Source organism: Brassica napus, chromosome A5 (assembly GCF_020379485.1).
Source record: "Brassica napus cultivar Da-Ae chromosome A5, Da-Ae, whole genome shotgun sequence".
Classification (NCBI taxonomy): domain Eukaryota; kingdom Viridiplantae; phylum Streptophyta; class Magnoliopsida; order Brassicales; family Brassicaceae; genus Brassica; species Brassica napus.
In genome coordinates, this window is record NC_063438.1 from 13,184,212 (window position 1) to 13,309,920 (window position 125,709).

At 36.0% G+C, this 125,709-nt stretch overlaps 7 protein-coding genes, 2 long non-coding RNA genes, 1 other non-coding gene and 2 pseudogenes across 16 annotated transcripts; 6 read left to right on the forward strand and 6 right to left on the reverse strand.

Annotated features, from left to right (window-relative positions):
• The first annotated feature begins 13,903 nt into the window (after positions 1–13,903).
• Positions 13,904–29,260, forward strand: LOC125608596. The gene is made up of 9 exons (XM_048779015.1): positions 13,904–14,030; positions 26,893–27,092; positions 27,135–27,330; positions 27,421–27,476; positions 27,552–27,746; positions 27,969–28,031; positions 28,094–28,516; positions 28,797–28,866; positions 28,959–29,260. Exons 1-9 carry the CDS (start codon positions 13,904–13,906, stop codon positions 29,258–29,260), a joined length of 1,632 nt encoding a protein of 543 aa, XP_048634972.1.
• Positions 29,261–29,845: 585 nt separating this feature from the next.
• LOC125609559 lies at positions 29,846–32,301 on the reverse strand. Its single transcript, XR_007339776.1, has 6 exons — positions 31,610–32,301; positions 31,458–31,519; positions 31,321–31,376; positions 31,111–31,172; positions 30,538–30,981; positions 29,846–30,272 (listed from the first exon to the last, which is right to left on the reverse strand). It is a non-coding gene; the product is annotated as an uncharacterized LOC125609559 (long non-coding RNA).
• A 227-nt stretch (positions 32,302–32,528) lies between these two features.
• Positions 32,529–37,172, forward strand: LOC106451690 (pre-rRNA-processing protein TSR1 homolog). Its single transcript, XM_013893651.3, has 21 exons — positions 32,529–32,771; positions 32,843–32,919; positions 33,017–33,094; positions 33,169–33,300; positions 33,373–33,423; positions 33,521–33,649; positions 33,738–33,860; positions 33,974–34,051; positions 34,141–34,233; positions 34,315–34,440; positions 34,683–34,766; positions 34,852–34,950; positions 35,013–35,198; positions 35,320–35,395; positions 35,528–35,631; positions 35,712–35,980; positions 36,063–36,149; positions 36,237–36,464; positions 36,576–36,654; positions 36,748–36,811; positions 36,908–37,172. The coding sequence occupies exons 1-21, from the start codon at positions 32,681–32,683 to the stop codon at positions 37,021–37,023; spliced, it is 2,370 nt and encodes a 789-aa protein (XP_013749105.2). The 5' UTR covers positions 32,529–32,680; the 3' UTR covers positions 37,024–37,172.
• A 6,267-nt stretch (positions 37,173–43,439) lies between these two features.
• On the reverse strand, positions 43,440–44,641 carry LOC106451689 (probable E3 ubiquitin-protein ligase RHY1A). Its single transcript, XM_013893650.3, has 3 exons — positions 44,322–44,641; positions 44,073–44,248; positions 43,440–43,987 (listed from the first exon to the last, which is right to left on the reverse strand). Exons 1-3 carry the CDS (start codon positions 44,532–44,534, stop codon positions 43,657–43,659), a joined length of 720 nt encoding a protein of 239 aa, XP_013749104.1. The 5' UTR covers positions 44,535–44,641; the 3' UTR covers positions 43,440–43,656.
• A 4,654-nt stretch (positions 44,642–49,295) lies between these two features.
• On the reverse strand, positions 49,296–51,574 carry LOC106451688 (telomere repeat-binding factor 1-like). 2 transcript variants are annotated; one of them, XM_013893648.3, is made up of 7 exons: positions 51,393–51,574; positions 51,066–51,227; positions 50,802–50,983; positions 50,397–50,481; positions 50,201–50,284; positions 49,706–50,068; positions 49,296–49,601 (listed from the first exon to the last, which is right to left on the reverse strand). In XM_013893648.3, the coding sequence occupies exons 2-7, from the start codon at positions 51,213–51,215 to the stop codon at positions 49,587–49,589; spliced, it is 879 nt and encodes a 292-aa protein (XP_013749102.1). In that variant the 5' UTR covers positions 51,216–51,227; positions 51,393–51,574; the 3' UTR covers positions 49,296–49,586. The 2 variants fall into 2 exon arrangements, with proteins under 2 accessions (XP_013749102.1, XP_013749101.1); XM_013893647.3 differs by having other exon boundaries at positions 51,066–51,232; positions 51,393–51,569.
• A 6,416-nt stretch (positions 51,575–57,990) lies between these two features.
• On the forward strand, positions 57,991–63,362 carry LOC106360333 (annotated as a pseudogene).
• Positions 63,363–63,369: 7 nt separating this feature from the next.
• LOC106451686 (F-box protein At1g49990-like) lies at positions 63,370–66,465 on the forward strand. The gene is made up of 2 exons (XM_013893646.3): positions 63,370–63,964; positions 65,365–66,465. Exons 1-2 carry the CDS (start codon positions 63,457–63,459, stop codon positions 66,147–66,149), a joined length of 1,293 nt encoding a protein of 430 aa, XP_013749100.1. The 5' UTR covers positions 63,370–63,456; the 3' UTR covers positions 66,150–66,465.
• A 383-nt stretch (positions 66,466–66,848) lies between these two features.
• LOC106453788 lies at positions 66,849–68,479 on the reverse strand (annotated as a pseudogene).
• A 168-nt stretch (positions 68,480–68,647) lies between these two features.
• On the forward strand, positions 68,648–70,891 carry LOC125609648 (tubulin alpha-2 chain-like). Its single transcript, XM_048781188.1, has 4 exons — positions 68,648–68,903; positions 69,288–69,522; positions 69,612–69,982; positions 70,061–70,891. Exons 1-4 carry the CDS (start codon positions 68,811–68,813, stop codon positions 70,712–70,714), a joined length of 1,353 nt encoding a protein of 450 aa, XP_048637145.1. The 5' UTR covers positions 68,648–68,810; the 3' UTR covers positions 70,715–70,891.
• Positions 70,892–74,031: 3,140 nt separating this feature from the next.
• LOC125608523 (serine/threonine-protein kinase TOR) lies at positions 74,032–92,378 on the reverse strand. Of its 2 annotated transcripts, none has more exons than XM_048778938.1 (56): positions 91,998–92,378; positions 91,534–91,869; positions 91,387–91,461; positions 91,136–91,308; positions 90,651–90,749; positions 90,279–90,438; positions 90,062–90,205; positions 89,791–89,960; positions 89,509–89,713; positions 89,248–89,436; positions 88,878–89,030; positions 88,122–88,243; positions 87,933–88,032; positions 87,757–87,852; positions 87,373–87,503; positions 86,616–86,718; positions 86,353–86,535; positions 86,183–86,275; positions 86,048–86,083; positions 85,852–85,950; positions 85,671–85,769; positions 85,413–85,575; positions 85,036–85,160; positions 84,878–84,930; positions 84,326–84,449; positions 84,010–84,180; positions 83,313–83,465; positions 83,091–83,243; positions 82,647–82,718; positions 82,412–82,546; positions 82,274–82,335; positions 82,066–82,163; positions 81,440–81,549; positions 81,196–81,369; positions 81,022–81,087; positions 80,594–80,662; positions 80,339–80,449; positions 79,885–80,025; positions 79,669–79,797; positions 79,386–79,551; positions 78,384–78,592; positions 77,676–77,882; positions 77,384–77,497; positions 77,063–77,266; positions 76,647–76,727; positions 76,467–76,541; positions 76,319–76,385; positions 76,066–76,226; positions 75,815–75,979; positions 75,589–75,717; positions 75,416–75,499; positions 75,253–75,314; positions 75,096–75,168; positions 74,682–75,005; positions 74,338–74,591; positions 74,032–74,240 (listed from the first exon to the last, which is right to left on the reverse strand). In XM_048778938.1, exons 1-56 carry the CDS (start codon positions 92,160–92,162, stop codon positions 74,222–74,224), a joined length of 7,434 nt encoding a protein of 2,477 aa, XP_048634895.1. In that variant the 5' UTR covers positions 92,163–92,378; the 3' UTR covers positions 74,032–74,221. The 2 variants fall into 2 exon arrangements, with proteins under 2 accessions (XP_048634895.1, XP_048634894.1); XM_048778937.1 differs by having other exon boundaries at positions 75,806–75,979.
• An 8,480-nt stretch (positions 92,379–100,858) lies between these two features.
• Positions 100,859–100,965, reverse strand: LOC125609659. The gene has a single exon (XR_007339811.1). It is a non-coding gene; the product is annotated as a small nucleolar RNA R71 (small nucleolar RNA).
• Positions 100,966–115,410: 14,445 nt separating this feature from the next.
• On the forward strand, positions 115,411–117,987 carry LOC106455021. 5 transcript variants are annotated; one of them, XR_007339794.1, is made up of 11 exons: positions 115,411–115,658; positions 115,742–115,855; positions 116,215–116,246; positions 116,337–116,421; positions 116,505–116,618; positions 116,693–116,769; positions 116,857–117,017; positions 117,116–117,184; positions 117,406–117,453; positions 117,526–117,611; positions 117,699–117,987. It is a non-coding gene; the product is annotated as an uncharacterized LOC106455021 (long non-coding RNA). The 5 variants fall into 5 exon arrangements; XR_007339793.1 differs by having other exon boundaries at positions 115,412–115,658; positions 116,857–117,021; XR_007339795.1 differs by lacking the exon at positions 117,116–117,184 and having other exon boundaries at positions 115,412–115,658.
• The last annotated feature ends 7,722 nt before the right edge of the window (positions 117,988–125,709 follow it).

A 125,709-nucleotide genomic window follows, 5' to 3' on the forward strand; every position in this document is an offset into this window, starting at 1 on the left:
GTTATAAAAAACTGCTTTAGGAGTTATAACTGCCCTATAATGTAATAAAAACTCAGAAACTGCCCTATAGTGTAAATCACTCTAAATCTTTTCATAAAAATCAGAAATAATCTGGACCATTGAAAAGAGAGTGAGATGTGCGGTTGTGATGTTTTCCCTCTAATATTACATTTAGTTAGTAACTAGGATAGTCAGATGTTAGCGAGTTAGTTTAAGAAAGGAAAAAACTGTTAGAATAAAGTGTGCTAGTAGAAGAAACTGTCTTATAGTGTAATAAATAACTTAAAACTGTTCTAGAGTGTAATTGTTTCTTATAACTACTAAGGTAGTTTCTTGTTGGTTGTTTACACAATTACCTCTTTTTTCTTCAACAAACCTAATTGTTTTTTTTTGGTGTTCAGTTGCCTGTTTCTTTTCAAACGTATTTGAATTTTAAAATCTAAGAAAACACCAATCCACATTTGTATTCTAATTTGACCCACAAATTTGATTTTTGACGATTTTTTCTTATATTTTTGACGAAACCCAAAAGAGATTGTTGGGATTAGATGTTGGCTAACAACGAAGCTTAAGAATCCGAGATGTGATGGTGCGTCCGAATTTGCGGTGGTTAAATGCTTGTTGGTTGATGAATGTCTAGATTTGGTGTTAATTGGTAAATTAGGAGAAGTGTAAAATCATAGTTTTTTCTTATTCTGAAGGTTAAAATCGTTAGTATATGATAGTTCTACAAGTTTGAAGTGTTAATCTCTGTCTAAACGCAAAAAAAAAAAAGATTAAGTGAAAATAATCCATGGCGGCTGCATTGTAAAGTTCCAGAACCCTAGTGACTTTTTGAGGAAGACGATGCTTTTAATTACGAAAATGCCATTCATTAAGTTTTTGGAAAATAACTGCGTCGATGCGTACACAATATTATTGTACACATGTACATATGAAGGATAGTAAATGCCTTTGTAAAAGGACGAAGAGGGATGGTTTATGTGAATGAAAGAGTTCACATGTGTTCATTAATGGGGATTATTTAAGAACTTGATACTATAAGTGTTTGATTTTCCGTTGCTTACATTGTCACTGTTAGATGTTTGTACATGTGTACAAACATTGTTATGTATAATTATTTGTTTGTGTACACATGTACAAAATCATATATTTTTGATGTAGATCTTGCTTTGTGCTTATGAATCATAGCTGGTTGATATTTTTGATGCTTTCTGGAATCGTGGTGCTTTGGCTAGTGAGACAGCTAGTTCTATGGGGGCAAAAACAGAAAACAAGAACACAATAGATTTTAATTTAGTCATAACCGGTTTCGTTGGAATCAAAAGGAAGCAGCCAGAGACAAATATCAAATTCATCGGAGTTATCCATCCATCATGGGAACAATGGTTAAATTTACAGTGGAAGATGAGCTGAAGATTCCAAACGTTGATGTCAATGCTTCCAAACAAATTTATTATCTCAGAATCATACCTCACATTCACCTTCTACATCCTTGCCGTCGTCGTCCATGTCCTATGTGTGTACATAAAATGTTCGTGTATACAAATACATTGAAATAACTACGTCGATGCGTACACAATATTATTGTACACGTTTACATCTGAAGGATAGAAAATGCATTTGTAAAAGGACGATGATGGATGGTTTATGTGAATGAAAGAGTTCGCATGTGTTCATTAATGGGGATTATTTAAGAACTTGATACTGTAAGTGTTTGATTTTCCGTTGCTTACATTGCCACTGTTAGATGTTTGTACATGTGTACAATCAGTGTTATGTATAATTATTTGTTTGTGTACACATGTACAAAATCATATATTTTTGATGTACATCTTACTTGTTGTGCTTATGAATCATAGCCGGTTGATATTTTTGATGCTTTCTGGAATCATGGTGCTTTGGCTAGTGAGACAGCAAGTTCCATGGGGGCAAAATCAGAAAACAAGAACTCAGTAGATTTCAATTAAGTCATAACCGGTTTCGTTGGAATCAAAAGGAAGCAGCAAGAGACACAAATCAAATTCATCGGAGTTATCCATCTAGCATGGGAACAATGGTTAAATTTACGGTGGAAGATGAGCCGAAGATTCCAAATGTTGATGTCGATGCTTCGAAACAAATTTATTATCTCAGAATCATACTTCATATTCACCTTCTACATCCTTGCCGTCGTCGTCCTTATCCTCACTGCTGTCACCGTCTTCATCATCAACGCCATCATTCTGTCCTTATCATTTTTTTATTTGTTCTACATGAGGCCGACTGGCCGACTAAGGACTATAAAACTCTAACTCCATCGTCATGTTTCATCTTCTTCTCAAACAAAAAAAAATACGAAGAAGATGAAAAAAAAATTAAGAGATAAGAAAAGAGAAAAAAATATTGATTTGTGGCCACATAAATTAATTCTTATTTTTAATTAGGTTTCAGTTATAAATAATGGAAAAAGGATAGCAATGAGTTTTCACACGTTGAGAATAGGAGAGAAGGTGTTGAAATGAGAGAAAAAGTGTGTTGGTAGTGGAAACTGTCTTATAGTGAAATAATAAACTTAAAACTGCCTCTGAATGTAATTTTCTCCTAATTATTAATGCATTCCATTGTGTCTGTATTAGATCTATGTCTTAGCTATTGTTACAGTGGTTTATTTTTGTGTTGCATTATGTATTGAAAATTGATGTTTAATATAAATTATCATTTTGCTATCAGCCTTTTTTTGGTCATCAACTATCAGCTATGCAATATATTTTTATTGAGTTTATGAAAGAATTATCAAATAAACAAGAACAATTCTTTTTTTTGATAAAATATACAAGAACAATTCTTTTTAAGAAAATATAACGTTGATATACATATCAAAATATATACATATATTCAACTTTAATCAAAACTTGATTTTGACCCGCGCTTGGAAAGCGCCGGGTTGTTGGATTATATTATAATACAAAGTTTTATTATATCGAAAAACATAATTTTTAACAGCTATATAATCTACAAATTATTTATTTGAGATTTTATATGTACACTTTTACGTAAGTTTCTTTTCGACATGAGAATTATATCCGGATCAAAAAAATAAACCGAACCAACCCAAAATTATAGGTTTAGTTTAGGTCCAGAGAAGATAACCTGGTTTTTTTTTACCCGCAGGTCTTTGTTTGAGTCCGGGTCCTACCCTAGACTCGATCATAAATATGTGTTTATTAGGTATATTTGGATATTCCGAATATGTTTCCGGTATTATGGATATTGTTTTTAAGTTTTTTGTTTACGATTAGAGTTTTGATTTCAGGTAAATTTTTCAAATTAAAAAAAAATTGGGTATTTGGATAAATATTTGGGTATTTGTTCATCGTGTCAAATTTTGAATAAGATTTTAAATTTTTAGGTATTTGAATTTTTTTGGTATTTGTTTGGAGTTTCAAATACTTTTCGTGTTTCAGATATTTTTCAGATTTTTCATATATTTCAAATTCTTTTAAGATCTTAAATACCCGAACAGATGTGGACCTATTATGTCCATATTTGGTCCAACAACCTTTTGATATAGATGTTTAACGTTATTGTACAAAAACATGGTTGATGAAATTTTTTTCTGAGTAAAGGTATCATAAGAAATAATATTAAGATCTGTTAAAAATATTTAAAATATTGTATGTTTAGAATGATTAATGTATTATCAGAAAAATAATAAACAGTTATACATAACTCCAACAACTTTTTTATATTAGATTTTTTTAAAACTCTTTCCTTTTTAATAGTATTGATTCGTTTTAAGTGAAAAGTATATAAAAGTATAATATCTAAACAAATCATTTTCAAAATCTTGAATAATCAATACTGATATCGTGAAGTCGGGTTAGCTTTAATAGAACCAATGAAATTCTTCATTTTTGTGAAGGTAACATGAATATTCAGAAAAATCATTTTTAAATATGAAAATATTATCAAACTATAGACGGTTGAAAGTTTGGTATATGATATGAGATTTTAGTGGGAAAGTTTATATATGATATGATTACTTTATTATAAACGAAAGAGGAAGTTAGAATGTACACATATATGTCTTGTAATTTATCTTGCTTTAAATCATATATTATATGATAAAAGTGATAATATAAAACATTAGTTTCAATGCTTTTACGATTAAAAATCAAAATGATAAATATAATAATAGTAATGATTAGGATTTAGGAGTGAGATTTAAATAAATAAAAGAATTGACTAAATTATTGTTAGAGAAATATATGGCAACATATTGTTAGTATAAATTTAAGGTAAAACCAAAAAATAATGAATTAAATGAAAGGGTCAAAACAACTTTTATAGGTAGATTTTTTTAGACTCCTTCCCTTTTAATAGTATTGATGAGATAAAACCGAGAGAGGAGAATCACTTGGGTGAATATATTGGTATATATATTTGAGAAAATTCGAGATATCGCTGAAGAAGATTGGTAAACTATGTATAATTGTTAGGGTGATTTTATTCTATATTCATAAGAGGATAAAAATGAAGAATATAACCATACTACAGTAACAAGTATTTGATGGAACATTTTAACCACATACTTGACTATATTCTCCTTACAGATCCTGAAAATTATAATATCCAAATGATGAAATAGACTATACTATATATGTTAAATAAATAGTATATAACACTCAACTCATGACGATAACCTATTAAAACAAAATATAATTGTTTTACTAACTGCCAATGGCAGAAAAAACGGAAGAGGAGAAAGAGGGAGGAGGAAGGAGAGAGGAAGGAGAGAGGAAGAGGAGGAAGAAGGGGAGGAAGAAGAGGGAGAGGAGAAAGGAAGGAGAGGTGAGAGGATGGAAGAGGAGACAATACAGAGGGATGAGCGAGGAGAAAGAAGAATGTTATAATACACTATATTATGTTTATAAATAGAATCAATAGTATATTAGAATGCTTAAAATTTATAATTTATTATCAATGATTATAATGGTCGATGGAAAAGAAAAATCAGAGTAACTATACATCCATTTAAATTGTATGAAACTGTTGTAAAAATCAAGTGTTAATTATAAATTTTCACAAACCAATTTTTTTAAAAATAAAAATACAGATTTATCATAAATATATAAATTTTGTTATAAATATGGACTATTCTATATAAAGAGTATAGAATATAACATCCTTCTTATTAAAAATTATCTCCGTCTGAAAAGATTTAAAATATGGCATATGTACAAAAATATATATGTTTTTTTCTATTATTAATATTGAACTAAATATAATTAAATGAAACCCCACACATCAAATAAAATCAAGAGAAATTAAGGTGTATATACACCATTTCGACCATAATTTGCAAACTACCCGATGACACTATTGACAAATCTATAATCTAATATTACCCCTGCCCAAACTCTCCTTTCCTTATTTCTCTTTCCCTTTCTTGTGTCTCCACATTTCTCCTGACCAAACAATCTTCTTCTTTTTTTCTTTCTCTCGTTCTTCTTCCATTCCATATCTCTAACTCTACTCAAAAATAAAGTTTACTCTAAAGGAATATCACTTTGTACTTAACCTTCCAGATCATGCTGACGTCAACGCTGTCACTCATGCTACTCCTACGGCGGCGATTACGCGACTTTGACCATCTCCGGTGATAAGAAATTGTTGGGGTTAAAAACGGTTACGACGGAATTACCACCCGAAAATCCTCAGAGATCGTATTTCCGAAAGAGATAGTAAAAAGAAGGATACAACTTTCGTAAAATATAACCAATACAAAGTTTTTACGAAGAAGTATCCTTGAAGATTCAAACCAAACAAACCAAGCTCGGTCGTTGCGTAATTACCGCGCATACACGCCGTCCGGTCGCTACGTAGCAACCAAGTCCGGGCCGATATCGGCCGCTACATAGCGACCAAACGTCCAACCCACTCGGTCGCTACATAGCGACCGAGCTCGAGCCAAAGCTCGGTCGCTATGTAGCGACCGAGCTCAAGCCGAAGCTCGGTCGCTACATAGCGACCGAGCGCTTGTCCGCTCGGTCGCTACGTAGCAACCAAGTCCGGGCCGATATCGGCCGCTACATAGCGACCGAACGTCCGACCCACTCGGTCGCTACATAGCGACCGAGCTCGAGCCAAAGCTCGGTCGCTACGTAGCGACCGAGCTCAAGCCGAAGCTCGGTCGCTACGTAGCAACCGGGCTCGAGCCAAAAGTTCGGTCGCTGTGTAGCGATTGAACCCTTCCGAGCATCGACAGACATCAATCCATGCATTCTCGTCAAACCATCAAATGCTATCTCCCGAAGACCGTAGCAAGCTCAGTCTATGTTTCCACTATTCTAAATCATCGATCAAACTTTGCGAATTAAAAACCGCGGAAAGTTCGTTCTTTATCGAAAGAATTCGTAGTAAACGTGTCGAGTCGGAAGACGGCCCAAAGGGACCTAAAACACGACTCGAGGCACATCCTACGATTTCTTAACCAAAAGCCCGTAAACCACAGCACGGTTTACACTTGGTCCACAAGGAAGGATAAATGTCAAGTTTCCGCGGATAAATACGGAAGTTCTGAAGATAATTGTGAAGATCGGGAAAAATGGAATATCTCCATTTTTATGCTATGACGGTTTAAGGGCAGAAGAGTAAACGCGTAAACCGACCTTGGAGCTAGTATATAAGGAGTCCTAGGCGAGGAGCATAAAGGGAGAACATTTTTCAGAGCAAACTTAGCACTTAGAGCAATTTAGGCAACTTTCCGTTTTTATTATTTCGAGCTGCGACTCAATTAGGTTTAGCCGTCTTAGGGTTGCTAGAACTAGGAATCTCGCCGACAGCTCTCGAGCCCAGGCTTATACCTTGTTGTAAATGCTCATACGCAAATTCGGAATAAGATCTTCTTTGCTCTCTTTTTTGATTTCTTATACTTTATCGTTGTTATTCTCGTGTTCTGATTGCTTGACGTGTGGTAATTAGCAAATATCCGGGTCCTCTGAGAAATTAGGGTTTTCCTAGTTTCCTTATTTAAACGGAAATCGACAGTGCAAATTTCGGTTCCCACAGTTTGGCGCTAGAAGGAGGGGGGTACGGATCAATCTAACCCACAAAAGCCATATCACTCTCAATCAGACATGTCAACTAACGACGCGGATAACGTGCAAACTCCTCTTAACGGAGGCAGCGGCACCGATCTCCACACTCCAGTAGCGGACGTATCCGCGGCCAACGCACAAGCCAACGCCGCGACGCTCGAGGAGTTTAAAAAGATGTTCGCCACCTATGAGAAAAGGTCGGAAGAACAGGATAAGCTCGTGAATACCTTGACCAAACAGGTTGAAACCTTAACGGCAAGGACCCAAGCAATCCGTCCCCGCGGAACCACCAAAATCCGCGGAAAGAGACTCGACTTCGCTACCCCACTCGACAGATCAGGAGTCGCGCGGGAACGACCTCCCGGTCAAAACCCTAGCGAGAAATCTCCCATCGAAAAGGGGAACCCTGAAAGTCTTCCGCCCCCTGCAAAGGACTCGGAGGATAACGAAGCCGAACACATTGACCTGGATCCTAGTGATGTCTCCAACGACACCGACGAGGACGTCGACAGACATCCAAGAAGGACCAGAAGCCGATCCGCTCGGGAAGGCTCCCCGTTCGAAAAACCAATGACGGAAGAAGAGGAAGTCGCCTATTGGAACGAACAAGAGGAGCTGGCTGAAAAGCAAACCGAGCTCACTTGCAGTAAACACCGACAAGCTCGGAAATCCACTGACGAGACATCGGATATCCGCGATCTTCGCGACTACATCACCAAGACTGCGGCAGAAGTGAGAGCCGTAAGATCTCAAATCCATCATGCTACTAGTGCTGCCCCCGAGATCGATCGACTGCTGGAAGGAGCTCGAAAGACCCCCTTTACCAGTCGAATTTCGTACATGAGGGTGTCCGATCCGGGAAAAATCAAAGTACCAAAGTACGATGGTACGGCCGATCCAACAGCGCACCTTCAGGCTTTCCACATCGCGATGGGAAGAGCAAGACTGAAGGACGGCGAAAAGGATGCCGGCTATTGCTGCCTGTTCGTCGAAAATCTTGAAGGAGCAGCGCTCGAATGGTTCGCGCGCCTTCCTCGCAACACCATCGGGAGTTTCCGACAGCTCGCATCGGAATTTCTCAAACAATACTCTGTATTCATAGACAGAGAAACTTCCGATGTTGATCTCTGGAGTCTCTCCCAGAGGGAAGACGAACCCCTCCGCGAGTTTATCAGTCGGTTCAAGCTAATAATGTCCAGAGTCAGCGGGATAAGCGACAAAGTGGCCATCGACGCGCTGAGAAAGACGCTCTGGTACAAGTCGAAATTCAGAAAGTGGATAACACTCGACAAACCGCGAACGATCCGGGACGCCCTCCACCAATCCCGAGGACACTCCACGACCAACTGCAAAGTCTTGGGAGCAAGACTGGCCGCGAAGCTACTCGCTGGAGAGCTCTCGGAAGTAACTAGCGTCAAGGATCTCATCCTCGATTCTGATCGGCATCCAAAGACGGACAGAAATCCGCCCGCTGAAAAATCCCCTCAACGAAACCAGCCTGGGGATAAACGCGGTAGGAGGCCAGACGACAAGGGAAACGATAACAATCGTCGCAGAGTCAATATGATCATCGGAGGATCACAATACTGCAGCGATACTGTGTCGGCCATCAAGGCTTACCAACGGAAGGCAGAGTCGAATGCAAATTGGCCTACATGGTCTCCTCCTCGAGATGGCCAAAATTGCTCGATCACCTTCACAAAGGAAGAAGCTGGCGGTATCGACCAACCTCACTGCGACCCGCTCGTCATAGATCTCGTCATACGAGATTTAGAAGTCGGAAGGGTACTCGTCGACACGGGAAGCACGGTCAATGTAATCTTCCACGACACTCTCAAGCGGATGAGCATCAAACTCGGAGAAGTAATTCCGACGCTGAAACCACTCACGGGTTTTTCAGGCGAAGTATCGATGACTCTTGGATCGATCCAATTGCCAGTCATGGCCAAGGAGATCACGAAAATCGTCGAGTTCGGGGTAGTCGATCATCCTGCCATCTACAACGTGATCATGGGAACCCCATGGCTCAACGCCATGCAGGCAGTTCCGTCAACTTACCACCTGGGTCTCAAATTCCCAACCCCAAGCGGAGTCGCGGCCATCTGGGGATGCCAAAAACAGTCGCGGCTATGCTTCCTCGCAGAGCACAAGATAAGGCAAATCGCGACTTCTGCAGCTGTAAACGGCAAGCGCACGAAGATAGACCGATCTTCGGCCATAAGCGCCCCGGGAAAAGACGAGTTAAAATCGTCTACCGACGCAAACGCATCGGACGTCGAAGCTTGACACAAGTCCGAAGCCCACGCTACAACTCAACCGGAACATCCGGAAAATAGCGTTGACCCAGCCACGATCGATATGGCCACGGCGGACATCGCGACGTCTACAAGATGAGTTCAGCTATCCCCTTCTCTAAAAAGGGGGGGGGGGAGTGGGTGCGTATACTCGTATACTCCCACTTAGAAAAATCTTCATTATTGTAATCGAGTTTTTAGAAACTTCAAAAACTTTTACTACAATATACGTTGTCCCTTTTATCGAAAACGCTTACGCTTCAGTAAAACATAAAAGAAACTTTCAGGACACGCCTGGAAAACATTAAGACTCTTGTCTGCGGCTTCATCAGGCCCAAAAATCGTAAAAATTATCATCTTTCAAACACACAAAGATACACGTATAATCCCCGAAATAACTGCGAGACGTCGCAAAAGTTAAAATTCGAGGATAATACCAACAAATTGTCCGAACGCGACCACCAAAAACCTTACAGCCCGTTCGTCGATTGGCCCCGACGAACACGCCAGCCGTCTTAAACAAACGCAATTCGATCACTCTTTTGATCTTCAAAACGTCCAGCACAAGGACAAAAGTGCGCTATAATAAAAATCCAAAATTTTGGTTCAGCACTTCCAGTTGACTCTGAGAAGATGCTCGATTCGTACCATATAAGTCATATAAGCCGAGAACCTATCGCGGACTTTAAACCGGTGCGAGTCAGGAAGAAATCTCAACAGGAAAAACGATAGCCGGCTAGTCACCGCACAAACCTTAACCGAAAGTAAACCTAGGTCTTGCCCTAAACCCAACGCTCTGGTCTCAAACATCTCAAGGCATGATATCTAAAAGATACGAGATCCTAAACCATGTCTCTCCGTTCGTATCTCAACGTTCTCGAAAATCGTAAAGATAAGTAATTCTAACGAAAATCACGAACGAACCAACAGATTGGACGTCTTATCGGATTTAAATATGAGACGACAACTCATATTTACTTCGGACCTACTCAGGAAAATTCGAAAAAACAAAACATTCATCATATAAATAACCGCGTAAAGCGGTAAGGGGATTCGAAGCCACCAACGGCCAGTCCCGATAAGCAATAAAAACGGCCAAAACAGGCCATACAAATCTCCCGGCCACACTCGGCCATAAACATAAAACAGAAAGACGAACATCTTTCTTTCGATAACTACTCCACCGCTCATAATCCAAAGTCAAAGTCCCCGGACAACGAAGCACCGAACGCATCCGCGGGACGATCCACTTCCTTGCCGCCGTTGGGAAACCCGGTCGAAACCTCCTCGGTATCAGGGGAAACCGGGATGGAATCCCAGAACCCTTGAATCCGCTCGTCGATCGAAGGGATGAGCGCCTCAGCGTGGGCACGTTCATTCATCCCACTCTTCATCAAGCTCATTTCCTCCTCGAACACGTAGTCGTCGGCTCTCGTCCTCCAAAGACTTCCGACTGAACCGCAGCATTCACGGAAATCACCCACCGAGGTAAAGGCGTTCTTGAGGTTCCCATACTCAACCTGGAATTGAGAGGCACGAGTCTTCATCACCTCGACGATTTCTCTTTTGCCTTTCCTTTCTGCCTTACAGACAGCCCGCACATGATCACGAGTAAGTTGCGCTTCTTGCTCCAAAATCTCGCCTTGCACGCGAGCGAGATCTCGTTCCGCTTTCTCCGCTTTGAAGCGATAGACCATAGCCACCCTATGACTCGCTTCAATGGCCGAGCCAAGCAAGTTAAGGCCCTGCGAAATCAATTAACGCATTGTAAGCAGAAAAGGAAAAACCTAGGCAATCACGAATATTTTTGAAAAAATCATACCCCGTTGATGATTCGAGACCCTTCCGCGACGACCTTCGGCCTCGCCGACTCTTTCGCAGGCGGAGGAGCATCAAAACCCGGTGGCAGACCGACAAAGAAATCATCAAAGTCCGGGATAGGGGCCTCGCTCGAGCCACTCCCATCGCCATAAGCTAGGTTCGGATCCCATCCTGGAAGCATAGAGTCATCCATCGAAAATTCTATGTCGCCAAGGTCGATTTCTTTTCCCTTCCAAGAGCTCGACTCCGGCACGGCTGTTGGGGCTACAGCGGGACTCTGGTCATCAGGTTCAGAGTCGCTTCCCGTGTCAGCAACCGAGGCAGGACCAGGGTGCACGAACCTCAGAGCCCTCCGAACCCTCTTCGGCGTAAAGGAAGTCCAAAAGAAGGGACCATTCCTAAGAAGATCCCTTACCTCAATAATGTCCTCAGGGAACGGAGCAAGAGGATTGATGAAAGGACGATCGTTCGGCAACTTCCAGAACAGTGGAATGCAACTCTCTTCGACAGACGCAGCGTCTAAACGAACAAAGAAGAAAAACTTCTTCCACGAGTTGAAGTTCGAAATGAACTTCTTAACCACTGACATAAACTTCCGAGGGACCACCCTATGTTTGTCCGTATCTCAAAAGCGCTTCAAAATGATCGACGGAAAGGGAAAGGCCATGCTCATAGCTCAGGATCAGGATCCCAATAAAATGCTGAATGGCGAGGGGAGTCAACTGGCTTATCGCAACCTCGAAATGGTCCAATACTCGGACGAGAATTTTGGGGATTGGGAACCATAAGCGACAACACACTACGAATGCCTCGTAGCAAGTGAAGTAACCCCCTGGGGGGCTGTTAGCACACTCTCCGGGATAGGGAACTCGGAACTCCACGGCATCCGGGATATGGTAGAACGATCGCATGATCGCGAGAAACTCGTCGGTACTCCTGCTCGGATCCTCTTTCTCGACCCCACGATGGATCAGAACCGGGAACGACTTCTCTTTGGGAGGAGTCGTCGAACCATAATGAGCAACCCACCATGCCTCGTTCTCTGCGGGATGTACCGAGTAAGGCACGAACTCCATCTTCGGAACAATGAGCTCTTCATAAGCACTCGCGGACGAAGACCCTTTTTTCGCAACCTTTTTCTTGCTCGACATCTTTACACTTCTCTTGAGAAAATAGAGGAAAAGGGTGGAGAGAAAGAAAGAAAGTTTTTCTTAAGAAAGATCTTAGAGAAAGACAAGAAAGTGAAAAAATTGTGAAACAAGTTACCTCCCTTCTTATAGGCTTGAGGATTTACTATTCAAGTTCGGACTTTCGGATATTAATTCCATCCAACACGCCTAACTTGCCAAACATGCCTAACCGCACGCTAGGATCCCACGACGCATGATCCTAACGGGCTGGGGGGCTAACTGTTGTGGTTAAAAACGGTTACGACGGAATTACCACCCGAAAATCCTCAGAGATCGTATTTCCGAAAGAGATAGTAAAAAGAAGGATACAACTTTCGTAAAATATAACCAATATGAAATTTTTACGAAGAAGTATCCTTAAAGATTCAAACCAAACAAACTAAGCTCGGTCGTTGCGTAATTACCGCGCATACACGCCGTCCGGTCGCTACGTAGCAACCAAGTCCGGGCCGACATCGGCCGCTACATAGCGACCGAACGTCCGACCCTCTCGGTCGCTACATAGCGACCGAGCTCGAGCCAAAGCTCGGTCGCTACATAGTGGCCGAGCTCAAGCCGAAGCTCGGTCGCTACGTACCAACCGGGCTCGAGCCAAAAGTTCGGTCGCTGTGTAGCGATTGAACCCTTCCGAACATCGACAGACATCAATCCATGCATTCTCGTCAAACCATCAAATGCTATCTCCCGAAGACCGTAGCAAGCTCAGTCTATGTTTCCGCTATTCTAAATCATCGATCAAACTTTGCGAATTAAAAACCGCGGAAAGTTCGTTCTTTATCGAAAGAATTCGTAGTAAACGTGTCGAGTCGGAAGACGGCCCAAAGGGACCTAAAACACGACTCGAGGCCCATCCTACGATTTCTTAACCAAAAGCCCGTAAACCACAGCACGGTTTACACTTGGTCCACAAGTAAGGATAAATGTCAAGTTTCCGCGGATAAATACGAAAGTTTTGAAGATAATTGTGAAGATATGGAAAAATGGAATATCTCCATTTTTATGCTATGACGGCTTAAGGGCAGCAGAGTAAACGTGTAAACAGACCTTGGAGCTAATATATAAGGAGTCCTAGGCGAGAAGCATAAAGGGAGAACTTTTTTCAGAGCAAACTTAGCATTTAGAGCAATTTAGGTAACTTTCCGTTTTTGTTATTTCGAGCTGCGACACAATTAGGTTTAGCCGTCTTAGGGTTGCTAGAACTAGGAATCTCGCCGACAGCTCTCGAGCCCAGGCTTATACCTTGTTGTAAACGCTCATACGCAAATTCGGAATAAGATCTTCTTTGCTCTCTTTTTCGATTTCTTATACTTTATCGTTGTTATTCTCGTGTTCTGATTGCTTGACGTGTGGTAATTAGCAGATATCCGAGTCCTCTGGGAAATTAGGTTTTCCTAGTTTCTTTATTTAAACGGAAATCGACAGTGCGAATTTCGGTTCCCACAGAAATCCATCGTCGTTTCTCCGCCTCCCGAATCCGATTCAAAAGTTAGAGAGTCTGAAACCCAGAATCCGAACCATGGTGAAAGATCCAATAGTTACGACAGGATCCGGTGGCAAGAAAGTCAAGATTGACAACCACCACACAGCGATTGGTGAGGAGACAAAGATGGATTTTGTAAGAACTCGGGAATCGGATCTCGGATGTTAGTGGTTTGGTGAAGACCACGATGAAGATGATGGAGGTGCTAGTCCAGTATAGTGAGCAGGTAAATATTTGCTTAGCTGTTACAATTTATTTTAAAGATATTTAAAATGATTTATAAGATGTTAATAAATAGCGACATTGGTTGATACATAGTTTGTTACATGATACGAAATTGGTTACCGGTCTAACAAGTCAAATAACATTGCACGTCAAAATTTAGCAGTTACATTTTATATAATATATGTTTCCATTAACCGATACATGTTTAGTTAGTTGTTATAAAACATGTTATCGTTTCTTAAGTTGGTTGTCAAGATCTTAAGAATACATATCAACACCTGATATATATTTTGTTAAATGGTACGAAATTGGTTACCGGTCTAATAAATCATATAACATTGCACATCAAAACTTAGCAATTACATTTTATATAATATGTTTCCATTAACCGATACATGTTTGGTTAGCTGTTATAAAACATGTTATCGTTTTTTTAAATTGGTTGCCAAAATCTTAAAAATACATATCGACACTTGATATATATATTTTAAATGGTAAAAAATAGATTATGGTGCTAACTTAGTAGTTTGTCTATTCAACTGATATATTCTTGTCAGTTAACAATTATTGTATTATATATAAATCAAACAATTGTATAATATTGTTAGCATATTAATAATTGAAGATTGTGGAGTCGGTAAATTCCTTTGGAAGGTTTGGAGTTTTTTTTTTGGGTCAAATGGAAGGTTTGGAGTTTAAGAAGAGGAAAAGGTGACCATATGATTGATTAGCGACATAAAAAAAATAAGTGTTGATTTGGAGATTTAAGAAGAAGATCTATTGATTTGAAATGAAAATGGTGAGAACATTGGGAAAGAAACATAAGATGATAGAGATGTGAGTTCTGAGAAAGAAAGAGAAAGAAGATGAAAATTTCGGGCAGGGGTAAAACGGGAAAGTGGAAGACAATTGTCTACAGTGAATGTGAGTTTTTAATGGTTTTGGGTAGTTAGCTAATTTTGTTCTCATTTATGTATATCTAGCAAATTATCTCTAAAATCAAAGGGAAAAAAAGAAAAGAGAAAAAAGAAAAAATAAAAAACAAAATAAATAAAGCTTTGTGATTGGTCAGGGACAAACAATGTAATATTACACAAAATATACAGAATAATGTAGCCATGTTGTTGCTATATGCATTCACTTAGTTTTCATCCTAATAATGGACATGATCCCAAATTTCTCTAATTGCTAAGAAAGATTAATTGTTAGGTCTATAGAATCCGAAAACTAAAAATTGATTTTTATTTTTCTGAGATATAGAATTAATACATAAGAATTCAACCGTTCCGTTGTGAAGTGTCACAAAAATCAAAATGAATAACAAAATAACTCCTGAGTACATCTACATCTTTTAAAGCAAAATGTCCATTGTCTTCTTATGAAAACAATATACATTGGTGTTGGATGATTAAAAAATTTATGTTAATTAGTTTTTGGAGATGAGAAAACTTATTCTCTGTAATGAAACAAGGGTAGCATAAAGTGTAAGGAACAGTTGGTGTGATGTTTTTTTGCTCATTTAGCTTGATACCTTTTTGGTTTTAGGAACGACTTTGTATTTTTTTCGTATAATCTCTTACAAGGTGTACAATCTCTATACATAACGGTTGGTATAATCATTATCATTATTTGAAGGAACATTATGCTATTGTCTTTTGTTTTACACTATTTTATAAACTGCTATTTTTGAATCTTAACCCAAACAAATAAAAGTAACATATACAGTGACAACCATATAATATCATTGTCTAATGCATTATTTCTTTCTTTTTAGTTTGCTTTTACTATGAATCCTAGACTTTTCAAATTTATCAATTCTTTGAATCTTCTATCACTAGATAGTAACGCGATTTATTATGAGGCACTATGGTTTTGAGCAGATTCATATGGTGATCTTTTCCTTTGTTCATATGTCTATTCACTTGAAAACCTAAATATTGTTATTAAAGGCATTAGAAACAACTCTTTGTGAATAACTAAATATGAATTTGTAGATTCTGATGTACCTTTCAATTAATTTAACAACCCTGATTTATGTTTCTTATTTTTATGTAGAAATGTTGCTAAAGGAATATCATATTTGTAATCCATATGTGCTGGTGTCCAAGGGACAAATATAATTGATGAGAGATACACTATCCACAAAGATTGAATACATGACATTTTCTTGGGGTGGCGGGCACCTAAGCAGATATTCAAATACTTGAAAATTAAAAAAGCAATTGATGTATACCAATCAGGACTAATCATCTAAGATACTCAGTAATGAAACAAGAATAACATAAATTTAAGAAGGTTTTGCGCATATTTAGCTTACTACCTTTTTGGTTATAGGATCCACTTTGTGTTTTTCTTACAATTGCTTACAAGATGTACAATCTTTGTACCATAGGTTGGTATCTAATTTATTTTATTTGAAAGAAAGGAATTCTATCCTCTTTTTCACACTTCTTTATGATTGTTATTTTTGAATCTCAATCCAAAAAAATTAAACTAATATATACAGTGACCACCTTATAACAATGTTGTATAACATGCATTATTTTCTTCTTCTTTTTTTCCTTTTTAATTTAACAATGGATTATACACTTGGCTTTCAAAAGTTATCAAATCTTTGGAAACTTAACTAATTCAAGACTCTGTTTATCGTTTTCAAGATTGGCCAATTAGGTTAATGATATCTAGCTCACATTTCATTGCAAGCTTGCAGTTCTTGATCAATCGCCACCGCCAGCACTCACCGTTAGATTGGGAAAAATGACTCATAGTGAGGTTGAACTCCTACCTAGCATATCAATTTATCTTCGTGACTTGTAATTTTCTCAGTATGATAAACTTTTTGTTTTGTCTTTTGAAATGTAAATGTACCTTCAAAAGAGCGCCCCAAGAACATTGCTATAAATCAGAAGAAAATGCTCATTACAAGAAAACATAAATTTAACGACGGCGGTATTCCTCGTGAGTTCGTCGTAAAAGAGGCTTTACAAAAAATTAGCAAGGAAACACGTTTCGTCATTACTCGTTCGTCGTAACGCATATTTCCTCGCCAATTCATCGTAACTTAGCGAGGAAAATATTTCGTCGTAAAGACGAAGTATCATTCTTCGTCGTAAAGACCACATAACTATTCCCCGTAAGAACGTCGCTATATTTCTTCGTAAAAACCTCGAAAGGAGTTCCTCGTAAACTACACATATTTATCTCAAAAATACTTCCTCGTAAAGTACACGTAAATACCCCAAAAGTATTTCCTCGTAAATTTCCACGTAACTAGATCGTAAATTAGCTACGAATTTACTTCGTTTTATTATTTTACAGAATTTAAAAATATAATTAAAATTATTTAATTTATTAATAAAATTAAAATTTAAAAAAAAAGATCAATATGAAAATATTTTATATATAAATAAGTTTTGAATTCATAATACAACAACCCAAAAAAAAAGAACTAAGAATCGTTAATCGCCCGGTAGAATTCATCACTCCTCCTCTCTACATCCGGCTCGGCATGTGTGTCGGAAGATGACTCGCCTGGAATGGGATTTTGTCGTCGCATGTTCCTCAACAAGGTTTTCCATTCCGGATTTGTGGCCGCTATAACGTCCAAGAAGCCCTCGACTCCACCCACACGAGCTGTGAACACAGATCGCGTCGAGTCCAACTCGTTACGCCGCTGAGTGGACTCTCTACGCGGCCGAGTGACTTCATCTTCCCGTGTCTGACCATAAGACGATGTCGCTCTCGAAACATCATTGACGGAACCAATCCCCAACGTACGTCCCTTTTTCTTAGGGACTACCTTAAAAACAAAAAATAAATATTGTTTGTAAAAATTTAAAGTTAAATTAAATGAATAATAAAAAAATTAAAAATTTAAAAAAATTACCTCTTCGTAAATCTTATCTACTTCAAGTGTGGATAAGATGACGGGTAATCCGTCGATAGACTGCTGGGTCAGCTGGGTCTGGCACTCGTCAACCTGAGCAACCAAGTCGTTGAAGATTTGCTCGGAATTCCCATCTAGAAATTGGCCCACCTTGTTCTTGTGGGTCCTCTCGTAAAGTTGCAAAAGAGACGGGAGTTGTCCCGTCTCTTTGGCCTAAAAAACATTTAAGAAAGTTAAAATATCTATATATATATATTAAAAAATTAATTAAATAAAATATTTAATTACCAATTCCAAACGGACACCGGCGTGGGGGTTTTGGCCCGTAGAGTGAAGCATCGGCCCGTAGCTATGCTCATCTACCGTGTTACAGGAAGTAGAGCAAGACTGGGCGATTCTAATGGACTCAGGATCCCGCCAATAACGGATGAGGCCATCCCACACATCCGTGGTGAGCTCAGCGGGTTTGCCACGCTCATACCCTTTCACGATCCAGTCACCCTTCCAGTTGGAAACCGTGTCCAACAAGCGAACTTTCGCCTTCCCGTAAAACGCTTTCCTCACCCTCTCATTGACCCCCATGGACCAATGATATTTTTGCTGTAAAAAAATTAAATTAATAATTAGATTTTAAAAATATATATATATATAAATCATGAAAAAATTAAAGTATATATAATTAATTAATAGTAACTTACAGCGTAAATTTTGAACCACGTCTTTTTGACGTAGATCGGCGTCTTTTTCCAGTTTGGATGTGGCATGGAGAAGTAATCTTTGATTGTGTCGGTTACGTCCGATGCAAGACATCCGTCAACCCCAAACCTAAAAAAAACAAATTTAAAGTATAAATTATTTATTAATGTTATAAAATAATTGAAATAAAATTAATGTAACATACCACAAAGTTCCATCCGGTCGGTCGGGGTCTATGACTGGTAAACTTCTCTGCCTGGCTGACCGAGAAGGTCCTCGACAGTATACTGAGAGTAAGGAGCACCCGGAAGCACCATCAAATCGGGATGAATCTCGGCAGGCATCGGAGGAGCCATCGGAGGAGGCACAGGAGGAGGCATAAGAGGAGGAGCCATCGGAGGAGGCACACGAGGAACCGATGGTGCACTAGAAGAAGGCGACCGAGAGAATCTCTGAGAAGACTGAGTCTCGGGGACTTTCTCCGGACCCGAAGAACCGGGAGCTGAAGAAGAACCAGGAGCTGAAGAAGACGGGTCTAAACGACTACCAGGCTCACCGAACATCTCTCTGTAATCGGGAGTAAGTCTGTTCTTTCGAACCGTCTGAAAAAAAAAGTTAATTTTTAAAATTAACATCAACAGTAATTAACAAATTCTATAAATAACAAATTCTATAAATCTAGCTAAATTCCCTACATTAACCACCTAATCAACACTAATTAACATAAATTCCATAAACTTATCTAAATTCCCTACACTAGCCACCTAATCTATCCTAAGCTAATTAAATTAGAGAGGAATTAGAGAGACTTACCATTGCTACGAAATAGAGTGGAATTGGAGAGGAATTTGAGACGAAATAAAGTGTGAGCGCTCGAGAGTATATATAAGATATTACATATCCTCATAATTTCCTCGTAAAATTACGAGGAATTACAAAGGCCCGCATTTTATTTTACGATGAAATAGCGAGGCCCGTGTTTACGGTTACGAGGTCTTTACGATGATTTCTGCTTACGTGGAATTATCGAGTCATGCGTTCCTTATTTACGAGGAATTAGCGAGGCCTGCGTTCCTAGAAATACTCACCAGTTTGCTTCTCAAATCAATGATAAACTCACCAATTTGCTTCTCAAATCAGAAAGATTTGAAAAAAAAAGAAGGAGCAGAAATGACTGGAACACATGTGGGCGGAGACAAGGCTAGACTTACGTAGGTCTCGCCTTGTTTCTTCCCACATGTGATTCGAGTATCTTTCTTCTCTTTCTTTTTTTAAACTAATCAAATTAGAGATGAAATTGCAAGGCCCGTGCTTTTATTCTATGAGTAAATAGCAAGGCCCGTGTTTTTATTGTACGAGTTGTTTACTACAATTTCTCCTTACGTAGAATTAACGAGTCCCGCATTATTATTTTTTAATTTCGGTGTTATTTCCTCGTTATGTTACAAGTGTTTTACGACTTCTGCTTAAGTGTAATTAACGAGTCCCGCGTTCTTTTTTTAATTTCATCGTTAGTTCCTCGTTACCTTACGAGGAAATTACGAGGATTATGTTTAAATCCCTAAAATCCGAAACCCCAAACCCCATCTTCCTTATCTTCTACTTCATATATTCCAAACCCCAAACTCATCTTCCCTTTAACCTCAATCTATTCTTTCCATTCTAAACCCCAAATTATAAAACCACAATTCCTTAACTTAATTATAATCTCAATCTCTTATTTCTAATACAAACTCCCATTACCTTACACAAAAACAAATACATCGACATTCTCGTCATCACTAAAAACATCATCATTTTCATTAAACTCGTCTTCAACAGCTTCGTCTGTGGCATCGTCGGTAAGATCTTCGTACTCATGATTATGCGGATCAATGAGAAGGATGTCATCAATTTCTTGTTCAGGTTCCTCGACTTCATTAATCTGTTCTTCTTGCAATGGTGGTTCTTCTCTACTGATGATTCTTCCTCGAGGTGTAACTTTGATCACGGCTAACCAATTTATTCCCGACTCTCTCATCCGAGGGTATGAAAGGAAGCTAACTTGGTCTGCTTGTGAAGCTAAGATGAAAGGCTCGAAGTTGTTGTACCTGCAAAAATAAAGAAAACGTAGAAATTAATTTATTTTGCACATGTATGGCAAAAAAAAGAATTTGTTGTACTGTCATCCACCATTGACATCAACTACACCGAATTTGTTAAACCGAACACCTCTATTGACCACGGGGTCGAACCATTCACATTTGAAGAGGACGCATTTTAGCTTCAATATCCCTGGGAATTCGACTTCAATCATCTTCGTCAAGATCCCGTAGAAATATGTTTCCCCTTTCACACATATTCCATAGTTATTGGTCGCCCGCTGTCTACCAAACTCATATGTGTGAAAAGTATAGCCTCGTGTGAAATACATCTGTGATGTGGTGATCTTTACAAGTGGAGATTGAATTACTTCGTGTAACCACTTAGGATAATCTGCATCGTCGTCATAATCAACCTGCAAAAATAAAGAGAACATTGAAATGCATATCATGTTTGAAAAAAGAGTTTGATGGACCTGAAAAAATTAAGATTTTCAGTTAATACTGGATTGTTCAACCACTTAATAGAATGTTGATCTTTTCTTTTGTCTACGTCACTTGTGGATATACCTGGGAATGTTTCTTCGACTTGAGAAACAAATAGGCTGTAAAATCATATTTTATATTAATTAATCTTTTGCAATTGTATAATTTATACTTATATATGTGTTTAGAAGTGTCAATATATGTTACCTTTTAAAATAACGCATCAATTGATCCTCGCAATTGAGTTGAATATAGGTGTGTGCAGTTTGAGCATCTCCTTCACTTGACCACCAAACCTCTTTTGATTTCCCACCGAGTCGCTCAATCTGGCTAAAGATGTCTGGAACACCAGCAACTGCATATCTTGACGCGACACCACCATCACCATATCTTCTTGGAGCTCTTTTCCGGGTACGTACTTTTGACGCAAAGTAGTACGATGTGAAGTGAGAAGTTTCTTCCGTCAAACTTCCAGTAATTATAGAACCTTCAAGTTTTGCGAGGTTCTTTGCTTTTCCCTTCAAATATTTCATGGCTCGCTCATACTGATGCATACATCCATAATGTACATGACCACGAAGCAATGCCTCATATGGGAGGTGGACAGCTAGATGCTCTATGACGTCAAAAATTCCGGAGGAAATATCTTCTCCAAGTTACACAATAAGATGGGAATGTTCTCCTGAAGTTGTTCCACGACTTCTTCTTTAAGAGTGTGTGCGCTCAGATCCCTGAAAAATGCTCCAATGCCTTGTATATTCCAAAAATAATTAAACACATTATTAGTCATATATTATTGCAAACTAAACCATTATACAATTACTGTGTTATAATATACCACCTACATGTGCTTCATGTACGTTTGTTGGAAGTAGCTCCGCAAATGCAAAGGGAAGTAGTCGTTGCAAAAAGACATGACAATCATGACTCTTCATCCCGGAGAACTTTTAACCCTTTTCAACACATCTAGAGAGATTTGAAACATACTCATCGAGGAACTTCACTTATGATGCCACCCAATTGAACAACACCAATTTTTTTTCTGAAGACAATCTGAATATCGGAACGGGAACTTGTCAATTGCTTTTTATATGTAACTCACTTCTTGAGCAAATATCTGGTAAGTCCAACCTTGATTTTATGTTGTCTTTTGTCTTCCCTGAGACATTCAATATTGTATTCATAATGTTCTCAAAGAAATTCTTCTCTTTATGCATCACATCGAGGTTGTGGCGCAGCAGAAGATCCTTCCAATATGGAAACTCCCAAAATATACTCTTCTTGTGCCAGTTGTGATGAACACTGTAAGAATCATGCATATTACGAGGGACATGCCAATTACCACCACAACAAACTATTTCGTTAGCTCCATAGTAGCCGATTTGCACTTCAATTTGTTCTCCAGTTAGATATGGAGGAGGAGTGTCTCTCACAACCCTTTTGTGCCTAAACATGCGCATCTCGGGTGGCAGGTTGTATGGCGTAAGAAAGACTGACCACAATGAATATTATCTCCCTGACATTCTGAATGGACTAAATCCATCTGTGCATAATCCGAAATACACATTCTGGCTATTGCTAGCAAAATCCGGATGTACTTTGTTAAAATGTTTCCAGGCTCTTGCATCTGATGGATGAGTCATCTCACCATCCGTCTGACTATGCTCGGCATGCCATCTCATCTTTCCAGAAGTCTGCTCTGATTGGTACAATCTTTTTAATCTCTCTATAATTGGTAGGTACCACATCCTTTGATACGGTACCCTATTACGTCCCCGTCCTTGCGGCTTGAATCGTGGCTTCTTGCAGAATCGACATTCTTCTAACTTCTCATCATCTCCCCAGTAGATCATGCACTTGTCGATGCAAACATCTATCATCTCCTAAGGCAACCTAAGACAATAAACCAGTTTCTGAATCTCATAATAAGAATCAGCGGACACATTGTCTTCCGGCAAATACTCTTTAAACAAGTCTGCCCATTCATTCATGCAACTTTCAGGTAGATTGTGATCAGTTTTAATATTCATCATTCTAGCAGCCAACGACAATTTAGAGAGACCTTCTCTACAACCATTGTAAAGTGGCTGATTCACCGCATTTAACATTTCATAAAACTTTTTTGCATCTATATTAGGTTCTTCATCTTCATCATGAGCTACGAATTCATCAGTTACCATATCATGAACCATGTCATAATCTCCCATCTGCTCCTTCTGATGGTAACTATGTTCATTATGCAAATGATGATCAACCGGTTCTTCCTGAAAATTGCTATCACTACTACTAGCTTCATTCTAATCATAATTATAACCTTCTCCATGTTGAAACCATATATAGTAATTTGGCGTGAAACCTCTATTTATTAAATGTTTCCAAACTTTTTCACGATTTGCCAATTTCGAATTGTTGCATTTCCGACAAGGACAGAACATAATACCACTTTCTTGGGCGAGCAGTGTGGAATCTGCTTGATGCATAAATATCTCTAGCCCCGCAAGGTATTCTTTCGTCACTCTCCCGTTACCATCTCTATGCATATACATCCACCTCCGCAACTCGAAAATATTTCCGGAGCCCGACATTTTTTTTTCTTTCACGTTTTTTTTTCTTGTTGGTGTGTTTAAAATGATGTTCAAACGTCCATATTTATAGGAAATTTTCGAATCTGGTAGTTGTAATTTTCCAACGAATTGACGACGAAATTTAGTTAGGTGGCCGAAAAAAACGTGTTACAACTACAAAGTTGGTGGATTCAAAATTTCCTCGCTAAATAGACGTAAAATATTTCCTCGTAAAGTACACGCTACATTTACGTCGAGTTTACGAGGAAAGCGTATTTCCTCGTAAAAGCCATGTGACGCTACATCGACTTTATGACGAAATCATTTCGTCGTTATTTTACGACAAAATAACGCTGATATTTTATTTTCTCGTAAGTTCCTTGTAAAATCGACGTAAATTTACGAGAATTACTTTTCCTCATTAATTTTCCTCGCTAAACTTGTGTTTTCTTGTAGTGGCTGGTTTGGAAAAAAATCCAATCTTTGAGCTACATTTTGTTTGAACTTTAATCTACGTGCTGCTTATGAAATAGATTCTTAAGAGATGGTATTTGTGTATCATTACATGTGTAAGATTGTAAAAAATTTCCCATATGCCGGCTCTATGTTTTACTTCCTCTGTTCTTAAAGATTGATAGTATTTTCATACATAAAAAATGTTGCATTCATATTTTTATGGAATTACCAATTGAATGTATCTTGCTGCGTGGAATATTTCTGTCAAAGTGTTTTTACTTCGGAAGGCACATAATAAAGGTTTGGCTATATGATAGTTACGTAGAGAGTAGAAACAATACAGCGTAAAAGGAGATAAGCATGAACATTACAGGCTATTAAAACATGTTAAGATTATTACATATGCATGTATATAATTTTAGATTTATATGTTTTGTTTCTTTTGTGTTGAACACCAGGATTAAGACTAGTATCCTTTGGCTCAATGATGCCCAACCCCTGGGCTTGGACCGGTCTGTTTCACCGTGTCTAGCCACGAAAAATATTGTACAGAGGACTCGACTGGTTTAACGGAAGACATTGCGCTTCCATTATACACATGTGGGTCTCTTAACTGGGTCAAAGCTCTCGAACCATACTTGACCGGTCGTCCTTCACTGGCTAGTAACACCGATCCCACCATAATTATCAGCACAACCACCAACACTACGTAATCTGCTCGGTTCGTAGCCATCACCATGATATGATTTGTGTAGGAATAACAACAAATATACCAATTTCTATGTAGTTAATATGATGATAATGGTGAAGTTTAGCAAAGGGTTAAAGGGCATTTATAGTGTATAAGAAAGATGAGCTGCTATTGTGAGGGAAAAATATCAGTGGATGTATAATTTTTCTCTTTAGTTTTTGGACCTGTTGATTTGCCGCCACCTCCATAAGTTTCAACAATGAGAAATCATAATCACGTAAACTGAAGTACGTAACTAAAAGTAAAGATTGAGTTTGGCTACAAGAGAGATTTGACATTATGTAATGACGTTGATAGTTATATAATCTGACTATATACATATTGGTTTAACATCGCCATAATGCACCTATCCCCAAAAGCTTTAACTATTGCTCATGCCCGGTCTGGAGCATAGGCAAAAAAACAAGGGGAATTTGCAAAAACTAACCCACAATTTGATTTTAACTCCAAACTTATACCCAAACTTGAATCAAATGCAAAACTAACCTAAAAGCCTAGTAAAATTACAGCTCAGCTCCTTGTGACCAAACAAAAAAACAGAAGCAATTTTTACGAATATAGCCCCAGTAAATCGTCTGAGTCGTCTGAGATGTTGGAAGTAGTCTGGACGACTTACGTGTAAGCCGTCTGGTACCAGTTTATTTTGAAAATAATTTATAAATCTTGTAAAAAAAATTTTGATGCGTGAAAAATAAAAATCAAGTAATTATAAACAGTTTTAAGTGATATAAATTAAGATATGATAAAATTGATTTGTTTTGAAGATAGAAGAGTGTAAGTAGTGAATCATGATATTCTTTGGTTTAGAAGTTTGACAAACATATGTTGTAGTATTGTATGTATTGTTAGGGTAAGATTTTGGAAAACTGAAATGTTTTTTTCAAAAATTAGTTTTTACCTATATGTGTTTATTTCTGTGTATAGTAAACACTTTTCAAGTTTGATTTTATTTTATGAAGTTTTTAATTAGATAATTAAGTTTAGGGGTTATGTTTAGGGTGTGGACGACTTATATTTCAGTCGTCTGTTGAATAATTTACCCGGACGACGTATATTTCAGTCGTCCACATCGCACCGAACCTTTAATTTTACCAATGTACGTTTTAACCTAACCAGATCATTTACCGGACATATAAGAACTATTTTTTCACTATTTCACAACTTTACGAAACCGTAGCATCGTTTCTCTCCAAGGGAGATTTTGAAGGCGATAAGACGAAAACCCTACCGTGGTCGTGTTCCGCCGTTATCTTCGCCGGTAATCTCTCCGATTACGACGAATCTCGTTTCTCCTTCATGCCGTAGAGTATTTTCATAGTTTAAACTGACCATCCGCTTCCTTTTTTTCAGATCTGAAATCTCGTTTGCCAAACTCCGTCGCCGGTATGTTATTTCTCATGTATTAAGGCGTTTAGCCGCCTGAAAACCCTAAATATTTTAGTCTTGATTCTTCTTTTCCCTTCGATTTGCAGATCTGTAACGGCTTGGGACCACATCTTCTCCGACCATATCTTCTCCGACAGTATCTTCTCCAACTCGAAGTCATTCGTCTTTTGTTTAAAAGATTGTTTTTCTATTTATTCAGATATGCATGCTCAACAAGATTTTGAGATTGTTGTAGTCTTTTGCTGAAAGACTACTTGGACGACTTCCAGGAAGTCTTCTACGATGTCTTACTCTCTGGACGAATTACATGTAAGTCGTCCAGAGAGTAAGACATCGTAGAAGACTTCCTGGAAGTCGTCCAAGTAGTTTTCTCACTTCCTGAAAGTCGTCTGAGTAGTCTTCTCACTTCCTGGAAGCCGTCTGCAAGTCTTCTATAGTATTTAAAATAGTGTGCTACCTATGTGTTTGAGATGGTTGTTTGTGATTGTTTGCAGGCCTTAAAATGGATTTACCAGAACTCCCGCCGAGGATGTTTACATTAGGAGAAGAGCCCGATGCAATCAGGAGCATTTCGTATCATTCTGATGACACGAAGTTGTTTAAAGCTCTATATGATTGTCTCACAGCTGACGAATATGAGGAGCTGAAGGCGTCGAAGTTGGGAGTGTTCATCAAATTCAAGGAGCTTGAATTTGTTTGGACTTCAAGGCTGATACATTTTTTGCTCTGTTTCCAGTTGGACATCAAGAAAAAGTTTGAGCTCTGGAGTCTTGTCGCTTCACAACATGCGAGGTTTTCACTGATAGAGTTTGAATACCTCACTGGGCTGAACTGCGATTACATCAAGGACCTGGAAAATTCAAGGTGTGAGGTTACGAAGGAGATGGCTGCTTTCTGGGAGAAGATGCGTGTTGATCTCGATACTGGGCCAAGTATTGAACAGATAACATAAGCATTTTACCACTGCGACGAGTGGTCTCGGGATGATCGCATGCGGCTGGGATACCTTGCCATCTACGCAGGATACATTGAAGGGAAAAAGTTCTCATCCGCTACACCAGCTAGTCTTGCAAGGCTAGTGATGGATTTAGAAAAATTTGAAAATTATCCATAGGGGAGAGTGGCGTTTAAGGTGCTGATGGATTCTCTGAAGGCAAAAGACTTGACGCAAACTGGTTACACTGTTGATGGGTTCATACAGGTGCTCCAAGTGTGGGCGTACTATGCTATGCCAGAATTGGGTGCTAATTTTGGGTCTCCCATACCAAACAGACCGTCTCCACTGTTGCTGGCTTACAAGGCTGGCAAAAGACAACGCAAATGTTTTAAGGCTGCTATGAAAAAACAGGTACTTAACTTCACTCCTAAGACTTCTCAGACGACTTAAAGTTAAGTCGTCTGGAAAGTCTTCCAACAAAAATTCTTCTCAGACGACTTAAAAGTAAGTCGTCTGAGTGGTCTTTTGTTGGAAGACTTTCCAGACGACTTAACTTTAAGTCGTCTGAGAAGTCTTACAACAAAAATACTTCTCAGACGACTTAACTAAGTTTATATCTTTTATTTATTGCAGACTATCGTGAAGAACTTCGTTCAGAAGGATTTTGATGAAATGTTTCCAAAATGGGACGGAGACGTTTAGATGACCCTGCCGCGGATAACATAATTAAAGTCATGTTTAATGATCTTGGATGGAAGTGGACCATGAACTGCTGGCAAGTCACCGGTACTCGCAAGGTTGTGAAGATGGAAGTGAGTTCAGGGAAGAATGAAGTGAGTCCCGTGAAGACGGAAAAAACTACAATGAAGTCAGAGAGTGTTGTGAAGGAAGAAAGTAGCAGACCTCGGAAGAAAGCTCGTAAAGGGTCTTCTGTTTCTGCTGAGACACTTTCGGCGGGTAGTGAAGGCATTGGGATGACGAAACAGATTGAAAGGGTCTTGAAGGACATATCTGATGCCATTAGTGATGGCTTTGGCACGTGCCTTAGGGAGATCAAGTTACTGGGGGATAGGATGGTAGCTGTGGAGAAGAAGGTGGGAATCACCAAAAAAGGGGGTTCATATGATGATCGTCAACTTACAACCACTTCAAATCCACCAAAACCTGTGCACGAACCCGGGGTTAGTACCAAAACCTCTCCCAAAATTGCAGAGAAGAGAGTCACTAGGCAAAGTGTTAGGAAGAGTCAGGACTGATGTGCTTTGTTTCTTGTGTGCTTTGATTCTGAACATGTGTGCTTTGTTTCTAGTGTGCTTTGATGAACCATTATATGCCTTGATTCTGAACATGTGTGCTTTGTTTCTAGTGTGAATTTGATCTTTGCTGTAAGGGCTTTGTTTCATGTGTGAATTTGATCTTTGGTTAATAGTTTTTAAACACATTGTGAACTCGAAATTGCAGAGTGAAAGTGTGAATGGGGCGAAAGCAGGACAGAAGGAAGCCAAAGAACCGAGTCTTACTACAGATTCGAGTTCCTCGAGAGAGCTCTGTCTTGTGAGACCTGCAGACGACTTACCGAGTGATGATCCTAGCGTCGAGAGCTCTGTCTTGTGAGACCTGCAGACGACTTACCGAGTGATGATCCTAGCGTTCTTATATTGGACAAACAAGTTTCCACTACTTCAGATTTACTCGTTGAAGAAGCTAGAAGGCAGACAAAGAAGGAGACTGCTATGGTGAATCTCTGTGAAAAAAGTGTGCGAGAAAGGAAACTTGCTCCCACACAGCAAACTCCTTTTAAGGGAAACAGCACTGCCAAACAGATCATTCCAAACAAAAAGGTTGGCCGAGGCTATGATCCTTTTGCACCCTATGACAAGAGGAAGTCGAAGGAGCTCACTGCATGGGTGCAACAAGATCCGTAAGTTGCTGTAAAAAAATGATTATTTACATTTGATAAAAAAAAGCATCCATTTGATTATTTACATTTTTTGTTTGCAGTTCTTATAAACTGCCTCTGATAAAAAAACCACGTAGATGTCCAAGTCGATTTTATCAGGTCCTCCGAACCCCCTTAGAATGGCTGACCGACCATGTAAGTCTTCTGCTATTTTCTTACTCTTATACGTAAGTCATCTGTAAGTCGTCTGATACTTTTTCTGATTTGTATAAGTCGTCTGGTAGTTATCTAACTTGTATAAGTCGTCTGTAAGTCGTCTGGTAGTTATCTAACTTGTATAAGTCGTTTGTAAGTCGTCTGTAAGTCATCTGGTAGTTTTCTAACTTGTATAAGTCGTCTGTGAGTCGTCTGGTAGTTCTCTGATTTGTATAAGTCGTCTGTGAGTCGTCTGGTAGTTCTCTGATTTGTATAAGTCGTCTGTAAGTCGTCTGGTAGTTATCTTACTTGTATAAGTCGTCTGGTAGTTGTTTGACTTGTATAAGTCGTCTGGTAGTTCTCTGATTTGTATAAGTTGTCTGTAAGTCGTCTGGTAGTTATCTTACTTGTATAAGTCGTCTGTAAGTTGTCTGTAAGTCGTCTGTAAGTTTTCTGACTTGTATTGTTTTATATGCAGAAAATGGATGCTTTTATTAATTTACTGAGGCAACGGTACCAAGACCATCCACAACATTTCAGGAGCGACAGAATGTGCTTTCTTGATCATATATTTTCTCGGCAGTGGAGGGCCTCCTACCCTGATTTTAAGAGTGACACTGGAGATGCCAACGGTTTAGGATGAAGACTCCCTGGCTGTGCCAGCTCATAAAGATTGACACAGATGGAAGTAAACCCATAAATCACAGATTCTTGTTGCTAAAACCTCTAGTTTGAAAACAAAATCTCTGAGAAGCCAGTCAAGTGTTTAGCAGGGGGAAGTTCTAAGAGAATGTTTCGTAGAATAGAAGATAGACATCGTCAAGGTCTCAAATGCTCAAACTCTGTTGACAAATCAAAGAATTGCGTCAAAAAGGGAAAATTGAGTATCGAAGATGAAATATCAACACAGAGAGTACCATTTTTGGGTTTGAAAGAATTTCAAAATTCTTGTGGAGGCAAAAGAATTGAAATTCAGAAAGATTTAAAAGGGTATATGTGAACAATTGGTTACTATCTGTGGAATTGGTTCTTTCATAAGTCTAATACCATAAATTCATAGTCACTGCAACAGGAAGGCTAAGTGATATCACAACTGAGAGAGACTACCTGCGAAGTTAGCTTTGTATGCAACTGATTTCTCAAAATAGGTGCCATTGAGGGTTGAACCACTGAAATCAGATTCTCTCATGTGTGAAGAAGTGAAGTTGGCTCTTCTGCAACAATCTATAAACTAGCACACAATATTTAAGAAATAAAACAAAATCTTGCTTCTTCAGTTTGATGGTTTCTTGATTAAAAATTCATCAGCTTGAACTGTGAAAACGTAATTCTCTACTACGAAAAAGTAAAAACTTTGAACATTGTTTATGCTAATTCCAATTTGCATAACTAACAAAACTCAAATGTTTTACCTGAAATTCTCATTGGTGTGAACTGTTTTGAAGTAAAACAAATAGTATCCGTCAACTTCCAACCATTGAAAAAATGAAACTGCTCGTAAAAATTAACGGAAATCTTTGAAACTCCAGTATTAATCCGCTCCTCACAAACCTGTGAAAACAAACAGAGTATTGCAATGTCTCTCAAATGTGTGGAGTACCAGAGAAACTGGGTAGAAACTTGATGATATGTAAAGAATGGTGAACTATATATGACATGAAAAGGTGACTGGATTCTTACCTTCTCAACTATCTGTTCCATTTGAGCAGCCCTCAGAATAACATCCTCTAGGCATATAACTCCTTAAAGGTTTCAACAGGGAAACATGAGCAACTAAAGTAAAAAATACATTACCACAATCTGGAAGATTAGCATCATCTCGTTAACACTCACTAAAGAACAAAGGAAAAAAAAACAGATGGACTTCAAAGCATTTTAGATGGGACTTACTTCTCTCGAGAGAGTGGAAAAACAATATTTGACTAAGAACCATTTGTCTAGCTTCCCTAAACAAATGTTCCAATCAGAAAATAGATTAGTTCGAAACTTGTAAAAAAATTAAACTAATAGACAGCCACAATGCAAACCTTTCAGCATCATCTGGTGATCTCTGTTGATTTGGGTTCTGTTGATTGACTTTCTTCCCTTGCTAGTCATGTTTGTTCACGATGAGATAAATATGTAACTTTTCCCAATTGTAAAAAAAAAACTGGCATAAGTAAAGGTAATAAATAGTTACAGCGTCATGTGGAGATGCCAGCTCATGCAATTGTATGTCTAATATTTCAGAACCAGCCTACACAGAAGAAGTAGAAGAAGCAGATCAATAAAAGATTAATTTTGCAAAGATCGTAACTTTCAAATAAGAATTATTTTTTGGCTTAACTTTGTACAATGATTTGAGAGCTGAAAACTTATCTGTCGAATGAAACAAAAAAATCAAGCACGTTGATCCAATTTTGAACCTGATTGAGCTGTCTTTGTGGCTCAGCCGTCGTTACCAGTATCGGGATCAGCGGAGCGGAGGGGTACGCTTTTGGTTGCGTCGCTAATCCATTGATTTTAAAAAAAAATGAATTGGGTAAGGAATAAATTAAAGATATGATTCAAGAATTTTATTTGATGGGTAGGAGTGGATGGTGAATCTGCTGATTAATACAGAGAACTGAAATTTGCAGCTAGTCGAATCGATTCAGATGAAGTGGAAGAGTCGGGACGACGGTGACAGGATTTGAGTTCTTTTGTGCTCATTAACGATGGACCATTTAACATAGAATTGTAGCCCACATAAGTTGACCCATTGTTATATACTCTCGATTAATAGAGGAAGTGACGTGGCGTTAGAAAACCTCATGATTGGCTGACTAAATTGAAGGACGTGGATGGCCTAACTGATGCTCATATCTCCTTTTTACTTATTGTATGATAAACGCAAAATATATCCCCATTTTCTATATGAGGATTTAAAAAAAATATTTATTCATTTGTAAAACACCACAAAATCTTACAATAATTCAGAAGGACATAAAATGTAAGATTTTGAAGAAATCTTGTCATTTGCTTGGGCAGAGATGTTGACTCATTTAGTTCCTCCATATCATAGGTTAAGCTCTTTTGAAAGACAAATGTCCAATGGGTTAGTGTAATCCTCAATTGGTTTCATATAATCCCTTTTTGGGCCAAAAAGAGGACCAGATACAAAAACCCCTGAGGAACAAGAAACGGAAGATTTTATTATTTATTATTAGGGTTTAAACTTTAAACAGAGGTTACAGAACACTCTCCCCCTCCTCCTCTCGTTGCAGTCACCATGGGGGGCTCTGGAGTTCAAGTCAATAAGGCTCACAAGGCTCGTGTCTCCTCTAAATCTTCTCGCAATATCCACAAAACCTCCCTCCAAGGTAATCCCCTCAACGATTTCATCTCTTTCGATCTTCACATAACTAAAAAAAAAATATTGCAATTGAATCAGATAAAGGCCGGATTAGTAAACCGGAGGGTAACCACGTTAAAGGCGCTAAAGCTGCCCGTCTTCAGCGTGCCAAGATGGTAATGATTCTCTCCTTCCTACATTTTTTTTTAATTAATCTGCGACTCTTGCAACACAATGAATCTTGTTTATCTCTCTCTGTCTCTGTCTCTTTAGGTTAGAGAGCAGAAAAGAGCAGCGGTTTTGAAGGAGAAGAGGGAATCAGGAGGCTTATCCAGTGCTCCTCGAGTTATCGTGAGTTTATTGGAACTTTTGTAGTCAGAAAGTTACAGCCCTTGCAGTTTTAAGAACTCTGATTTTGGCGATAGGTCTTGTTTCCTCTCTCTGCTTCCGTGGATTTGAACTCGCTTGGTGAAGATGTTTTAAAGCTGTTATCTACTGATGGTGATGTCACTTCTTCTTCAACAGTTGCATCATCTGAGTATAAGCTACGAGCAACGGTATGTCCATTCCCTTAAGAGCAACATATTGGTTCTTTTATACATATTTTAAGTAGAATACATGTATCTCAGGTTTTGAAGGCGCCTCATGGGGATCTTCTGACATGCATGGAAATGGCCAAGGCATGTTGATTTTCAATTTTAGTGAGCAGAGTTTGGCATAGTTAGTTGCTAAACTGAATTATTATTTCTTACTGGTGGTATATATATATATATGTAGGTTGCTGATCTGATCGCTTTTGTTGCATCTGCAAACGAGGATATCTCTAGCTTGATAGATTCATTCGGAAGTCAGTGTCTTTCTGTGCTTAGATCAATTGGTCTGCCAAGTACCGCTGTGTTGATACGTGTATGTTCTCTTTGCTTCTGTTGGTCTCCCATCTCTCAAACTTTGCTTGAAGTGAGTTTCTCGAGCTCGTCGTGTTGGTTGATTGCAGGACTTACCCAGTGAGCTGAAAAAGAAGAATAAGCTGAAAAAGATGTGTGCCTCTCGGCTTGCTTCTGAATTTCCTAAGGATTGTAATTTTGATCCAGCAGACACCAGAGATGAGTTGCATCAGGTGAATTACTCAGAGCCTCTTATATTATTTTACTGAATGGTCTTCAATAGATTTATGTCTCTAATTAGCCAAGTTTAAATGATGCAAATCCATACTTTTTGGTGTGCTCGCAGTTCATGGGATTATTGAAGGCACAAAGGCTTTCTATACCACACTGGCGGAAGCAACGACCTTATGTTGTGGCTCAGAAGGTGCTTGTTTTATGCTGTTATTCATAACATCTAATTTAGCTGTGAGTAAAAAAGTAAAATATCTGCATACTTTTGAATGGTGCATCTAGGTTGGGATGCTGGTGGATGATACAACCCCAGGAAAGTGCACTCTACTTCTCTCCGGTTACTTGCGTGCTCGTAAACTATCAGTAAATCAGCTGGTAATCAAGCAATTCTACTCTCTCTGACTGTAATGCCTTATGCTATATAACCATATCTGAAAACTGTTTTCTTTACAATAGGTCCATGTTACTGGCGTTGGTGATTTTCAGCTCTCAAAAGTTGAAGTCCTGAAGGACCCATTTCCATTATTAAATGAAAGGAGAAAACAGACTTCCATGGAATTGGATGATTCACATGATGAAGAGGTATCTGATATTTTCATCAACCATCGATAATCTTTTAGTCTTTTACCTTAAAGAGCACATATTGCTGAATGCTAGAACAGCCTATATATAACAGGAATTGTCTGTCATGATAAATGTATAATGATTGAACGTATAATACCCCTCCTGAAGCTCTTAAAGTTATTTTCTTAATAAGAAGTGAAGTGTTTATTGTGCCTTCATCTCTTTGTCAGTTCACTTCATTCCGTTTTGGGATTGATCAGGTATTGAGGTCTTTGGTTCCTGATCCCATGAAACAAGAGCCTTTAGTAACTGAAAACACTCCAGATCCATTAGAAGGGGAACAGGTAAGTCTGATTAGTTCTTTAACAGATGAAGGGGCCATTTGCTTGTCTTGTTATCTGTTGTGGAAATTCACTTGTTATTGTGTAGACATGGCCAACTGAGGCAGAGATGGCTGAGGCTGACAGTAATCAGAAACAGGGAAAGCCAAAGAAGAGGAGTTTGCCACTAGGGACTTCAGAATATCAGGTTTCTTGATGATTTTTTTTCGCTATTCCTGTCTCTCTGGTGTTCTTATTTTTGGTTCACAGGCTGCTTGGATTATTGATGAGATAGATGAAGAGGATTCTGATAATGGTGATTCCGATGACGATCGTATGGTGTTGGATAGAGGAGAGGATCAGTATTCCAATCAAGACCAAGATTTTGAGGATGATAAAGAAACACTGTACGTGCAGGATATGGATAATGAAACTCATAATGACTCGGAGATGATGGTAAAAGCTTTTTCTCCATTTACGTAGCGACTTACAAACACTATTTGTAGCTTCACTACATTTTTTTTTGTTATGATTGAGTATCTTGATTAAGTTATAACCCAATCTGCTGATTGTTCAGGACGATGAAAACTTGACAAGAGAACAATATGAGGATCAAATCAAGAAAATCAAAGAGGCACATGCTGAGGATGAGGGTTGGTGCTTTCTTCTTACTTTTGTAGAGTTATTTTCTACATTAGAGTGTCTGAATCTCTCAAGTGCTCTTGATTTTGTCTTATTAAGATTACATCAAAATGAATAAAGACTTTCAATTGTTGTGTCATCAGAATTTCCAGATGAGGTGGAGACTCCCATTGATCAGCCTGCAAGAAAACGTTTTGCAAAGTACAGGGGTCTCAAATCCTTCAGAACCTCCCCGTGGGATCCAAATGTAGTAAACACTGAAGCTCATTATATTCCTTGTACTGTAAACTGATACTGATTTTGTACTATTTGTTGGCAAAAATGCAGGAGTCTCTACCTCAGGACTATGCCAGAATCTTTGCTTTTGATAACGTCGCTAGGACTCAAAAGCTTGTGCTCAAGCAAGCCCTGAAGATGGAAGAAGAAGAAGAAGAAAGCAGAGATGATTGTGTACCAACTGGGTCATATGTACGGCTGCATATTAAGGAAGTGCCTCTTGTTGCTGCCTCTAAACTATCATCCATTGTTAGCACGAAACCCATTATAGCATTTGGGCTTTTGCAACATGAATCCAAGATGTCGGTTCTGCGCTTTAGGTAACTCACGATCTTACTGTTTATATTTTTCTGTTGATGAGACCTTGTTTGCCCAGCTAACTTCTCTAACTATGCTCCCCAGCTTAAAGAAGTATGATGGTTACGAAGATCCTATTAAAACAAAAGAGGAGCTAATGTTCCATGTTGGTTTCCGTCAGTTCGTTGCAAGGTTGGTAAAATTTGTTCATGTTTCATTTACTGCAATAGCTTTTTTGTTTGCAATCTCTTATAACAATGGTCGGTGAAAATTTTCCAGGCCAGTATTTTCAACCGACAATATCAGTTTAGACAAACAAGTGATGGAGAGGTTTCTGCATCCAGGCCGTTTCTCATTGGCTTCAGTATACGGCCCAATATCCTTCCCATCCCTTCCTTTGGTTGTTCTGAAGATTTCTGACGCTGATGCTCCTGCTTTTGCTGCCTTTGGTTCCTTGAAAAGCATTGAACCCAGCAAAATAGTTTTAAAGAAGATAATATTAACTGGGTAATCTTACTTATTACCTTTCTCTTTCCAACTACAGTCGCATATTTCTAGTCTGCATACATGCTTAATCTCTGTAATTCTAACCAAGCTTTGAATGTGGCGTGGGTTCAGGTATCCTCAGAGAGTATCAAAAATGAAAGCATCAGTAAGATATATGTTCCATCAACCTGAAGACGTTAGATGGTTTAAGGTAAGAAGGCAAAAGTAATTAAATCGATGTGTTACTTATTATAAGAGTGAGGGCTCAAAGCTGGGGATGAAACAACGTATTTCTTGTGTGCAGCCTGTAGAAGTGTGGACAAAATGTGGGCGTCGTGGTCGCGTGAAGGAGCCATTGGGCACACATGGTAAAGACCTTGCATTATTATTGTTAATTATTTAAAAGATGGGTCGAGTTTGTCTTTTTCTAGAATCTTTGCTTATTAATGTGGACTTTGCCACAGGGGCAATGAAATGCATATTCAATGGAGTGGTGCAGCAACATGACGTTGTGTGCATGAACTTATACAAGCGTGCTTATCCCAAATGGCCCGAGCGTATGTACCCGCAGCTTCTGTGATTCTAATTAATAGAAATGAAGTTGTTGATGTTGTTCAAGTTTCTTTGAATTCAAATTCTTACTTTTGATAACTTTATGGACCTGGTTTTGTGAAGTCCTCTGGTTTTGTCATGTATGTGTTAAATATAAGGAGGCAGTAGAAAAGCTAAGTGAGCCAGTTAAAACATACTTCACAAACATAACACAGCTTGAAGCTCTTTCTGAAGCTGAATCACTTGCTCACAGTCATTGAGCAATAACTCAACAATGCATGAATACAAGCAATCAGTTTAACAAAAAGGTTGTGCTCCCTGGAATCAAAACAAAGACGGATCAGGCGAAGCATACTCTTGCAGATATCTATAAGAATCCGAGGTTGTAGTTGCAGATTGTTCAAGAAAACTGCATGAGGAATTTGTTGCATGACTCACTTGGATTCAAAGGTGCAAAATGATCAGCTGAGAGAATGATATAACAAACTGGCATTCATTTGCAATCCCAATCATGTTAACATGATAATGACTTCGAATCATCGATCTAAATAAGATAAGAAACTATCTCTTTCCAAGATCTTCTTGGAAGGGAGAAAGTTCAACTGTATCAGTGAAGATGTTTCAGCAATTCAACAGCAAAACTAAGACGTTTTTCTTTTCTTCTGCAATTTAACCACAAGTTTGATATCAATTTTTAAATTTACTTTGAAGATTAACTATTTTTATAAATACCTAAAATTTGTGATTAGAAATATTAAATTAATTCTCCGAAATCATTTATAAATATTTAAGAATAATTTATAAAAGTTTATAAATCCAACCCCGCCCTCTGAAATATGATAGTCAACAAGTAATTGAAAAGTTTATAAAGTTTATTAATCATTAAACTTTAAACTCAAATGTTAAAGTGTTTTTGATTAAGTGTATTCTTGAAATATAATATTCAACTTAGATATCTTAGAGTATTTTAAGAAATATCTCTTAAATTTATTATATCTTAAACTAAATAATAGTGAAATAAAGGGAGAATTTCAATTTACCACAAGTCTGATATCACTTTCCAAATTTACACTTTTAAAGAATAACTTTTTTTTTATAAATACCTTAAATTTGTGATAAAAATAAATTTATTCACCTAAATCATTTATAAATGTTTAAGAATAATTTATATAAAATTTATAGAAGTTTATATGTCCAATTCCATCCCATAAATACTAAACTCTAAACAATAATCACTAAACCCTAAACCTAAATGTTAAGGTATTTTTGATTGTGTGTATTTTTGAAAAGGGATAACCAACTTAGGGTATTTTAAACAATTTTTCATGTACTATTTTATTAAGATTTTCATTCTGTAATAACTTTTGTCCTTATATATTTTCATATTATCTCAAATTTGAAAATTAAATATGTATGTAATATTTAAATTTTAAACTAGGTGGCATGTGAGCATAATTATTTTGCAATTACCTTTAATATATGTATTACTAATTTAAAAATTATCATGATAAATTATTTTTTATGTTCCTAAAATGCTTAGAACGGACATTAAATTATTTATATATGACAAAAAAAATTCATCAAAATATGATCAGTATTCTGTTAGAATTTTGTTTAGACACTCTCAATAGTATAATATTTTGAAAATATTTTTAACACACTACATTTATTAATAATAATAAATAAATAAATCACTTAATATTCTCTTCTCAGTTATATAAAATTCAGTTAACTTAATTAATACTTAATTATGCATCTTTATGTTTCTTAATTTCTGATTTTTTATGATTGAAATCTATTCTTTTCGGATAACGACGCAATATATATAGAAAATATCTTTAAATTTTTAAAATCTTTTTTTTAATGTTTTTGACCAATTTTATTATATTAATTTTTAATCAATATATACTCTAATCTAATAAATACATCTAATACTTCATTAAGGATAATAACAAAAAGTGTAAACCGAATATCAAGTTATTTGTATATAACAAAATACTTCATAAGAACATATATATATACTCATTAGTCATTTATTGCGTTAAAGTTTTTGGAGATTATCACGTATTATAAATATCTCCAAAACATTCACTAATAATAAATAAATCTTTGAAATCACTCGATTTTCTATTTTCAATTTTACTTTATTAATATCCTGTTAGGGAAATTACTTAGAATAATACATATTTTATGAGTAATGACTAGAATAACATACCAAAAACAAAGAAAGAAGAAAAAAGTGAGTTAAAGTCTAAAATACCCAATCAATAAATAGATTTAAATATAATATAACTTTTTAATACAGAAAATGAAAGACTCTAGATAAAGTAAAAGCTTTGGTTGAACAAAAAAGGTAAAAAAAAAAACATTTTCTCCCCCACGACACTTTCTCTTTCCCGTGACCCTCCCCAAGAACCCTAAATCCCCAAATTGTGTAATCCTCAAACTTTTGATTCTCTTTCTTATTAAGATGATTCCTCATCGATTGGGTCATGTCGACACTATACTCTACCACTAAAAGCCTTCGATTCCTCATCCACTCGGCCGACGAACCCTAAATCCCCTTTTTAAAATTTAAAGTTTCGTCGAAGGTCGTGGATATTTACGTTTTCTCAGTTATTTCTTCAGATACAACCTCATCTCCTCTTGAAGCTATTCAATTGACCAAGAAATCGTGGCATCAAGGTTTAGTCTCTTTCTTATTTTTTTGGTATTTTTGAATTGGATTTCTGGAAATATAAAATTCGTGTGTTCCTTACTTCATTGTTCTTTATTTACAGAGATATGACTACATCAAGCACCCACAAAAAATATCCAGCAAGACTTTATGAAGAGGGAAAATGTCCACTGCAATATAGATCAATGAATCATAACTGTAAGGCAAATTGCTGTGGTTTCGAAGGACTTTCTGACCAGTGCATTCCGGCAATGCGTATTAAGTTAGCTGCTGAGATCTATGATGAAGTCTTGGGTCTGTAGTATTTTCATGTTTTAGAAACAAACTTATTGACTGCTATGTAGTATTTCATGTTTTGGAATCATTATCTACTTGCTGCCTTGAAGTTGTGTACTATCATTATGAATTTTTAGTAGAAATCGTTGGAATCAAGCGGACTTATATCTACAGACATCATTGCCCATCTTGCCTTTGTTTATTATGAGTACAACAGGACAGAGGACACACTGTATAACCAGTAAATAAATTGTGTAACCAGAAACAAGAAACAAGCATGTCAAATTGTCACCAGAAACAAGAAAAAAGTCCAAATCGAAACAAAAAACAAAATATTCAAACTGTCTAACCAGAAACAAGAAACAAGTACAAATCGAAACAAGAAACAAAAAAAAACACAAGAGTCAAACTGTCTAAAGAACAGGACATGTTTTGCAATTGTGACCAACCTGATTACAAATAAACATTTATGCTCTTTCTTTGGGCGTTTCTTATTTTCACCTTTCTCAAGGCAAGATTTCATTCTTGATTTTTTGGGTCTCCCTGGTGGTTGGCGAACGACCATAGGTAAACAAATGATTCCTGCGATATTTTCAGGAACTGATGTATATCAACATCTCTCGGCAGTACTGCAGGGGAGTAAGCATTGTGCATAGTTTGCATGGTAGTATGGATGACATAGAGAAATCGTTGATAACTTTGTCGCCTCTGCTGCTGCTATTGCATACGTGCATGGTAAATTTTCTATGTCAAATCTGCGGCATGAACATCTCCGCTCAGACAAATTCACTATGTGTGTAGTTGAGACACCAATAACTGTTCCGGTTAGTGGTCGAATTTTTTGGTTTAATTAGTTACCCAGAATTGATCTAAATCTAATTAGTAAACCGATTTTCGCGAATAAGTCTGCTAATTATGATCCAATTCTGACTGGTAATAGATACCAGGACTTTGTAACATATAACTCCTTCAAAGTCTGCCATAACGTATGTTAAAGTCTGCTATCACATAAAAGTTAGTTTTGTTAGTTTATTAGTCTGCAGCTTAGCATACATAAAATATAAGTCTGTGATCTCATGAACACAAAAATCTGCCAAATTATAAAAAGTATGTGAGAAAAATATGTGTGTGATTATGAAAGTCTTCGAAATATTATAAAGCTGCCATCAAAAGACAAAAATCTGCTATAAAAACCTGCCAATTAAAAACAAATTTGCTATTGAGATTAAATCTACCATAATGTGTGGTAGACTTTTTCAAAAAGTCTTTAATGATATAAAATCTACCACAATAAGTTTGTGGAAAAATATTAATATGTCAAGTACTAATAAAACTGCCATTAAATGTCGCAGATTTTTAACAGTAGACTTATTTATATATTCTGAAAATATTTATTTTCTGTAAATTTTTTTTGTAATTTAAACAAAGAAAATAAAGACATTATGGGCATAAAAAATAGTCTAGTAATTAAAAAAAAAGTATGTTATTCTAGTCATTACTCATAAAATGTGTGTTATTTTAGTAATCTTCCCTTTTTTGTTATGCATATTTCTGTTTCATTTTGATCCGAGAACTACTGCCACTAGGTTTACTATAAATCAACGTGCATGACAGAGAAGAAAGTGAATTGTGAGGATTGTTTCGTTCTGAAGCTATGTACTGACCCTGGAACATTAAAGGCGAGGAGTAAAGGACCAGCAGAGATCGTATGAAACACTATTTTTGGTTAGTTCAGCCAAAGAACAGGGCTTTTAGCTCAAATAGAGGATTCTCAGTTGACTCGGATCCAATTTAAGAGTGATGATGTTGATTGCTGGGTGACCAAGACCAATGATTACAAACAAGTCGAAGGAATTATAATGTATTTAGACTGCTTTGTCCCACCGGCTTAGGTGTAGTTCTTTAACCGAGCATTGTCAAGAAAAGGAGAATTGCTGCTTGCGATGGAAAGTTCATTGTTAGTTTATGAAACAGTGTTCTAAACCGAATTAAACCGGCCCACTTGTTTTGAATTTGAATCATATTTGGTTTAAGTGTTGTTGACACATGAAATCGATATTATAGAAAATAGTCCTATATTCTTACCGTGTGTGTTTTGTTAATCTTAGAGTGTAATTGGTAACAAAATAGAGTAAATGTGAATAATACAAATAAAGTACACTGGAGTAAATATTTTTGGGAAAACTGTTTTTTTTAGAGCAAAAAAATGATAACTATGTCCCTTTAGACTAATTTATATTTTGTGTCATATTTTCCTATAACGCCCTTTAATATTTTTAAAAATAAATTTAATAAATAGTTTTACAAACAAAAAAAATTTAGAAAAATAGTAACTTTTGATAAAATACCTATATGAACTTAATGATATTTTTTCCAGTTATAAAAAAGTTAAAATTATAAATTTCATATTATGTTCTAAATAAAGTAGAAATGACATTCTACGAAGTAGAAAACGAAATCCACTTTTTTCATTGAATCTACAATGTTTAGAATACGTGATCTACGTAAATAGGAGTATTTTAAAAATATTTAGAATACACATTCCGCGCTTAACCTATCGTTCTAAAATCTTTAGAAATCAAAATCTACACATTAATATAAATCTAAAACACGTAGAAACCGACTTCTACAGATTTACTATAAATCTAAAACATGTAGAAATCAAAATCTAAACATTACTATAATTCTAAAAAACTGTAGAAACCGATTTCTACATATTAGTTGTATTCTACGGATAAGAAATCAGTTCCTAAAAATATGGAAACAAAATATTTGGGAATATTCACTTTTATATTTTGAAAAAAAATTGATTTTTTTTTTAAATAAAAAAAACGAAAAAGGAACAAAAAAAATTAAAAAAAATGAAAAAGGAATACAAAATTACAATTTTAAGGGCATTACTGCCATTTTGAAAAAATTAGTCTAATGGGACATAAAGTAGTATAGATTAGTATAAAGGGACATAGTTACTATTTTTTTGCTCTAAAAAAAACAATTTTCCCAATATTTTTTTAATCAAGTGATTTGTTTTTTTTTTCTCTGCGGAAAACTTACTTCCATATAAAAATGTTGAAAAATGTTAAGGTGAGAAATGTTAAGGTGAAAAAAGGTGAATCCAACTAATTTTTTTTTTTTACTTTTTGCTTCCACCTATTTAAGCTAACTTTTTACCAATCAGAGAATTAGTGGAGAGTGAGTCGTGTCAGATACCACTAGAGAAAGGGATAGTTAGGAAAAAAGATGAGGAAAAGGGGTCTATCTTTCTACTCTCGTAGCAGAAAGTACAAAAGAGTGTGCATTTTGCGCAATTGTCTTCTATAACTTTCCTTTAAAGTTGCATATATTGATTGCTTCTTTGTATATTCACATCTTCATGTATGACATAACGACATCTTTATGGAGGCAACGGAGCTTAAACGTTTCGTGATTGAGATTTGAGACAGTAAAGATATCTAAAGTTGTTGAGCTTTAACCAAAATGTGGGAACAAGATTTGGAAAAAGTCTTTGATAACCAACAAGACATTAAAAAGAGAGATCACAGTGAAGGAAACTAAAAAGACTCATAATGGCACACAAAAACCGTTACAAGAACAAACATGTGACATAAAAAAAAACACAACAAAACTGAAAGACCTGTATAGAGAAAGAACAGAAGAACAGAAAATGCGTGTGGGTATGGTTAGGGGGAAAGGTTCCTATTTACATGTTTATATATCCTTAGCTATGGCTCTACGGCAATAAGGGCAATCTCCACAAGCTTTAAGCCAAGGGTTTAAGCACGAGGAATGGAAACTATGAGTACATGGCAAGGATATAAGCATGTCGCCGTTAGTGAAACTCTCTAAACATATGCTACAATCTCTCCTCTCGGTTTTAACCTCCGCTGAGCTAAAAGTTAGCCTGTGTAAACCATTAATGGCACCTTGTGTGAGACCTAATGGTTTCTTGTTGCATTCATAGGACACTTGAATCCCTTCTGGTTCTCCATAGAACGAGGACTCTCTCTGATTCTCACTCAGTGAAACTCTATTACTTCGACTGATTCAAAAGAAAAAAAAAATATCTGATTAGAGAAAAGCAATTATCTTAAATCACACTACACTTGATTAAGGTACAGACAAACCTGTTACTAGAGAAAGAAACGCCTCTCAATCTTTCGAAAAGTCTTTCCCTCGCGAGAAGAACAGCTCCGGGAAGCCTCTCTAGGTTTCCAAAGCTGTTACCTTCAGTTTCCAAATCAGCACCGTTGGTATTCAAATACTGTGAAGTGCCTTGAACATCATGAACAGGTCTACGTTCCTGTGAAGACAAGAACCAGAAGGGTTTGAATTCAAGTTTCAAACTAACAAATTAAGCAAGACTTTTTACTAACCGAGAGAGCAAGATGGTGACAGAAGCGTCGGAGACGCGGCGGAGCTCGTCGGGGAGGATCACAGCCGTTGGAATCACGACGGTGATTAAGATGATGGATCCCGTGACGTCGATGTGAGTGTTGTCGATAAAGAGAAGAGTCGGATTCTGAATCCGGGTCGGATCTACCCGGACGCGATCTTCGAGTAGAGAAGAGTTCCGATGCGCTCGTCATGCACCGATCACCTAATTCTTGTTAACTCTCAAAGAAATGAAGATAAGGATTAAGGAGAGAGAGAGAGTGCGAGAAAAAAAAAAGTAAAAGGAAACTGCAGTGAAAAACTTGATCTGCGCGGTGACATCATCCCACTCGCTGTTGTCGGGGTGTCTGATGTGGATGGAAGACATCTACAAAACCTTGTCGTGTAATAACTACTGAGATAATAAGCCCAATTCAGTTTGGGCATGTACAAACGAAACCCAATAGTAATTCATGACTTACTGAGAACGACAGAGCGAGTGTTCTCTATACTAATACAGAAATGACACGACACTTTGTATGTAATATGCACATATGAAGGTCGGTGTAGCGCATGTGTTACGCAGACCAAGCTAGCACAATCCAAGGATGGACTTGGGTTACACTGTTTAGATGAACTAATTAAGATTGGATGATGCTGAGAAGAGATGGCCAAAGTTGAATGGATCGACCGTAACTGGAAGATGAGTCAGATTTCTCATAATGGGTGAGCTAATGATTTTGAATAAAACCAGGATCAAATTTTTCTTACTCATTCAGTCGGTCTTACGTTCATATCATGTCGGACTAATCCAATTTGTAATTTCAAAAACGTTCAGATGGTTAGTTAGACAATGCAGAATTTTCAGACAATAATCTTTCGATTCAGACAAGAATGGTCGGATTCAGACAAGTGTTATTGTCTTGACAAGAGATCTGTGGAAACATGCACAAGAGGTGTCAGAGAAATCAAATCAAATCAAATCCGAAAGAAAAAGGTGAGTGCGCGGCTATACGTCTTGAACCGTACTAATCCACTTAGTCTTTGGATGGTAAGATATTGTTTTGACCCCTGTTCTAAAACGCGGATGCCTAGCCACCTAGGCATCCGACTACTCGCAACTCGGCTACTTCCCGAGGCGATTATACCCTAATCGGCTAACAAAATCGCCAACTAATTAATCGGTCTAAGAAGCCGATTAATCGGACCATTTACTGATTAGTCGGTCCATTAACCGATTAATCGGCCCAATTAACTAGGTTAAATATTAAACTGTGAAAGTATTTTACTGGGTCTCATGTGAAATCTAAAGCCCGTGTACCTTAGCGTTTCTATAGTATGTATACTTTATATATAGAAGTGGATTTTGCCCCCCCTTTTCTTTAGCAAGCGATGTGGGACTTTGTCCATGAACACTAATAAAGTAATAATACGAAAATAAATAAGTAGAACATACATGTATCGAACCCAGGTTGTTCGCAGCAGTACCTAATGTCTCACGAAGTCTTTGCTTAAGTACTCATATGTTTATATATATACATATCATTACCGATCAATTTCTGTTTCCAATTATATAATATTCATGTTTGCTAACAATTAACTTTTTTAAAACCAAAAAATATAAATTTAAATAATAACATACAAAAAATTATTACTTTCTAATATATTTATATTATATATTTAATTTAAATAATAAAATAATAATTAAACTAATCCCTGCGTATACTCCGATTAATCCCCGATTTTTTAGTAACTCGCTAGGCCCGAGATCGCCGCCCGACTAGCGCCTAGCGTAGTTTCGAACAGGGGTTTTGACTAATTACTTATCTCGATTCACTATATTGCTAGCTTAGACCGAGTAGTCATTTCCTTCTTGTGATTCATCTGTATCAGTGTATGCACTTAGGGCATGATGGCTCAGGACTTGTAACGTTATTTTCGCCTTGACTATTGATAAGCATATAACTATATAAGTCTGATTGAAATTTCTGTCTTGATGTTATTGATATACAGTAGCTAAGTGGGGCAGGATGACCGCTCTCACTAAGAATCTTTTTTGCTTATGCATGCTTTGTGGATGCATGAAAGGATCAAACATGTCATGGTAAAGACATTGCTTGATCACAGGACAAAGGCAGGAAGGAAAGATAGTGGATTTGGGTAGATATACGTCAAGTAAAACATGCAATAGCTTATGTAGAAAAACTGATATGTTAACTTGATCTTCAGTTACTGTGGATCCTAAAATCCACACTAAGTATTTGATAGTGATTATTTGTAAAGATTAGGGAAGAAAACAACATGGACAGCGATGAAATCAGATTCCGGTTGACAAAATGGACTTTATTAATGAATATTGATTGGAATACACTGGAGGTTACAATGAATGACAATGGCTAGTATCTAAGGAAAAAAAATAGAGAGTATGAGATCAAGGTTGAGGTCGAGTGTAGTGTATATAGGGTTAAGAATGTGTGTCCCTTCTCTCTTGACATCCTCCTCTTTTATAGTCTTCTTCCTTGGTCGTCTAACAGTCACCGGGGAATATAGGGGTTCTCTTGACCGAGTCGAGCTCGCCTATCTTCTTGATATTGGACTTCCTTCGGTAAATTTTGGTGGCCCGGTCTTTGTTCTCAAGGTCGCTCTTTTGCTCTTCTTTCTAGCTTGTTTTGGGTGGATATTCATCTTTCGTTACTCGTTCCGATGGATGGGTTAAATCAGGCCGAACAATTGTCCCCAGCCATTTTTAGTGAAGTACTAGAACAAAAAAGGTGTGAGTACCTCAGTCATGATTCCTGCTCGACACGTTTGTTTTAATTGAGATAGAATCCGCCAGTTGTGGTTTTTTTGACAGGTGTTGGAACCCGCCGCCTACGACTTAAATCACGATAATGGTTACTCCTTCATCGTGCGGCTGAGATGGCTTCTAAGGCATAACAATAATCATTAATTTTCTCATGGATTGAGGATGCGCCGCCTTGGTTTCCCTCCATAAATACTCGGGGATACCTTTCTTTCTCTTTCTTCTTTTTGTTTCCTTCTTGTTTCTTTTTATTTTCTCGAATCTCCTACTTCTTCTCTATTTTCTTTTTGAAAGACTTTCTTCTAGGAAAAAGTTCAGTCCCTTCCATGTCCCCGTCACTAAGAGTTCTGACCTAGACAACCTCTATGGAAACTTCAAGAGCTCGATCAACTTCAAGATCGATCACGCTGTTGAGATCGATCTTGTGTCGGGGAACAAGACTCCTGAGGACGCTAGGGAAGAATACTGTGGGGCTTACACCACGTATTTCGAGGATTGCGATCTCTCCTTCCTGATTCCAGGACTAGTACTTGAGATACTTACAGAGCTGGGTTTGGTGTTTGCTCAAATGTGCCTGAATTTTCTCAGCATTTCTTGACACTGTCGGTAGGGCTCGCAAGGAAGGACTAATTTTACTCTAGAGAAGCTCTGTCAAATGTGCTTGCTAAACAAAATGGAAGGGAGGGAAACAACTAGATATTTCCAGTTAGAGAGAGAGGAGAGGGTATAGGGGTATACATTTTGGTTGGATTCAGGTTCATATTCGGGTTCTGAATTTTCTTGGGTTAAAGATTTAAATCCAATCCGGTAGTTATAAATTTTGTTTGGATTTGGTTCAGAAATTTTATGGGTTTAGTTCAGACACAGATATAGGTTTAAATTATTTAAAAAAAATCTAAGATCTAATTAAACCATAAATATTAAAAATCTAAAGATAAATAATTTATAACATATAAATTTTAAAAATATACGACCAAATATCTAAAACTAACATGAAAATTACTTTAGTTTGGATATTTGGATGGAAAACCGGTAGGTATTTTGGATTTTCCATTGATTTAAGTATTTTGGCTATTTTAGATATTACTTTTGGGTATTTGAATAAATTTGATTTTTCAGGCATTTTAGATAATTTTGAATATATTTTGGATATTAAATCTAAAATAAATAATATATTTAAAATATAATTGTGATTCATATATTTTATGGTATCCAAAATATTCTGATTTTAGGTTGAAAATGCTCTCTCTTTCTCCCAGTGATTAGCTTTAAACCAATTTTTGAATGTTAAAACAACATGTCTTGAGACTATTGAACCTTTTTGGGTCTGAAAATGTAATTTGTCTTGGGCTATTCTAGTAACCCTTGTGTTATATGGATTAAGCTCATTTATGTCGGTGAAGGATGCTATTATCATGGCTAGGTTGATGAAATGAATTATGTAGTGGTCTGAATGTAACTGCAAAGGAAAATGTTTTTCTTGAAAGATGTCAAGGTTTCTTATCAAGAGTAGCAGCTATGCAGGTAAGGAAACTTTTTCACTATCTGCTTTTTTTTAATTCGGGTTTGGAGATTCGATATGTGTTATCTACACTATTCTTATATTAATTTGGGGTAAACGCAAACAAACAGGTTACAAATTGTAGCATGAAGACGCACATAATACAATTAAGTCGGATACCAATCACAAGCAGCTTGACTTCATAACAACTATTGTTCACCAAGAACAGTTTTGCTAACACAGTGTCTTTTCCTTATCGTTTTCAAACCAAAGATCAAGGTGGGATCCGCAGGTTATATTATCTTCATCCCGCTAAGCTTAGTTTTGTATACAAAAGTTTTTTTCTAATAGTTCTTTGGCTTGTGTACATATATACAGATGTAGTAATTGTATAAATCAATCACCGATTTTTTTATTTTTATTTTTTGAATTGTAGACTTGTAGCCGTTCTTTCTATATACTGAGATGTCTTGTCGTTTCTTGTTTCCGTGCATCAACGCGTTGTTATCTTTTTTCCCTTGTAGAGATTCATCAACATACAAACACTACTACTCTACGCTTATCTCTCTCTCTCGCTCCACCTGCAAGACATGTAGCTTGTTCTTCTTCTTCTGTCTCCACCAGAAGCACAGATCTTCTGTTGAATCAAAATTTTCAATACAACCATCAAAATGTATTAAAATATGTAATTCTATAAATCCCTAGATATAATAAATAATACACTTGCCTTTAGTTCAGTAGGCAAATATGTACATGGAAAGTCCTCACACTTGATTGAAAATCTCAAAAGTTTACAAATCCAAAGAAAAGGGATTATACAAAACTGCAAGGAACAAGTAAACAAGTAATAGACACACATACAATTACTGCTTACAACTAAAAAAAGTTCCCAAGTAGAGAAACATCATCAAACACACAAACACTACTTCTCTCTCAACACATTTAGCTTCTCTCTCCATCATCTTAGGCACGGATCATCTGTTGAATCAAGATTTTCAATACAACCATTAATAAGCATTTTCTTTGTCAATGATTTCATGTACTTGTGTTATAAAAGGAGTGTGTGTGTGTGTGTGTTTTACCACTTTGCAGTTGTTGTATCTTCCTTTCAGTGTCTTTAAAGCTTCTTCTGCAAAAGCTTGAGCTACTTCTGCTTCCGCTTCTGCTAACTCTGCATCCCTTGCAGCTTCTTCAGCTGCTGCCATGGCAGCTTCTGCCTCTGCAACTGCCTGTGCTGCAACCGCTGCAGCTTCATGTACGTTCATAGTCTTCATTCTGGCTAACTCCGGATCAATCTGTGCGTTTGTTTCAACACTGACTTCATCTCCGTCTGTTTTAGGGGAAGGCGAAGAGAGACTTCTCTGTTTTCCAGAAGATGTCCCTAATTGTCTTTTCCTGTGGGAAGACAAAGGAGTGGAGTTTGGAATCCTATACTTGCGTTTAACCTGTAAAAGACAAAATCAAGTCATGGTGAGTGAAGCATGTCTCTATTCTACTAGCAACCATGAATCAAGTTGATTCACAAAGACTATATATACACATGATACCTACGGTCAAATGATTGTATTGACTCTCACCTTGATAAGTTTCCGACAAGCTGTCAAGTACTTTAGCTTGGCCGAAAGCAACCGTTTGAAGTCTGGTGGAGCGTGATATTGTTCCTATACAACCAAAATAAAAGGAACAAAGGTACAGTCAATGACAACATATCAATTCAGAGAGGATCATCAGTGTCTATTGAAAAAAAAGGAAGTGAGAACTAAAACTGAATACCTCAATGTAGGTACCAATTGATGTTTTGTTAGAGCCACCAGGCTCTTTTATGGTAGATATTGCTTCCATTATAAGGCTATCCAGCCTGCAACATTTATAAAAAAAGTTACAAACCATATATAACAATAGATCCAAACGATATAAACATCTATGTAAATGTATTATGTATGACTTTACCACTTAAAAGCTGAAAAGTGGAGGATCGATGATACTAAATGCAGTTAAGACATTACAGCAACGTTTACATACAGAGTTGATCCATGTCACATTTAATGTAATCTCTAACAAATTATAAATTCACAGCCAAAAAGTGATGGCAAACCGTTTCGTTTTGATATGTATACAACAAAGCATCTCTTTTCTATCTAAGACAAGAGAAACAGACATAGATGATCATTTTCTGACCTTACATTAGGTGCAGAAGTGCCAGTGGCATCTGCCATTTCTTCATCACTCTGCAATGGGCTAGTGTTGGCAAGTGAGGTAGCTTCCTGTTTAGGAAGAGAGTGCGTCCTCTTAACAGCTAACCTAGACTTCTCGCGCGAGCCCCACCCATTCGCAATGACACTCATGTTCCTCCATTTGTCCTGTCTCAACACAATGAAACAAACCCAATCCAAATCAGATTCAAAGAGGGCTTCAACAGAGGATGAGAAGGAAGGATCAGACCTTAAGATCAACATTGGAACGCAGGAACAAGACTTCACTAAAGTCAGGGTCTTTGAGAATGGTGCGCCATTTACCAGGTCCATGCTTGATAACGCCAGACCTTAGAGCTGACTCTTCTTCCTGAGTCCATTTCTGCTTTGGAGCACCCATCAAACGCTAAGCCTGTTCTGCAACCACACAACCAAATCACACGTCACAAGGCAAAATCAAAACAATCAAAACTCTAGATCTTGTTCCTGCGGAAACCCTAACATGTAAAATAGCAAAACCCTAGAAAAGAATCCTCGTTTTGATTGAACAATCGACAGAGGGAACAGATGAATTCACCGAATTTGATCTTCGCGAGACCAGCTCCAACTTCTCTTGTTGGGTTTTTTCTCAGATTTCGAGAGGCTTTTGCAAATAAAATTAGGTTAAAGACAGTAGATTCAACCTAACGGACCTCCGTCCATTTTATTACAGCCAAACCAAACCAAATGCACAGAAAGGAAACTACAAATTAATAGTATATTCTAAAAATGAAACAATTGCTTTTTAACCTTCACATTAATACTTACATACGCTTCAAATTTTGAACTTTTATTATATTTTTACTTTAATTAACATATCAAATCTTGACCTATATTTCCTATTAGAAAATTGTTGATGTGACAATTAATGTTACAAACATTATTCATATAGAAATAAAACCATAGTGTAGAATTTATTTAAAATAATAATTATATTCTGTAATTGTATATAATATATTTGAAATTAAATTAATAATAATAAATTTAAGAAACTTCATAAAAATTAAAAAAATTATTTTTTATAATTTATTGAGTTTGTAAAAACTACAAAGTTAACAAACATTTTTTCAAGAAAATTATTTTTTATGAAACAACGTAAAATGTCATGTTATGATATATTGTATTTTCTGTCTATAAAAATCTAATCATATATTTAGATAATTATGATTCTAGAAATGCTTTTAAAAATTTCATTTATTTTATTATCTTTTAAAGCTATTTGAATATATCAGAAATAAAAATGTATAATTTAAATTATATTTAAAAATATTTTTTTTTAGATTTTCTTGTATGCTTACAATATTAAATTTTAATTTAATTATATGTTAAAGTTACAAGAAATTTGTATTGAAATTTATATTTAATAATACATATGTATATATTTAAAATTATAATCTCGGAAATATTTTTTATCTATTTCTTTTGGTTAAAATGTATTAAATAAAATTTATAAATTTAAGTGAAAATTTGGTTAGGTATATAATTATCAAATGTAAACTAAATAATAATTCTAAAATTTGTAGATATTAAAAAGAAACTAATGGGATTAGAAAATTGCAATTTTTTTAAAAAAAAAATCGCATCAACTTTTGAAGATTTTTTTTTATAAAATTATAAAATTATAAGTATATGATTAAATGATATTTTGAAATTTTTAAATATTATTATAGTTCTGTTTCTACTATTATATTATTTATTGTTATATTAATGATGATTTATGAGTTATTACCATATTTTAAAAAACTTACCAACAATAAAGACTAACATTAAATGTAAATGTTCATGTCACAATTAGTTTCAAGTCATGTCATCGTTTATGTCTTGTTATCAGTTTTCTTTCAAAATCAATTTGGTGATGACAAATGTCAAATTGTTCCGTAAGAATTTTTTTTTGTTATTTAATTTCTAATAGAAATTTTATAAAATATAGTTTTTATAAACTAAAATTTTCTTAACTTTAATATTTAATATTTTAATTACAAAATATATTATTAATAGTAATTTCATTATTATTTAAAAAACTATATATGTTATCATGATTTATCTTGTTATCTTTATGCATCAACAATTTTGCCACACCATAAATTTTTGAAGTCATTCGATATGTTATAGTTCTTAGTTTGAAAATCAGAAATGCTAGTGAAAAAGAAAATAAATTTTACAAGTGTATATAAGTGCCAATTCTAAGGTTTAAACTAGGGATGGGCACCCGATATCTGAAGCCGCATCTGAACCCGATCCGAAAAACCCAAACCGAATCTGAACCGAAGTAGCAAAACGGATATTGAATTAGAAGAGATTGGATATCCGAAGCCGAACGAGTAATATCTGAACCCGGATGGATATCTGAAGATAACCGAACATATGCATAATTAACCATATATTTCTAGTTTACATCTCTCGTTTTATATAAAATATTTATATTGATACTACACATATTTTAAGTTCATATGATACATATAGAATTACGGAAAAATGATTTGATACTCACTTAAAATATATGGCAAACTTTTCATTTCAAGAATTTACAAAAAGCTACATCCAAAATTTAAAAACAATGACCAAATTAATGTTTCTTTTAGTTTCAATATGTTATATCAAAATCTATTAACCATTCAATCTATTAAAAATAAAAAATTAATTAAGTAAAAGTTATATTTTTAAATACAAGAAATTTGAGAAATAAATTTATTTTTTTTTCAAAATCTAAATATCTGAACCCGATCCGAAATAACCAAACCCGAACTAAAAATACCCGAACCCGACCCAAAGTATAGAAATATCCGAACGGGTTCTATACCTCTATATCAAAATATCCAAAAATCTGAAGTACCCGAACGCCTACCCCTAGTTTAAACTGTGATTTTCTTTTCAAAATCCACCTCTGAGTGAAGAGGTGAGAGACTCTCTCTAACGTTTCTTGTCCCATCAGTCCATCAAACCCCTAGAGTGTTATACCAACCTTGTCCTGAATAAGATTTCTTTTCTTTTTGAAAACCATCTGTAAAGCACCATCGTCTTGAAATTGATGGTAAAATCTGAACCTCTACCTGTTATGCTGCCCGCTGTATATTCAGCACCTGTGCATCTGCCCAAAGTATATTCTGTTTTCGTTAGATTGAGCGTTTACGTGGATCAATGTCCAAATTACTAAAAATCTTTATTGTTCCAACACTAGCTTAAATAAACGAAAGACCAAGGCGACCAGCCGACCACATAACCAAATAACTACTAGCACCATGCATGCATTCAAAACATTGAAAACACGAGACTAGGATTATAAAACTCCATAAGGAAAACGGCTAAAAGGACCAATAAATTTTACATGTGTGTACACAAACTCAGTCAGCTGACGTCAAAAAAAAAAACTCAGTCACCTATAAGTAAAATATAAGGGCTTTTTTGCTCAATAACCAAAAAAAAAGAGAAATTAGATTTTGGGAGAAAGAGTAGAGAGAGATAGAAAAAAAAAGTAGAAAATATGGGGGGAATTTGGTTAGATTTTTAATTTTGTTTTTTTTTTTAGCTATTTGGCCTAATTTCCCAAAATATAATCACCTCCTCACCAGAGAAGAGGCTAAAAACCTGTGCTCAAGTTCTCTCTCTTTTCTCCTAGAGAGAGAATTTTCTCTCGTTTCTTCCTTCCTCTTACCACACACCCATCTTTCAGAGGGAAAGAAACGGAGACTTTTTGGTGTAAAATATGGTTTTTAATGTTCTGAGGATGCGATCAGATCCTCTGTTTCGGCTTTGTCCAATTAAAATTTTCCGTTGCGGATTTTGATTCGGTTTTGTCCAATTTTGTTGTGTGTAAAGCTCTTCTCCTTCTGTTTTCACCTTCAATCCATCTGTCCAAAGGATTGATGTTCCCTTTATTAGAAAAGCTCAACTCTTGATTTGGAATTGGAATCAATCTTCGCATATGAGAAAGTGAAGTATCCATGAAAGTCAAGATTAGAGGGTTAGAAGATACTAGAGAGATTTCGAAGCAGGAATAGAAAAGTCGGAGCTGCCGTTCAGGCTAGTGTTCCAACAATGTTCTGTCTCGGGTCTTTTGAAGTTCTTCGCTGGATTTAATTCTAATGGATGGAAAAGAAGTCCTTGTTGAACGGGAGGCGATCGAAGGAGATTGGAGCGAGCAAGCAGTTTCAAGAGAGTCGGAGATGGTGAGCGTGATCGGCCGGCCAGAGTTAAGGCGACGTTTCTCTTTCTTCGATTCAGGAAGCGGTGGAGTCTCAAAAGAGGACACGTGTTGTATACGTGGTACTCATGTGCATCATGTTTATCTGTAGGTTTGGGCTCAAGTTGGGCTGAATGTATTCTATGAAAGTCTTGAACTGCTTGTAAATGTGCCCTTTGGGGCTTCGTTTTATAAAACGAAATGTTGACAAAAAAAAAAAGAGGCTAAAATCGAAATCACTACATACTGATACTTAATTTCACAACATAATCACATCCAACTAGGATAAAATCTGTGCCCTGCGCAGATGAGATAAATATAAAAATGATATATTAAAATTATAAAATTGTATTTTGCATGGTTTGTATAATATAAAGTGAATTATATAAAATTTAAAAGTATATATTTTATAAAAAGGAAATATAATGTCAGCACTAAATATAGTGGACTTTATGTAATACACCTTAATTCTTAAAATTGTTAGTTTATATTTGGTGGACTTTGGTGAATAGAATAATTTTATTTTGTTGGGTCTTATTTTAAAAATGTCGAAAATCAAAACAAAATTGATTTTCTTAAAAAAAAAAATTCAAGTTGCGTGATTAAGGTTAGGGCCACAAAAATAACACGCTACCTAAATTGATTTTTTTTTTCCATCAAATTTTATTTTAATAAAAGAAAACGGGCCGAAGCCCAAGTACAAAGGCTCACACTACTAATGGGCAACCAAAAAACAAACAAAAGCCAAAGCCCAAATTAGCTACAACGGTCCAAAGCCTAAACCCTCAAACCCAGCACCGACAAGTTCTGGTACGCATGCGTCGAGGAGGCTGAAGCGAAACACGTGTGAAGATCCTGACCGTCAGTGCGCCACGCGTCACTCCGCCTCGACCCAACCGCTGAAACCTTCGTTTCGCCAGAGCTCTTAATCCCTTCAAACCTCCACTGATATCATTGTCGGAAGTGACTATCCTCATTCCCAAAACAGAAGCTATAGGCTTCTATATATATATATATATATATATCACACGCTTTTCAACGGCATCCGCACTGTTGCGGCCAGCAATTCAGCAGCTGAACCAGAAGTCGACCCAACACCCTACTCAACCAGCCAAGGCGCCAACCAGGACATACGTGCACTAAAAATGCCATATCTTACAAACCAGGAGGGTTTAAATCACGAGGCTAATGTTTATGCATTCTACACTCAAGAAGGAGTCCAGGCCAATTGGAATTGGGCCAAAATAATCACGGAGAAAAAAGTTATGAATTTTACAATTCAGAGGTTTTGCAACCCGTCCATCTGCGAGTACCCGACTTTAGAAGACGATTCAAGCTCAATGAAGGAGCGGCCTGAAGCAAAACCCATCACAGAAGTCAAGAGGAGTTTATCATCTTTCCGTGATGCCCAAGATCAGGAAAAATGGCCACGGAAATTAGGAGTTATGATCAATTCCCCAGAACCGGCCAAACCGACGTCATCTATGGAAAGTCTTCAACCAATTCAACTTGGTTCGACCCAGAGCTATTTATGGGAACCAGGAGATCATCTTAACCAATCAGGAGGTATTCCAGAAGTCCTTAGCTGCACCAGAACCCAGGAGATGAGTTGGTTCAATGGAGAATCACTTAAACCCAACCGGAGCTATTTATGGAAAGATTGGACAATCTTTCAGTTTGATCCATTCCAAGCAATTCCAATCCAACCAGGAGAACCAGACGACGTCCAGACAAAACCAAGACATCCAGGAGACATTATACACGAGCCAGAAGAGTTCTACAACTTCATCCCATGCACCAGCCCACATAGGAATAAGAAGATCCCCATTATCACCAAACTGCCTTATTTGGAGTCTCTCGCATTCAAACTCCAACAGCTCTTTTTCTACCAAGGCAAGGACGAGATCAGCATCTACCAAGCATTCAAGAAGGTCCCAAAGAAGCTCTCTTATCCCCTTAAACCGTCCAGATTCAAGCATATCAAGTTTCTTCGCTTGGAGCCAGAATCCCACAAAAGGCTCTAACGGCTAGTTTCCGATTTCTTGCTTAGTTTAGATTTGTTTCCTTTCTTTTCTTTTGTGAACGTTTAGAGTCTTGTATCTGAGCATTATATAAGCTCATTGTCGTCCATTGTAGAGAGCACCCTTAATCACCAAGTTAATAAAAAGTTTATTCAGTTTTTATCAAAGATTGTTCTTTGTATAAAATATCAGTCTTTAGGATTCAAAGAGAGATTCTTTGTTGTTCTATTGATTTCGTGAGTCTAGTTTGTTTGTGAAAATCAAACAAGCTCAGTACACAGATTGAGAGAGTCAATCAATTCGATCCATCCTTCATCAGATTGAGAGATTCAATCAAAAACCTCATCCGCAAATCCACTTCAATCCATCCCTTGATCCGGCTTGAGAGAGACATCAGTCCAGCAAGCAAGATCCCACCTTCACGCCATCTCCATCCCCTGTTCTTGTTGAGAGAGACATCAGTCCAGCAACTTGAATCCATCAGCCATCTCTATCCTTCTCTTATTTTGTTTCATTTTGCATCATGTAGTTCTAGATTTTCCATTCAATATTAAAAAAACCCATAAAAAGTCTTATTTGTTTCTATTCTTCATTTATCATTTAGTTTTCTTTCTGTTCATCATTTTGATTCATAAAAACTCATAAAAATAACTCTCTTTTGTTTCAGGAACCAGATCGGCCATCTCCCTCTCCATCGCGTCCGTCTAGCCGCTCCATAGCCGTCCGTCTGTCCTGTCCAGTCCGAGTTCCTGAACCTCAGTCCGTCCATTTGAGTAGTCTGAATTCCAGCCTGCAACATGCACCTCCCTACATATATATATATATATATATATATTTATGTAGCTTTTTCAAATGCATTGATTTGGATCAATGTATTCGTTACTAGCATTGATAACATGGTTTATAGTTACAAATTTTTTCGTGAGCGATCCGGTTTTAGAAAAATGGGTTGAAACCAGGGGCGGAGGCAGCTAAGGGGTAGGGGGTCAGCTGACCCCACTACTTTAAAAAATATATATTTTTTAAAAAATAAATTTTGTATTGATCCCACTTAAAAAATAAATTTGACCCCACAAAAATAATTACAAGACATTAAAGGCAAAATTTAATTACACAAATAATATATTTTCATTTTTTATTTCTAAAACTTTGGATTTATATTAGTTTTAATCTTATTTTATTTCTATAGTTGCAAAAAAAAAATTAAAATCATTAAACATGTTTTGGGTATTTAAACTTTAGTGTTATTTTAGTTTAAGCCCAACTTATATTAAGCCCAAATAAATTATAATATAGAAACATTGAAAATAGGAAAAAAAACATTTCTCTTCCCTTGCAAACACAAGACGACGGCGACCTGTTGCAACTCGTGCTCTCCACATTCAGGTTCGTTTTTTATATACTTTTTTTTGTTATATTCTACTTTTTTGTTTATTTTGTTACTTTATGTCATGATCTGAATATTTTTAATGATTAGTTTTATATCTCAAAAAGACTAATCTATCTTATTTAACAGAAAGCTAATGGATAAATTTCTAAATCTGAAAAGAAAATCTCCATAAACCGATGATATTCATCTAGACGACATGCCGCATGATCCCGGAGAAAGAAAAGGGATTCATGAATATGATCATAATCAAATAGACGAGGTGAGACGCAAGTACTTGACTAGAGGACCTTGTCAACCTCGTGGGCATAGTTTTAAGCAAAGAGTTATCTCAGGTGCATTAAGGCGGTTTAATCCTTCTTGGTTTGATCAGTATGGTGATTGGTTGGAATACAGTGTCAAGAAAGAGAAGGCATATTGTTTTTTTGTTATTTATTCAGCAACGAGAAGAAAAGTGGAAGTGTTGGATTTGTCACAGAGGGATTTGATAGTTGGAATAAGTCTGACAAATTGGCTGGCCATGTAGGTGCGGTAAATAGCTTTCACAACATAGCCAAAAAGAAGTGTGAAGATTTGATGAGACAAGGTCAGTCAATCAAACATGCTTTTCAAAAGCAAACCGATGTTATAAAAAAAGAGTATCGTATCCGACTAAATGCTTCAGTCGATGCTGCTAGATACTTACTGAAACAAGGATTACCGTTTCGTGCTCATGATGAGACAGTCGATTCTAGCAGCAAAGGAAATTTTTTGGAGTTAGTGAAATATACTGCTGCACAGAATAAAGATGTGAGCAACGTTGTGCTGAAGAATGCTCCTGGAAATAATCAAATGGTGTCTCATCCTATTCAAAAAGACATTGTTAATTGCTTTTCGGAAGAAGTAATTAATTCCATAGTTCAAGAGATGGATAATGATGTGTTTGCTTTATTGGTGGATGAATCAGCTGATTGTTCTATGAAAGAGAAAATGGCTATAGTTTTTCGCTTTGTCGATAAACACGGTATGGTCAAAGAGAGATTTGTTGGTCTTATCCATGTGAAGGATACATGTTCTTTATCTTTGAAATCTGGAATTGATTCATTGCTTGCTAAATATAGTCTGAGTCTGAAAATGGTGAGAGGACAAGGCTATGATGGAACAGGAAATATGAGAGGTGAATTTAATGGTCTGAGAGCACTGATTTCAAAAGAAAACAGTTCGGCATACTATGTACATTGTTTTGCTCACTAACTACAATTGGTAGTTGTTGCTGTAGCGAAGAAACATTTTGAAGTTAGAGATTTCTTTGATAAGATTTCTTTGTTAGTGAATGTGGTTGCAGCTTCTTGTAAAAGGAAAGATAAAATGCGAGAAATTCAGCGGGATATAATTGAAAAAGGAATAAGCAGTGGTGAAATCAAGACTGGAAAAGGACTGAATCAAGAGTCTTCTCTTCCAAGACCAGGGAGTACACATTGGGGTTCTCATTATAAAACGTTGATGTGGTTAGTTGAGATGTTTTCTTCTGTGGATGAGATGCTTATGTACGTCGAGGATGAAGGTGCTGATCTTACCCAGCGAAGTCAAGCAAATGGTCTTTTCAAATATATCCATACTTTTGATTGTGTGTTCTACCTACATTTGATGTTGCACATTTTGGGACTCACAGAGAACTTGTCACTGGCCTTGCAACTAAAAGATCAAGACATCCTAAATGCTGTCTCACTAGTAGAATCCACTAAGCGGCAACTACAGAAGTTCAGAGATGATGGCTGGAATTCTTTTGTGAATGATGTTTTAGCTTTTTGTAAGAAACATGACACTGGTATTCTCAACATGGAGGACGATTTCATCGATCCAAGGAAGCCACGCAAAAAGACCAACATTACCAACTTGCATCATTATCAAGTCAACTGTTTTTATACAGTATTGGATATGGAGCTTCAAGAGTTTAATGGTCGCTTTAACGAGGTAAACTCTGAGTTACTCGTTTGCACATCAGCTTTAAGTCCTACTGCTTCGTTCCGTGAGTTTGATAAAGAAAAGTTATTGAGACTGGCTAAATTCTATCCTGAGGATTTTAGTGTTATGGAGTGCATATCACTTAAGCAGCAACTTGACATTTATATTGATAATGTACGAGGAGATGAAAGGTTTGCTGATTTGAAACATTTTGGAGATCTATCGCGGTTAATGGTAGAAACCAAAAAACATCTTTCTCAACCTTTGGTGTATAGGTTCTTGAAGTTATCTTTGACTTTGCCCGTTGCAACTGCAACCGTTGAGAGATGTTTTTCAGGAATGAAGATCGTCAAGACAGTATACGAAATCGTATCGGAGATCAGTTTCTAAGTGATTGTCTTATTTGTTTTATTGAAAAAAATATATTTAAAGATGTAGCCAATGAAACTGTTATAAAAAGGTTTCAAGCTATGAGTGAGCGTAGAGTACATTTGTAGTTTTTTTTTTGGTATAATATATTTGTAGTTTTTTGGTCATTTAAACATTATGTTTTGATTTTTTTTTCCGACCCCGGTACAAAAAGTTTCTGGCTCCGCCACTGGTTGAAACCCCTCCACCTCCAGATTAATGTACCGCCACTGGTTTTAAGTGTGGAGAATGGTATCGTCAAAGGGTTTAAAATGGTGAGTAAGGACTTCTGACACTTGTCCAATGAGTAAGCGTATATAGACATTAGACATGGGAATGCATGAATGGTGAGTGTATGTTTATTCGTTTGATACAGTTTATGGACTTTAAAGCGATTTCTCTCCTCTCATCCGGTCAACTACACTGGTTCTTAACCTCTCTTGAATATCAATGGGATGGTGTCCTTGATTTACTGATCTCATAGCATACAGAACCAATAGAATATTGCGTTTTTTTTGTTTTTTATTCAAAAAAACAAATATAATATTGTTTTTTTTCTATAAAATCTAAGAACAAGTGGTTTACTTTTGATGCTATGATTACATTTCTTTGTTTTTGAAACAAAATGCTATAATTACATAAAACTAAATTCATTTGAGGACGTAAATTTATTCAACACCATCATTTTTTCTGTCTTCCACCTAATTGTTTAACACCATTTCATTTTTAACCTATACAATAGTTTTGTTTAATAAATTCAACACCTTACCTCCACCATTTTTGTTTCATCTTTTTATATTTTATAATTTAATAATTACATATTAATAATAATTTTGATTGTAATTAACTTAAATAATTAAAATAACATAGCTTTAATAATTTTTTAGTAAGTTCATAACTAATTTTCAAAAAATAATACTAAAAAATATTATAAAAATAACATTACGAAACTTCAAATACACACAATACAAACATACAAAACCGCAAATAAAACACATAATTTAATAGTACAATAGGCTAAATTCAAACAAAAAACTTTTAAATCACATCCATAAATTTTAATCATGGTACATTCTGAATTTTTAGTGTTAAATGGATTATTATTGTGATCCATTTAACAAAAAAAAATTTAAGCACACATTTTTTTATTGAAAGCTGATACAAAAAATATCGTGAAAATTGATTTTTTTTGTATCCAAATGAAGTGAGACTAGTCTCTATTTATAGATCATAAAAATCATTAGTTTTGATATATATATATTTTTTAAATATGATTACTATAAAATAATTGAATTTCAATAATTTGAGGGGATAAGAATCTCACAAAAATTTTGCCAACCAATAAAAATATAGTTACACATTTTAAGAGGATATTAAGTTGGTGTGTTTCACTCTCAACCAATGTTTTTAAACCCAGACCGAACCGGCGGTTGGACCGGGTTAATCCGCCAACCAGAGACCAGTTCCGGTTAGGTTAATAGCAAAACCCAACTAAAAGTTGAACCGGTTAAAAACTTGTATTAAACCATAAAAATCCAGAAACCAGTGACCCAATGAACCGACCAAACCCGGATATGATTTATATGTAAGCCAAAATTTTATTAGTAAAATAATTAACCTTTCTAGTTTTCTTATTTTAAGTAAAAATATATATTTTGTAAAAGATTAATAAAGCAACGCCGTAATTCATTTTTTAGAATTTTACCATCTCTGCAAATCACAAATCACAAATCACAAGAAGACTCACAACCATAGATATTCATGTCAAGGTATTATTTATGTCTATGTCTCACTTTGTCTAATTATTATTTTATGACCACTTGTGTTGAAGACTTTAATAATTAAAACATTAACATTATGAAATTCCAAATTTACATAAATGAATAAAACATTATAATTATTCTTGCTTCTCATTATACGAGCAAATAAGAACTTAGTTTTCATGATTTTTTTAAAAGTGAAAGTATTTGGAGTGATGAAGACTTGAAGAACAAAGTTTAAATGTGTTTTTCCTATATTTTAAATTTTAACTATTAAATAATTCTATAAGTTTTTATTTTATTTGTTTTTTTTTTATTTTTAAGTTTTTTAAAACATTTTGGTTACTAAAAAATTTATTTGATAGGATCTGTTTTCTAAATAATACGTATATTATTTACAAAATATCATTAAACTGAATTTGGTTGAAACCAATTGAATCCAGTCAAACTATAGGGACCCATTATCCAAAACTTTTCCGGTTGGGTTTTAAAAGCATCTCTATATTCACATGTTGCCACCTGTCATGATATCCCCTATATTTTTTTTGCGTTCACCAATCACACAATTTTTTCTTAACATTCAACACTCAACGCTCAACACTCAACAGCCCTTGAAACCAAAATTTAACTACCTCAGTGCAAGTATTCTAACTATAAACAACTCAAGATTTGAGTCTTTTGATTCAAGATACAATGTCCATATCAACTTTTTAAGAAAGGTGACACTTGCTAGCTCAGCCAGCAATTGCAACTGCCACCTCATCATCCACTGTTAACTGCGTTGACCTTGTGTTATGTATTTTTTCTTCTTCCGCATAAACTCGAGCTTTCACCCAAAAGACTTCTTGTAGCAAGAAAGAGAAGGAAACCCTAATCCATTGACCACAGTTTATCAAATTTCTATGGAGGCTGCAGCTACAACAACTATCCCAGAGGCGATCTTAGTGGAGATTATTGTAAGACTACCGTTAAGAAGCATTGCCAGATTCAAATCTGTCTGCAAACAGTGGAAAGCGCTGATAGAATCGTCATATCTCCGCCGTGTCTTCGTCTCTCTACAAAAACAATCATCTTCCTCATGTTCTCTCATGTTCGGAACCGACTATCCTTACCCCATCGCAGAAGCTATAGGCTTCCACGGATGCAGCACATGGGATCTTCCCAGATCTCCAGGCTCTTACATCATGCCTTTTCAACGGTACCCTAATCTCCCCACCCGTAGCTACTTCTATAGATCTTCTTCCAACGGCTTGATCTGGATCGATCTGTTCCCTACTCGCACTGTCGGCATGACTTTCTATTACAAGACCTTTGTCGGAAACCCAGTTTCACAGCAGTGGGTTGAGATCCCTCCGCCTCCTCAGGAATGTAAAGCTACTGCTTTGGTAACGCGTGTGGATGATGTTAGGAGTTTTCAAGGCTCCTAAGACAAATGTTGTAGTATAAAAGATTGTCGAACCAGTTCTGAGGGATATCAAAGCACCGAGAATGCAAGTACTCACTTAATCTAAGTGCAACCAATGATTTAGATGGGTTTTAAGCTATGACTAAAACTAAAAAGCAATAACAGAATGATACTTTCTTAACTAAGGGAAAAGAGAACTCATGGGCATAGGGATTAGACCTTGGGTGATCAAGTATCGAACTAAGGATGGCAAATGATCAATCAAACTATCAACCTTAAGCCTATACACAATTCTAAGCAAGCTCTATGTCTAGATGAATGCTCATTTGCTAACATATCTCAAACATCAAATGTCTTTGGTTGAATAATATGAAAGCAATCATTACTAACAAGTCTATTAGCTATCTTAGCACCTTTAACAACAAATGTCTTTGGCAAAGTATACTAAAAGCCTAGGAGAGTTGTCTCGGGCATTTCATCGAACACCTTTCGGGTGAGAAATGCCTAAGGATCAACAACTGAGTGGCCAACTCAGAAGATGCATTATGATTACTCTACTAGCAAGGAAATATGAATGATCTACACTAAAACATCCTAGCCCTAACCTAATCACCCTTAATCTCCCTAACCCATGAATTCAAAAGGTGATTACTCACTAATCTCCATGATTCCTCTTAAACCCATATTGGATTTCAGATTAATCATGTAGAGAAATAGATAAGAAATCAACAATAACACAAGAACATAACAATCAAAATCCAAGAGATGAACTTCTCCAGAGAGTTTTTGTGTATTTCTCCAATGATCAAAAGATAATCCGCCCTGGTGGCTACAAAAGATGTTTAAAACATAGGTTTTAGAAATGTAAAACGTGCATAATGAAATGACCAAAAGGCCCTTAAGTAAAATAGAAATCGAGCAGATAATAGACGCGGAGCGACCTCGGCATGTCGCTCCGACAAGTCGCTCCGGCCTTCGGGAGCGACCTCAGCATGTCGCTCTGAGAGGTCGCTCCAGGCCTCGCTTCGTGTCGTCTCGCCATAGAGACGCGAGCGACCTCGGGGTGTCGCTTTGGGAGGTCGCTCCGAGAGGGGTGTGAGATGCGAGCGACCTCGGGGCGTCGCTCTGGGCAAGTCGCTCTGGGGGTGTTTTGGAGCGACCTCATGACGTCGCTGCGGAACCTCGCTCCCATGCTCTGCTCGTCCAATGATCACCTATTTCATGTCCTTTAAGCTCCAAATGCATCCAAATGTCCCCAAGAACTCCATGTGGCACTCCAACACCTAATAAGGACAATGAATGCAAAATGCAACCTAGACATGGCTAAATCCTAATCTACATGATGAAAATGCTCATGGATGAATGGATAAAACAATGCAAATATGCAAGATATCAGTGGACGAAGACGGCGTCGTTTTGAGCTTCAAAGTGGTCAGGACATGTGACCCTGACCCTGACCCTTATGATCAGAGTCTTGTACCAAACGACATGGGAATGTATGAATGGAGAGTGTGTGTGTATTCTTCCGAGACAGGGGCCTGGAGTTTCAAGCGGCTTCTCTCCTCTGTTCCCGTTCAATACACTGCCTATTACCCTCCTGTCAATGTCAATGGGATGCTTTATCGGTGGGAGAGGATAGTGGATGATAGTGCACCCGGAAGCCTTTTAGCTTATGACTTCTTCGGCCCTGAAGACCATGATCACTGTCAGGTTATACCTCTCCCTCTTCCGTATCACGAAGACGTTAGGAGATGCTTGACTACCTCAGGAGGAGATGTTATCTACATTGAGATACTGTATGGAAGATTGAAAGTTTGGAAGCTGAATAACAATAAAAACGATTCTGGGAGTAGTGAATGGTGGCACTTGTCAGGGGAAGAAATCAACTTGGTCTCTGTGGTGGGATCTGATTTTGATTGTTTTCCCATGGCAGTGAATCCGTTTAATGCGGATATCATCTACATGTGGAGTGTTCAAGACAGTTGTTTGGTGTCAGGTAACTTGCGGACACAAGAGTTTGTTGTTCATCAAGAGTTAGAGAGTTGGAGGAATAGTGAAGGTTGTTATAGCATAAATACATACCATTCTAAAGGGTATATAGAAGATAATCACAACATAACTATGGTACTCATGTTATCTCAGTTTGTTCTCCCACAATGGATGGATCCTGTACCCTGTCTGCCAAATTGAGCTTCCTTTTTGTGGATCCTGTAACTTAAGGACTCTGAGAGTTTATTGTCCATCAAGAATCAGAGAATTGGAGTAATAGTGAAGGTCTTTTGGGGCATAAGCATATCCATTCTAAGTAGAATATGGACGGTAATTGTTGGATTATCTGGTTATATCCCAGGTGGTTCCCACGATAGATGGATTCAAAACCTCATCCGCCAAGTTGAGTTTATAACTTTTATGTTGTTTCTTGCAAAAGCTTATTTCGGTGTTCAATGTATTTTGTTTTGTTTTTGTCACAACTAGTGCTCTATCAATATCAGGTCTTCTCTTTTCTTTTCTGATCAAACAAAACATTTAGACCTTATACAACCATAACCACATAACACTAGACAAGAAAACCACACTTAGCCCTTAGCTACCATTTAGGCCGTTGTCTCTTGAGAGTCAGACCACATCACTAGCGTGGCTAGAAGAGCAATGGTTTCGGTCTCAGCTTGCAACCGGTGTGACCCCAGTCCAACAGTTATGTCGCCTGCTTGCAACATCAGCTCCACCTCTTTCCTCGTGAAGTCTGCTCCATTGCCAGTGTTGACTGTTAGATTGTTCTCATTGAGACAAGTCATAAACAAGAATATTTAATTTGTGTCTAGTAGAGCACTAACCAATTATTTAGACAACGTGAAAGCGTAGCAAATCACCAGAAGGTTTGAGAACTGCTTAGAAAATGTAATCGGGAAAGGATTTCTTAACGTTCTCAGGCCAGCGATTAATAGTCCGTTGGATTTTTTTAGTTGAGGATTTTACTGCATTGAGAAGAGGTATACCTTCGGCTGTAGCAACCAAACATAACTTTGACTTGGAACTCTAAAAAACTCTAAAAGGTGTTGAAGCAAGTTTAGAAAAAAGAGAAGAGTTCTGTAAACTGAGGATTTTAGAATTGCTTAGAGAGATGTTGCAACTTACATATAACCCAGGAGCCATTAAATTTGATCGGATGGTTAACCAGTACCATTTGATGTAGCCTTTGGCCTGTGACAGCAAATAGCTTGTGATCATACAACTATAATGCCAATAATTTTTTTTTATAAAAAAAAATAAGATTTTAACCAATCAAGTGTTTCTTTACAATGTGGTTACTTGCATTGCTTACGCAGCAAAACTATCACGTTCCGAATTGTCAACCACAAATTATGGAAGATTTTCTGTTAGAACTGGTGTGGCACTACTCGCTCCGAATTCCTAAGATGAACCATATACACAAATTCAGTGGCACAACGTTCACATGTGGTTTAGACCAGAGACACCAGATATACTAGAAGAAATAAACACTTACTGTACATTGCTCAATTAGCCAGTCTGCACGACCACTCTTCAATGTGTATGTGCCTGACAAATGCACATTTTAAAAGTTATCAATAGCAGCCTATTTACATACATACCCAAAGCTGCAAACACCTGCCACTGGATGATGCCCTGAGGAAGAATCACCTCCTGATCTTCTTGTGAAAAAAAATCAACTCTAGATTTGTCTATGCTTAGTATACAACCTTCTTCAAACCTCTTTTGCCATTAAAGAGTTCTACCCTTGCATAGAAAATAAGGTGCAAGCAGTTACTTACAGCCACTAGGCTTTATGGTTACTGATCATTTCTTTCACAAAATGATTGCCCCTTAATTTACTATCCACACACATGACACACGAGTAATTTAACTGAAAGATATATTCTAAATACATAGAAGCAAGAAAACAAACTAAGAAGAGCTTTAGATTGAGTCAAATACAAAGAAGTGAACTTTTAGAAATGGTCTCGTGAATCTCTATCTAATACTTCCATAAAACAAAAATGAGTGTAGTTTTTTAACCTGTCTTCTGCTTTCAATCTTAGAACTTTAGCCATATGCCAAAACTCAGTCAGGGCATTGAACACGAACCATTCCACCCTTTTATCAGAATTGATTTGCACAAAAGAGAGAAGCTTAGTATCATCACTTGGCGCAACAATAAGTAACAAAATGAGAATCACTGTCGCTTACTTAGAACTCTCATCTGATAGAATTGCAGTTAATTAGCTCAAGTCCTAAGTGATTACTCTCCATCTGATTCTGATTGGATTACTGCACAGATTCACAGATAACAATAACTATATGAGAGAGGGAGAATGCGTGCCTTGCGTGATGGAAGATCATACGAGAAGAAACGAGAGATGGACGATGAAGCAGACGCGAACCTCTTGAGGCTTGAAGGCGGAAGCCATAAAGCAAACAAGACTCGGCAAATCGGAAAACTATGGCTGTGAGGCTTCGATTCGGTTTACTCGATATTGATCAGATCCGGTTATATTCCGCATTTCAAGGGATTTTGAACTTTTTTAAAAAGAGAGAAACGGTCATGAAGGGAAAATATCCCAAAGAGAACCAAAGCGGCAAATTTTAAAATTAGAAAATAATAATATACAGCTCAGGAGAACAACCCTATAAATTAACCATGGTTAGCAGTTACCCAATCTTATCATCACACGTGTCCTACAGGAGCCGTTACCCTAAAGATGGATGGTTTCGCTTATAAAACAAACAAGAGCATCATCGATTAAACCACCACACCACCAGATCTAGATTTATTTTTCCCAGGAGAGCGTCTTCATACACGCGCCCCCCTTCGTCTACGAATCTGAAACGAAAATGAGGGAGTGTATCTCGATCCACATTGGTCAAGCTGGTATCCAGGTCGGAAACGCCTGTTGGGAGCTTTACTGCCTTGAACATGGCATTCAGGTTCGTCTCCCCTTCGTATAAATCTGTGCGTTTTACATCAGATCTAATGTATTCGTTGCTACATTTCCATTGTAGATATAGTTGTGTAGATCTGTGTTTGATTTTAGATCTATTGTAGAAGAAATGTACGTGGCTGATTCGAGATCCGTTTAGAACTCTGATTGATGCGAGATCCGTTTAGATCTGTGTTTGTTTGCTATGGTTGATTCAAGATCCGTTTCGTTTTCACAACAATGTTCGATGAACTAGAACTCTTGTAGGCTTTATTATTATATAGAAGGTGTCGATTGATTTAGTCCTGATTTGTGAAAATTGTTCTCACTTTTTCACTGTTGATTCTATTCGTTTTGTATTAACGTACTGGTTGGATCTGGAATTGTGCAGCCTGATGGACAGATGCCGAGTGACAAGACAGTTGGCGGAGGTGACGATGCTTTCAACACCTTCTTCAGTGAGACCGGTGCAGGGAAGCACGTCCCACGTGCCGTCTTTGTCGACCTTGAGCCCACTGTGATCGACGAGGTCAGGACCGGTACTTACCGTCAGCTTTTCCACCCTGAACAGCTCATCAGCGGTAAAGAAGACGCTGCCAACAACTTCGCCCGTGGACATTACACCAGTAATTCACTAATCCCTTTTATAAATAATATCATTCCATCATCACTGTATATTAACTGAAATGAAATTGCATTTGAAATCTGTTTTCAGTTGGGAAGGAAATTGTTGATCTGTGCTTGGACCGTATCAGGAAGCTAGCTGATAACTGTACTGGTCTCCAAGGGTTCCTTGTCTTCAACGCTGTTGGAGGAGGTACTGGATCTGGTCTTGGATCACTTCTCCTTGAGAGGCTCTCTGTCGACTATGGGAAAAAGTCCAAGCTCGGGTTCACTGTTTACCCATCTCCACAGGTCTCTACCTCTGTTGTTGAGCCTTACAACAGTGTCCTCTCCACTCACTCACTCTTGGAACACACTGATGTCTCTATCCTCCTCGACAATGAAGCTATCTACGACATCTGCAGACGTTCCCTTAACATTGAGAGGCCTACCTACACCAACCTCAACCGTCTCGTCTCTCAGGTATCAATCAAGCCATTCATTTGCAAACAACTCAAATCTTGAAGTTGCCTCATTACTCATGTGTTTTTTTGGTTTCAGGTTATCTCTTCCTTGACTGCTTCTCTAAGGTTCGATGGTGCCCTGAACGTGGATGTCACTGAGTTCCAGACCAACTTGGTTCCATACCCAAGAATCCACTTCATGCTTTCATCCTACGCCCCAGTCATCTCTGCTGAGAAGGCCTTCCACGAGCAACTCTCTGTTGCTGAGATCACAAACAGTGCTTTCGAGCCAGCTTCCATGATGGCCAAGTGTGACCCTCGTCACGGGAAATACATGGCTTGCTGTTTGATGTACCGTGGTGATGTTGTCCCCAAGGACGTCAACGCAGCTGTTGGAACCATCAAGACCAAGCGTACCATCCAGTTTGTTGACTGGTGTCCTACTGGATTCAAGTGCGGTATCAACTACCAGCCACCAACTGTTGTTCCAGGAGGTGACCTTGCTAAAGTGCAGAGAGCTGTGTGTATGATCTCCAACTCCACGAGTGTTGCTGAGGTGTTCTCGAGGATTGACCACAAGTTCGATCTCATGTACGCCAAGCGTGCTTTCGTTCACTGGTATGTGGGTGAGGGTATGGAGGAAGGAGAATTCTCTGAGGCTCGTGAGGATCTTGCAGCTCTTGAGAAGGATTATGAGGAGGTTGGTGCTGAAGGTGGCGATGATGAGGATGACGAAGGCGAGGAGTACTGAGACGAATAAAGTTTCGAAATGTTCAATTCTGTTATCCTTTGTGTTTGCGTGAATGGGTTCGAAACACTCTTGTGACGAGCCCTTTGTTTTTTTCAAACTACTTATCCGATTTATTTCTGTTTGAATTTCTATTGTGGTACTCTCTCTATTTGGGTTTATATTCTCGTTTCATCTTAACTATCTTTTTAGAAAGGATCTACTCATGCTAGTTTAGTTTAAAGAGAACTTGAACTTGGTAACGTGAAGTCAATTAAAATTGCCCAATCAAAAATGTTGGTTCAACTTAGGTTATCAGTTTTGATTTGTTATTCTTATCTAAATCATACTACTAAAAAGTAAAAACTAATTATCCAACAATCTATTTCAGACAAACCAAAGTTATCTAAATTTTAACGAGAAATATTGATTGTTACGCGGAACTTGCAAAAATGAACTATCTTAATATCAAACTTCGGTTCAGTTCAGCAGAATTTTGTACAAACCAAACTAGCAGAAACCGAATAAACCTATCTAATGAAGGTTTGACACCTTTCTACCTTTTTAGTGAACCTTTTTGTTGAAGATGCAAGAAATAGAGAGCAAGATTTTTTTACAAGCGTAAGATAACAGAGCAAAAGGAGTAAATATATATTTAGTGCAACAGTAACTAATACTTGTTTAGAGTAGAAAATAAGACGTTGTTAATGCTAATTTAGACAAGAATCGAACCCTGATATCCTATCCTCTCATCCTCCAACAGAGCATAAGCAGGGGCGGACCCATAAAATAATTTAATATGAGGCACTATATATATAAATAAATATTAATTATAAATATTATAATGTATTTTTAATTACATTAATCTTTAAAAATTTGCATTCATTTTAAAATGAATTAAATAAAAATGATAAACATTTGTATAATATTGAATATCTTTAAGTAACATTACAAAATTATATATTATATACAATTTTACTGTGAAAAGCATATTCATTGTAGTTGTTATTTTAATTTAAGTTTTGAAAACAAATATTTACTTTAATTTAAGTTTGATAAAAAAAATTGTTAATGTAAAACTTAAATAAAGTGACTTTTATTTTAGAAAAGGTAAAAATCTAATCTTAAAGAAAAGGAATACAAATTTTTATTTTATACTAGTAACAAAGAAACAAAGGAGAACAAAAAAAAGAAACAAAGGAGAAATAACAAATCTTTACGAAAGGGTAAATACATTATAATAAATGTGTTAAAAAAAATCAGGAAATTAAAAACAAGCCTACGGCTCGTCACGAGTTATATGGGGCACTGTTCAATCATTTAAGCCTAAGAGCATCCACATCAATGAACTCCTTTTTGGGGTTCATCTTTTCAGTTTTTTATTATTAAAATTTTTTTCTTTTTTTTTTTGGTTTAAGAAAAAAAAAAAAAGTTAGACTAATCGTGGGCCGCCACGACACGTGGAGCCCGCGCTACAGTGATGAACTTTAGGAGAGAAATGTTCAACCAAGAGAGCTTTAGGAGACAAAGGGTTCATAGGATTGAATTATTTTATTATTTTTTTCTTGATTTTTGCGTGAACTCCCCCCCATGAATCCTCAATAGAGGTGCTCTAAAAAGCTGGTAATTTCTATCTGTGTCCACTTCTCTACAAAAATTTTAATAAATTAGACTGTGGCACGTGCCACACCTCCTATAGGCGTGGGTCCGCCCCTGAGCATAAGGATCAATGTAGGGTGGTGGTGAAACCGGACTTCTGCTTCCATCATGAACACGAAGTCTGCTCCAAATTACTTACATTTCTCAAGCAAAAACAAAACAACACAACACAATCAGAGACAAATCTTATAAGCAAAATAAATCTCAACAACTCATTCCATACTCATTTTGAAATACTTATGGCGACACAATGTATGAGAAGAATACTAATAAGCATAAACAGTATATATAATTAATAGAAGTCGGATCTTTGACTAGTTAGATGATTGGGAGAGTTACAAAATCTTCCACATGTAGGAGCCCAAATCCGAATTGAAAAGAAACAATAAAATAAAAAACGATGTTAAGAAAATAGACGAATTGAAAGATGGTATGTTGAAAAACGCTTTCGAAAACACGACTGTTGAATGTAGATAAATTTATTTCCTTAACACTTTATATTAGCTCCGTAAGTGCGACAAATCTTATACAAATAAGAGTCCCACATAAAACCACAAAAGATAGTTACGCGGCACTCGTGGATTGTCCATACGAAATACATACCTACGAAACAGTCTCAACTAATAAACTATTGATCGTTGTGTTTGAATAGATTTGAAAATCCGAACTAAATCTAGTGTTATTGGTTATATGATTTTAAAATATGTATTAAAATCATGTGTTATTGGTTTAATGATTCATAAATTTTATATTAAATCAAGTGTTATTCAATCGTACAAATTTACTAATATATTTTATTTTATAATGGATTTGAATGAATTTGTTTGGATTTTTTAGTTAAAAATACAAAGATTTAAATTCGAGGGAAAACCTCCGGATTTGCATATTTTACTTGAATTTATAAATACTATATAGATTTTTGAATCAATCAAAATATATAAACCAATAACAACCAAGGATTTTTTGGTGTTGGTGTCTTGATGTAAAAGATCGAAGAAGAACGAAAAGAGACTGATATTTAAAGAGATGACGAAAAAAACTCTGCAACGATTGTTGAACGTGCTCACGTTAGGAAGGATTCGGGATTCTGCAGAGATCGCAAGAAGTTGAAGTTACAATAACTTATTTTCCAAGATTCTTTAACTCTTTTTTTCGTTTAAATATCTTGGTGAAACGTTTGATGTTTTTATTGTAAGACAAAGTATTTATTGTTTTATAAAGAACTTCATTTTGTTTTTAGAAAAAAATAAGCCAAAATAGATTTTTTTATGGTTTATTTGTGTACTAACCATAAAAAAAGGGAAATTGGTTTTCTGGAGAGAAGGAAGAGAGAGTTGGAGAGAGAGTGTTTTTGGTTTTTTAACAAATTTGGGTTTTTTTTTGTAGTTATAGGGGCAAATTTCCCTTTCTTTTAATTACTACTGTTATAAATTTTATGGAAATCTCCTTTCAAAGTTTTTTTCGTGAAAAATGCATAATTCGATAAATTCATAAAATAACTTGGGAGGTAACTGGTGAACAATGATTATTCCAAATGCAAAAAGGAAGAAAAAATGTAGGAGAATGTAGCATGCTCATCTACTCAACCACGCTACTACACTTAATAAAATTATATAAGACATGACTAGGGACCTAGCACATTTTTTTTTCACTTCAAAATACTTTGATTGAAACATGCAAAAGATGCAAAGACGACGTTGATATCCCCGAAGCTAAGCCGGCCAACATAAACAAAAACGAAACTCCAAATCGACGGAACACATTATTTACATACAAAAAGACCATAGTTTATCATCGAATTAAAAAAAAAAAATGCAACTTAGTTGAAAATTTACAAAGCCTATTTACAATAAACAGAACAGATGATCCTTCTCACCAGAAAGGGCACCACCTGCAAACACAAACAAGAAAATTTGTTCACATTTTTGCATCGATCCATTGGAAATGCCAGTGAAAATAGATAAGCACAACAGTGGAGAAGAACATACCCAACATAATTTTGACATAGATTTTCATGGGAAGTGGCTTGATCAATTAGCTTTTGAACCTGAACTTTCACAGACAAACCATGTTCGACTTCATGAGAATCTCCTCCGAGCAAGTTATTGTGATCAGCAATGGGATTGCTTGGAACCGCAGACGTAGAGAAATCACGGCCTGTAAGCTTATGACTCATACGAGCCATGACAACTACTGCACGCTCGTTCAATACCTCATTTGCATCTCCAAGCATATTCACAGCCTGAAACACAATCCAATATTCAAATCAAATCAACAACAGATAATATTTGATGAAAACATGATAGCAAGATAAAGATTTTAAAAAAGAAACCTGAAGAATTTCCTTCTCTCGAGTACTCCTTTGAGGCTGAGGAAGGTCTACATCAGCGGGATCTTCATCTACTTCCTCAGGTTCAACATTAGCAGGACCATTGGGATTGTTGTTACCGAGTAGGGCTAGTTGAGGGACTTCATTGAAATTAAAAAGACGCCAATTGATTAAAGGATCATGCACAAACGCCTCCATCATTGCCATTACACTGTCTTTGTTGGTTCTGAGAACTTGCATAACATTTTCGCATGTCGACCGGAAGTTTCCTTCGATGCCACTTACTTCCATTGCTTTGACAAGCATTCTTGTCAGACGGAACGGAACCTAACAAAATGTTGTTTAGCCAATAAAGCTCTCTCTTCATATCATTGTCGCAAACAACTATTATTACGAGGAAATGATTATAGATAATACCTTTTCAGGAAACTTCTCTCTATTCATAGACGCCTCAAAACAATCTCCGAAATCAATATGCAAGATTTTCCCACTGAAAAATTGAAACCATTGATAAAGAAACAGAACCATAGTTGGATCTTTTAAGTAATGTTAACAATTTGTTAATTTTATGTACCTGTATCTATCTAGCATAAGGTTACTTGGGTGTCGATCACCTAACCCAAGAATATAACCAACCTGATACGAGAGAAGTTCATTTAAATTGCAAGTCAAACATGAGTAAAACTCTACTTTGAGGCTAGACAAGTGGTGAGCAAATGATGAAAGCAACCACATACCATACTCATAACTGCTAAACTTCTGGTATAGTTGGTTCTTCTCTCCAGCCATACCTCTGACGATCGACTTTTTAACCAGAGAACCTACCAAGAAGGAGAAACAAAGTAACTTAGTATTCCAGATTAGTTACTTTAGCCAAAGAAAACTAATAGAAGTTACAAGATTTGAGTACCCTGGACAGATCATTTCCCTCTGTGTTTTCTAGAGCGTACTCAAATACTTCAATCTTTGCTATGAGCGGTAGATTGTCGTAGTTTGGAGCAAAACTCAACATATGTTTGTGCTCTTGATTAAGAATGATCTGGAAATAAGGAAAGGCATGTGTAAGAATCAACAGAAACTGCAGACAGCTTCACGAGTGAAAACCTTCATGAATAAAAAAGACAAACCTTTCGTGCATCTCTGTATTCTCGAATAAGATGGTGAAGGGTATCGCAGTTGGGAACCCAACCAATGAGTCCACTATTGGGAGATAATGGTATTACAGAATACCGTTGGATGGACAAATCTTTTTCTGCTGTTTTTCTGGAATTCTCGAGCAAAGTGTTCACCAAACCAAAAAGCTGGAACACAATAGAGCAAAGTGTTATCTTGTAGTTAACACAATAACTAAACAACTGTTTTTTTTTTTTTGTTTTTTGAAAATCACCTGCATAACACGCTCATCTTGCCTTAGATCTTCATGTCCCTTTAACAAAAATGCATAGTCCTCACCGTCATTTCCGTGAATAGTCAATTTCCGTGGTCGTTGTTTAGATGTTATGACAAGAAGTTGACGAGAAAATGATGCTATCGTCACAACGGGGGCATCTATTTAAATAAAACCAAAGCAGTGATCTAAGCACCGAATCCTAGGTTAAAACCGTAAATCAGCTCAGACAAACTGTAGTTCAAAATGTTACCCGCACGGTATGTTCCAGGAACAGCTAGCTCCAAGTCACGACACAGCAGCAATTCAGGAGATACAGACTATCCAACATGTAACGTGATAGTTAGATTATAAAGTAAAAAAGAGAAGAGAGAACAATAAGAAATAGAGAATCTAATTACTTCCAAATCCAATGTTGTGAGACTGGCAAGCTGTTTGTCAATCCGTTTGAATACGTGATAGTAAAGATCCCAAGCCTAATGAAGATGAACAATTGAAAAGAAAAACATGTCAATTTATGCCCCTTTCCTGAGATAAAGAGCAAGAAGACATCTGAAATTTTGCTTTAAAACTTTCGTCACCTGTGTAAGTTCAGCATCTTTTCCAGTTCTCTTGTAATTGATACAACATTCATATGCCTCTAGTAGTTCGTGACGGTATGCCTGCATCAACAATACACTAGCTTCAGTTGCTGATACGAAAATCATCATCCAGTTTGACATATAGCCTTTTACTGAAATATATGAAAACAAATACTCCACACCGTAATCCTCAAATTCTCTCATGGTCAGCTAGTTGATTTAAATTCTTAAAACTTCAAATGACCACAGGTTACATGGCAAAAGCAAAACTAGATGCTGCAATGCTGTGCAGTTCTGTGCTAGAGAAAAGTAAAATCAAGGATACCGTGGAGACACACACAGCTAATGGCATGTACGTGTAAGAAAAATACTATGTTATACCAAATTTGGAAAACCAGGAATGAAAATGGACATACCTCTATAAATGCTCTCTCTTGTATGGTCACATTGTCCTTTCTTGCACCTTCTTCAAGCATCTCATGTAATGGCTCAAGTACTTTCAGCATTCCTTCAATGTTATGTTCTCCAAAATACAAGCGACTAGCTTCTTCTAGTGCTTCATGCCACATTTCATGCCAGAGTATAGCAACCCTGATAAGTTCATGTGATACAAGTTGTGCCTGTTTTTTTTTTTTGTTGTTGTGGGGGTAAAGGAAAGGGGTCACCAATTAGCTCAGTTGAAAGAAAATGCTTTCAAAGTTATAGACAAAGCTAAGCACAATAAGACGACTACTAGCCTGATCCACAAGGGCGCCACTGTGCTGGCGAACTTGATCAACCACCTCTTGAGCTGCAGCTCTCCGCAGATTGCTTATTGATTTACATGCAACGAGAAGGGGATACATAAGAGCCTGAAAACATTCAAGGAGAAATTATGAGTTCTGTGTTGTATGACACTTCGTTAATAATAAAGAGATCAAACGTCTGCAATATCAAATTCAAAATGGTAGAGCAAAACTTATTCATATCTTCTTAAATTCGTAAGATAGATGAAGATTGTAAAGTTCAGATTAATGGAAAACTACAAACCTGTGGGTGGTTTTCTCCTATGCGGATGAGAAGAGACTGTATCAATTCCCTGACAGCACGGTTATTTGAATGTATCCTAGCAATTATTTGAGGCAACACAACAAGCCATGTGTCAATGCTGACATGACTGAATCCTCTCTTCAATGCTGTTTGGACATCAGCCGTAGCTCCATGGTTGAACCATAACGTGAGAAGACGCAGTATATCCTAAGGAAATGAGACAGAAGGGAAAACTAATTCAACAAAAGCAACTTAGAACTTGAGGCAAACAAATGAAATAATTAAAAATGTCTCCTGATGCAGACATTTTTAGGACATAAGTCAATAATTCACTGTTGGCTAACGACGTTTTGCCCTTAAGATGTTTGTTAAAGTAGATTCAACACCAGAGTAAACGTCAGTCTGAAGCAAACAAAGCTTCGATCAAACTCCCTAAGAGCAATCACCTTTTTGCTACTTATTAGCATATTAGAGATTTCAAAGGGTAGGTTCATACAGAAACCATTAATATTTATCAGAAAAAAAGAAGAAAGACATTTCTTTTTTATATGCAAACAAAAGACAGAAAATAAGGAAAGACTAGTGTTGCAAAAAAACTCCTAACTCAACAAATATCAGAGATGGAACCTAATCTATGTGGCATAAAAAGGTGAAGAAAAGACATTTGGTACGTGAAACATGGAATCAATGAAAGCATGCACACTTAACCTGTAAACTATCATCAACTCCTTTCGCATTCGCTGCACATGCTATAGAATGGAAGTATCCAGTGACTGCAGCAGCAACAAACTGAGAAGCAATTTGACCTTTTGATATGTAATGAGACATCACTGCCGTATTGAATAACGCCCATGTGTGCCATGCCTTAGCCCATTTAGGAGCATAGATGGTAGATTTGCTAAAGGCATCAAGAATTTCTGAAAAAAGAGTATTAGATTGTCACCAGAATGTTATGGTCAGACCTAGTTTGACTACACTTACACTGTTAAAAGTAGGGGTGGGCATTTTACCCGAAATCCGAAGTGGCGCCCGAACCCGATCCGAAAAACCCGAACCGAAATCCGAACCGAAGTAGCAAAATATCCGAACGGGTATTAAATTAGGAGAGATTGGATATCCGAACCCGAACGGGTAATATCCGAACCCGAATGGATATCCGAAAATAACCGAACATATGATAATTAACCTTATATTTCTAGTTTACATCTTTCATTTTATATAAAATATTTATATTGATACTACACATACTTTAAATTCATATGATATACATACAATTACGTAGAAGATGATTTGCTATTCGCTTAAAATGCATGTCAAACTTTTTATTTCAGCAATTAACAAAAAGTTACATCCAAAATTTAAAAACAATAACCAAATTAATGTCTTTTTAGTTTGAAAATGTTATGTCCGAATCTATTAACCATTCAATCTATTAAAAATAAAAAATAGTTAAGTGAAAAGTTATATATTTAAATACAAGAAATTTGAGAAATGAAAATTTTCATTTTTTTTTCTTCAAAATCTAAATATCCGAACCCGATCCGAAATAACCGAAACCGAACTTAAAATACCCGAACCCGACCCGAAGTACAGAAATACCCGAACGGGTTCTACACCTCTATACCGAAATACCCGAAAATCCGAAATACCCGACCCGAACCCGAACGGGTACCCGAACGCCCACCCCTAGTTAAAAGTAACTAATCTCACCTTGAATAGACCCATCATTCAATCCGGGAGAAAGTGCCCACTGCCATGTTCCCAATTTGAGATTTACACGTGCAAGAAGTGGAACATTTGCTCCCTTGCTAGATACCATACTAGCCATCATGTCAGACTGAGAATGTGGCACACTTGAGAGTTCCCTCGTCAGAATCTAAAAACATTCAATTCACATTGAGAAGAAACATGGCCATTTAAATAAGAAAATGGGAAAATGTGAGAAAGAGAATCAATCCAGACAATGCAAGTAGCTAATACGAATATGACATACTTGCAGCTTGGCAAACGCCTCTTTGCGCTTGCGTTCCTCTCCAAGTGACCATTGGTATTTTAAATATCCAAGCATCACTTGTGGAGGTCCGTGATATTGCATGTCTTCTGGTGATACTTCTGGATCAAACTACAAAATTAGGATGTCATACGTTAGACAAAACAGAATCAAGCTGCACTCACAGAAATATTTTATCAAAAGGCAAAAGGTCAATACCGGCAAGAGCTTGAGTAGAGTAGACTTTGCCTGACTGATCCTCCCACTTTTTCGACAAAGCGAGGCAAACTTGAGCCAAGTTTCAACATCTTCTGTAGGAGGTAGCACAAGTGCCCGAACAGCCAAAAGTGATTGCCACACCTGAGCAGAGGATATAAAGTATTAAAAATAAGACTGTCATATGGAACAACTGAGATCACTTCACAAAAATGTCAATAAAATTCCTTGTTGCTTATTATTTAGGTGTACGATACACGCTTTGACAAGAAGCTACTTTCTTTATAAATCAAAAGATAAAAAAATAAGTAAAGCAAACCTTGATTTATTAAGAAAAACCTCAATCTGTTAATTTACTAAAGTCACGATACAGCAAATATCTCATGCTTACAATACCATATGACTTGTCATTCATTTCAGTAGCTCAACTAACATGTAAACACAAGAAATATTGTACCTCTACATTACGCTTAGATCCCTGAATCCGCTGAGTCCACATACTACGAATTAGGGCTCTCCGTTCTTCAGCAATATTATTTCCCACAGGCAGCGTATAATATTCAATTACCTATTATCGATAGAACAGGAAGAAATACAAAGAAATAAGAAAGATTCATCATGTATTTGTTAATACTTTCTCCTGTTTTCCCTCCAACTCAGGGGGTTAGCGAGGCTCGCAAGGACAATTGATTTTGAATGAATGAGATCTGACCTCTTCTAGTTCTGACAGCTGCTGGACTCGAACCATATTGCTGTAAGCACGCTCGTAACTCTCCAAAACCTGCAGAAGCGCAAATATAGACAAAATGGACAAAGACAGTTACAAGTTTTCAGTCCACGAGAGAAATACTCAAGAGAAACTAAGAAGGCAACCATTGTGATTTCATGATGCTTTTACTGACAGGAACTAAACAATAACATGCACAAAATGTTGTTTAACAGAGCTCAACAGTGCAACTAAGATGTCGAGAATGTATCTTCCTACTTCCAACAGTCTCTGACGTACTCAAATAGTTTAATGGACATAATGCAAAAGGCTGAGACTCTAGTTACAAATATCCTTGCTGCTTTACTTCTGATCCCTTAATCACATCAAATGACTAACCGAAATTATATATGCTACCAGATATGAAAACCTACCAGCGCTGCAAGTTCTGTCGCAAGACATTTTCTAGCTCTTTCAACATATTCCCGCGCCTCATCATACTAGAGACAAACAACAAAGGAACACATACACATAAATAAGTGCGTCCGCAATTATTTTAAGAAAGCCTGCTATGAGGCAAAAGCAAAAAAGCATAGATTCAAGTGTACCTTCGCCCTCCGAACTAACAAAACAGCCCTGAAGAATGTGCCATTGCTGCTTCCATCGCCACTTGAAGCAGGGCTTGCTAAACCCCTAAGCTTTGTTTCATCGCCATCATCTAACCGAGACACATATTCCGCCATTTGATCCCACTCTCCCATATTCCACGCAGCATTGGCAGCCTAGTATAGTTGCAAAAAGACATCCATTTAATTAATGTAACCGAAATTAGCATAAGCATTAATTACCAACCATTGGTGCCATTTCCAGACGTGCAGATGGCTCAGCTGGACTCCAGTACTCCTTGCAGAGATTATTTAGCTCTTCCCATCGTGCAAGTGCAGCGAGACATCTCATTTTTCCTACAGCATGGTCAAAAAGCTACAGATTCAGGACATTTCATTTAGGGAAAGAAGAAGCACCACAAAAAATGTAGCTTTTGGGAAAAATCCCCAAAATTAATAGAGAGAGAGCGGCCATAAGATTATGAATCTAAGGGGGATGAATTCTAGGAGGTGTAAGCCACTCGAGATACTGTTAAATCTCAGAAAATCATAGAGGACAAATTCAGCCTTCATATGAATAGTAATAACAACGAAAAATATATATCCAGATAATGAATAAAAAGCCATATGGATTCCATGTCTAGAACTAATGCACATAAAACAGATGCATGGACTTTTTTGTTCTGCCAACTAGAGTCTCAGAGCGAGAATATTATGAATTTAAGACCTATAATTCTTTATGCGATACTAGCTGCTCAGACGCTGGCGATACATATCGACCCCCCAAAAAACTCACAATACCTTACATTCCACTTCCACGAGAAACTATATGGAAATGGGAACACGGATCTTCCCAAAATAAGACTTGGTTACCTAATGTGGCTTCTAATACAAGATGGGGATTAGATGTTTGAGATGCTTTCAAAGTGTACGCCTTGAGTGCATCGTCCCATCGCTGCAGCTTCTCGTACCTAGAAACAAACACTGTTACTAGTAACAAACAAATTCTGTCTGCGCGCCTATCAGGCTATCACACACAACCGGAAATAAATGAAATTAACAATGAGAAAAGTCATGTTACCATGATTCTTTTAATTGCACATCAAGATGTTGTTGAGCATAGGTCAGTATGCCGACAGCAGCCTATGACAACAAATCCCAAACAATCGATAATGACACATAGCAGAGATGAGGAAGTCGTAGAAGTAAGATAATGTACCTCATGCTGGTGTAATTGATTATTTATGTGTATAAGTGCCTCAACAATAGCAACTGGGTTGGCATCCATCCTCCTGGACCGTGGACCCTCAAATTCCATCTCTTTATAGTGCAAAGCTTTGGCAAAAACACGGCACTGCAAAGTTGAAAATCGCACCATTACCAAGAAAAATAAGATGAATGCTTGATTCAAAAAGGACAGAAGTGCCACATCTTAAGAAATACATGACGCAGACCTTTTCAGCAAGAGCCCCCAGGAGACGAATATCAATGGGAAGAGGCTTTTCATCATGTTCCATAAACTCTGCCTAAAAAGAGTACTGAGGAAATCAAGCTCATGTGACAGGACCAAGCAACAGGATCACACAGAGGAGGTTTATTTTGACAGTGTTAATATTGGATAAAACATAATATATTCGTCATGTTTCCAATAACGTTTACATATTGTTTAGTTGATGGCTTTAGCAACGAAAAACGTGTTTCCAGTAGAAAGAATACAGGTGCAATCACTAAGGAAATGGTGACCTAAGCAGATTTTTGTTTCCAAACTAGCAAGACGTAGCTAACTCATTACTGAACAGTATCTATTTGCCTATGCTTAAAACACTAGCATTCGATGAGCATAACCATAGTTAAAGGAAAGCATACTTAATTTTTTTATAGCTTAACAAAGAACGTACCAAATTAAGTAGTGTCGCCAAAATCTCAGGAGGGATATTTGGAGATGAAAAAGCCATCTCCAAGCTCCTAACTAACTGCGTTTGGCTAGCTTCATTCAGCTGTGCCCAGCAACTGACAAAGCCAGCGGCAAACAATTCTCTCCCGACAAAAGGCTGAAATGTACAGTCGTTAAAATGCATACCCTTATGAGAGATAAAAAGAAAAGAGTATAGATGAAGCACCTGCAACTGAGCAAGTTTTGCACAAGTTCTCAATGCTGGAGAGGGAGACTCTTTAAGTAATTCAATACTAAAATGTCTCATCCATTCTTCCCAGTCTTCCTTGGTACTGCGTTGAGAAGCTTCTCCAGCTGTCCGTAGTCTACCATCATTAACCTGTTCAACAGATCATCAAAAGCCATAAGTAACAATTTCGTTCTTTCAAAACAAAGAAAGCCTAGAGAAACTTTGAAACTTTACAAGAGGATAATGTAAGATTGAACACATATAGTGTTTTATTAGTCTACATAAGCTGAAGGAATGTGTAGGTTGAGAAGAGCAAAAGAGGGGCATATTTTACAAAGTTATTGAAGCAAATGGCTCAGGTTGGCTCTCGAGTACCAAGACTGAACTTCAATGTATGTACGTTGTTATACACAGATAAGCTGCCTAGCATAGGCACCCAATAAGAAAAACGAAAAGAAACAAGCTGGTTAAAAGACCAGCCTTCTCACTAAGCAAATTCTACATAAGGCAATCATTCCCATGGGTTATTTCCTTCGTAATATTCTTATCAAATTACTATTCCATCAACTAGAAAACTACCGACTAGAAAGTTGTACAATGTTACACTTGCATAATGAGCTCAACAATGAAACTTGATAACAAAATTTTAACAAATCGAGGATATGTTCATTTAATATGACACAACAAAGAGTACCTGATGGTTTTTGTCGTTTCCTTCTTCAAAAGGATCGATCTCATTCTCAATTACAGGATCCCTGATAACCTCGACTGGCAGTCGCCTACTTAACTGTTGAGTGGCTGTTGTAGCTACAATCAATGGTTCACGTCTCCGGGATCGAGCATAAATTTCCTCAAACTCTTTATGCTGTAAGAAAATTGTACAGTTAAATTTTACAGACAAAAGTATATATAAAAGAAAAAATGTGTATGTTGCATGCAAGCTATAATACAAAATACGCGACAGACATATTTCTAGTGCTATTATATGTAGAAGATAGTAAGAAGAGCACCCGCAAGCGATGCTTCAACAAAAGCTTGTGAATTGATTCAATGAATATGGTGAAGTCCTCTCCAAGAGCATGAGCCAAACAGCATAGTGCATCGACAGCCTCTTTCCGCAACTCATCATTCTTCCTGGATAACAACAAAGAGCCAAAGACCCGCATCAAAAAATTTAAACGAGAAGGTAAAACTATGAGTAAGAAAAGAGAAATAAGAAACGTCAATCCCACCAAAAAGTATTCCATGATATAAGCAATTTTATACTTACATTTGAAGACAAATGATAGATAATGATAATAAGTAAACAATGACAAACAACAGACAATTATAATAATTAAACTATGTTCTGATCATGCCTTGCCAACTCTAGGATGGTATGAATGAACCCAGTCATTATAAAGAGAAACTCAAATAGTGATATGATGCATTGAAGAAAGACCTTACGAAAAAGTAAACATTACAATGTTTTCTAATTAAGACAATCAGCATACCAAGAAAGGTACAGATGTTGTCATAAAGATATATCACAATTGTTGGACTTTTAAGAAGACGAAACTCACCCATCTAATACTAGCTTCAAGTGATGCACAAGAGCGGAGATGTGACCAGTAACCTGAAGATATACCAATAATTAGAACAGGTATTAGAAGAAGCTTAACATGGAGTGGATCCGCAACATACAGAAATATAGTAATAAATAAATAAAAAATATACCAACCTGAACACACGGGATAACTCTTGTCAAAGTTTTGATGGCATCGCGTCTTATAGCTACAGGAGCATCTACTTTAAACAATCGGATAAGGGCAGGAAGGAGTAAATGCATGTGCTCATCAAGTGTACCTGCAAATATGGAATCTAAGGGTCAGCCAACGGAGTGAATTCTGGCTAATAATTTCACTATTCAAAGATCCTATATATACAAAAAAAGAGTTTGGATATCTCTCACTGATTACCAAAAAAGAAGATATCATACCGTGGAACCTAGTTACGTTTCGGTTAGAAAATTAAATACGTTTATACAACACTACAATTCGTGTGCCCTAGTAGTACAAAAAGAGTATGAGGATGTCAAAACAAGAAAAGTTTACTGACCGCCAAACACTTCGAGTGTGTGGAGAATATCAGGAACATAGATATAATCATTACACCGCTCCGCATCACCTAATACTTGGATGAAACATGGAAGGATGACTGGAAGATAAGTTCTGAATTCATCATTAAGTGCCAAGCAAAGATGTTCCAGTAGATGCAGAACCTGGTGGTCAGCAAGAGAGACGAAGTACTCTCCATAAGATATATGCTCGGAAAGCAATAAGAAACATATCTCGGTCTAGGCTACATACAACTTACCGGAAGACCACGAGAGGGGCGTACGGGACCTGGCAAGGTGAAGGATGACCATAGTTCAGAGACTAGTGAGAGCAACTCTGGCAGATACTTTCGTATGTGCTGTAGACAAATAACGTAAGCTAGGAGTTTACACAAGTCAGTCGCACTTTGGCCATAACTACAAATGTTAATATGGATATACCTGGCGCACGATGGAAACAAGAGTCCCAAGACCCCATGTAATGAAGTCCTTTAAGTTTTCATCAGAAGTGCGGACAGTGTGAAAAAGCTCAGGTAAAACCTTAGAAAATTAGCAAAACTTCAGAGGATACATATATTATGGCAGTGACTGAAATAGTAGTGACTGAGAAGCTGCTGGAGATATAATCTTTATATACCTTTGGCAAATAAGGCACGCATCCCAATCCCATTGACTAACCTCGCAAGAAAAAAGATGGGATAGAATTGTAACGTGTTCTTATCAATCCCCTCACAAGTTCAGCCGTAAGAACTGTCAAAATTGTTCTAGTTACCTTAAAAATGATCATCAGAGATCTAACAACCCTTTTGTGGTAACTAAGAAGTGATGGATCTCTAAGAATTCGCATAAGCGAGTTGATAGCAACCTATAACAACGAGGTAGGTGATATGAGCACGACTTAGACCAAAATTTGCAAAATGTTCACACGGGTTTAGAGCTAACCGTAGAGTAATAATCCTCAGATGTAGCAAATGATGGCCGGAGTTCCACAGGTAACTCATCAATCGATGGAATAGGTTGACCTGAATCACCAGTACCCCGAGGAACTTCACCATGTGATCCTGATAAACTTTGCTGGTTACGTTTATGCACATGAGGATCCAAAGCGCCCATAATTCCAAGAACCTGTAGATATAACCAATGATTTTCACATAAACTATGTTCTAGAATACTCTAGCTTAGAATTTTATTTCTCTAGAAACTACCTTGAGCACTTCTCGTCTGGTAGACCACACTAAGTCACCCTTAAGCAATTTCAAGAGTAAGCCAAGCAACAACGGGTATTCCTTGTATGGAGTCACAACATACCTACGTTAACAATGAAATGACATGCAGGGAGGACTTTAATTTTCTGGAACTCCCTTGATATTGTATTAGGTATGTGCACAATATATAGCAATTAGCACATGACAAACACTCCCCAAGCTATTCAATGCAACGTGCGAGTTGTTCACCCCACTATCTATAAGTATGTCTACAACCTCGTCAATGTCAACAATACAGTTGATTAAATCTAAGCAGCATAATACACTAGGTCGTGGCAAATCAATCAATTTTGTATGCAGAGAGAATAAGAAGACATTACAAGTTCCAACACAAAAATTGGCAATTGAAGAACTGGCTACGAATAACAATCTTTCATTTCATCTAGAATTTCTTCACTTCTAGTAGGTCACAGGAAAAACATAAAACCAATCCTCATTCCTGACATTGATATACATCAACTGCCTAAAGATAGCTCAGGCTTTTAGCTAGTACTAGTAGAAGAACTACAAGCCTGTATTCATGTCAAATATTCACTTGCAAGCCAGTATGTCCATCCAATCGAACCAAGCTTTCACCAATCAAGATAGTAGCGTTTTATTATTTTGCAGAAAAATCAGCATGTTCATAATCTAGTAAGATTAACAAAAAAAAACATAGTTTAAGTTATTAAAAGAAGGTAAAAGTATTATCTCCTACCCTGTACTTTGAACGACTTGACCAAGGGTGGAAACAGCCACCTCACGTTTTGCTACAGCAGCTCCATCCATTAAAGCTTCAACAATCAAAGGCATTAGCTCCGGAATATATTGTCTCATTGCCAAGCCACCCTGAACACGGTGAAAAAAAAACAGGGGAGGGATTTCTTAGCCAGACCAAAAAACAACAATTACAAATAAAATAAATTTGCCACCGCTCTGTCCACTTAAAGACAATAAAGGACAACATCTTAGATACAGGCTAGGCCATTATAATTTTGAAATATGCTTTGCCAGCACAGCTGGGACGAGTCAAAATCAGATTGCAAATTCTACGTTTACTACAGTTATAAATTTGTTCAACAATACAAAACTAAAAACTTACCACTCTTGCAAGATCCCCAACAGTTACGAGAACTCCAGTGACAATATTATTGTTAGCATTCACTCCAGTTCCTTCACTAAGTCTTGCAACAAGTGCCTAGAAAATAAAAGAATCACAACCCCGTGAATTACCTAATAATCATATTACGTGAGGAATTAATAGAATTCAAATAAAACCTTTTGCACAGGAGCTACATATGGAAGAATGAGCCGTTCACAATTTCGAACTAAACAACCGAGGAGCTTCGCACTCTCTTCTCTGCACTTGTTATCCGCACTGCTGACGTCACAGTGGGAAGTTAATCCAACAGATACTGATAATAGGAAACAAATCTTCATATAAGAACTAAAGAAATTTGCAGTTACCTCTGCTCAAGATAGGTTAACAGTTGTATAAGATGGCGACGAAGTGCTGGAAGAACGTATGCTGGGTTTTTTTCGGATAACCTCCCAGCAACTGAGATGGCATATTCTCGTACATCAAGGTCCTGTTGAACAAAGATATTCAAATATATGAATTGAAACGTAACATGAACGGACAATTTGTAAGGCGGAGTGAAACATAAGCAAAGCATCTTTATCAAGTTAAGATGGGTTTCACACTAAAGCATTTCGTGCATCAATCAGAGCAAGTTATGCATTCCATCACACTTAATTAATTACGACTGATCTGTGACAGAATAGAAGATAATCAGTCGACCAAAAGTCAGCTAAGCCTTGGTATTCAAAGTTTTGTTATAAGGGAGTAATAAGGAAACTAAATTAGGTAACTACTTCACGAACCCACCAAAGCTGATGTCAAAAAGCAATACAATTGCAAGTTTTCTGTAATTCACAGGTATGTCCAAGTAATATATCAATCTGAGATAGGTGGATGTCTAATTGGAGTATGGTAATGATGGAGTTCGAAACGGTATATAATAATATCATAAACGGAACGAACATATAAAGTAATAAGGAAACAGAAGTATCATCACTTTCTAAAACATATCATGGCGTCAAAAATCTAATTTGGAGCTGCTTGAAATTGACACCCAAGAGATGCAAATATAAGATATTTAACAAAACAGAATTGTCTTATGTCATATCCCTACTTTAATCAAACAACTAACAAATCCATACCTCATCATTTAATGAAGCAAAAATGGCAGTCAAACTATCAGCCTGTGCTAGATAATCATCGAAACATTGGTTGCCATACAAAGCAACGAATATAGACTTGCGAACATTTACATCAGCATCTGCAACAGCTGTCCTGAGAAGCTTTTCCACAATCTACAAAACCCAAACATCATTTCTCAGGAAGGCAAGCAGAAAAATTGAAACAGCGAATGATATTACAGTTATAAATGCCATCAGGAAGCAGATGGGATACTGGAGGCCAAACTTGAAAAACGTTACAAAGACGCCTTTTGTAATGAGAAAAAGTGATGACTTGGAGACGAGCAATAATAAATAAAAATGTACAGGGCTTTTGGTATGTATATATAACCTCTTCCACAAGGCGCATTCGTCTTCCTCCAGCTCGAGTTGACCTGCTTGAGCCAAACTGCGTGATCCCCGATAAGGAATCTGCAATTAGTCTACAACAGCACAAAGCAGCATCTTTTCTTGTGGTTGCATCCCCATCATCCAAATAAATAACAACCGACTCCCTAGCGAATTCAAGAAGATCATGCCCCTGCCAGAAAGCAGAAGTTCAGTAACATAAATAACATATTTTTTGGAAATATCATCAGCAAGGAGCATTGACCTTGAAATTGAAACGAGCCAGAGTCTGCAGGGCTAGTTGAACTTGGGCTGAACTACTAAGATCAGTAGACTGTGGTGCCATGCTAACTGTACTACTTCGAACCAGGGTAACAGGAGGCTTGGTTTGAGAATAATGAGATCTTGAAAGAACCAATGAAATGCAATCTAGAAGCCGATCTTGTACCGTCGGCAGCAATGAAGGAATGCTGAGACCCAATAGAATTGTCAAGCATCAATACACATCAATGCAAGTAGTAACAAACTTCTATCGTGCAACTATTACCTAATGGTTATCTGATCAAGAGCGTCAACAAGCGTAGAAGAGAGACCAGAAGAAAACATAGCATCTAGAAGATCTCGAACATAATTTTCCACCGTGGATCCCATTGCCTTCGCGATGTTACCAACACAAGCCACAGCTTCAAGCAAAGGTCTACCTTTACGTGGAGCAATCTACATAGGATAATCAAAGGAAACCTCTTTCAAGTTCAGCTAAAAAAAATTACTAACACACAAAAGTAGATAATATGTTCAAGGAAATCAATTTAACCCACCGCCTCCCGCAGATGAGACATAATAGTCGGCAAATAGTGGATAAGCTCACCATCCAAAGCACCAGCCATTTCCCCAAGGGCGATGAATCCACTAGCACGTTCAGCCGGTATTTTTAACACAGTAAGAATATGATTCATACATATCTGCAAGAAAGTAACTCAGATAATCACGTTTTACGGATATACTTTCGCTTCAAAGAATCTATCAGTCACTTACCGTTAAATAGTTTGTAACAAAGCGGTCACGGAGGAAATGAGCAATTCGAGGAAGCAACGAGGTGATGCTAAGGCGAACAAGGCGATCACGATGTTCAAGGTATCTAAGGACAATGTCAGCAACTTCTCGGTACCTAGACATCATGAACTCACCAGTATTCCTGTAAATGAACTCTAGCATTAAGTCATTAACAGAGTGGAAGAAGATGCATGAAATATATATATTTTATTTAACAGTGGAAACTAAAATACAAAGACAACGAAAACAGAGGCATCACTGGAAACAAAAAGTTCTTCTGAAGGCCTGTTATAAATCTGGGCGTCTGGCTATTTTAAAGGATGCTTTAAGAATACAAATTCACTGGTTATTTACCTCAATAGCTCCCCCACAGCAAGTAAGGAACCATGAATACTATGGACCGGAGCATTTCTGCCCAACCCATCCTGTGTAGCTTCAAACATTCGATAGTACCTGCAAAAGCCAGATGGAGAGAAGATGAGTTAACTTGACTTTATATCATAACTAACAAGGAAAACCCTATTGCTAAATTAGGGACATTGTATGGGCAAAATATCTAAATCCAGCAGAAAATCTGGTAAGCCAATATTTATTTTGAAAAAGCTTAAAAACTGTGTACAACATTAACGCAAGAGAGAGACAGGTTCGCTATATTTCCAATGGAGACTACATCGATCATGCCATATATGCTCAAGAAGTATCACCATTGGGAGAATATATGGTAAAAAGCCAATATAAGTTGCATTTACACAATTAAAAAAATGCGAAGTATAGCACTATCGCGTCTAAGGAAAATATTTTAGGACACTAAATCATAGTTAGAGGAAAGGGATACGAACCATTGTACACGCCATCGAGTCTCCCTTTTCTCGATAACGCGAAGGCAAGCACGTAAAGCTTCAACAGCTCGCTCCCGTACTTGCAACTGGGGATCCCTTAATGCAACCCAGATCGCATCCACAAATTGAGGGACGTGAACATTAAAGACAGTGGATGCATTTTCTGCCATCTCCTGCGACCGACGTTGCAAGAACATAGCCGTATTAATTGTGAGTAACCAAAAGAGAAAAGAGAGTCGATGTCAGGATACCTTCAAAATTAGAACAGCGGCGAAACGACGATATTCCACCCTGTCTCCGTGAAGCCAATCAAAAGCAGTTTTCATCTGGGAAAAGAAAGGAGAAGATCAATCAATACACTTTGTGGACCAATGAGAAGAAAGAAACAAAGGTCGTACCTGAAACTCGACTTCATCAGAAGTCATGACTCCACCAGCTCGAGCAAGGTGCCCCAAAACTCTACTAGCAAGCACCAAGATTTCAGGGTCACGCTTGGACAACACAGTCCTCATAAAACCCGCAAAGCGAGAAACATTTGTAGCATTCTCACCAAATCCAATCTCTGTCAACTCATCGATGGCTCTAAGGCCACCCATGTTTTCAGCCTCATTCGAGCTCTCAATTAAAGTAGCAATCCTGTCATATAACTGCTCCATGAACCTAGAGGAAGCTTCACCGCTAAGATCACGAACTGCTTCCTCCACGTGTTTCCTAAACGCTAAAGAAGCTCCCTCCTGATACAACAAAGTCGAAAAGCATCAAAAATTTGCTAAAACCAACTATACATTCAACTCAGATAATTTTTCTGGGTCTCTACTAATTTCAATAATCCAAAGGAACGAAGAATCTTTGCGTTCGTTACCTTAGGATTACCATGGCTGCAAAGGTCAGTGATGACACGGTTCAAAGTGTCGAAGCTTCCGCCGCCAGAAGATGTAGCTGAAGGCCCACAAAAGCGGTGAGATTGCGACGGAGAAGCCAGGGGTGAAGGCCGTCCAGCCGAAAAGGATTGCGACGAGGAAGACATGGACCAAGATCCACTCAGAAATCTCGCAAAAACCCTAAATCTGACTCCTTTACGTTTCAATCACACTGGGAACAGAGAGCCAGAGAGAGACTGTACAGAAGAAGAGAGAGAGAGAGAGAGAGGTATCTTCAACACATCGTGCGTAACAGAGAGAGAGAAGAAGATCGCAGGAAACTATAGGATTCTCTTCTTTTTTTTTTGGTTTGCCTTGGGGGTTCTTTTTTGACAGTTTCTTTTTCCCCTAAAACTTATACCTTGTATTGTTTCTGTAAACTTTACACTTAAATTAATAACTAGATTTTAACTACGAGATTTATTACCTTCTAAAAACATTTGTCCAAAATTATTGCGGATAATTTTTCATTTTACAAATGTATAACTTTGATATTATTATCACCAGCAATGAAACCTCCGCCAGATAAATTAATAACTAGAGTTTAACCACACGATTTATTAAGTTCTAAAAACATTTGTGTAAACATTTGTTCAAGATTATTGTTGATTACTTTTCATTTTACAAATGTGTAACTTTGATATTATTATCACTAGGAATGGAACCTCTGCGGGGATATCTATATTAACAATTAAATATAAAAATATTTAGAAGAAAAAGATAATAATATAAAGAATTGAAAACTTAAAAATATTTCTATAGTTTCGATCAAAAAAAAAAAAATTTCTATAGTTTGTGTAGTTAAAATTAAAATACAATTTTTAAAATAGTTTTAAGTTATTTAAAATAATTATAAATAAAATATATAAAATTATGATAAAAACATGCAATCTCTTAAATCTATTTTGGTTTAATATTATCAATAGAGTATGAATATATAAATATATATATATATATATATAGAAAGCGAAAAGTGTTTGAGAAAGTGATATAACTCTTCAAAACATTATCTTGTAATGTAGAATTGTTCAAACAGTCTAATACAAAAAAAAATTGATTAAAAGACGTAATTCTAAAATATAAATTTTAAGAATTTCAAATAAAAAAATTATAATTAAGTCTGCAATATACCAAAAAAAATCTCTAATAACAGTTGTGTTTTTTTATTTTCTTTTATCTTTTCAATTTTAAAATTCACATGTTTGTTAATGTTTTATTTCAGTCTCCTTTATCTATTTATTTCTTTGTTTCGATGTTTTTTGTTGTTGCATTTTTCATTGTTCACAACTACTATATATATAGATACCAAAGATTGCAATGATTAACCACTAAATATTGCAATGGAAGTGAAGTTACAATGGTTGATCACCAAATATTGCAAAGATTGAACACCAAAACTTATAATGGTTAAATATAAAAGATTGCAATAGTATATTTAAACAGTTACAAATGTTCATCCAAATAATTGAAATGTTTCATTTAAATGCTTGCCACAGTTCGTTTAAATCTCCAACAAAACATTATATATATGAAAATAAATATATAATTAAAAAAACAAAAGAAATTATAAGTGCAAGGTACAATAAATAGTTGAGCAAAAATGAACAACATTCATGGGAGAACCAGTGTGTATATATTCCTAGAGTTGGAGGAAATTGCTGAACTTATATATTCAGAAGTGGAGAAGATCGAATATCTTAAAGCTATAATAGGGATCCTAAGAAATGTCTACAAATGTATCTTTTGATCTTTTCATTATAAATATACTGATACACGTGTAATATAATTATTAGATAAATATGATACACATGTATCATTTCAATATTGCGACTAATATGGCTTCTTCCAACAATAACGACTGATCTTTGATGATTATCTGCAACAATTTTTTGCTTATTTAACAATTTGTTTTTCGGAAATTATGTTTGTTATCTTATATATATATATATATGATTATCGGAAATTATGTTTGTTATATTTGTAATATAAAAATAAATAAAGTTATCACTTCTTCAAAAATAAAAGTAAAAATAAAATAATAATAATAATAATAATATATCGTAACAGTTAGAAAAAAGAATAATTAGATGCAAAACCTAATCTTATTATTAATTTACCATTTCAGTTTCCTGGTACTTTATTTGCAACGGGATTATATTAGCCCACATGAGTTACCACGCCAATGAATATGGTAAAAAAAAGATTGTTAAGAAAATTTATAAAGTATATTAACCGATACAGCTAAAAAATATGACTTTTTGTATATATTATTATTATAATGAAATTCCAAAATTGTAATCTATATTATAATGAAGGCGTTTTTACTCTCTCCTAAGGCTATCCACGTCATCATATATCATTTATGTGGGACCCGCAAAAAAATAGTTATCTGTCAATCTAACATCACGTGTTCTGCCAATTTTTTTAGATTCTTTTGTTTATTGATTTGGGTTTTAACAGCCCGATGGTGAACCCAATTTATACATAAGACGTCAAGTGTCGCCAAATCCCATTTAAAGCTTTCTTCTTCCCGACACAAGCATGCTCTTCGTCTTCCTCTGCCTAGGGTTCCTACACTCCATTACTTTTGGAGGCGACTAGTTGAACCTCTATCTCTATTCCAATTAATTTTTGTTACTCTCTATACTTCTCAAATCAATATCCATGAAACTCTTTATATTCCATTATCTCTCGGTATCCCCCTCTTTACTCATACCATCAAAACCTCAAGCTTTTCATAACAAATCACAGCAGATTGATATAAATAGTTGATGCTAGAGATGGGATTTCAACATCTCATATCCACTTAAAGAGTTTCTCAACTGGCGAAGCTTTTTCACACTGTTGAAAACGTCTGCCTTTGATGTTATTGCTGCTCATCTGCTGTTGTGCACGCCACTTCAATGATCTCTGCCTTGGTCGGACTTCTCAGTTCATTGTTGGCTCTCTCCTCAGTTTCTATGTATCACTTAACATGAAGAAGAGTGGTGAATTCGTGGGTATCACTCTCCTCCTCCTAGATGAAAAGGTTTGAATATCCTTACACTAACATCCAAGATCATTGTTTCCTAAACACTAGAACAATCGGTTTAACAAGTTCACTCCTCTGTCTGCGCAGAATTTCATCATCCACAGATTCATCCCAAATGCGATGTCAAAGTTCATAGGTTTGAATTTGGTCGATGCACAATTATGTATAAGATTATTATCATCCTTTCATCGTTCGTTTCATCTCCTCAACAACTATTAAGGAAGTGCTCACCAGTGCTTCAATGCATCATCCCGCAGAAATTCATTCTTTGGAAGTTCGACTATCTTCAGGTTCTTGCAAACACAAACTTAGAACTCCTTCATATACTTTTTAAGTTTAAATCAACCGACACCTACAGTTATATTTGCAATTGGTACGACCGTACGTATAACAATTTTCAATCTTTCCTTCTTCAGATGTTGTTGGACAAAATAGGTTGGTGCAAGGCTCTAATCACATCAACGCTATAACAAATAATTGTCTTGTGGTTTGTTTTCTAAATGAAACGTATATAGCTGAAATTGACATTTTCACAGTTTTCATGTTTATCTCCATTATTCCTTCTTTATGTCTCCTTTACATTTCTTTGTGGGACAACGAAGACGCAGAACCGCTCTTACTTCAAAAAACAAATTGTCAGCCACCAAGCGTAAAAATCTAGGCTCCGTGTTGAGTTGGCTGTTGAGTGTTAACGATGGCCAAGACAGTGCTATGTTTGTGGTCTTCAATACAGGGATGTTAGAACTCACTAAGAAAGATGCAGCCACACACTTACTCTTCAGAGATTAGTTTCCACCCCAACGCTTACTTCATCTTTCATTTTTAAATGTATACTAGATTTTGACCCGCACTTTTATATTTAGTAAATGTCATATTTTTATATTTGTGTTTTATTTTATAAAAGACTTAAACTTTTTATTTTTATTTATCGTATTTCATTTTAAATGACTATTTATGTTTAAAAAATTAAACTTTATTTCTTTAATGAATTAAGTTGGTATAACTCTGATAAATTAATTTTATTATGTGGTTAATATTTTAATAAAAAAATTATATACTTTTAATAAAGATTTATACTTTTCAATGAAAAAAAATCAATTTTTTTTTATGAATTCTTAAATTATATTAAGAAAATGAAAAAAAAATTAAGAATAGTTGAAAAAATATTATTTGAACTTGGACTCAATGACCCAAAAGAAAAAAAATGTGAAAATTGGATCTGATTTCTTAATCGGTCCAAATGGCCCAAGAGAGATCTGATGTAGGCTGGATCCGAAAAAAAATAACCCAATATAAATGTGTTATTAATATTACTTGATTGCCCTTAATGAAACATGCAATGTTATTAAAAAAGAGGGCAGTGGACAATAGGATCCTGCTTTAATAGTATAGATGGTTACTTTGATTGATACACGAAGTTTAATCCTATTACAAATTAGTTGCAGTCTGATGGAAAACAATGAGTCTTTCCATTTTGGATCAACACCATACAACTTCACCCCAACCACCGTACCTTTCACCATGTATGCAATCACAGAAGATTTGTTCCTCAACACTATCAGAAGTGGTCAAGGAAGTTTTTATTTGATTTCCAACTATGCTTTCAGGGTGAAAAAACAATTAAGCTTCAGTGATGAATGTCCAACCTTGACAACACAAACATCATCTGCTAGCGGCTGAAGTACCGAGGAAAGCAATAAAAGTTGTTCAAGCAAATCCCACCAACTTTGGAGACGAAGAGAAAATCCCCTAACGCCCATGTGAGTTATTGTTTCAACTGCAACGAACTGTCATCCCCACTTATCCTTGGTACCTTTTGAAATATATAACTATTAGTCTGTATTTTTCTTTTTTCCATTTTATGTTTTTTTTTAATTATCTGCAAACTGGGCTTGTATGAAAGTTGTATGTAATTTATAAGGTCAGACAGCGTGAAGCTTTATTGACTTTTTTTTATGTGGTTTGCATTTTGAACACCAAACTTATTTCCTATAATTAGCCACATTAAAGACTTAAAACTCAAACTCTGCTTGAATATTTCCATATTAAAAAAAAAAGAATATATCCATATTAATCGACTTATTTGATTTTATTACCCTTCAAGAGTAAACTAGAACTTGACCCGCACGGTGTTTAGTGATTAATATTTGTAATATATTCTCTATTAAAAGAGAAGTACCATTTTTATCTACCATAAAAAGTCATAGTAAGACCATCTAATTAAACCTTTTAATTAATCCTTTCATTTATTAACCATTTGGTAACATAACATATTAAAAAAAATTACATTTATCCTCCGCACATTTTTTATTTTGTTTTTGTCACATTCACGTGAATGATTCATTTATTAAAAAAGATTTACATTCTAATTTACTAACCACAGGTTTGGTACCATAACATATTAAAAATATTTACATTTATCTTATTCACCAATTGCTATATACATCCATAGTGGAATCTCTTTTATCTTTATATTATTAACTACAACATGTGATTTGGAGTTCGACAGCCATTTCAACAAGATATATTACAAAAAATAAAAAAGTTCATATTGACATACGGTATTTTTTTTCATACCATCAAAGAGATAGAGTACAAAACATAAGAAAATTCATATTGACATACAAAAGGATACTTGCAAAACAGCAGCAAATAGCAATTAGCAAAGCAGAATAAATAGATAAATAAACATGTAAAAATCATAACTATTTTTACATGCGTGCATAGATGATGTTATTCCACAATTCTTTTTTTTTACTCTTGATTAATAGCAAACTCAACAAATTGGTTAAGCCTTTTGAAGTAGTAACAATGCTTGAATACTTCAGTCACATTATCTAGATCGCACTGTCTCTTTGGCTTAAGGTTGACCATATTTTCATAATACCGGTTCTTCATAATTGCAGGGATTGAACTCAGTGAGTTCTTGATATTTTCACTTTCCGAGCAATGATCTGAGGTTGATAGTTTTTCTTTCCATTGGAGTTTATCCAATTACTTTTTACCTTTTTGATAGTGACCTAAGGCAAACATTAACAAACCGTAAAGATACATACCATTTGTATTGTTGAGAGTGACTGAATGGCGTATATGAAAGAGGCCTTTGTGTTTATCTTGGTGGAGGAAGTATTGAAGTATACCCTCAATATAGTGTACCTCAGGGTTGTCATTCTCCAAGCACAGTTCCTTGAACCTAGCGTACTTAGTGAGCATTTCAAAAGGTTGCACAACAAAATAACACATGCTGATTTTCTGAAGGAGCTGGTGGGATCTGAGTTCGAGTAGTCTTCGTAGTTGGAGGACTCCGAAATGTCAATGTAATTGTTGACTGATTTATCTGATCTCATCTTCACTTTAGTGTCTTTGTTGGATGGAATTTTTTTTTTCAGGTGGTTTTTACTCAGGCTGATGTTTCTAACAATGCTGGAGGGCGATACTTATGAAGATGGTTGCTTGTAAATGATGTGATAGTACGTGATGGTGGAGTACACATGCAAGACAAAAAAAGGCTGTGTGCATCTGTGTTGTCATTTCAAGGCAAAAGTTATTCGTTCTTTGATGCCTGATTCAAGGTCTAATCTATTAATTTAGGGTCCAATTTTTTACCTACTATTTTAAGTTGTCATTTAAGTTTTGGACCTTTTCAAAACTGTTAGAATAATACTACAGACTAGTTATATAAATGCACCAAACAACTTAAACATAACCGAAATTATCACGGTAAAGTAAACCAACGTCATATACAATGTCCCTTCGGTTATCTAATAATAGAAGAACAACCTAAAATTTAAATTACTCTTATACTAATTAATACACGACTGTGCTTATAGTATGTTGATATATGGTGTTTTATACATCTTGTATATATGCTTTTAAATTGGTTTTCAAGTCTTTATCGAGTCTTTCTAGTCTTTTTCGAGTCATTACAGGTCTGGAGTTGCATTGGATGGGAGATGGACCAGCTGGAACAAAAGAGGCAGCAAACAGTGCAATTTGGTGGTTTTCACGCAGAACAGTCTTGATGACTGTTCTGGATAGCGGAGCAACCCGAGTGATTGTTCCGAGTGAGTGTTCCAGCGGCAGAGATTTTTAAGGAAACTACAATCATTACGGGATTTGCCCTAATTATCCCTATTTTCTCTCCCAGCCGCCTGTGGCTTTGATATATCATATTTTCTGTTTCTCTTTATCATTCTACGCTATTTAGCTTTTTGGGAGAAACCAGACCTTAGAGTTGGAGACTGTGATTTGATACTTTGTAAAGGGAGAAGGATCCATCTCTCTCACATAGAGAAGAACCCCCTGAACCCTTATTCTATTTATCTACACATGTTTTCTTCTCTGTCTCTGTGTTTTCTTGCTCCATGGCTGAGTAGTCAGCTTGCTTAGTCTAGGGTGTTAGGGTGTTAGATCCGTGAGCTTGACATAAATAAGTTATAAATCGATTGTCTTCATTCACTGTTGTTCTTAAGGCTTGCATCAAGTTAACCACTTAGTGCCTGATTCTAGGTTTAATCTATTCATCAAAAGTGTTATAGGTTGCTAGACATAACTTGAATGAGCATTGCATCCCTAATCAGCGAAAGTAGATATTAGGGTGTTTTGTGAACATATCGGACTTGATCTCTATTGCTTGCTGTCGCATCTTGATCCAAACGAGAGTTTAGGTATCAAGATCGATCAGCATAGGGGCAGTACCACGACAGTGGGCTGTTCTACTTGAGTGATCCGAGTTCTAGACTGGTCTTTAATCGAACTTGAATAATTGTTTGGCTCACACTTGTTTAACACCCGATCAAACCACCCTAGGCTAGCATTTTTAATCATCTGAAAACTTTAATTAATCTTTTACTTGCTTGTTACGAATCAACTTAAAACCCCATATTGTTTTAGCTTGATATTGATCCCATAAAGATAAAGTGTAATAGTTGGTCTCTGTGGATTCGATCCTAAAGTGCTACATCGACATACCATTCGATTGTGGTAGTGTGCACATTAGGTTATTTGGTGTGCGTATACACGTAATATCAAATTGGCGCCGTTGCCGGGGACCATCTTTTTACCTTTATTTTTCGGTTATTTATTTAGTCTAAGACCTCTAACTTGCCTTATCCTTTTTGTTGCAGCTAATGTTCCAGGTGCATGACCAGTAGACATACTCGGAGAAACGCACAAGGAGAGTTAGTTACATTTACCAACCAGGAGCTAGCAAGGTTAGAAAGAACAAATCGTCAACAGCCAAGGCAAACTGACACCACTATGGGTGATCACGCCAATCAGGATGATCTCGCTGCGGCTATGGCACTCATGCAGCAGCAGATGCAACAAATGCAGCAGACCATCCAAGCTCAGCAGGATGCTGCTGAACAGGCTGCTCTCGCGCAGCAGGAACAACAGGCGCAGACTGTTCCAATCGGGCAGAGAAACCTTCCGCGTAACATCCCTACTACGCGCTCTGCCATTGTTCCTCCACTCTGCACCAGGCAGGACTTCGAGATCAAGCCTGCTTTGATCGGTCTAGTACAGAGAAAGGTGTTCTCTGGTCTCTCTACAGAAATTCCAATGGAGCATATTGAGAGCTTCGAAAAAGTCTGCAGTTTCACTCGCGTGAATGGTGTTCCACCAGACTACATCACGTGCATGTTATTCCCATTCTCTCTTGATGGAAAAGCTGCACGGTGGTTGAACTCTCTCCCTACCGGCTCTCTCACTTCATGGGAACAGGTCCGATCAGCGTTCCTCAGCCATTTCTACTCTAAGGCGAGAACAGCTGCATTGAGGAACAAGATCACCTCCTTCAGACAGCTCACTGATGAGCCTTTCTGCGACGCATGGGAGCGCTTCAATGACTATCGCAGAGAATGTCCTCACCATGGATTTGATGATGATTACCTCCTGGACATTTTCTATGATGGAGTGGACTGGAAATACCAAGGTGCTCTAAACTCTGCGAGCAATGGAGACTTCATGACTCAAACCACTGATGGAGCGTTTAAGCTGATTGAGAACATGGCTGCTAGCTCAGCTAATAAGAAAGAGGAGAGTGATTGCTCCAAGAAAGGAAACAGTTCTGACGCCCAGAAAATAGATGAGCTGACTGCCAAGGTTGATCAGCTACTGAAAAACAACCAAGGGCACGTTTTCAGCATGGAGCAAGCTACGGCCGGGCATATTCAGAACCAGAACCAGCGACAACCGCAGAGCAATCAGCAAGCTGTTCCAGCTACCGGGAACAGTCAACCAGATGAGCTGAAGGGTCTGGGTATGATGATGCAACAGCTGTTGCAGGGTCAGCAGGTTCAGGCCAAGGCGTTGAATCAGGTAACCACAGAAATGACACCAGGATGGGCAACATGTTCACTGAGCTGAATAACAAGTATGACAATCTTGCGATCCATATAAGAAAGATCGATGTTCAGCTTGCTCAAACAGTTGAGAGTGTCAAGAGGCAACAAGAGACGCTCCCTGGAAGAACTGATAAAAATCCTAGGACTGAGCACTGTAATGCAATAGAGCAGCCGTTCGCTGAGACTGCTCCAGGCGCAGAAGAGAGAGCAGAGCAGTCTGCTAGCTCTGGAGTGACTGCTCCTAGCGAACCTGCTGAGACTCCACCATCTCGAGTCTATGTTCCCAAGGTTCCCTATCCAATTCCACCTAGACATCTGATGGATCCCATTAGTGAAGAGCAGCTGATAGGTTTTAACAAGATGGTGAGAAGGCTTCCTAAAGAACTTGCATTCGAAGATGCTCTGCAGATTCGTCCATTGCTCCAGTTCTTTAAAAACTGTAGAGAGACTCAAGAGGAGATCAAGGTCCTCTATACCAAAGCACTGTCTACACCAGCACTGAAGGTATTGCCTAAGGTTGATGATCCTGGAAAGTTTGTTTTCCCATGTTCCATCGCAGGAACAACCTTCAAGGATGCTCTTTGTGACTCTGGTTCTTGTGTGAATCTCGTCTCAAAGGCTATTGTAGACGATTTGGGTATTGCTGATGTTGAGCGTTCTCAGCTGACCCTGACCTTTGCAAACTCTTCCAGAGCAGTCCCATATGGAACCATCCGCAGCCTTCATGTTCAAGTAGGGGAATGCATTGTTCCTGCTGAGTTTCAAGTTGTTGAGATGAACAAGGATCATGAGATGCCTTTGATATTTGGAAGGACATTCATGGCTACTGTTGGAGCAACCATCGATATGCCCAACAAGAGAGTCTGCTTCTCCAACATCAACAAGAAAGTTTTCTACAAGGCTGTACCCACCAGATCTTCCTCATCACACGCCTCTCGCATCTCAGTGTTTGATGTAGAAAAGCTGAAGGTTGTTCCAGAGAAGGAGCATGGTGATAAGGGTGAGAGCAGGCTGTTCTTTGATGAAGATCCTAGCACTGATCCTACTAAATTCAGAGGGAATTCAAGGGTGAAACAGAAAGTCCAGAAGAAAAGGGTCAAGGGAGATCCTACAATGACTTTGATACCTCTCAAGTGTGATGAGAACTCCATTGAGTATGAGGTAAAGTGCAAGGGTACCTCTAAACCGTTCTCTAAAGTCAGAGCTATTCTCACACATGAGCTGAAGGAGAAAGGGGAAGCTGCTGTGAAAGGGTTGTTGAGCAGGGTTTGAAGCTGAACATGTCTGATTGTGGAGCTTGTTTTGGAACAGCCCTCCTGCTCAACCCGACTGATCCCAGTCACCAAGTCAAGCTAGAGACTTAAACCAAGCGCTTGGTGGGAGGCAACCCACTGGTAAGTGTAAATATAACTTGGTTTTGTTTTTTTTACTTATTTTTCGTTTTAGTTTATTGAGTTCAGGTCAAAAAAAAAAAAAAAATTCGAGATACTTCAAAAATTCTGGGTTGCAGAAACGGAACAACCTACCCCCTGAAAAGAGCGGTTGTTCCAGGCGATCATCTGACGATAGAACACCCAGAATTTTCATGGAGCGCCTGCTCCACTCAGGTAAGTATCTCGACCCAAAAAAAAAAATTTTATTCTTGTTTTCTCCTTCTCTCTGATTTATTTTCACACCAGGGACGTTGTGAAGTAAGTCTGGGGGAGGGTTTTCGTCGTTTACTAACTCGTTTCTTTCTTTTGTTTTTCTTTTGGGTCAATTTGAGTCAGTTTTTATTGAGTCAGTCAAAACTTTGTGGGAATTAGGACCTTATTCTGTGTTGATCACTGACCACCTCGTGCTTTAGTTATCTTATTCAGTGACCTTAGCAGTGGCGAAAGACACACATGTGGACCTGGAACACCCTGACATATCTCACTTGATTCTCCAGAAGTTCTCAGCCGATCAGGTTACACTGGGTAGACTTAACTCCACCTTACTTGAACCTAATCTTGACTGAAATTCTTCTTGTTATGGGCATTAGATCAGGGAAACGAGAACACACTCAGGACTTCTTATCCTTTTTATCCATCTTGCTGATCCTGAGTGGCTAGCTCATCTTTAGCTAGTTCCCACCCTGCACCTTAGCCTTTATTCCACCTTCATGCATTTGTTTTTCAGTGTCATATGTGCAGATATGTGCAAAAAGGTCGGAGAGGAAAGGATCAACGCAGCCTCCTACTCGTTACTGCTGCAGAAATTATGTCAGAAAGGAGAACAAGCAGATTAAGGGAGCAACCGCTCCATAACCAATGAACTGCGCAAGAGCAGGGGTGGAGAACCAGAATGGTCGCGAAATCAGAACCACCAGTGGCACTCAGAACGATCATGTATTACCTCCTTCTTCGTCACATCACCATATCAGTCTTCAAAAAAAAAAAAAAAAAAAAAACGAGATTAATGTGATGGAGAAGGGGAAGAAAGAAAAGAAACATGGAGCCACTGGAAAGGTCGAGCAAGAAGTTGGTACCAAGTATTGAAGAGTGTGTAGAGGAAAGTGGAAAGCAGAACAATCAGTTGCCTGTTCCGTCATCAGAACAGTCGCACCAGATAGAGCAAAAACGAGTAGAGGCTGTGGACATCAATGGATCTATCCTCTCTTGCCATTTTGTGTGATATCCTGCATCCTCTTCAATGAAATGGTAGCCCCTAAACACTCTTAACTCCACCATTAAATAGCCTGTTCCACACCTAGACCGTCTACCCTGAATGATGCCTGTGATGAGAAGCTCACGCTACTCTTAAATGAATGTAGGGAGTTCTGTCTCGATAGTGTTGCTTTTTCAGGTTTGAGATGAAGAGTATGGAGCCGATTTTTGAACAGCAGTCAGTGGGGTTCCGGTAAGGGTGTGTTGTCCTAGTTTTACTGCTTGTATGGTTCAGAGATTCGTGGTTAAAGTATGGTTGCTGAGAATAGGAGAGTTCCCACACTTTCAAACCTTTCTCCCTGTTCTTGATACTTGACATTGTTTGAGGACAAACAAGGATCTAAGTCTGGGGGAATTGATATATGGTGTTTTATACATCTTGTATATATGCTTTTAAATTGGTTTTCAAGTCTTTATCGAGTCTTTCTAGTCTTTTTCGAGTCATTACAGGTCTGGAGTTGCATTGGATGGGAGATGGACCAGCTGGAACAAAAGAGGCAGCAAACAGTGCAATTTGGTGGTTTTCACGCAGAACAGTCTTGATGACTGTTCTGGATAGCGGAGCAACCCGAGTGATTGTTCCGAGTGAGTGTTCCAGCGGCAGAGATTTTTAAGGAAACTACAATCATTACGGGATTTGCCCTAATTATCCATATTTTTCTCTCCCAGCCGCCTGTGGCTTTGATATATCATATTTTCTGTTTCTCTTTATCATTCTACGCTATTCTACGCTGTTTTTGGGAGAAGAAACCAGACCTTAGAGTTGGAGACTTGTGATTTGATACTTTGTAAAGGGAGAAGGATCCATCTCTCTCACCATAGAGAAGAACCCCCTGAACCCTTGTTCTATTTTATCTACACATGTTTTATTCAGTCTCTGTCTCTGTGTTTTCTTGCTCCATGGCTGAGTAGTCAGCTTGCTTAGTCTAGGGTGTTAGGGTGTTAGATCCGTGAGCTTGACATAAATAAGTTATAAATCGATTGTCTTCATTCACTGTTGTTCTTAAGGCTTGCATCAAGTTAACCACTTAGTGCCTGATTCTAGGTTTAACCTATTCATCAAAAGTGTTATAGGTTGCTAGACATAACTTGAATGAGCATTGCATCCCTAATCAGCGAAAGTAGATATTAGGGTGTTTTGTGAGTAGATCAGACTTGATCTTAATGTTTGTCATTGCATCTCAGTCCAAACGACAGTTTAGGTACTGAGATCGATTGACAAAAGGTGAAGCACCACGACAGTGGGCTGATCTATCTTAAGTGATCCGAGTTCTAGACTGGTCTTTAATCGAACTTGAATAATTGTTTGGCTCACACTTGTTTAACACCCGATCAAACCACCCTAGGCTAGCATTTTTAATCATCTGAAAACTTTAATTCAATCTATTACTTGCTTGTTACGAAATCAACCTCAAAACCCCATCATTGTTTTAGCTTGATATTGATCCCATAAAGATAAAGTGTAATAGTTGGTCTCTGTGGATTCGATCCTAAAGTGCTACATCGACATACCATTTGATTGTGGTAGTGTGCACATTAGGTTATTTGGTGTGCGTATACACGTAATATCATATGTACTCAACATTGACTCTAAATGGACATCATGTTTTTTACACAATCGTGTTTGCTTCTCTTCATTTCACTAAATGAACCTGCAACATGCCAGTATCTAACCAATTCATATTTGTTCATCTTTAATCATATTAAACATTTTAACAAGTAATATTAGACATGCTCAAAAACGTTTGATACACTTTTTCATACATTAATGTGAAAACGCCACTAATCATTATATAATATTTTTATATATAACTAATATCAATATACTCTTATAAACCAAATATTTTTTTTACATAAATAATGGACACAAGATTTTTTTTACATACACAATGAATGCATGATTCCTCTTGAACAAATAAGAATATATACATATTGAAGCTATGTTTAACAATATAGTTACAAAATCAAATTCACTTACATATGATTTTTATGATTCGGTCATATCTTCATGTGAAAGAAAAAATATCATGTCCAAAACTATTTTTATTAATTAGAATCAGTTCATTCTTTTTACAATTTTATAGTACATAACAAAACTATTTATTAATGTAAAGAGCATACTTACAGTTACATAATCTAATGTATAAACGGAAATTCGGCTAACAATAGTGTTATGGAAAATTCATCCTAGATATTCTCAACTTCATAACTTCTTCATTTATATCTAAAAACCATTTGATAAAATCAGTCAAGAAAAATATTTGATCAAATCTCGACAATCTTTTTGATAAATCAAAAAATTGTTATATAAAATCTGAACAATATAGTATCAAATAACGAAAATATGCTTAAAATATTATAATATCTTGCAATTTACGCATTTATTTCGAGACATTTTAGTATATAGTATATAGAATATACTACCATAAAAAAATTAATTAAAATTTTACATTATTATTATTTTATTCAACATAAACTATACGACGGTATGAAAATATAATAGCATAACCTATTTAAAGTCTCAATATGCACAACATCAAATATTAATATATTCTATTTCAATAATATTTAGATGATTATTTAGGTGTATAGACTAATAAGATAGATGTAACAATCAATAGCCAAGTTAAACTACTAATTTTTTTATATATATGAACATTGTACATTTAAAATGAACACCATATACAATCCATTTATGCTATTAAAACACACACCAATGCTATACATGTAAAAAATATATTATTTCCAAATAAATATATCTCCAAAATATAAACCACAAATTTGATAATCGTATAATATAGGTTTAAATTTTTCACAAAGATTCTTAAAAAATTATCCGCACACAGTGCGGATCCGTATCTAGTATGATGTTAAATGAAGAAAAAAAACTGTGTAACTGAGGGTTAACAATGAAAAGAATTTGTGTGTTGGAAAGAAGACATGGATCTAACCAATAAAAAAATTGTATCAGACAGAAACAACCAAACCCAAACTCCAGATTCCTCTTGTGACTGTATCTCTCTCGCACAAACCTTTAGTGCTGCAAGTTTTTGTTATCATATCCCAAGCAGCCCTCTAATTTTCTTCCTTTGTATTGGCGGGTAAGATCAAACCTATAACCTATCGCTTCCTTGAAAGAGAAACACCTTAAATCTATCAGAATAGTTTTGCTTACAGTGCTGACTACCATCATCGATTACTCTACTCATCAACTCTTTGCTTACATGGGCTGGTAGATATCTCAACTCTGTTTCTTACGTAATTGACTTGCAGCACCAATCCATGGACATGTAAACATGTTTGTTTATATTACTTCAGGATCTTTGGCACGAACAAGGGTTAGAAAAAAACTGAAGGCCCGAATCAGGTTTCAAGAGATATATTACAAAACATAAAAATTTTCATATTGACATACGGTATTTTTTTTCATACCATCAAAGAGATAGAGTACAAAACATAAGAAAATTCATATTGACATACAAAAGGATACTTGCAAAACAAGCAAAATAGCAAATTAGCAAAGCAGAATAAATAGATAAATAAACATGTAAAAATCATAATTGTTTTTACATGCGTGCATAGATGATGTTATTCCACAACTCTTTTTTTTTTACTCTTGATTAATAGCAAACTCAACAAATTGGTTAAGCCTTTTGAAGTAGTAACAATGCTTGCATACTTCAGTCACATTATCTAGATCGCACTGTCTCTTTGGCTTAAGGTTGACCATATTTTCATAATACCGGTTCTTCATAATTGCAGGGATTGAACTCAGTGAGTTCTTGACACTTTCCCAACAATGATCCGAGGTTGATAGTTTTTCTTTCCATTGGAGTTTATCCAATTACTTTTTACCTTTTTGATAGTGACCTAAGGCAAGCATTAACAAACCGTAAAGATACATACCATTTGTATTGTTGAGAGTGACTGAATGGTGTATATGAAAGAGGTCTTTGTATTTATCTTGGTGGAGGAAGTATTGAAGTATACCCTCAATATAGTGTGCCTCAGGGTTGTCATTCTCCAAGCACAGATATTAAAAAAATTCACTCCATCTTCTCTCACAAATTCGTAACTATTCAAAAATATATTGGATTGCAGAGACATTTAAAAAATTAATAGTTTGAGAGCTTTCAAAATTTATGATTTGATTACGAAATGAATTTTGTACAAAACACAATTTATAGAATTGAAAAGACATAAGTGGAAAAGATGAAACTTTCTAAGCCAAAAGTGGTATCAAAGTAAAAACTATAAAATATGGTTATAAAACACACGAAATAAATAGAATTGAAAAACATAAATTAAAAAGAAATTCAATTTTTTTAAAAATGTAAAACGGTTATAAACGAAAAGTACTATAACCAGTTATGAACAAAGATGGTATAGTAAACTGTCATGAGCAAAATCATATAAAAAAAAGAAATATCATAAGAACTAATTGAGATTAAAAAATGGAAGTAGGTATAAACAAAAAGGTGCCATGAACGATAATGAACAAAAATATATAATAAATAGTTATGAGTAAAAAATGAAAACATTTTTAAATGAAAATGTATTATAAACAATTATTAACGAAGATGTATATAAACTGTATAATGAAAAGACATATTTGTAGGAATTTATTGAGATAAAAAAATGAAGGTAGTTATAAACGAAAAAAAGTGTCATGAATGGTTATGAACAAAAAAACAATCATGAGTAAAACTATAGTGAAAAGACATACCCGTTAGAATTAATTGGGTTTGCTATTATTAATAGATTTTTTTTTTTTGCCATCTAAATATTTATTAATGATCAAGGTGTACAATGATTTAGATGAATGAGGGACAACTATGGAACATACTTCATTCTTGATCACATAAGATAATAGTCCTTGCTAGTTTATCAGCAGCTTTATAACTTTGATATTATTCCAAACGTTTTAAAAATATGATTTACATTTTAATGTTATATTTTATGTAACTCTAGAATCTCATTGTTTATGTTTTTGTTCAACATCTTATTATGTAAAGAAGACTTTTCTCTTTTTCTCTTTCGGTCACCTCATCAAATAAGAAAAGGAGGGCTTGACACGTGGTAAGTTGAGAGTGATGGGTTACTAATGGGCTTCATTATATTTAGATCATAGTGTTTGGAATTAGAATTTTTGGTAATGAAATTATAAATGTGTTTATTGCAGTCCAAATGCATCTTTTTCTCCAAAACCATGTATACGGAACCTAGAGAGTGGATGCAGTACATCAGTTCCTGTTTAATCAACCGCCAATAAAAATCCAGCTGTTTTATCGGTAACGAATAATTCCGATCAAGATTGGTTGAAAGCCAACGTCTTTCGCTACATGATTGGACTTCCTCTCCCCGTGAATGTATTTGGGCATCGTTACAGAAACCGACTTGATTCATGCATCTTCATTAATGCTCACATTAACATCGGTTCCCACTTTCACACGATCCCACATCCAATGATTTCCTCATTCTTTCTTTTTTGTGAATCTTCTACTATGAATATGGAATTTTTCTTCCTAGGAATCAAAAGTTCATTCCTCCTAATAAAACACACACAAAGAGAGAGAGAGAGAGAGAGAGAGAGCGAGAGAGAGAGAGAGAGAGAGAGAGAGAGAGAGAGAGAGAGAGAGAGAGAGAGAGAGAGAGAGAGAGAGAAGATGAGCTTCAACTCGAATTCGGTGGAGTAAGAGCATCAACAAAGAGCAATATGTGAGCTTTATTCGTTAATTTCCGGTTCAGATTTTCCCACGGCTAGATTACACGGCAGAGTATCTATAGGTAACACCTTTCTGTCACCATCTCTTGACGATTGGCTGGAGCACTTTTTTTGTACTATACATGAGTGTCTTGGCCCCACAGAAGTGGTACAACTAGTCACGTGTTGCCACGTGTGGGTCCCCTGTCCCTGACGATGGTGTAGTGGTATTCGTTTCAAAATGACGTTTGAAACGGTGGATTCTAAAAAGAATCAGTTGGTTCATGGTTACTGTCCTGCCGTGTAAGTCGCTGATCCAATCCATTGGCCTGATTCTTTATCGCGTCTCCTTCAGGTCAGCCACCCAAAACAAAAGTCTCTTCCTTTATCAAAACCCGTGTTTGCGAACGCTGAAACGTTGTCGTTTAGGTAAACCTCTTGATTTCCCTTTTGATGGAACCAATATAGGCATGATATGTTCTGATTCTTTTTCAAACTGCTATGATATCCAGAGGCGGACCTACATACAAAGAAGGGGGTGCAATTGACACAGGTTAAATATAAGATTTAGGTTTGTAAGCCTATTTTTGTAATTGATCTTAGCCTGGTTGGTTATAGGTTCAGCCTAGTGATCCCTTTTCTCGAGTTCAAACCACACAGCATGCAATCAATTTTTTTCTTTTCTTTGTTTTAGTTGGGCCTCTGACCTAGGTAAAAAAGTTTCCTGGGTCCGCTACTGAATTGATACCCATGTTTCTTACTCACAAAATTGCATGACAGATATCTTAATGACATTGGAAAAACTGTAGAAGACGAGTTAATATATACACTGAGCTTCGTCTTCATCTTCTCAGATCCTATGCTGCTGACTGAACTAGAATCGCTAAAAGCTAAAGAAATATTCCAATGTAGATATTGAGTATTTTCCTTTTCAACTTTATTTTCTTGACCAATCGGATGATAAATGTATGGTTCATAACTATTTATTTACAATATAAACAACGAGATCTGAAAAAAAAAATATACTTAAAATAGTGTTAATCTAATAATCTTTTTCTAAGACAAGGCCTTAACGTATTTTAAAAGTTTCTTGCATCTGAATGGACGAATATGCATTGCTCCCTCAAGCTTTCACTTTCTTCGTATGTCTCACTATTCCATTTCTACCACTGACTTACTGAAACCACCTTCCCAACGCCTCTACATTGATATCATCTAACATAGCCTCTCCTTATCTCCTTTACTTCATTTTTTTTTCGTTTGGGCAAACATTTGTTTAAGTCATCTACCAAGAATAGCAACCAATACATAATCAAAAACACCAATCCTAATTTTTAAAATAAACGTAAGGGGGACTACTGAACTTAGGATGTAAATGAAATAACTACTGAGGCTCAACATATTACACCAACATTATACGCCGAGAACCATTTCTAATGTCCGAAGCTTCGAATCAGTTAGCACTTAGCATGTAATTGTATTTGGGATGGGCACCCTTGCCGTTACGGATACACATAGAAAACGAAATACAATAAATCACCAATTATAACAACTTTGTTACACGAAACTTAGTGAATAAAATGTCAAATAAACACGTGAGAGCCTAACTAATAATTGACTCAATGAACCCAAAAGACGTGCAGCCTATTGATTTTTTTTTTTTTTATAATTAGTCCTCTTTACAAAACACTAATTTACAAAAATTACATTGATATTATATAACATCGTATAGAATTATTCCTTAATGAAAAGGCCACAATGTCAAATTACTTGGTAATAGATTTTGATTCGCACGACCGTACGGGCTTTACTAACATATTTTATGTTACGTAATAAAATATATCGATAGATTAATATAATTTGTTGTTATATATTATCTAATTTTATAATAATATTTGAGTTGCATATAATATTATTACTATAAAATTTATAAATTTTTTACTTTTGTACACAAAATTTATTTGGAAAATATTATTATTTAACAATACTGATTTACATAATTTTTGTTTTATTTCTAAATTTGAAATATATGTAGAAATCAAATTAAGTTAAACCTACATAATAGATAATTTGGTATATAGTGATTAATTAAACCAATTTCTTATATTTGTTTAAATAATAAACCAAATTAGTTTTTAACCCAAGGAACTATGCAAACGTTAATAACAGTAGAATGAAATCTTATATATATATATATATGATATGAATAAAGATCAAATATTTCATCTATGAAGGGAGGTGTAAAATAATTGTACTACATGGTAAAATCATCTAAAAGTATGGCTTTTAAGTGGTCCAAATTAATAGGGAAATTGCTACAAATAGCACATTCATAGTACAAATTTTCATGTTTACACTAACCACTTTTACCCTTACTTTTAGTGAAAAATAAAAGACAATTATACCCTTAGGGTTAACTAATCTAGACTTAGGGTTTAGAGTTGAGGGGTGGGGTAGGGTTTTTGTAATGTAAAATTTAGGATTCTAATAAATATATAAATAAATACTTAAAAAATTTTAAAATAGTTTCAAACATAATTTTCGTTTTTCAAAAAGAAATTTGAAAAACAAATAAAAAAAATTAAATTTTTAAAAAGAAAAAAAATTATAAAAGAGTTCGAATTTAAAAAAGTATAATTCGAAACCTTAAAAAAAAATTACTTTTTTTTTATTTTTTTTATTTTTTATTTTTTATTTAAATAATGATTTATTATATATATAAATAACAAGGGCATAAGAGTTTTTTGCCACTTAATGAAGAATGTATTTTTGAAAATGTCTCTTTAGTGGTGGTAAAAATGAAAAGTGGTACCATGAAAGTGGTAAACATGTAATTTCCCCTTAATTGTATTACATGGTAAAATCATTTAAAAGTATGACTTTTTAAGTGGTCGAAATTGAAAAAAAGGAAAATTTTATGTTTACCACTTTTATGGTACCACTTTTCATCTTTACCACCACTAAAAGGATATTTTCAAAAAAACATTCTTGATTAAGTGTCAAAAGACTTTTATACCTTTGTTATTTATATATATAATAAATCATTATTTAAATAAATAAATAAATAAAAAACTAAAAAATAATGTTTTTGATTTATACTTTTTCAAATTCAATTTTTTTTTTATAAATTGTTTTTTTTTTCAAAATATCTTTTTGAAAATCGAAAAATATGTTTGAAACTATTTTTAAGTTTTTTATATAATTTTTATGTATTTATTTATATATTTATTAGAATCCTAAATTTCATATTCCAAAAACTCTACCTCACCACTAACTCTAAACTCTAAGTCTAGATTAGTTAACCCTAAGAGTATAAGTGTTTTTTACCCTTCATTAAAAGTGACGAGAAATTACATGTTTACCACTTTTATGGTACCACTTTTCATTTTTACCACCACTAAAGAGACATTTTTAAAAATATCTTCTTCATTAAGTCGCAAAAGACTCTTATGCCCTTGTTATTGATATATATAATAAATCATTATTTAAATAAAAAAAATAAAAAAATAAAAAAAAAAGTATGTTTTCGAATTATACTTTTTGAAATTCGAACTTTTTTATAAATTTTTTTTTTGAAATTTTTTTTCGAATTTTTTTTAATTTCTTTTTCAAATTTCGTTTTGAAAAACGAAAATTATGTTTGAAACTATTTTGTAAAAATTTATATATATATTTGTAAGTATTTATTTATATATTTAATATAATCTTAAATTTCACATTCCAAAACCCCTATTTCACCTTTCAACTCTAAGTCTAGATTAGTTAACCCTCAGGGTATAATTGTCTTTTACCTTTTATTAAAAGTGAGAGTAAAAATAGTTAGTTTAAACATGAAAAGTGGTACTTTGAATGTGCTATTTGTGGCAATTTCCCTATAAGTAATTAGTGTAAACATGAAAATTCGTACTATGAATATGGTATTTGTGGCAATTTACCTTAAAAATATTTCATCTGAAATAAATCATAATTTATGTGCTAAATAGATAAAATATTTTTACTTTTAAATTAGAAATAGAAATAAATATTTATTTTAAAAAAATCTTTAAAATATTTCTTAAATCTAATTTTGAAAATGAAATCAATTTAAAATTGTTATTATCATTAAAATATTATTAAAAGTATTTTGTATAATTATAAATTTATTTTTACAATCAAAACTAAATTAAAATTTAGTTTCTAATTATGCTTTGTGATAATTAAAATTTCAATTAACTAATTTCAAAAATATCTTTTAAAAAGATTCTGAAAGATATTTGAAAGATTTTGTTAGACATTTCTTTAAGATATTTATTAATATTTTAAGTAAAAATAAAGATATTAAAAGATATTATAATTAAGTTATGTAAATTTAATAAATTTTCTAGGGATGTTCCAAATAAAAAAATCACACATGAAAGAAGTCATGACTTCTGTTTTAATAGTATAAATTGACACAGACTTGGGCGTGGGTAGGGATGTTATATTGGGTTATCCAGCCCAACCCAGCGCTATAAAATATAAACCCAGCCCTATTCTAGCCCTAATCATACTTTCGCAAAATAATATATCTTTCAAAACACAAGCAAATAATGCATGTGATTTAGAAAATTATAGTAATATCATCAAAAGATATATAATATAATCACTCAATGTTTGCGGTTTTGGAAATTTAGACGGAAAACAAAAAAAATCGGGAAATTAAATTGTTGCGGTTATGACAAAAAATAAGATTTTGCAAGTTCAACAAAAACTAGGATTATGCATTTTGGCGTGAAAACTTTATTTTTCGTTTTTTGCGGAAATACTTGATATTCCGGTTTTAGCGGAAAACTTGATTTTAGCGGAAAAACTTGATTTTCCGGTTTTGGTGGGTATCTCGATTTTACTGTTTTGATGGGAAAATTTGATTTTACGGTTTTGACGGAAAATTCAATTTTTCAATTTTGACGTAAAACTCAATTTTCCGGTTTCGACGGGAAAACTCGATTTTTCAATTTTGGCAGGAAAACTCGATTTTCTGATTTTGGCTGGAAAACTCGATTTCACGTTTTTGGCGGGAAAACTTGATTTCCCGGTTTTGGGTGGAAAAATCGATTTTCCGGTTTTGGCAGGGAAAAATACGATTTATCGGTTTTGGGGGAAAACTCGCTTTTGTAGTTTCGGTGGGAAAACTCAAATTTTCGATTTTGGCGGGAAAACTTGATTTTTCGATTTTGGCGGGAAAACTCGATTTTCCGATTTTGGCGGGAAAACTCGATTTTCCGATTTTTGCAGAAAAACTCAATTTTCCGATTTTGGCGGGAAAACTCGATTTTCCAATTTTAGCGAGAAATCTCGTCTTTTTCAATTTTGACGAAAATCTCTAGAAACAAAAGAATTATAGAAACAACTTCTCTTATTAACTTTAAAAACTACTCAAAATAAAGTTCATATATGTTTCTCTTAGATCATATCTCAATCTTATGGAACATATCTCCATTAGATATATCTTTATATATAAAAGAAGCATTGTATCTCTCCTGTGAGGACACGTCGGATGACAGGGTGGAAATAGGAGCTCTATGGTGTAGACACGTCGGATCCGCACCGTTTCATTAAACCTTCGCAGTGGGCTTCGTTACACGCTTCTTCTGCGGCCCATCGACCACAAGCATATACGGATTCCTAATCAATCGATACATTCTCGTTCGTGTTCTTCGTTCGTCTTCGATCGTCAGATTCTGTAACGGTGTTTTGTGGTTTAATCGTCTTTCTTCGTCATACCACTACGAATCTACCTCTTGCCTGTTCGTCTGCTAGATCGTGAATAAATACGCTGTAATCTAACCGACGCGAATCGCTCTATCTACACTTTTGTAATCTCACACCTCACTCATTCTCAAATCTTACCCCTCACCTCTCTCAATGGTTATGACAAAGGTTTTTTTTCGATCTCAAGGCTGGGCGGTGCTCATTCGTTGTGGAGGCGAGACTGCTTCGATTCTGGGAGGCTAAAAACGTTAAGCGTGGTGGAGAGCTGATGTGGATGGATCTGCTCATGGTCGATGTCAACGTGAGTTATTTGTTCTGATTTCTTTCGTATATCAGTCGTTATGAGTTATTTTTTATTCATCATATTGTTATTATTTTTATGAGCTCTAGGCTGTTTATGCTTCTGGTATTGTTTCCTGTAGACCTAAACGCGTTTATCTAGTCTTTTTTTTTTTAATTTAATTTTCCCTTTTCTTCTTTGTTTATGTGAGCCATATCGTGATTATTAATATTGATTTGGTATGGCATTGATCCTGTTGTTTAGCATAGGTTTTGGTTTCCTGTTAAAAGATAGTACTGATAATCCGTTTGAATCCACACCGTTTATTTGAACTGATAGATTCTTAACTGCATTTCACATGGGCTCGACGGATGATCTAGGTTAAAGCTATGTCACATCAGGGAAGCACGGTGTAAGCTTTTCACTAACCTTTCTTCGTATGATTGTGTTCTAATTTGATTGTTCTATGGTTATGAGTTTTAGTCGAGATCCTCTTTTATAGGAGTCTCCATAGCCGTTTCCTCTGCTTCCGGAGATTTGTGTACAGAAAGCTGAAGCTGGATGGGCTCATTATGTGGCAGTAACAGGTGGCTTTCTTGATGTTTAGTTAGCTTGACCACATGATCTGCTTCAAATTTTGTAAATTTGATTTGTTTTGGTTTGGGTATAGAGAGCCATGAAGTTTATACGTGGGGATGGAAGGAATGTATACCCACAGGAAGAGTGTTTGGACAAGTAGAAGGATATTCGTGTGAAATGAACATCTCCTTCTCTGCAGAGCAAGGTAAATCTCTTTTGCATGTTTTTTTTTAACTGTGAAATATGTTGCCTGTGAAGGATGTTGTTTCACTTTTACAGTGTTAAGAGAGAGAAAGTGATGAAGACAAGTCGTGATACCACTATGACAGTTAAAAAGTGATCGTTCAGGTTCACTGGTAAATGAAACTTCGGATTTGGTTTTCATTTTCAGTGGCTTAAACACATATGCTCTGTATTTGGGTTATAATGTTTTTCTGTGGCAGACTCGGTAGAGACAACAAGTGAAAATTTTGGAGATGATGAACACATCTCTCGCGGCGGCGAGATGCAGCGGAGGTTCCGGTTCGGTTAAGGCATGTGCTTCTTCCTAGGCTGGAGAGAGGTGATGAATCAGAAGATGAACAGCCAACTGTCACCTGACTTTGTAGGTAGTACAGTTTTCCAATATCTGTGATTGTATTATAATTGTTCTGGATTCGTAGTTCACTAAACAGCTTACTGTTGCTGGCTTTGTGGTACTAGCGCTTTGTCAATGCTCTTGATGAATAATCTAATGATACCCTTCCAGATCTAATACAGAAGGCTTTTAAGGTGTATATTTACCACTCTGCATCTCTAGCCTCTTAAAGGCACTGGTTTTATGAGTTTCTTATAGTTATAAACATTTGATTGGTAACAATTAGATACCGTTATTTGAATGATGCATGATTTCATATTAGATGTCTCAGTTATCTAACAGCTACAATTTGTTTTATTTTTTGGTTAATAAGAACATGATCTTAGTATTTGTTGTTGTTTTTATTCGGTGTTAGACAAGCAAATCATAACAGTGGATGATTGAAGCAACTTGACACGAACAGGTAAGTAATCAACGTTGATAACCACAACAATTGTTCTTTCTTTATGATATTGATGGTTCTTTCTTTTATCAGTGATCCAGGAAGCTCCACTATTCTATTAGACTATCGTCTATACACAATGGTGAAGACTAAAGGGTTTAGCTTGGATTTGTGTGGCTGTAAGTCCTTATTTGTTCAAAGCGCAAACACAACTCACATGTTTGAGCCTAATACTAATTTGGCTGCCGTCTTTACTTCTCTCTCAGGTTCATTGGTTAATGAAGCTAAAAAGGAATCTTTTTGGTAGTAGTTTTGATGTCTCAGACTCGGATTTGACCTTTGAGATGAATGCTCCTTCTCAAAGGACTCGAGTAGGAAGAGCAGTAAAACCAACTCAGAAGTTGGACCATGGTTAGATGGACCCCTGGTGAGAAAGCTCCTTACCACCTTTATAGGAAATTCTACATAATTCTCATTTATTTGTTATCTAGCAATTGTAAACTTTGGGTTCTTTCAAATTTAATACATCTGGTTCTTCGTTTCCTCTTTTCATAATTCTTTGTGTTTGTTGTATATATTTGAGTTTTCTTTCTTTTCATTAGACCACATAATCAAGTAAAGCACCACGAATAAAAACACCATCTTTATTTTTTTGTGGTTTAACATATTTCTTATTTACCAATTACTTAAATCATATATTTTAATACAACACTTAATACAAACATTTTAATAATCAGTGACATTTTTAAATCACCTCAGTTATAACCGTTTAAATAAAAAAAACAAAGTAATTTCGTAGTAGGTAATAATTTTAATATTTTTGGTACTAATAAAGTTAATAGTCTAAAATATTTTATAATCAGTCATATATATTAAATTCAAATATCATTTTAATCATAATTAGTTTAACATAATTTATAGCAAATAATATAATTAATAAGTTAAATTATATTATAAAATACATTTTTTTCTAAAAAACAATAATATATATCACCTATTTGTATATCACATCATTTTAATATTTTATATAAATAATGCAAAATTATTATATTCCAACATAGATAAGTTGGTTTGAAATGAATATGCAATACAGTAGAATCTCTATAAATTAATAATATATAAATAAATAATCTTTATAAATTAATAAATTTTTCATGTTCCACTTTGGATTAGTAAAATTTAACATAAATCGATAAAATAATAAGATAATATTATTTTTTAAGAAAATTTTATGTACATACATGATCCCATTAAAATTATAAATTATTAATATTTATATATATACATATTTTATATAAGTAAGAATTTATTATTATATTGTTTTTTAATATTTACAAAAGAACTATCTTTAATTTTTCTTAGCACCTAACACAATATACCAAATCTAATTGCAGTTACTAACTGTCGTGTTTTGCATTGCAAATTTGGTTGCCTCATTTCTCTCAGTGAACGAAAACACATCGAAAGCATTGAAGGGGACAAGTTCTTCTGCTATATCCGATGTAATTTTTAAAATATTATATATCTTTCCCGGACATACTACTCTTATTTTATATTTATCAAAAACTCGAATTTATGGCAACATCATTACTACATTTTCTACAAACATTTACTAAAACATGTTAAAACTAACCAATATATACAAATTTCATCTTAATCAAACAATAACCATTTCAAAATTTGTTCAATTTTAACATCCCGCCCAAAGGGCGGGCCGGCCCTAGTTTTATATGAAAGTAATATATTTTCGAATTTGGTAAAAATGAATTCATAATATGAAATAATCAAATTGAGAATCTTTTTCAAAATATGTTTTTTTTTTAAAAAATTTCTACAGTTTGAATACGATACGTATAAAATTTTATTTAGTATACAAGAGAAAAGATATTTCTTGGATAAATTATATTTCTATGTTGTGTTTTCAAACAATACTATACTTTAACATGTATTATTTTGGTATATTGCAAAAAAAAATGTTAAGTAAATACATTGTTCAGTTAAAGTAATTTAGATCAATTATTTTAGTAGATTTTGTGCATAGAGCATCTATTATATTATTCTAGTTAATTTTATTAATATATGATATTTTGGATGTTATGTTATTAATTTTTTTGTTATTAACTTAATATTTCAAAATATTATATTACTTTGATTTTCACAAAATAATTTACTTTTTTCTCGTGTTGCATTAAAAAAATTATAATTTAGCATCTATAATTTTATATTGTAAAATTGGAATATTATCAATTGAATTTGAAATATATATTTTTAAAATTACATATTTGGTCAAGAGAAATTTGGAAAATTATATGACTTTTGACTTTTTATTTTGTTGCTAAACTAATGCATTATTTGTTTTAAAAAATTGAAAACTTTAGTAAGACTTGTTATATTTTCTCAACATATTTTTTATAAATAAAAATAAACACTAATTTTATAGTTAAAATTTATTTGTCATTAATATCTTTAATGTATTATTAAAATTTTAAAGTTTTCTAATAGCATATTTTGTAAATAACAAATAAACAATATGTAAGTTATATACTATTATATTTGTATATAATCATTTTTAGATAATATTTATTTATTTTTGACGATAATAACTAAAATAAAATAAAAGGAAAATTATCCTGTCGATTGGGAAAACTAAATCGGAGTATACTATTATTATATTTTGTATATAATAATTTTCAGATAATGTATTGTTATGAGATTGTGAAAACAAATAAAAATATAATATATAGTTATAGATATAAAAGTTTAATATATGTTAATAAATTTCTATTTTGTATAAAAATATTACATCTTTTACAAATTTTAACATGTTTTAACGGTGAATGAACTTTTTTTTAAATGAAAACGTTAGAAAAGCATAAATTGTATACGGATTTTATTTAATTCATATAATACTTCTTTTTAATATACTACTATAATATGAAATTTATAAAAATTAGCATATAATATTTTTATTTTCTAATAATTTAAATTAATATTAATTTATAATAATATTATATTACTAATTATAAATAAATTAATGTATTATTTAATAAAATATTTAAAATTTTTAGTAAGATTATATTTTCTCAATAGATTTGGTTATAACTAAAATTTAAATTTATATTTAAAATTGATTATTATTAATATCCTTATTCATTATTAGGATTTTCTAGAAATGTTATACTCCCCCCGTTCCTAAAAGATAGATTTTTTAGTATTTTCACACATATTAAGAAAACACATTAAACTGCTATAATAAATGTATCGTTTTCTGTAATTTTCAATTTTTAATAACTTTTAACCAATAGAAATTCAATAAAGTCAATTAATTTTCTTGAAATTTACAATTTTTTCATAGAAAACACAAAAAATACATCTTTCTGAAACAAACGTTTTTTTTAGAAAGTGTATCATTAAGGAACGGAGGGAGTATATATATTTGATTGATTAATGTAAATAATCAAATATGTTATTTTAAGTAATTAATTAAATGATCTTACTTGTCAAAAGTAGAAAACAATAGTGACTCTATAATAGTGACTCTATTTTAATAGAGTAGATGTTTTGAATTTTGAACTTATGAATCTTATGAATTATGATGTTTTGAATATTTGGTCGATCCATTGTAGCAGATTTTGATTGTAACATGTTTGCTTTGTATTTTGAATGACCCATTGTAGCAGATTTGCTTTGTAATTTTATTCTCTCTTATATTGTGTTAACGAACTCGTGGACAACTTATATGAACATGGTCGTCATTAATAGATTTGATCTTATAGCGGTGGGATCCGGGAAACGAACGGGATCTGAATAGGCAGGATTGGTCGGAACATCATTACTGGATCAATTTCGGAGAGCTAGGAAAGGAGGTAACTTCAAGAAAAGATCACACAGATCTTCGAAGAAATCAAAGGTGTAAAGGCTCGAGTGGGATCGATGGTTATGGGGAATCAATATGGGATCGTATAATCTTACGGATCTTTGGGTCTTCGATTGGTAAATCAACGGATAATAAAGGTGCGATCTGCGGTCTCTTTAAACCGAAATATGATCTGGGTATAATGGATCAGGAAGTGAATCAATGTGGATTCTCCTCTCATGGCTTGTGGAAAGCTTTAATCTTGGGTATGATATTGTGTGTTTTTTACAAAGGATGCATTGGGGGTCATGAGTTGGGTCTGTGTTTTTTTTTATTTTAAGCTCGTTAATAAGCTCTCAGAGCATGTTATCTTGTTTTATCTTTGCGGTTTATTGGATGTTTAGCTGGTACTTGCTGCATGTTAGACCTTTCTCTAAGATTATAACTTGGAATAAAATTAAACTTTATAGTTTTTGGTGTGGATGCTTCATAGTTTCGATGACAGTGGTACACCATGGAATAGCAATTTGGTTCGGTTATGTCTTATTTCATTGGTATGATCGTTGGATCATTGGTGTATTGTGGCTAATTGGTATATACAACGGCTTCGTGTCTGTGGTGTACACAGCAAGCAAGATAATGTGTTTGGTCTCCTTAAACCAAACACATACACAGAAGACTGAGTATATGAAGCAAGGATGGATCAATTGCCTCATGATATCGTCCAATGGGTCTTGTGTCCCCAATAGGAGAACTTATTATTCTTATTATAATTGGTCCAGGCCTAACAATCTAGTGAAAAGGCTATTTGGTTTACAAATATGTGGGTTGGGTAGTGGAATTTCTGAGAATAAAGGAGGCCTTTGTTTAATACAAAACCCAAGGAAAAAAAGGAGATGTTTACGTAATATGGAAGGCTATGGTTTGTGGTGTCTGTAGGATTGCTCTTGGATTTTTTTGATGATGGAGGTGGAGTTGATTGGGATGAAATAGTGGAATACACTTGGATCATCGTTATTATGGGACTATTTATGGTACAAGATCAATTCGGGGTCTCTTTATATCTGACTGCTCATATCATGGGTGCAAATCCTTAATTATTTTTGATAAAAGTTTTAAGTTGGAATTGTCGGGGAATGATAAGCAAATAGGTTTCTTTATACCTGACTGCTCATATCATGGGTGCAAATCCTTAATTATTATTATTTTTTTTTTTTGTGAAAATTTTAAGTTGGAATTGTCGGGGAATGAGAAGCAAATGAACTATGAGTTATCTGAAAGAGATATGTCATAAGCATAAACCAGATTTTCTGTTTTTATCAGAAACAAAGCAAGAGTTTGACTTTGTACAGAGATTTCAACTCCACTCTTGATTCGATAATCTGGTTACAGTGAATCTAAATGGAAGGAGTGGTGGATTAGCACTTTTTCATAATAACAAGTATCAGATTAAGATTCTATACTCAAGTAACAGAATGAAAGATGTAGAAGCGGTGGCTCTGGGAAAAATGTGTTTTTAACATTTGTTTATGGAGATATGGTCCAAAAAATGAGGGAACAAGTCTGGGAACGGTTAACTAGGTATGAATTTTCAAGATCCGAACCCTGGTTTATTATTGGCGATTTAAATGAAATTACTGGAAATCATGAAAAAGATGGAGAAGTTTTGAGAAGTGCGGATTCGTTTATTCCCTTTAATGACATGATAAGAAACAGCCGTTTGTTGGAGTTTTCGGCCCGGGAAAACAAAATGTCATGGCAAGGGAGAATAGTAAAAGGAAAAGGGGCAGTGATGATCAGGTGTTTAGATCGCGTCCTAGCAAATGAGGAGTGGCACACTCTATTTCCCTGTTCTTATACATAATATTTTGGGATGGTGGCATCTGATCATCGGCTAGTGGTGGTGTACCTAGATGATAAAGTTCCCAGGAGGAAAGGACAATTTTGTTTTGATAAGAGATGGATTGGACAAGAGGGTCTTATGGAATCCATTATAATGGGCTGGTCAGATCATAGTGTAGGAAGAGAAGATGATATAGTGGCAAAAATTAGCAATTATCGACACGAAATTGTAAAATGGCGGAAAAACAATCTACCTTATGGAAAGGAAAAGATAAATGATTTACAGAAAGCTCTCGAAAAAATACAAACAGATAATATTAGATCTCAGGAGGATATTGTGGAGGTCTCCAGGAAGTTACAAGATGCATATAAGGATGAAGAAGATTATTGGCATCAGAAAAGTAGGAATATGTGGTAATCTTCTCGGTATCTTAACACAAAATTCTATCACGCTTTAACTAAACAACGATGAGTTCGTAATAGGATCGTTGGATTACATGATGATGCGGAAAATTGGATTACAGAGGATAATGGGGCGGAAAAAGTGGCTGTAGACTATTGTGAAGATCTATTCAGCACCACTTCACCTTTGGAGTTTGAAAGTTTTCTCACAGAGGTAACAACGGGTATCACTCCTCAGATGAACCAATGTTTGTTGAGGATAACGACTGAGAGTGAGGTTAAAGAGGCTTTGTTTATGATGCATCCAGAGAAGGCGCCAGGACCGGACGGCATGACAGCTCTCTTTTTCCAACATTCCTGGCATATTATTAAGAATGATTTGGTAGAAGTGGTAAACAATTTTTTTGGTTTCTGGAGAAATGGATCCAAGGTTAAATATTACTAATATCTGTATGATTCCAAAAACGGAGAGGCCAACAAAGATGACGGAGCTGATGCCAATTAGTCTATGTAATGTAGTGTATAAAATTATCTCGAAGGTTTTGTGTCAGCGGTTGAAATTATGTCTTTCGTCTCTCATTTCAGAAACTCAATCGACATTCGTGTATGGGAGGTTGATAACTGATAATATTCTTATAGCTCAGGAGATGTTTCATGGATTACGGACTAATAAAGCATGTCAAGTAAAGTATATGGCAATTAAAACGGACATGAGTAAAGTGTATGATAGGGTGGAATGGGATTTTATGAAGGCTTTACTAGAAAAGATGGGCTTTGATCTTCATTGGATTAAGCTAATGATGGAGTGTATATCGTCGGTTCAATATCGGGTTCTACTAAATGGCCAACCACATGGTCTCATTATTCCACATAGGGGGTTACGGCAAGAAGATCTTTTATCCCCTTATCTATTTATATTGTGTACTGAGGCTTTATTGAAAATATTAAAAAGGCGGAGAGTGGGCAACAACTGACAGATATGAAGGTAGCCAGAGCATGTCCATCGATTTATCATATGCTCTTTGTGGACGATAGTCTCTTCTTTTGTAAAGCCCAAAGAGAAGAATGTCAAACTATTCTCAGGATCTTAAAGGAATATGAGATGGTATCAGGTTAACTCATTAATTTTGATAAGTCTTCGATCCAATTTGGGCACTAGATTAAGGAATCAATCTTACAGGAATTGAGAGATATTTTGGGTATTCAGAATCTTGGAGGAATGGAAACTTATCTAGGATTACCAGAAAATCTTGGGGGTTCAAAGATTCAAGTTTTCAGCTTCATGCAAGATAGGCTAAACAAAAGGGTTAACGGTTGGACTTTTAAGTTTTCACAAAAGGAGGAAAGAAAGTGATCATTAAATCAGTGGTCACGGCATTACCAAATCATGTGATGTCTTGCTATCGATTACATAGGCAACCGCAAAAAAAATTAACAAGCGCGGTAGCCCAATTTTGGTAGAGTCCAGGGGGAAGCACAAGAGGAATGCATTGGAAATCATGGGACAAAGTATGTGTTAGCAAGGAGGAAGGACGATTGGGGTTCAAGGAAATCACTTATTTCAACACAACGATGCTTGGTAAACAGTTATGGCAATTGATTGAGAAGCCAAATACTTTATTTTCTAGAGTTTTCAAAGGTCGGTATTACAGGAATGCCGCACCCCTGGAACCGATTCGTTCATACTCTCCGTCATATGGCTGGCAGAGTATCACATCTACTAGATATCTGGTAAGCAAAGGACTAATCAAACGGGTGGGATCATGATCATCTATATCTGTATAGAATGATCTCTAGCTCCCAACCACTCGCCCGAAACCAGCTAATAAAAACCAACACAATCATTACCCAGACCTCACAGTGGATTATCTCATTGATCCTACTTTGCGAAATTGGAACTCACATGCAATTCAAGCTTTAGTGGACCCACATGATGTGAAAATTATATAAAGTATACCACTGAGCAGAACCCAGATGGTATATAGAGATGAATGGCATTTCACAAACAATGGGAAATATACGGTCAAATCAGGATATCAGGTAGAACATGTTTACCCAGACAGGGAAAGATCAGCAGTAATGTTTGAACCCACAGTAGATGTATTGAAGTCTTTCTGCTGGAAAATACGGTGTCCACCAAAGATAAAACATTTCCTATGGAAATTGGTGACATGGTG

What these genes read in the sequence shown, in the direction of transcription:
- LOC125608596 (XM_048779015.1), top strand. Translation starts at nt 13,904, where the DNA reads ATGGTGAAAGATCCAATAGTTACGACAGGATCCGGTGGCAAGAAAGTC. An exon ending in CAGCTAGTCTTGCAAGGCTA is followed by an intron (nt 27,477 to 27,551) that starts GTGATGGATTTA and finishes GATTCTCTGAAG; the next exon opens with GCAAAAGACTTGACGCAAAC. An exon ending in GAGTCTTACTACAGATTCGA is followed by an intron (nt 28,867 to 28,958) that starts GTTCCTCGAGAG and finishes TGAGACCTGCAG; the next exon opens with ACGACTTACCGAGTGATGAT.
- LOC106451690 (XM_013893651.3), top strand. Translation starts at nt 32,681, where the DNA reads ATGGGGGGCTCTGGAGTTCAAGTCAATAAGGCTCACAAGGCTCGTGTC. An exon ending in ATAATGACTCGGAGATGATG is followed by an intron (nt 35,199 to 35,319) that starts GTAAAAGCTTTT and finishes CTGATTGTTCAG; the next exon opens with GACGATGAAAACTTGACAAG. An exon ending in ATGTCGGTTCTGCGCTTTAG is followed by an intron (nt 35,981 to 36,062) that starts GTAACTCACGAT and finishes TATGCTCCCCAG; the next exon opens with CTTAAAGAAGTATGATGGTT.
- LOC106451689 (XM_013893650.3), bottom strand. Translation starts at nt 44,534, where the DNA reads ATGACGAGCGCATCGGAACTCTTCTCTACTCGAAGATCGCGTCCGGGT. An exon ending in GTCACCATCTTGCTCTCTCG is followed by an intron (nt 44,249 to 44,321) that starts GTTAGTAAAAAG and finishes TTGTCTTCACAG; the next exon opens with GAACGTAGACCTGTTCATGA. An exon ending in GTTTCTTTCTCTAGTAACAG is followed by an intron (nt 43,988 to 44,072) that starts GTTTGTCTGTAC and finishes CTTTTGAATCAG; the next exon opens with TCGAAGTAATAGAGTTTCAC.
- LOC106451688 (XM_013893648.3), bottom strand. Translation starts at nt 51,215, where the DNA reads ATGGGTGCTCCAAAGCAGAAATGGACTCAGGAAGAAGAGTCAGCTCTA. An exon ending in GTTCCAATGTTGATCTTAAG is followed by an intron (nt 50,984 to 51,065) that starts GTCTGATCCTTC and finishes GTGTTGAGACAG; the next exon opens with GACAAATGGAGGAACATGAG. An exon ending in ACTTCTGCACCTAATGTAAG is followed by an intron (nt 50,482 to 50,801) that starts GTCAGAAAATGA and finishes TAAATGTTGCAG; the next exon opens with GCTGGATAGCCTTATAATGG.
- LOC106451686 (XM_013893646.3), top strand. Translation starts at nt 63,457, where the DNA reads ATGGAGGCTGCAGCTACAACAACTATCCCAGAGGCGATCTTAGTGGAG. An exon ending in GCGTGTGGATGATGTTAGGA is followed by an intron (nt 63,965 to 65,364) that starts GTTTTCAAGGCT and finishes CAGTGGACGAAG; the next exon opens with ACGGCGTCGTTTTGAGCTTC.
- LOC125609648 (XM_048781188.1), top strand. Translation starts at nt 68,811, where the DNA reads ATGAGGGAGTGTATCTCGATCCACATTGGTCAAGCTGGTATCCAGGTC. An exon ending in CGCCCGTGGACATTACACCA is followed by an intron (nt 69,523 to 69,611) that starts GTAATTCACTAA and finishes ATCTGTTTTCAG; the next exon opens with TTGGGAAGGAAATTGTTGAT. An exon ending in TCAACCGTCTCGTCTCTCAG is followed by an intron (nt 69,983 to 70,060) that starts GTATCAATCAAG and finishes TTTTGGTTTCAG; the next exon opens with GTTATCTCTTCCTTGACTGC.
- LOC125608523 (XM_048778937.1), bottom strand. Translation starts at nt 92,162, where the DNA reads ATGTCTTCCTCGTCGCAATCCTTTTCGGCTGGACGGCCTTCACCCCTG. An exon ending in GAGTTGATGATAGTTTACAG is followed by an intron (nt 77,883 to 78,383) that starts GTTAAGTGTGCA and finishes TCATTTCCTTAG; the next exon opens with GATATACTGCGTCTTCTCAC. An exon ending in AAGATGCTGAACTTACACAG is followed by an intron (nt 76,542 to 76,646) that starts GTGACGAAAGTT and finishes CATCTTCATTAG; the next exon opens with GCTTGGGATCTTTACTATCA.